The following is a 144,179-nucleotide window of genomic DNA, read 5'->3' on the forward strand; positions in this document are numbered from 1 at the left end:
GATTACCCTATATAATTTGGAGTGGGCCTGATTCAATTAGTTAGTTGAAAGGCATTAAAAGAGGAGCTGAGTATTCCCTGAGAGAAGAAATCCTGTCTCTGTATGGATGCTTCAGCCTATGAACAAAAGCTCCAGCCTGCCATCTTGACAACGTGCCCTGTGGATTTTGTACTTGGCCCAGCCAGCACTCACAATCATGTAAAATGATTCCTTTCAATAAATTTCTTAATATGTATTTTCTGTAGGCTCTCCTTCTCTGGTTCAACGCTGATTGATACACTAGATGTGAAAAATTTTGACTTAGTACTTCCCCAACAAATAATTGAGCCAGATCATGTTACAGTGAAACTCACGACCAGTGATTGCATCCTTGTATGCTGAGCTTCGATCTAAGCCTCTACTGCCCTACTCTTACATACTAGGAGACAGGCTTGGAGCACCAAATAACTGAGAAAGCTATGACACAAAAAGAGTTCTAAACAGACAAAAAACAACTTGAAGAAAACAAATGCTAGGAGAAGTGTTCTTAAAATATTCACCCTCAGGGATGGAAACTATGACAGCCAAAAAACAATGGGATGCATGCAGAAAACTATAAAAAAATTTTGGGGAATTAAAATATGATAGTAAAGTACAATTACTTATAAGATAGTTGGAAGTTGATGTTGAAGAAGTCTTCTAGAAAATAGAACAAAAAGAGCTGTAGATAATATAAGAAACTTACAGTCAGTCCAAGAGATCGAATATCTAACTTGTAGGAAGTCAGAAAAAGAAAGTAGAAAAATTATAAGAAAATACATAATCAATGACATTATTCAAGAAATCCGTAAATTATATAGCAATTTAAGAAGGTCTATTATGTGACAGCACAACAAGTGAAAATATAAAAACTCCAAGTGTAATATAGTGAACTTTTTTTACTTGATATAGATGTCTTCTTGGCCAAGGTGTCTTTCTTTTTTAATGTAGATGTATTCACATAGCATAGAACTCATCCGAAGTATACAATCACTGGTTCACAGTATCATCACATAGTTGTGCATACAGTTCCATGATCAAATTTAGAACATTTTAATTGCTCCAGAAAATAAATAAAAATAAAAAGGAAGACCCTAATCTTCCCATACTCCATATCCCCCCATTTTATTGACATAGTATTGGTGTGATACATTTGTTACCATTGATGAAAGAGTACTAAAGTATTACTGTTAACTATAGTCCATTGTTTGCAATATGCACCTTTTTCCCATGTACTCCTCTATTAATAAATCCTTATAATAGTGTCATACATCTATCTGCTCTAGTTCATGAAAGAATTTTTTTCACTATGTACACTTAATCACAGACATTGTCCACCACAAGTTTCACTATGTTATACATTCCCATGTTTTAACCTCCAACTTTCCTTCTGGTGACATACATTAACCTTCCCCTTTCCACCCCCCTCACACACCATACAGCACTGTTAATTATTCTCACAGTAATGTAGTACTGTCACCTCTGTCCATTTCCAAATGTTTAAGAGCACCCTGGTTAAATATTCTGCACATATTAAGCAACTGCTCCCCATTCTTTGACCTCATTCTATATCCTCGTAACCTATATTCTATATTGTATGTCTATGAGTTTACATAGTATAATTAGTTCATATCAGTAAGATCACAAAATGTTTGTCCTTTTGTGTCTAACTTATTTCTCTTAACAGAATGTCCTCAAGGTTCATCTATATTGTCTCATACTTCAGGCCTTCATTCCCCCCCTACTGCTGAGTAATATTCTATCATGTATATATACTGCATTTTGTTTACCCATTAATCTGTTGATGGACACTTGGATTGTTTCCATCGTTTGGCAATTGTGAATAATGCCACTATGAACATCAATGTGCAAATGTCTGTTTGCATCCCTGTTTTCAGATCTTCTGGGTATACTCTGAGTAGTGGGATTGCTGGATCATAAGATTACTCTATACTTAGCTACCTGAGGAAATGCCAAACTGTCCTCCACAGTGGCCGTACCATTTTACATTCTCACCAGTAGTGAATAAGTGTTCCAATTTCTCCACATTCTCTCAAACACTCTATTCATGTCCTTCACCCATTTTTAAATTGGGTTGTCTGTCTTTTTATTGTTGAGTTGTAGGTTTCTTTATATATACTTGATATCAAACTCTTACCAGATATGTGGTTTCCAAATATCTTCTTCCACTGAGTCAGTTGCCTTTCATCCTTTTGAGAAAGTCCTTTGAAGCACTGAAGTATTTGATTTTGAGGAGCTTCCATTTATCTTTGTTTTCTTTCATTGCCTGTGCTTTGGGTGTAAAACATAAGAAATTACCACCTATCACTCTGTCTTGAAGATATTTTCCTACATTTTCTTCTAGGAGTTTTATGGTACTGGTTCTTATATTTAGGTTTTTGATTCATTTTGAGTTAATTTTTGAATAGGGTGTGATATAGTCTTTCTTCTTTTGGCTATGGATATCCAGTTCCTCCAACACCATTTATTATAGAGACTATTCTGCCCCGGTTGAGTGTGCTTGGGATCCTTACCAAAAATCAATTGACCATAGATCAGAAGGCATATTTCTGCACTTTCAATTTAATTCCACTGATCAGTATGTCTATCTTTAAGCCAATATCATGCTATTTTGACCACTGTGGCTTTATACTATGTTTTGAAGTTAGGAAGTGTAATACCTCCAACCTCATTCTTCTTTTTCAGGATGTTTTTGGCTATTTGAGGCCCCTTACCCTTCCAAATAAAATTGATAAATAACTTCATTTCTGCAACATAGTCTGTTGGAATTTTGATTGGTATTACATTGAATTTATAGATTAACTTGGATAGAATTGGCATCTTAACATCATATTGTCCTCCTATCCATGAACATGGAATTTCAGGGTTCATGGTAATGCCCCCCTCTTCTTTTTAATTTAATTATTTGCAGTTTCTCTATTTTTGTCTTCATCAGTCTAGCTGACAGTTTGTCACTTTTATTGATCTTCTCAGAAAACCAACTTTTGGTTTTATTGATTCTCTCTATTGTTTTGTTATTCTCCATCTCAATTTCTTTTCTAGTCTTTATTATTTCTTTCCATCTACTTGCTTTGAGATTAGTTTGCTGTTCTTTCTTCAGTTTCTCAAGTTGCTCAGTTAGGTTATTGATTTTATCTCTTTATTCCTTTTTAATGTAGGTGTTCAGGTATAAATTTCCCTTTCAGCATTGCCTTCACTGCATCCCATAAGTTTTCATATGATGTGTTCTAATTTTCATTCATCTTTAGCTACTTATTGATAGCTCTTTCAATTTCTTCTTTGACCCACTGATTATTTAAGAGTGTGTTGTTTAACCCCCATATATTTGTGTATTTTCCAGTTCTCCATTTGTTATTTTTAATGCAATTTTATTTAGAAATATTCATATACCATAAAATCATCCAAAATGTGCAATCAGTTGTTCACAGTATCATCATATGGCTCTGCATTCATCACCACAATCAATTTTTTGAACATTTTCATTACTCCCAAAAATAAAAATAGAAATAGGAATAAAAATAAAAGTAGAAAGAACACCCAAAACATCTCATATCTACCCCCCCATATTGCATTTACTTTTTGTCCCCCTGTTTTTCTACTCAACTGTCCATACATTGGATAAAGGGAGTATGAGCCAGAAGGTTTTTCACAATCACACAGACACACCATGTAAACTATATAGTTAGATGGTTGTCATCAAGAATCAAGGATATTGGATTGCAGTTCAATAGTTTCAGGTATTTCCTACTAACTCCTCTAATACACTAGAAACTAAAAAGAAATATCTACATAATGCATAAGAATGACCTCCAGAATGACCTGTTAATCCCATTTGAAATCTTTCAGCCACTGAAACTTTATTTGGTTTCATTTCTCTTCCTCCTTTTGATTAAGAAGTCTTTCTCAATCCCATAATGCCAGGTCCAGGCTCATCCCTGGTACTCATGTCCCACATTTCCAGGGAGATTTACACCCCTGGGAGTCATGTCCCATACAGTGAGGAGACCAGTGAGTTTACCTGCTGAGTTGGCTTAGGGAGAGACAGGCCACAACTGAGCAACAAAAGAGGTTCTCTGGGGGAGACTCTTACTCCTTTGCAGTAACAAGCTTCATAAGGGCAAGTCCCAAGATCAAGGGCTTGGCTTATTAAAATGGTAATCCCCAATGTTGGTTAGAATATCAGGACTTCACCAGATTAGGAAATTTAATATTTCTACATTTTTCCCCAGGCCCTCAAGGGAGCTTTGCAAATACTTTTTATTCTCTGCCCAAATTACTCTGGGATTTATCAGGGTTTCACATTAACCTGTACAAACCAACCAGTTCTCACCCCCATTCAAGGTTCCGTGTAATTATGCTGTTTTAATAAACTGAATATAAGAGTTAAATTATACAGTGTGCTACAGAAAATATAGATTTAGCACAAAATAAACTCTTCCTTTGGTCTCACACAGAAGTTGAGTTCTGAAAACATGGTCAATATCATCCTTTTCCCTTTAGTTTTGGTTTACCTTAGTGCTAATCAAGTCCATTTCATTCATATCTCTAATTGAAGTCTGATCTCTTTTTCAGCTTCTTTAACATTTGATGTATGGAGTAATGCTGATATTCATAGCTGCCAAACTCTGTCTCTGAGTAGCAGTTGTCACATAGATACCCAAAGTTCTAGGGACTGACCAGATTATACACAAACAGCTCAGCATTCCAGAATTTAGAGATAACTATCACAACTCATGAATAGATGTGACTGCTGTAAGAGCTTAGAGTCTAGAAACCTTTACCATAAGCCTTCCCCTGATAACCTATGCTTTCAGATTCAATTCTCAGAGTTTTTGCATTATATTTCATCCATATTAGTGAGGCATTATAATTTTTTTTTTTCAATTCTGGCCTATTTCACTCAACATACTGTCCTCAAGTTCCATTCACCTAGTGGCATACCTCATAGCTTCCTTTTTTCTTGCCATTGCTCAGTATTCCATTGTATGTATATGCTACAGTTCACCATTCCATTTATCAGTCAATGAACCCTTAGGCCACCTCCTTCCATTGCAAATTGTGAATATGGCTGCCATAAAGACCAGTGTGCAATGTCCACTTCTGAACCTGCTCTCAGTTCTTTCAAGTATATACCCAATAATGGGATTGCAGGACCATATGAAACCCCATAGTTAGCTTCCTGTGGAACCACCAAATTGCCCTCCAGCTGGGCTGTGTCATTCTACTTCCCTACAACAGGGCATAAGTACATCCCTCTCTCTACATTTTCTCCAGCACTTGTATCCCTCTGTTTCCTTTTTAACAGTTTTGTCCATATAACATAGAGTCCACCCTATGTAAACAGTCAATGAGTCCCAGTATAATCACATAATTATGTATTCACCACCACAATCTATATGTGGACATTTCCAACTCTTCCATTAAAAAAGAGGAAAACAAGGTTAAAAATGAAGAATAAAAATACAAAAGATAGAAGAAAAATTAAAATAAAATAAAATACAGTGTAATGGTCAGACAACATCACCACTACCACTTATGTCCCCATCTTGTAGACATTTAGTTATGGTACATTACCTTTGTTACAATTAATGGAAGCATCTTACAATGTTACAATTAACTATAGACTCTATTTTGCATTGATTGTATTTTATCCCTATGCCATTAATTTTCAACACCTTCCATTAACATTGACATTCATTTGTTCTCCCTCATTTAAAAACATTCCTATGTTTGTACATTTAATTACCATCATTGACCTCTCTAGGTTTCACTAAGTTATTCAATCTACAGTGTCTTTTCCATAATATCTTGTATTTTTATTTGCATTCTTTCAAATTCTTCTTTATGCTCTTCTATTGTCTTCTTAACATCCTTTCTCTCTTTTTTGTTCCAGATCCTGTATCTCTTCCAACTTTTGATCTATTCCTTTGACTGGGCCATTTCTTCTTGAGTTTTATGTATGCTTTGTGGTTTTTTGTTGATATCTGGTCATCTGATTATCTTGATGGGTCTATTCTGAAGTTTGATTTCTCTCTCTCATCTGGGGTTTAGTTGTTGCCTGGTTTTGTATGAGGACACTGCTTTAACAGTTATATTTTCCATATTTCTTAGCCAAAACATGACCAGTTACCTGTGCAGGTGCTGTAGACCAGCCCCAATGGGCCTGTGACAGTGTCTGGAGAGGCTCTGAGAAGCCCTGCAGTTCCCCTGAACTTTCTAGCCTCCCCAGAAGATAGCCCTGTTGAACAACTTAATTGTCCCTAGAAACTGTTTACTTCTTAGAGCCCTGACAGTATCTGACTGGTGGGGCTGAAACTCCTGGGATCCTGTGCTCTGACTTTGTATTTTGCAAGATATCAGTAGAGCATTCTTTTATATTTAATTACAAATTATTACTCTGGTACTAGAGTTTTCATTATGTTAATGGACATAATCACCAATTTTCTATCTAATATTCTTACTTTTGTCTTCTAAGGAATTTATGTCCATATACTTCACTTCTTTAACAAGATAATTTTAGATTAAAAAATAAGTAATTGGAATGTTTTCCCTTTAATGTGATATTCTTTTGGGCTAGCAGTGCCTAAAGAATTCTACTTTTTGTAATGAATCAAGGCTTCTTTGTTGCAGCAAGTGTGAACAATTTCAGAAAATGTTCTATGGCCATGAAAAGGAATGCTAACTCATGTTGTAAGATACACAGTTCTGAATATATAATGTGTAAAATTTTATAGTCATTCGGGCTGTCCAAGAGTGAGAGAAAAATTATGCTAATTAAGCAAATTATTTTATATATAATGTTATATTCCTTACATTATATCTGTGCTTTTCTTTAGTTATGTTGATGTTGTCTCTTCTCCAAGTATAGTGTCTATGTATGTTTTTTTTTTTTTTAATTACATTATGGGACTTCTTCTGTATTACTGCTAAACACCATAATATTTTTCTTGAAATAATGAAAACATACTGGCAATTTAACAATTTATATAATCACATTTTTCTCAGGTGGAATGTCAGACAATAACAATAATTTCTTCTTACTCTTGTGAAAATAAATAGATATAATCCATATAAATTTTCCACAAGGATGTACTATAAATATGTTCTAAATAAATGCTAAATATTTATGCTAAAATCTTATAGCTTATCTTTTCTAGATTTTATATAGATCAAACATTAGCATAAAAATCACTCCCAAATTCTACTAATCCTTAATTCCAAAATAATTAGAAGGCAAAAAGTACTATTATACATGTTATTTCCTTTGCTATCAGTATGAAAATGTTGTAATGAGAAGGTCCATATGCAATTATTTGATTTTTATGTCATATGAAATGAGGAACATTATGAGGTTCCAAATATTTAACATGGTTCAACTCTCTCATTCTTCACCCATCTCAAAGCCCACAAGCCTGCCAAGCACAAGAATTTTTATTACTCATGTATTTTTGGGTATGAAATGCCAAATACCAAAAAATAATGGCTGGTAACTAGTACATACCACAGCATAACTTAATAATTACTCCTATTTTATTGAGAATATTGACACTCAAAACAGAACTACGTTTCTCCCACCTTATATTGTAATCCACCTGAATCTGTATGTACATATTCTACATTCTTTCCTGTTACTATACATGAATTATTACTCAATAAATCTCACCATTTTCAAATTTTCAAGTACCTCATTTCATCAATTTTTCTCTTCTTACTGAATCATCACATTTTCCCTCTGTCCTAAATAATGCCAATCAATGTAAGAGCTTTCCATAATATCTTTCATCTTAAAATCAAAGAAACACACAATTTAAAAAAAAATTCCTCACAATGCCAATAATTTTGTCTCATTTCTCTCATTCCACTTTCTCTCATTCCATTCCTTCCAGTCCATGTGAGTTATGCATTAGTCTCTATAACTTTATTGAAATACACTTTCACCTTACCAAATGCAATACTCAATTCCATGTTCCTGTGTAGCTCAGCCTTTGAACCCACATTTCATATTGGTAATCTTTTCTTCTTTATTAAAACACTTTCTTAAACTTCTTTCTGAGCCATCACACTGTTTGCTGTTGTTTCATCAGTGTCTCTACCTCTAAACATTAGAATATGCTATGTTCAATCTTTAGATATTTCTTTTCTCTATATACATTCACTATTTACAATAAGTAGGTGATCTCATTTGATTACATATCTTTGAAAATCTTCTCCACCCTGACTAACTACAAAATTATTTTTCCATCATGGACCTCTCTATTCAACAACAAACAGATACTTTTAACCAACCAACAAAACTGCTACTCACCTCCACATAGATGCCAAAATACATCTCCAACATCACACACCCAAAACTAAACTCCTGATCCCCATATATACTGCCCTCACAAATTATTCAAACAGAGCTCATAATTGTTCCTATCTCAATAAATAGAAACCCCACCCTTCCTGTTTCTCTGTCCAAAAATCATAGACAAGCAATTCTTTAGCTCATTTGCTTAACTTAGCTTTCAAAATATATCCAGAAATTGACCAGTTTTCATCTGTGCCAATATGCCAATTTTACCAACTGGTCCAAGAAAGCATTATTTCGACTGGATAATTTCAATAGCCTCCTTATTTGCTTCAATATTAGTACTCTGCTAAATACATCTGTCAAAAATGATATTTTTAACACATAAATCACTCCACTGGTCCAAACCCTTCATGGTTTTCTAATCTCATTCAAAGTAAAATCAAATCCTTAATCAAGGGTTACAAGTCCCTAAATTATGTGGTTCTCTGTCCCATATCTGATGGTGTTTCTTAATACTCTCCATCTTGTTTACCCTACTCTAGTGAAAACACAACTCCTTGGTTGTTTTTTTTTTAATACACAGAGAATATTTCTCCCCTATAGCATATGCATTTGCTGCTTCCTTTGATTGATCACTCTTTTCAGAAGTTTTTGACTCACTCACTTATATTCTTCAGCTCTCTGCTAAAATGCCACCTTATCCTAAAAATTTCCTCCTCTTTCCATGTAAAAAACAGCAACACCTCTTTTCAGACCCTCTCCAACTCCAGTGCCATTTCTAGTTACTTGTCTGGTTTTATTTTTTCCCAAAGAGCATTTTAGCACTTGACATATGAGTTATCTGCTGTCTGCTCCATTAAGGCAAGGACTCTGTTTTGTGCCCAGAACCTGAAAGAGAACATTGCATATGTATGTGCCCAATAAATGTGTAGTCTTAATATTTGAATGAGTACATATTTAGCTTTGAATAAATATTTAGTTATAAATGCTTAAAAGGCACAGAATGTAGCCCTAGAGAGTATAATACTGTGAAGAAACAAATTGAAGTTGATGCAGAAGCAAAACCACACCAGGAATTGACTCCCAGGACCTAGCAAGGATTTAGAAGACACCACAGACAGCCGGATAGTTATAAACCTATGAGCCCCTAGAGTCATGGCAGGTAGAGAAATACCTAACATACCTTTTACTTCATTGGAGATGTTGGAAAAGGTTAATACAACATACTACCACCAGCAAAATCTCTCGAAAAAGTCACTTCTCAGAATTTCAGCTTTGACCAAGGATAAGATTGCACTTGACATGCAGCTTGCCTTTTATACATTGGATGGTCTTTTCAAATCAAAGATAAGTGCATTATTAAAAAGATTTTTTATCCTGTTTTATCCATTTTTTGATCAGTAAAGAATTTTTCACTCTGGTTTCACATTATCATTCTTTTCCAGAATCCCTATCTATACCTATTTTAAATAAGCATTAAACCTACTATCATTTTAAGATAAATGCCCTTTTATCCTCTAATTCTATTCTCCAGGGTAGTGTTTTAGGTATCCAATTATGAAAGTCCTCAAAATTTACATATTTTATAATGCTTCTATCTGTGTGAGTTTTGTTTTAATTTTTACAAGAAATATCTTGAGAGAAGTAATGCATAATATATTATGCAACATCTGAAAAAACCTTCAATGATTCTCAGCATCAAAGGTCATTTATTCTTCTGAGAGCCTGGTAACCTTTAAGTTAATTTCCTATTTTATGGATTTTTATAAATTACTTAGTAGTGTGGATTATGTATATAGAAAGAAAACCACAGAAGATTATTTTTTTCTCAAAACATTTTGTGAATCATCAGATAAATATCTACTTTAGTAATCCATATATTTGTAATGAATATTTATGTAGAAATAATAGGATAAGGAAAAGTCCTTTTATAATGTTGAATAAAACACTATTTTCTCAGGTAACCTGTATGGCAAATAAACCTTTACAAATATAACTGAAATGTTCAACAAAATCACCAAGTATGTGTTAAGTAAATGTTACAAAACATAAATGGAAGTTAAAGACCAGGGTTATCCTTACTAGAATTCAATATCCATACCTGAATTATAGGAGTACTCACAGCTATAACAAATCTTGCTCAAACTTAAGACACACAGAAAGGTTGGTATTTGGAATATTCTCACACATTTAACCACAAATATATTTAATATATTTATGTGTATGGAAATATCTAAATGCTAAACCTATTCAGAACTTTCTTTCTTAAAAATGTCATTAGTGGCCAAGATGGAGGGATCATGAGTCAACTAATTTACTTTGTAATTCTAGTTCAGATCCTTAAATAGCTCTATAATCTTCACAAGTTATTTCACCTCTCTGAACTTAAATTATTTCATCTGTAAAATGACATAATATTAATAGAATGATAAAGGCCAGTCTGCTGTCAGATCCATTCATTGATGGTTCCAGTTTTTGTTCACTATCTCAGAAAACTGCATTTCCTGGGCTTTCTTGTCTTCAGATCTCTGTGTAGGTTCAGACAATGGGAGGAAAAACAGAAAACTGGAGTGCAGAAATAGGCAAGAAGGTGAACAATTTCTCCTGTTTTATTCTCTGCTTCCTCTGGAACTTCTGTCAGAGAGGAGTCCCCCCCACCCCCGCCCCGCCCTGGTCCCAGCTTTTGTCTTGGCAGCTTTGTCATGGTCTATGAAATGGCTCCTCTTCTAGGCTCTGGAACTCCTCTGTCACCTGTTGTCCCTCCCAGCCCTGCTATTGTTGATCGCAGCATTTCATCACTATCGCCTACTTAGATTCTCAGCTCATGTTGCCTCCTGTGTAACCCATTCTCTGTACTAAAATCAGATCATTTGTAAGAACTAGAGTGGTTTTTAGTTTATTGGAAGGACTTTAATACAAAAAAGTATCCCTCTCACAGGATAGAGCTGATGGATTTAAAGGCTTAGATGTTTGCATGATGCAGATTAAATTCTCAATAAACATCTGCTCTGAGCAAAGAAGTAAAAAGCAGCTACAATACAACACTTTTAAATAGTCAGTGTATTCAGAGCAAAGTTAAGCAACAGTTGACAAACTAAGGATCAGCTTATGCAAGATCATTAAAAATATTTATAAAATATTTACTCTGTGCCAGAAAAGTGGGTGGTGGGGGTTCCTGCCCAAAAGAACTTGCATTCTTTCTTCTTGGTGGAAAACAGGTAGTAATAGAAAGAAAATAAATACCGTATGTGAAATGCTGATAACTTTTAGAGAAATTTGGAGGTAATTTTAATTTCCTTGAATACCATGCAATAGTTTGGCTTAAACAACAGGAATTTATTTGCTCATGGTTTTGAGGCAATCAAGGCCTCACCAAGGTAATTCTTTAAGACTGTGATGTTCTGGGGCTGCCTGCCAGAAATCTTTCGCTTTTCCGTTACATGACAATGCACATGGCAGCCTCTCCTTTCTCTTCCAGGTTCCATTGGCTTTTAGATTCTGGCTGCTCCCTGTGTGGCTTTCTTTCTGTCTACCTTTCCCTCCATTTATAAAGAACTCCAGTATTGCAGGTGAAAGCACAAATGGACTCATTTGGGCCATACCTTAACTGAAGCAACATCTTGAAGAGATCTTATTTATAAGAGTTCTACATGCTCAGGAATGGATTAAGTTTAAGAACACGTTTTTCTGAAGTACATAGCCCCAAACCACCACTCAGGTTAAGCATAACTTAACCCAGGTGAGCAGTGGTCAGGGAGGTTTTCTCTGAGATGTCAGTTGAACAGATCCCAGAGGTAAGCAAGGGAGCAAGCCATGCAATGTCTACAGCACATTGCTCTGATGCATGCAGAAATGCCAAGCAAAATCCCCAAAGTGGGAGAAGCTTGGAGTTTTCTAGAAAGATTAGAATGCTAGTGAGGGTAGAATGAACAAAGTGATGAGACTGTGATAGAAAAAGAAATGGGGGCATAGATGGCAGGGGACCCCACAGTGTGGGGCTTCATAAGCTATGACAGGGTTTTAGGTTTTACTCTGTGAAGGGGAGTTATTGGAGAGCTTTGAGCAAAAGTATGACGTTATCTGATCTACGTTTTAAGAAGCTTACTCTTACTAGGGTTTATAATGGCCTCTAGGAAACAAGGTGAAAAACAGGATGATGATTCATGAAGCTATTACAGTAATCCGAATGCCTGGATGGTACCCTGGACTTGACTAGTAGTGTGGGGAATGGTGAAAAGCAATCTGAATACTTGAAGGTAAATGTTTGTTCATGGATTGGACATGAAATACAAAAGAAAGAGAGGGGTCCCTAAGTGTTATATCTCTTGAGTCAAGTTTGAGAAGCAAAATAAAGAAACATGCCTATATAAATGATTGATTGGGTTCAAAAATAAATGTAATTCTTAGTTGCAGCAGGGATGCATTATTTTTTTCCCATAAGAATTTAGTTTAATTTTCAGAGAGTTGTAAACAGACGTGGTATGAAATAGATAAAGTTAATGTTTAGTTCTTTAGAAATCAAATTAACATTCTCTCAAATACAAAATGTTACTTTTATTAAAAAATGAAAAACTATTAAATGTATTTTGGGTTCAGGAAATATGCCTTTCCTTTGTATCTTTTTTATTATTTTTATTTCTTTATCTATATTTGTCTTTGAATGTTTATTGTGCATTAAAAAATATATATAATAATAGAAATAAGATATAATAAAAATTGTTATGCATTTTAAGTTTGCTAACATAAGTCATATTTTAATATTATATTTTTAAATTCATGATTGCTAAATTTTGTTGATATTAGCATATAGTTGACTATTTGCTTGCTCTCAAATCCATTAAGTACACTTTCCCTCCTCTTCTCGTTATTCCAAGGAAATACGTTTCTAAAATACCTGTGCTAACTGGCTTCAGGTTGGCCAGTGGGAAATGCTGATGGAAAAGTAGAAGGTTTAAGTCAGACTCTCCCTCACTCTTTTCTTCTGGTAGTATCTCTTGCGACAGTTGCACTGCCTTTGTGACTTCAGTCTCACCTAAAAGCCCCTGCGTAGCTCTTGCTGTATGGATCCAGCTGACACTCTATAATAGATATGAAGGCTCCCCCTTCAGGGCTGAGACACTCAGTCCCTGAACTACTAAGAATCTTGATGGCAGAAATGCAAGGTTAAACTCTATCCCTTAGGATGTTTTATCTTCAATGACTGGTGAATGCAAGTATATGAAGGTCAGGCCTCTTTACCTCAAGGTGGTGCAACTCAGAAAGGCCATCTGAGCTTACGAGTTCCCTGTAGAATCAGCCAAGACATCTGCTGCAAAGGCATCACAGTCCAATTTCTCCCTCTGCACAATTCACAGGCATTTTTCCCAGAAGCACTCCCCAGTAAACCTCCTGCATGCACATCTCAGAGTCTGTTCTCCAGGCAACCTTACTGAAAATGTTTCCTGGTTCTGGATTGTGGTAAATCCTTCTCCAATTGTCCCACCAGGTCTAAGGCTGAGGCTGATTCTAAACTCTGGATTGTCTCACTAGTTTGTTTAGCTTCTTGTAGCTTCAATTATCACTGCAATGAATCCCTTGCATTTAATTCTCTCTGCCTGAAGTAGTTGTGGCCATATTCTATATATCTGAAAAGATAGTGAAACCGTCCAGACTTGAAATAAACATCCTGATTGCAATGAGATTCTGGAACCTGAGAGGATAAAAGGCAAGGAGGAAGTGCTTAACTATCACAGCAATGATTGGTCTGGTATCACAATGGGGAACAGAATTGGAATGGCAAACAGAGTGTTTCAAATTGCAAGAAGTAGGGATGTGGCTAATTGATCACAATGCTCTAGGAATAAATAAAAGGGCAACCTACTAAAATATTTATTGATATATGTAACTGGGGAAAAAACAAACAAACAAATAAGACACTTTAGGTCTGGGGAGCTAAACTTTACTGGATTCACTACAAGAAGTAATCGTAGACACATCTGGTTTCCAGATCGAAGCTGGTTCACAGAGCCAAAATGCTTTAACTGAGTGGCAGGCCTGGTACACTTGTGGAAAGTCTCTAATTCTTACTCTAAACTTTCCTGAAAAAGGCTCATGGCCAAAAAAAAAAATTACTCATATTTTTCAGTGACCATGAGAGATCTGTCTCCGAGTTGACACTAAAGCCTAAGCAATTTGAAATCCTCTGTGGTCCTTCAGTGAGAGTGGGGATTATGATGGTCATTCATAGATAGAGTCATGAGTCATTTCACAATGTTCCAGTTGATCACAGATGAGGAATGTGTAATTGTAACAGACATGCTTGACACCTGGCAAAATTCCTAAATTTGTTCCTGAAGTAAAGAATATAATGGCAGAAAGGGCAAAGGAGAGTCCTTAATCTGCCCCCTTCTACTAAAATAGCAAGCCAAAGCTATACTGAAATTCTGGATGAGGAGTACAGATAAGTGTTACATTCAAAGACTATAACATCTTTGCTTAATTCCCTTGTTTAGTCAGTACCAAATGTGAAAAATAACTGTGGATTACTGAAAAGTGTTATTCCAAATTTGGCACCTCTGGAAAAAATTAACACATTCTGACTACTTTTATTCAGTCATGATCTGAAAAAGATGTTGTTCTTGTTTCTTTGTTTTGTTTTGTTTTTTCTGTTCTTTTTTTTTCTTTTTGTAGTAAAGATTAAAAATAATGCATAGAAGCAATTTGCTAATTCTTTGCAGGGACAGCAGTACATTGTCAATGTCTTGTTTCCAGACTATCTCAAGTCCTTCTCCACTTCATCATAAAATGGTCTGCAGGAAGACTGACATCTAGATAATCCAAGAGTATAAAGCAGATTGACTGTCTTGATGGGATCATGCTAATTGTACATGGTAAATAGTAAACAGCAAGTATCCCATATGTATTTTCATGAGACATGCTGGCAAAGTTAGAGGAGATAAACCATAGGAAATTTCAGGTGTATCTCCATCAGAGAAACTTCCTAGGAATCCAGTGATACAGGCATATTAGGGCAACCCTAGTAGAGTAAAGCACAAGATGCTACACATTGAAATGCCAATCACTAAGAAAGAGGCATGACACTTAGATGTACTATTCAAATCCATTTATCAATTAGGCTAGTTTTAATTGGAGCCCAGATGAAGAGAAGTCTCTGAGACAGGCCTAAGGAGTGGTTCAACCTACTCATGCACTTCTGCATTATGATTTAGCAGGTCCAATTTGAAGGTTTGTGCCAAAGAAAGACAAAGTATGATCATCTTGTACAAATCAATATGAGAATCACAACACTTTCCTCTATGATCAAACATAACAACCAATTCATTAATTCTTACCACAATGTATCTAATTGAATCCTAATTTATTTTTCCTCCTGGTATCTGAGAAAATATGCCTTTCTTCCATTTCATCCTTCAACCATTCAAATACTTTTCATTATATTTCATCCATTAATTCTTCAAATATTCTCTATGATATTCACCTTTAAACTTCTACTTCTGGCAATCTGTTGGATAGACAGTGAAATTTCTCAATATAGATTTCTTATTTCATAACAAGTTATTTTCTTTCTCTTTTTTCATTTTAATTAGAACCTCTTTCTCTATTGACTGTACCAACCTTAGAGTTTAAACATTCCATTTTTTGTATCAGTCATCATGCTTATTTTTATCTATTTCTAGGGTGTCTTCTTGGTCTTTTCAAAATTTTTATGTCTCCACATTCTTCTTTTGTCATGCATGCTTTTTCCTTCATTTAACTATTTTGCAGTCTGAAATACTTTTAAGGACTTTTTTTCATAATTTTATATTATTTCTATTGTTTTTTTTTTTACCTTTGCACTCTTCTTGTGCTTTAGAAATGTGATTTCTAAGCTTTCTTTCTCTCTACCTCTTCCCTCTCTCCCCATCCCCATTAATCCATCACACTATGTGAGTTTTATGATAACCTCTACTACCTTCTTCAAACAATTTGCATAGTCATGAACCAAGTTTCATAAAACTGCCCTGGTGTTTCAGATCTACAGTGACAACGAAGAGTATAAATCTAATCACTGAAGAAAAGGAGCTTCATTTGTGCCTGTAAATGTAGGTAAACAACTTCATGGAAGGTCTATGCAGTGGCTAGTATCAATTTTTTTGAAACACAATTCATATATCAGAATTTGCTACAATTGGTAAGTAAGTAAAAAAATAAAATAGTAAATAAGGTGTCAATCTCTTGATTCATAAGGAAAGTTTGTCCTCCTTACTCCAAAAAAGTCAAATTTTACATTTTATGCCACATTTGCCTATTTTCAGAACCAAGTCCCAGTGTTTATTTAATTATATTTTCTGCTGCTGTATATAATTTTTTTCACTTTAAGAACACAGAGATATTTAATTTTTTAAACTTGGCTGTGAATTTATATTTATTTTCTTGTTCTTTCATTTTGCTTAGCTCCCAGAAGGATTTCCTGGATGAAAGCAAACCATGAATTTACAATTCCATTTGACTGGAATTAATCAATTAAATGGATATCTATCTTCCAAGTTATTTACATTTTTAAAAATCCATACTCTCAAAGAACACAAATGAAGATAAATAGTTATATAGATATAGATAGATAAACTGATTTTGATATCCCTAGTAAAAGAAAAGGGTATACATGCATACACACAAATATTATATTCATAATCATATAACCTAAAGAGATATTCCTACAAAGATGTTTGATTCAGAAAAATATATTATGAAAACTGATATTTTTCATGTATCTGGTATCTTGTTCAATGCATTTTTGATGTTTGCTTGCTTTATGCCATTCAATTATATGGGCTGTGTATTATTTTTACCTTCTTCTGCTTTATTGATGTATAATTTAATAAAACAGATTTCACAGAGTTTAGTTAACATTTCAAAGTGTTGGTCAATGTATAGAACATTTTTATTTTGCCCTTGATTTTTCCAATGTTTTAGACAATGTATGCATAGCTTTTACTTTAGTTTTTATTGATATTGGTTAAAATTGTACATCTATTTTTACCAGCATTAAGAATAATCTGTTATGGATTTAATTCTGTCCCTCTCAAAAAATAATGTTAAAATCATAATCCCAGTACCTCAGAATGCAACCTTATTTCAAAACCAGGTCATTATGGAAGGAATCAAGAAAATTAAAATGAGATTATGCTGAAGTAAGATAGGCCCATAATGCAGAATGACTGGTGTCCTTATAAGAAGAGGAAATTTGGACACAGACAGAGAGACATAGGGCAGAAAGCCATGTGACAACTGTGGCAGAGAACACCATGGATTGCTGGCCAACTACCACCTGAAGCCAGGAGAAAGGCGTGGAAAAGATTCCTCCCTAGAGATGTCAGGAAGTATGGCCTTGCTGACACCTTGGACAAACTGAGGTGATCCATCATACTGCTAAAACACTGCTTCTCAATGGAATAAGTGAGCATTAGGGCAGGACAAGAAGTCCCCTTGTGCTGGTTTGAATATATTGTGTCCCCCAAAATGCCATTATCTTTGATGTAATCTTGTGTGGGCAGATGTATCAGTGTTGATTAGATTGTAATTCTTTGAGTGTTTCCATGGAGATTGAGCCCCACCCAACTGTGGGTGATGACTCTGGATAGTTTCTGTGGAGGTGTGGCCCTGCCCATTCAGCATGGGCCTTGATTAGTTTACTGGAGCACTATATAAGCTCAGACAGAAGGATTGAGCTTGCTACAGCCAAGAATGCACAGAAGCTGAGAGAGTAGCTACAGATGAGAGACAGTTTGAAGACGGCCGTTGAAAGCAGACTCCTGCTCCGGAGAAGTTAAGAGAGGACAAACACCCCAAGAACAACTAAGAGTGACATTTTTGAGGAACTGCAGCCTAGAGGGGAACATCCTGGGAGAAAGCCATTTTGAAATCAGAACTTTGGAGCGGATGCCAGCCATGTGCCTTCCCAGCTAACAGAGGTTTTCTGGACACCATTGGCCATCCTCCAGTGAAGGTACCCAATTACTGATGTGTTACCTTGGTCACTTTATGGCCTTAAGACTGTAACTGTGTAACCAAATAAACCCCCTTTTATAAAAGCCAATCCATCTCTGGTGTTTTGCATCCTGGCAGCACCAGCAAACTAGAACTGCCCTTCACTTGGAATTGGAAAGTCAGTGGAAATGAAGTCCTTTCCAACACTGAACTTAAAACTTCTCTAATTTCTTTTTTTTAAAGTTAAGTTTATATTAGTGCTGAGATGTGAGATCAGTTATCTTACTTCAGAGCTTAAAAATATAGTCACCCCACTAAACTTCCTTCCTTTCTCACCTACCATTTTAATTGGAAAATCAGGGCTTTTAGTTACAGAGTGTTGTTTCTGTAGTTATTATAATTCTTATTACCATTTTATTTTTACCTTATGCTTTATCATTCAATATCAATATGCATCATTTTTCTTAATGCTAGTTTATTTTTATTACCATTTATTTTATGTAATGCTTAACAATTCCTGATACAAGTTTCACTTTTTTTTTTTTTTTCTGGAACTGAACATGGAAGCAGAAAATTTTATCAATTATTTTTTATTTGAATATATAATGTTTTGTCTTTTCATTTAATTTTTTCTAAAACTCCAGAGTTTCTCACCCGTCCTTATAATCTGTCATTAAAAATTTTATTCAAATATTCCAAAGTTTGCACCTCTCTCAAATTTTTAATCACACTCAATGAATGGGTACATTTTAAAGTGTAATTATAAACCATAGAATGCATTTTTTAAATATTCAATTTATCATGCTGAGTAATGCATTCTTAGTTATATTCATAAAGGTGTACAGACATGGATTTTCCTGAACAAGATCAATGTTCCTCTAATTCCTTACTTATAGAGCCTCAATTTAATCAATGTGCCTGTATTAGTTAGGGTACTCTTGGGAAACAGAACCAACAAGAGGTATCTATAAATATAAGATTTTATAAAGGTGTTACACAACAGTGAGAATGCATGAGTCCAAATTCTGTAGGGCAGGATGCACGAGTCCAAATTCTGTAGGGCAGGTAGCAAACTGACAACTCCAATGAAGGTGCCTGATGAACTCCTCAGGAAATGCTTCGCTGGCTAGCCAAAGAAGAAGTGAAAATCATCTCTTTCTGTCCCTCTCTCCTTCTCTCCCTCTCTCTCTCTCTCTCTCCCTTAAAAGTCTTCAAGTGATTGGATTAAATCCAGCTAATTGAAATCTCTCATGGCAGAAGACACATCCTTCACTGAGGTAAACAGTCACAGGTGCAGTCAATTGACTGATGATTTAATCAACTAGCCTTCTGGTTTATTAATGAACCATAAATGTTGCAGTCATGATTAGGCCAGTGCTTGCTTGACCAGACACCTGGACACCATGACCCGGCCAAGTTGACAAATGAATTTAATCATCACAGTGCATAAGCCCAAAATTATGATTGCTTTCAAATATTCATGACGATTCTCTTTCTTGATTTACCAGCCTTCATCTCTGAAGGTTTGGCAATGTGAGTCATCTCTTATAATTGAGATACAAGTGGACTCTGCTAAAGTTTCTGTGAAAGAGCACAAACATGCTGGCCAGCTTCCTGTTTTCATTTATTTTGCTTCAACACGTATGTGTTTTCTAGAGTTAGAGCAGGCATCTTGTGACATGAAGTGGAAAGCATGTGAGAACATTTTCCCTGATAACACATGCCCGAACCAATCTAAAAATGCATTATTTTCCAAATTTTTCTAAATGCAAAAAAATAAATTTTAGGGTTAACCATATTACACAGACAACTGTTACTTGCAATGAAAATCTGTTCTGAATAATTCTGAATTGTTTCCATTCATGGTACAAATACTCATTTTACTGGCCCACTATTATAATTTTGCTAAGCCAGAAAATTTCAAATTCAACTGAAAGAAGTAAATGTTTTCCTTAAATTCTGGGAATGTAATCAAGTAGGCAAATCAATTTTAGAAAATTTTCTGTATTTGTTCAAGTAAATAAGAATAATAAATATTGGGAAGGGTCTCAACTGATATGAGTCAGATACCATAAGGAATTTATAATTGGGATATTATTCTCTCTATGAAGACCTAAATACATGTATTTGTATTTATGTCAGATATGTATATCCATTAATTCATACATAGTTGCATATATACTTCAAACTTAATTTCATTAATTAATTCAAATAGGATTCAATGAGAGATCTAGACAGTGCATTGAGAGCATAGAGGCATGTAACACAGTTAAGAAAAACAATATCTCACAAGAGCTAAAATAAATGGCTTACCATATATACCTTTGTGTCCCATTTTTTTCTTTTTGAAAAATGAGCATGATAAATTTTACATATATACATGCATATAAATGGTGGCAAATTTTAATACCAATTAAATATGCTTGGAGTCACCTAAGTCACAAAATGGGCAATCTAAGAATTATTTTACAAATCACTCGTAACCAGAATCGTTGTTTGATTTTTTCATATGGCCAGTAAGTTATTTTTCCCAGTTTTTTTTTTTAATAACATACATGCTGCGAGTCCACTCCTAAACACAAATTAGGATGCTCATGACTGAAACATAAAAATAGAAAATGTCCTTTGAACTAACAAAGTATTGGTTAACTACAGAAGTAAAACTGCTCCAATATAATGTATAGATTCTTTCCCAATTAAAATTCACTCTGATATTGTTAATGAAGCAGGTTTAATTTGTGTTTTTTTTTAACTTAACACCATTCCATTTATTTGTCCAGATATGAGTATTTAATTGAATAGCAATAGTTACTTTTTAAAAGTATATGAAATTAAATTAGAATGCAATGCTGGGATCATATCCTATGAAATATAAAACCTTCAAAACTGGTTAACTTAGTTCTGTCTCCAGGGACCACATTGTCAATGAGGTGATTTTGAAAGGAAATGTCATCATTCTTTGGATCAAGAGCTAAAGTAATCATGAGATAATGGAGAAGGACAATTAATCAAAGTATTGGTTAGATAGAATTATGTCTATGCTAACTTTAATTGAAATAAAATAACAAAGTAGTTTGAAAAGAATATCACACTTATTATAAAATGCATTTACAAAATAACTTATTATAATTGCCTTCTATGCATCCAGTTAGTCACAGCAATAACATGGTTAACAATTTGTAATTAGATATTTCATTTCATAAAAATAATACTATAAAACTTGATTGTTGAGTTTTAAATTTTTAAATGTTTAAGCCTTTAAATTTTAAGGACAGATTAAAAAATCTTAGAAAAGGACTTTCATTAATAAAATATTCAAAATATGGTAAATTATGCATAATGATTTAAAATATGCAAATTGACAAGTGATATGAATAGTAAATTTGAGTAGAGAAAATAGGTACATAAATGAATGTTATTTCAGAATCTAAGCAAATTGATGACTACATTATGTACTTGTCCCCCAAGGTAAATGAAATATTAATTAGATGGTAAATTGCTGTGTTCCTGCATTTTTCTCCTTTAAAAATTTTGCTCAATATATTGTCATCTTTAAGTTTGAATAGCACTTTTCAGCAGCTTGTTACACTTAAAATTGGACTGCGCTTAATAATGTACAAAGGATAAGAGAATTATCCCCCATCTTTCGGAATTTGGTGACACAAGTTCATCTGAGTCTAATTTTCCTTCTATATCCTTATAAATATTGCATCTAATAGTTTCCACTGATTTTTTTAATATAGTCATGCTTCCCATATGACTTTTTGAAAGAAAGAATTCAATAGCTCTCGTCAGAAAAAGAATTAGAAGTAAGGATTAAACAAATTCCAAATTGAGTCAATAATATTTGACCGTAAGTTTGATACTTTGAAAAGTATCAAAAAAACACAAATTTTCCAAAATCAATAAGCAACAGGTTAATGTACACAAATTGAAATATTTAAATATCCAACTATTCGTAATGGTGAATGGATATTCATAGCCTGTCTCGCATCTTGGCCTTATTCTGTAATTGAGAAAAGAACCATTCAACTTTATTATACTCACCTCTGTTCTGTTCTGCAGCTTTGGAAACATTATGGAGTGCGCCAAATACATTTGAAACAAGAACACTGAAGATGTAGCTCACCAATTTAGGATTTCAGTTCCAGAGTTCTTCAAGAGAGATATGGAGTCTGTGAAAAATCACATTTGTTTCTATTTTTCTTCTCTTTAATAATACAGATGTCAGATTAAAATGAGCATAAAAATGGGAAACCTTCACTTTAACATAGCTTCAAATAATACAGTGGACAGTCTGAAGGAGAAAGGGGCAATCACATTGGTTTGTTAAAAAAAAATTACAGTTCTAAGTTTATGATACATTTAACTATACAGGCCCTTAAGCTTCTCTTTTTCTCTCATTTAGTACTATCTGAGTAAATATCTCTTCTTCCAGGCTCCTTTTCCAAGTCTTTTACTAACCTAAATTATCACCAACATGACTACCTAGATTCACCCTGCCAAACACTTACTTAGAACAAGAGATAACTTTTCCAATTAACACCATGTCAAAAGCTTACAATTTTCCATCAGACTGAATTAAATATCAAAACTATCTCTTTTAGAATGAGAAATTCCATTTATTCTATCATTGAGATTACCTGATAATAGTCACCAAATGTGTGAAAAGACTAATGAAGAAATGTTGACAATTTAAAATGAGATACTTTTTAATATTATAGATGCTTTATACTCCAAAGTATGCATTTTATGAAATTATATGAATTTATTAACATCTGTTCTACATTGAGAATTAGATTTTATTTTACCCTAATAGGATTCTCAGTTTTCTTTCTGTTCACTACTGAAGCCGCATTTAGAAAAATTTATATCCCATATAATGTTTTCTTTGTTTTTTCATTTTTCTTCAAATTTTTTATTGGTAAAGAGTTTGCTTGTGCTTGGGGAAGTGACATATAATAAAATAATCATTATTTTTCCCTGTTGCATGTTATTCAAAATTTATAATCAAGATCCCAGATTTTAATTGGTCTGAGGCCTATTTGCTTTTCTTGAATCCTTTAATGGTTGTAAAAGTTTCCAAAGCATAAAAATGTTCCAAATTAATTTTTAATGTGTCATGTTTAAATAGCTGTTTTAAAAGCTAAGTCATCGTCTATTATCATATAACTGGTATTCTAAATATCACTTCTTTGCATGGTTTGACTGTTCTTTTATAACTTGACTTTTAAGGCAGATGAAATGTTTTAGATCAGAGAAATCCTATGCTTCAGATCACAGATCACGTGGCATTTGCTAAGTTGTGCTCATGATAGCAAAGCCTGGCAAATAATGAGCATTAGTTTCAAATATTTTAAACATCCCACAAAAACTTTTACTTTAAGCATACACTGCAGCCATTAGAGGTGCTTAAAGAAGAGAAAATCTTAGTGAGATAAGCTGAAGGTAAAAAAAAAAAGGGCAGTCTATTTGTCTAAATAATCATAATTTCTCATAATTATTTAAAATATATAATGGACAGTCAAGTCAAACACTGTGTCTAAAAATACCCTGGGCAAAATTTAAAATGCTAATTAACCATCTACTTAGTGGATTTGAAAAGGTTGTTCTAAATCTGAAAAGAAGGCAGATTATCTGCAATAATAGGTGAAAAACTTTCAAATCATGACTCTATCATTGTATCACAATGATGGAATGTTTTGACAAAGAAATAGTTAAGTTAGTTCAATTATGAAATGCAATGGAGGAAAGGATAAAGATTAAAAAAAAATACTTTCTGTTTAAAACCTTGGTCATGAGCTAGAATATACTGGGCCAGAATCAGAATAAAATATATATATGAATCTAAATACGAGTGTATATATTTAAAGTTATTACCTTTCTACGCCAGGACAAATAGAGGAAGAGATTTACAAAACCACTTTAGAATTACAAACAGATTTACAAAACTGTTTTAGAATTACAATACATTCAAGATACATTTTATATCCTTGGTAACTCACCATATTACATTTACTTGTTGCTGTAACAGGATATCTAAGTATCCCACAACTGAAATTATTTGAGGAAATAAACACTTGTTTCAGTGACTTATTCATAGAGGTGTATATATTTGGACTCAAAACTATAGGTAGATTGAGCAAAATAATATTAAATTCTTCACTTATTGGAGGATACCTAAGTATTTGGGGATTAGATTTCAAGAACACAATGCTAGATTTGAAATGCCAAATTATTGAGTCATATATATAAAAGTGAAAAAAATTCAGATTAAATCTTATCAGGCATTTAAGTGTGGCTTAGTTTTTAGTAGAATGGGTTATAATAAATAGAAATGTCATTAATTTAAACATGCTTAATACAGAAGTATAAGAGCAAATGAGTATATATAGCTGGAGCATTGATGGAGAGTACAACATAAGACATCAGAAAACTGAATGATTTCATACATAAAAAGAAATCTGCATTTCCTGGAACTTGTTTCCACATAGAAGTGCTCTTCTTGCATTTGATTTTAACCTAAAAAAGCCAGTTTATAACACTTGACTCACAAAAGTGTAACACTATCAAAGAATCATATCACATTGAAAAAGAAACCTCACAAAGTTGAGGGGACTGAGAGCTGACTCTCAATATAAAAACAAGCAAAGCTGTTTCTGGGTTAGAAGGCAGTTGTAGCAGGTGCTGGCTGAACATACGGAAGGTACTTCTCTCAGTATTTTTCAGGAGTGACAGAAGCTGAGGTGGTTGGATTAGTGGATAAAGGTTTTACATAAACTTTGAACAACACAGACTGAGAGACTAAGAATATACCTTATTTGACATTAAATCACCAACAGAGGAAGATAGTCATTTCGACACAGATGTTTTGGATTATGAACAATGTGATTCAAGAAAATAGTATAAATAGTTTTTTTTTTTTTAAAGAGATCCCAGTGGGAAACAGACATAAATTTTCCTTCAGACATAGTTGGCTAAGAGTTTGGATAATTCACTACCAAGACAGAATTGCATTGAATATCAGGTATAGATTTTTTTCATTTTAATTTATTATATATGCATTTATATTAACTCTTTCAAAATCTGATTTTGAGTTTAAAATACATCTCCTATAGTGCCTATCTAATACTTACCTTCTTTGGCCTTGCAATACATCTCTAGAAGCCACTTTTAAGGAAATAAACAAATATTTTAGTTAAAATATGACAACCTTCAGTAAATTAAATAATTTACTTTACCAAGACAGAGAGAGAAAAATTACAGATTGTGACAACCTTACAAAGAAACATAAGGAATCATTAAGCTCAGAAATGAAGATTTAAAGGAGCAACCCAGGTGAAGACTCGGGGCAGAGGTATGTGATCTTAGCTGAAGAAATAGAATGTTGGAAATATAGGCAATGATATCAAGGGTTAGGGTAAACACGACAGGATTTAGTTTACTTAAAGCAAGGTGTCTGAGGAAATGTTTAGAGAAAATGTATAGGTGGGGGGGTAACTAATCAAAGAGTGGGAGGTATAGAGAACACAGACTTATTTAGAAAAGTGTAGAGAAAAGGGGGAACTGTGGGTTTGATCTGAAGGTATGCACAGCATTCTAGAGAACATAATCAAGGGGATGATAAAAGAAATGCCTCACTTAGTGTACCAAACAATTTGACTACCATCTCAGCCTGCCAGACCCTCTGCCATTCAAAAGACAGAGGAAAAACAAATGTTCTCTAAGTTGTTTGAAAATTAGATGACAAATAGCTTGCTCTATGGATCCAGAAACATTTTTTTTGTAAATGATAGTACAGTTGCTCCACCCTCCATTTTCAAATTTTTTGAAAGAATAAACTCTACTTTCTCCCTTCATTTATTATGAATTTCAACTGATTTGTCAATCCCTTTCTTATTTCTTAAAAAAAAAAAAGTGTTAGAAATTTGTCTCTCAGAAACTTCCCAGAGTAATTTTTCTAGTTGAGTGATGGATTTATTTGGAGATATACAAATGCTCTCTTGTGGCACACCTGAAGATTAGTGGTATGCATTTATATGCTGTCTGATAGAGGAAAAATATGTTTTCATGAGACACTGCATCTATGAATCACTGCATCTATGAATCTAACAGACTGTATGGGAAACACTTAAGTTGAAAAATAAATTCCAATTTTAAATCCTGTGTGGCATAGAATGAACATTTGAGTTAGAAAATGAAAGAAGCTGTGGCGCTTTCTCCTATGTGAGGAAAAAGGATGCCTAATGAACAAACATTTTTTTTCTTATATGTTTCCTACAATCGAGCAAAATAATAGGGGTAGGCTACTTGACTAGTGTGCATTTCTCCATCTGGGTCTGATTTTTCATTTCAGTTGTCAACACACACTAGTAATTACTTTCACTATTCAAAGAAATGGATGATCTGCCATAGCATTTTCTGCAGTTCCATCTCTTGTTTTCAGTATCATTCAGAGTCTGCATCTATCTAATTTTGATCTCTGCTCTATTTATTTTCCTTATTCATAATTACTTGCTCTGTGCTGAGCTTCTAATTATATTTCTGTCATTCTCCAAATGTTAACCCCATTTTCTAAAAGATGTTCAAAACAATGTAGCGTATTTTACTAAATTAATAGGCCAGCATACGCAACTGGCTTAAAGTTGTTAATCTGTTGAGATATGAAAGAGCATTTATCAACCAACGTCATATAACTGCATCCTGCTTTTTATAACTGAAGAGTTCCAGAAAAACAATCACATTTTTGCTGGAAAAGACTATTTTCACAACCTCCTAATGGCCCAAAATTCTCTATTTGGAAATGTTTGTTTTACAGTCTACAAAATTAATATCCTTATATACCCCTAGGAGGTTAGACTGCTGGACTTATTCTACATACCTCTGAAATTATGGTTTTTAGATATCCTGCTTAATAAATTCCAGTGCACCAAACAATAGAAAGGAACTATTTCCAGATCAACTAAAATTTTTAATTAATTACAGAAGATAAACTATACACAGTTGTATAACCTAGTGTGAAAGAGTGGGTCGATATTTCAGCAATGCCTGATTTGAGATAAGAAATCAACAACTTATTTATTATTGAGGCAAGGAGAACCTAAGAGAGAGTCACAGATGATGATTCATTTTTAGTAAAAGAGTATTAATAAAATTAGAAACACTAATATTTTAGGAGAGTTTTATTCTTGATGGTTTTCAAAATGGCCTCATTAATTTATGTTTTAGTTAACATAGAAAAGGACTACTAAACTACAGTATTTTGTTTAATTACTTATCAATAAACTTTATTATATTAAAGATGATCTTACCAGTTAATATTTTAATATGTATGCTGTCCATAATTTATGCCTTGTTGAGGATCACGCAATATGTTACATCTGGCAGACTCAAGAAAAGGATACTAGCCCTGAAAATTAAATAAATAAAATAATTCAGCGATATGGGGTAGAATTTTATTATCTTAAAATACATAACTTTAAACTATCTTGATGTTGAACTACTGTGGATATATTTCATCAGTTATTAACATTCCCCTTTCAGGTTAATATCAAGTCATCAAAATTTAGAGTACTCTTGACCCTTTTCCCAATGTGTAAATTAGTAATATAATGGCAATATTCAGACAGGCAAATGTAGACTACGCTCCCTTTGATGAAAACAACATGAGGTAAGGCTTCCCTACTGAGAATCATCTTAGTGTGTAAAATAGTAATTTGGAATGGCTATATCTGCAAAGAGTATTGAAAGAAAGAAAGTATGGAAAACATAATATGTAACACTTTTATGCATATCTAGTCATTTTATATTTCTTTTCTGATTATACAATTTGAAAAACATGTATAAAGGATCAAGGGTTTAAACAAATCTCAGGAAAAAAATATCCCTACTCATTTTATCCATAGTATTACAACATCAATATTTGATTTTGAATTTCAGCTTGCTTCTTCAAAACTTAATTTGAAAAAAAAAATTTTATTTGAAAAAAAAACAAAAATTTTTTTTTCATTTTGAAAACTAAATGCTTTAACCAATAGTACAATACAGAACTTGAGCATTCATAAACATTTAATATTAGTCCAACATTTTTCAGGGTTTATTTTCTGTTTCATTATAACCTCCCCCACATTCTCTCTCTTTCTGTAATCTCTTTTTCATTTTGGCATAAATTAAAATACTTACCACACACCTATTTATATAGCAAGCATAGCACTTTCCAAAAATCTAAAATAAGCCTTATCTCATAAACTAGTAATAAATAGCCATTGCAGGGAAGATGATGTTTTCTGTAGGCTAGAGATATTGGAATCAATAGAGATCAAAATTCATTGAAAGCTATATTTGAAAATAACTTGATATGGCATTTATTCAAAAAGAACATTACATTATATATTTATTAAAGGAATTCTCTGTCTGTCTTGTGGGTGGCATAACATTCAGATTATACTAAGAAAACAAAAACAACCACATGAATAAATTGTCTAAATATTAAATTTATTAATAGAATGTTCAGAGCTAATATTTAAAAATCTGACAATAAAACTATAGGGACCATATGTCACTTTTTTGCATTCCTATATTGAATTTTGTCACACAATAACTAATTTAACCTTCATTAACCTTCATTATAAAAAACAACTTGAAAAAAATTAACAACCACTTACAGTAAACAGGTATAATTTCCATGCTTTAGCTGACAAGTTACTAATAATCTATTTATAGATTGAAATAATCTGTTTTGGTGAATATTATTATAGAGTTCAGAATAGAGAAAGATTAACCATCAAATTATAAAATGCCATTCATAAAGCAGTTTGGTGGCCATTATGCTAATTGGTTCATCTGTCTAAAAATGTCCATATGGATATTTTTCTGTAAATGTTTTCTTTCTTTGCACGTTGTGTGTCAATCATTTTATAGGTCCAGATAGAAATTAACCTAGAAAATGATTAAAGAAAGATGATGATAAAAGGTTTTAAACTTTGAGTTCTAAAATTTAAATGTGCAAAATGTATTCAGGTATTTTAAAAATAATACACATTTTTTAAATTTAGAATTTTATTTATATGAAGAACATTTATGAAATTCACATGAATGTGAGGTGATCTCATATCCACTGGATGGCTTTTCCTACCTTATTCTGCCTTACCATAGTAAAGTGGGCTTTATAATCTAGTCATTAAGATATACGATATCAAAGGAAATATGAATGGGAATATAAGTAAATTATAACAGACAATTCTGCATTAAAACACATTATTAGAATTAAAATATATGCATATATGAGTAATTTTCCTAATACATTAAATGCAACATATATACAACTAAAGGGATATTTATTTCCATTTAATTGGTGAAGAAATTTCCAAAATAAATAGTTTTGTCCTTATTTTTTACTTCTAAATGTTTATAATTCAAGAAGAAATATTCTTATTATATGTATACTTGTAGCATGAAACCAGACAGAAATATGAGATTTTCAGAGATAAGTTCAAATAGATTAGTGAGAAAGAGTATATTAGTAAGTTTAAAGATAGCCCACAGAAGTATAGAAAGAGAATGCATAGTTTTAAAACTCGTATAAGGTGAGGAAAAAATATTCAATCTAAGGAATGATGGGGAAAGCATATATTACAAAATAAAAGCATAGATAAATGAAAATACAAGTATCAAAACAAAGATGAATGGGTTAAACCCTCCTTTTAAAAGACACATATAAATAGTAAAAGACAATCAAACCATCAGAATAGACAATGATGGAATGACATATTACACAATGATATATGTAGGAAAATATCAAATACAAAATTTACAAAGTAAAGCTAAGTCAAAATATATTGGAAATGGAAGAAAGATAGGCAACAAACTAGGCCTCACTTCCTAAAAGATATAACAATTTCAAACTTGTATGCAACCTAGTAACTCAACTTCAATTAATACAAAGCAAAACCTAAAAGATAATAAAAGTAAAAATTAAAAAAGAAAATACATACATAATAAGCCTTTAGCATAAAATTTAGAAAGCTGAAAAGTTCCACTCCTACCCTCACAAGAAAAAGACAAACTACAAAACATAACTTTTCTTACCAAGAAAACTGATATCATAGATTACCAGTTAGCCTGAAATCTGAGGAAGTACAAATGCTTCTAAGCAGAGTGAAAACATGAGCATTGATAAAGCTGTGGCAGCAAGAGGAAGAGGTTTCATGCAAGTGGGTAAGAAGAAATCTGGTAAATTTTTTACCAGATTTCTAGAGGCCCTGTGTAAGGTAAAATGAGAAGATAGAATATGTAAAAATCAGAGACACAAGGGGATTTCACATCCACTGGTTGGCTGATGGGCTCTTGGGTTGTTTCCATGTTTTGGGGATTATGCATAATGCCACTATGTGCACTGGTGTGAAAATAGCTGTTTGCATCCCTGCTTTCAATTATTTGGGGTATTGCTGAGTCATATGGTAGTTCTATACTTTTCTTTCTGAGGAACTGCCAAACTTTCTTCCACAGCAGCTGCACCATTTTACATTCCCACCAGCAATGAATGAGAGTGCTCCTATTCCTCCATGACCTCTCCAACATTTGTCGTTTTCTGTTTTTTCTGTTTTTTGTTTTCTTTTTTTTTTGTTTTTTTTTTTTGTTTTTAATAATAGCCATTCTAGTGGGTATGAATATCTCACTATGTTGATTTGTATTTCCCTAATAGCTAATGCTATTGAGCATATTTTCATCTGCTTTTTGGTCATTTGTATATCCTTTTGAGGAAATGTCTGTTTTTGAATACTGTACCAGTTTTGCAATTTCTGTAAGAAATTTGGCTTGGACATGCATATTATTCTTACTATGTAGTATTGGATTCAATTTTTGAGGACTTATTGCTTCTAGAGTCATGAGGGATATAGGCCTAAATTTGTCTTTATTACTTTCTATTTTGTTGTACCATCTTCACCTGGTTTTGTTACAAGTATAATGTTGGCTTCATAGTATGAGTTGTGAAATGTTTCTTCCTCTTATGTTTTCTGGAAAAAAATGTGCAGATTTATTGTGCTTTCTTTTTAAGTGTTTGGTATAACTTACCCATGAAACCATCTGGGTCTGGAGAATTCTTTTGCATAAGATTTTTAACAGGGTTATAACACTGTGGGAAAATTTGGCAGAGACATTTTGGTTGTCACTACTTCATAGACACTAAAGAAATCTAATAGATACAAACAGAAAAGCTACTAAATAGCTTACAATGCATATGTGCACACAACAAAGAATTATTCAATCCAAACTGTCAATAATGATGAGGTTGAGAAACCCTGGTTTATAACTATGAATTTAAATTACTTAAGAGTTATGAGTATTCCTTCTTACCAACTTTTGCTAGCTATTTCCCCATGTGTGCTGGCTTTTTCAAATAAACTTTGCTGCTTGCTACAAAAAAAAAAAAAAAAAAAAAGAAATGAAAAAAGAAAAAAGAAAGGAAAAAAAGAGTTATGGGAATATTCAGATTATCTCTTTCATCTTGGATGAGTTTTGGTATTTGTGGTTCTTGAAGAAGTAGCCTCTTTCATCTAAATTCTTGAATCAATGTGTGTAGAGTTCATGATATTCCCTAATTAAACTTTTAATTGCAAAGTCTGCAAAGTCGGTAGTGTTATCTCATTTTTACTCTTGAGATGATAATTCTCATCTTTATTTTTTTCTGTCAGTCTTACTAAGAATTTATCAACTTTTTTTTCAAAGAACCAGCATTTATTTGATTTTCTCCATTTTGTTTCTTCTTACATTTATTGATTTCTTGTCTTTATTATTTCCATCCCTTCTCCTTGCTTTAACTTTTGTTCTTATTTCTCTCTCTTTTTTTAAGGTGGAAGCTTAAATTATTAATTTAAGGCCTTTCTTACTTATGTATCTAAACATTTAGTGCTATGAATTTTCCTCTAATTACTGTCCTAGCACTGCTGCACAGTATTTGGCATATTTTATTTTATTTTTCATTTTTCAATTTCCACTGAGGCTTCCTCTTTGACATATGGATTGCTTAGAAGTGTATTATTTAGTTTCAAATTATTTTGAGATTATCCTGATATCCTGTTTTTAATTTCTAGTTTACTTCAATTACAGCCAGAGAAAATGGTTTACTTTCTAAATTTATTTTATTTTTTTTCATGATCCAGGTTTCATACATGGATTTTGAAGAATACCATTCACCAGCTCCCTCCTTTCCATAATCCCTTCCCCACTTTCCAGTTTGGCAGGAAGGGTTGCCAGCTCTTTGCTATTGGCATGGTCTTTAAGGTCATCTCCATAGTCTCTGCAGCCATTGTACCAGTGGAGAGATGAGGGAGGTGCTGTCTTTTCTGGTAATGTGTGCATAGTGCCAACAGGATTGTTGCATAAGGCTCCATCTCACCACATCCACAGTAACAAGCTGGGGAGGCACAGGAAAATAAACTCAGCTCACAATAGTGTAGAATGGAGAAGATCAACAGGGTTCTATGCTACAGTCTCCACAGTAATGTCATCTGGTCTGGAGGGGCAAAGTCACAGCTGCTTTTGTGATATTCACCTTGAGTGGAACAGTTGCATTCAGAAGGATTCTATCTTTAAGGATTGCCCTCTGTGGTTTTGTGATGTGGCTACATGACAGCCAAAAATGGCGATGCTATTTTAATCCATTCCTGTGGGTGTGTAGACCTATCATGGATGGGACTTTTTTGGCTAGGTTATTTTAATTGAGATGTGACCCAGCCCATTCAAAGTTTTAGAAGAAGAAACACTTAGGGATGTTCCCTTCTCAAATGCTTTCTTTGTGTCACATATTTTCTAATTTTGGGTTATTGTTTCAATCTGCAGTTTTAACTCTCTTTTACTTTTTTATCCTATTATTATAAATGAACAGTCTCCTTTGTTTTAATGCTGCAAAATGGATTAGAATGTTTAGGTTGATACATTATCCACAACAAACTAGCCTGGTGAACTGGATAAAAGTCACTGTAAAGTTGTTTACCCTGAGAAGAGGAATTTTTCTTCTCCTCCTTTAAATGCCAAATGGGACTTTCCAGATGACTAGTTGAAGCTGCTGAAATGCAGCATATGCAAGCCATGCTGGCTTGGCCTTACGATAATCAAGATTTTTATGCACTAATTCACTCCTTACTTAGATCATCGTAATGCTATAATTATGAGGATCTTTTTGCATGGGCATCCCATATACCCTTATTACAAAATGAATGATTGTTCTAAGAAGCTATATCAGATTTGTTGTCTTAGCATTCCCTTATGAGTCTTACAGATACTAAGAAAATCTGAATGATTCACAAGAGAATGGAGTGAAAATAAAAGGCAGTTAAAGAACATGTGCAAGCAAGGTGGAAGTCTTTGCATGATAATTAAGGAATGGGATGAATAAAGTGGATATTGAAGAGATCAACAGTAAGTTATTAATGCAGCACTACTGGAGGTTTGGTGGACAAATGGGGACTGCTACTGCTTCCCCAACATGGAAGGACCCTATAAAAATCCACTCTATTTTCCACAGTTTTGGAGGAATTTAGAGAGCCAAAATAAATGGCAATGAAAAATCTGTGCTTGAATTTCCAGAGGCTGTGGTCTGACAAATCATTTTGCAAGGGAACTGAGAAAGGAGAAAGGGTCCCATGATCTACCTCACACTGGGAAGGCAAGGACATATGCATGTATGTATATAATGGCCAGAGAATAGAGAAAAAATAAAAACTTGTTTTTTTTTTTTGCTCCATTATAAGGTGTCCCATTGCACTTTAAGTCCAAAATCTGATGGTGAAGTTCTAATGGAGGCTATAGTTCAACTGAGAAGATAATGAGGATGCTATATTTGATGGGATTAAGGTGAAAGTTTGGATGAAAATTGTAATGTTTGAACAAATGTTATGTGAAGTGCTACCAACTCCTTTACATGGGGGTATTATTGAGATGGATAATATGTTTGATTGCGGAACACTTCCACTACCTAGTATTGTAAAACAGAGGCATTTAAGTTTTCCCTTTGACTAGTATTAATTGGACTTGGTAAACTATAACCTGTACAATAAGAAATGGCATAGAATACCTGGTAAAAAGAAGAGATTACCTTTCTATGGCATATTATATGGATTTCTGGTATGTAAAAATTCTCAGTGAAGTAGTGCTGTGTGGTCAGTGAAAAGGGTGGATGACTCATTCAGACTAACAGCAGATAGTCAAGGATCAAGTAACATAATACCACTAATAGCATCAGAAGCCCCAATATGATTTCAACAGTGCAAATATGTGCAAGATAAATATATATAAATATTTATAAATATATAAATATTCAGTGATTGATCTTGTAAATGCTTCTTTCTCTATCTTGACATCAGAAAATAACCGAACAGTTCTTCATGTAGGAAGTATTGCCATGGGGTTTACATTGACTATATTGCCAAAGGGTTATTTGAATTCACCAGCTTACTGGCACATTTTGATTAGAAGTGATGTAGACTTTATGCAGTCAAGAGTGTGATAATATACTACATTGACAATATCGTTATAATATCAGAAACTAAGGAAGAAACTAAGACCAACTTAAATGCAATGGTAACCCACATGACTTACATAGTCTAGTATATAAAAACAACAAAGATCCAGAGGATTGTCCAAATGGTGAAGTTTTAGGAATAACCTGGGCAGGAGTCATCTGTGACATTCCACAGGCAACCAGATATAAACTATTATTGTTCCCAACCCCTAGAAGTAAGCAAGAAGAAAAGAGATTGATGGGATTGTTTGGATTTTGGAATAAACATATTCCACATCTGGGAATATTGATAGCTTCTATAGTAAAATTACTCAGAAGAAGTCTGTATTTGAATGTGGCCTTACCATTAGGCTATGTCTGAATTGAAAAATGTAGTGACCCAATTAATGGTTTTTGCTCTTATGATTAACACTCAGATATGATTCTGGAAATATCTGCAACTCACATTTATGCAGACTGGAACTTATGGCAAGAGCTGTTGAGTGCTGCCCAGCAGCAACTGCCAGCATTTTGCCCTGGAAAATTTCCAGATGTGTGGGTACAGTATATGCCATTTGATATACAATACCAGCTTGCTATGGGACATTAATTTGAACTTCCCCAGTGATTAGAGGACATAAAATAGCACGAAATGCATATATTGGGTTATTTTAGAAAAATACTCAATAAGGAAGCCAGAAAGATCCATAATAAAATGAAAATGAATTATACAGGAGCATGCTACAAGAGGAATACAAGAATGTGTTCACTGTAGTCACAGGTAAGTAGCCTTTTCTTCTTTAGGTATGATTTTAACCACCTGAGTAGTTTGCCAGATCCTATTGCTACATGGGTAGTGCCTTATGAACAACTCTTGATTGAATAACAAAAGCTTCTTGGTTTTGTATACAGCAGTTTTAAAATGGACAGATAGCATCTTGTTTGGAAGGCTGCCACATTACAACCAAGGGTTTGAAAAACTGATTAAAGAATGTAAGAGCAAATCAGCTCAGTGGGATGAACTGCATGCTTTTTTTTCTTACATTGGTGGAAGAATTGAGCAACATAAAGATCCCTGAAGACTTGGTGCATTCTGATGCATGGGCAGTGACCAATGGCCTGGCCAAATGGGCAGGCAGATGGGCAATGGGAATCTGGACTATTAAAGGTAAGCTTGTATGAGGCATGACCCTATGGAAATCAGTATGGTAATTTAAAGAGTGCTTTGACAGAAAATGTTGGCGCTTATTAAAGGAACTCCCTTCTAGGGTCAGAAAGTGGTTGGAACCAGCCAATGGACATCTGCTCTATTTACTTGAGGTGGCCACCTTGGCCCATGAAATGAATGGATATGGGAGACTCACAGCAATGCAGAGATGGTTTGATCATTGACATATATCTTGCACCATCTGAGGTACAAAATGCCAACAAGAACTACCCTATCTCCCAGCACGAAGGAGAGAGACTGCAGACAGCTTTAGGGAGGATTCCCTAGGGATAATGCCTAAAACATAGCTGGCAAGTACACTACATTTGATGATACCTCACACCCCAGAAAGCTTATAAATGGGTTCTAACAGTAATAGACGCTTACTCTGGACTAGGATTTGGATATGAGGTGGTAGATGCAAATGCTTAACACACTTTAAAAGGACTGGAAAAAAGAGGATACTGTGCCAATATGAACTTCACAGTCCATAATAGTCTAAATATGAGCAAAGAAAGATTACATCAAATACACGTTATGTTGCATATAATTCTCAGAGTAGTGGTTTGATAGAGATTTGGAACATGAAATTGAAATGCTTGCTGTCTAAAATGAGGGGAGATAAAATGAAGGACAGGCATACCTGTCTTCAGCAGTGTGGGCTTACATTCAACATAAGGTGGCCTAAGGAAAGCCTTACTGGACAGATTCCTCTACTTTTCTGGGGGAGGGGATTTGAGGGGGAGCAGCTGGAGGAGTGCTTTCATTTTCTAGCTGCTAAAGCAAATACTATACAATTGTTGGTTTAAACAATGGGAATGTTTGGACTCCCAGTTTTGAGGTTAGATGAAGTCCAAAATTGAAGCATCAACAATGTAATGCTTTTTCTTCATTCATTTCATGGACCAAGGTGACCACCTCAAATAAATACAACAGGATGTCCATTTGTTGGTTCTAATCACTTTCTGATCTTGGAAGGGAGTTGCTTTAATAGGCATGAATATCTTCTGTTAAAGCACTCCTTAAATTCTCATAGTGATTTCCATAGGGCCATGCCTCATGCAAGCTTACCTTTAATAGTCCAGATTTCCATTGCCCATTCTGCTGCTGGCTGCTGGCAATCCTTGGTCCTTGGCTTTTCCATCACATGGCAATGAACACGGACACCCCTTCTTCTTTCTCTTCTGGTTTCCATTGATTTCCAGTTTCTTGCTTATCCCCTTGGCTTCTCTTTCTGTGTCCAATTTCCTTTGCTTATAAGGACTTCAGCCAAGTTGGATGAAGGCCCACTCTTAAACAGTGTGTGCACACCTTAGCTAATTACAATTTCAAGGATCCTATTTACAAATGGGCTCTGTTTTACCTGGTATAAATGCTATATACCAGAAATGGGGTGGCTTTTACAATGGGTATTTATTAACTTAAAAGTTTACAATTCTGAGGACAGGACAATGTCCAAGTCAAGGCATCAACAGACAATGCTTTCTCCCTGAAGATTCTCAACACCTCTGTCACATTGCCAAGCACATGGTGACATCTGCTGGGCTCTTGCTTCTCTCCCCAGTTTTGCTGCTTCCAGCATCCTCTATTTTCTGTGGTTTCTCTCTGCTTATAAATATCATTCTCCCTTAACTTCTCTCTGATTCTCTTTCTCACATTCTCTGTGTTTCTCTCTTTGCCACAGTGTCCTTTCTCTGTCTTCTGTCTCTCTTTTTCTCATCCTCTTCTAAAAGACTCCAGTAACAGAAGTAAGACCCACCTTGGTGAGATGGGTCACATCTCAACTAAAATTAAAATCCTACTCACCCAAAGATTGTACTTACAGTAGGTCCAAATCCATAATAGTTTTATGCCCAGCTTTAAGAACATGATCTTTTCTGGGGTACACATTGCTTCAAACCGTCACACTCCATCCTCTGGACTCCAAAAAGACATGTTCTTTAGGAACAAGCAAAATACATTCATTACATCACAATGTCCCAAAAGCTTTAAATCATTTCAGTAACAATATTAAGTACAAAGTCTCATCAAAATCAGTTTTGCATGGGGATGTATGAACAACTATGTGATGATACAGCTAGCCAATGTTTGTATACTTTTGATGGCTTGTATGGTGTGCAAATATGTCTCAATAAAATTGCATTAAAAATATCAATCATAGGTGTGGTCTGTCCTGGGGCACAATTCTCCAGGTGTGCATCTGTGAAACTCAGAAAAAAGTTATCTGCTTTCAATGTAAAAAGGAGGGAACATCACATGGTAAAATTCCCATTGCCATAGGGAGAAATTGGAAACAAACAAACAAAATAAGGTTACCTGTCACAACAATTACAAACCTTCCATTCAGTTTCCAGATCTGAGAGTCATCTATAGAAAGATGTTTGTCCTCAGGGCTTGGAGGAATGACAGCCCCACCCTTTCCAAGGGCTTGCATAACAGCCATGCTCTCTTTAAACACTGGGATGAGGGTTCCAACATCTCCAAACATTGGGGTGGTGGCTATGCTGTAGGGTTCACCTCCTCAAGCATTGAGAAAGCAGCTGGATTACAGGTCCCACCCTTCTCAAGAATCAGGATGGTGGCCAGACACTCTGAAATCTCCGTGACTTAGGCCCAACCAGTTTAGAGCAGTAGAGTGGTAGCCAGAATCTCCCCAATCCCTGAGGAATATGCTCCACCCTCTTTTAAGACTAGGGCCACAGCACTCTTCCTGAACAACAGGTGGCCAAGAGCTCCTCAGTTCCTCAGGATCTGAGAAACCTGGGGTGGTGACACTTTTCCTGAACAACAGGATGGAAAGCCCACCCCCTGCAAGCTCCAGAGCAAACTCACCCTTTCCACATGCATGGATGGGTCTACTCTCTTCACCTAGGAAGATGTCTTTGCTCCAGACCTCAGCTTCCATGGTTCATCCTTGTAATTCATTTTTCCCTCAATTTGCCCCATTTATGTCCCTTTTAGTCCAAACTGGCAATGTTTCCATTCATACAGATCTAGCAAAGAACTTGTAAGTTTCACATAAAGTACAGAGGAATCCTAATCATTAGAGAGTAGGACTTTCCACAAATCCTTTCTGGATAACTGCATTTCCAATCCTGACTCACACTGAAATGGCTGGCTAGTTTCATGTTCAGTTAAATACTCACATGAAGCATTATTCTCTTCGGACTCACATTCTGGAAGCTCAGAATTTTCCAAACTATCAATTTCTGTTTTTTTGTTTTTTGTTGTTTTTTTTTTTTTTTGTTTGTTTGTTTTTTGTACCCAAGAGCTCAGTTCTCAGCTTATCCCTTTGCTCTCACATTTTATTATAAGCTGCAAGGAGAAGCCAGGCTATACTTTCCATATTTAGTTTGAAAATCTCCTCAGCTAAATATCCAAGCTTATCATTTTCAAATTCTGCCTTCCATCTGATACCATGACCGAATTTTTCCAAATTTTCTGCCACACTAAAACAAGGATCATCTTTCCTCCAGTTGGCAATGACACATTTATCATGTCTGTCTAGGGTCTCATCAGAAGTAACTTTAGCATCCACATCTTTACCAACAGTCCCTTCAAAGCAATCTAGGCTTTTTCTATGAAGAACCTTATGAAAATTATTTCAGTCTACCCCTTACCTGTTTGTAAAGCCATTCAAGAATTTTTGGTATTTACAATCTCAGCATCCCACTCTCTGTTACCAAAATCTGTTTCAGTTTGCTAAAGCTGACAAAATGCAATATACCAGAAATGGGTTGGCTTTTATAATGAGGATTAATTAACTTACACATTTACAGTTCTGAGGAAATGAAAATGTCCAAATCAAGGCACCAACAGATGATGCTTTCTCTCCCACGACCATCTACTGGTGATCCTCAACTCCTCTGTCACATGGTCAGGCACGTGGCCGCATCTGCTGGGCTCTCCCTTTTCTCACAGGTTTTGTTTCTTTCAGCTTCTTGCTTCAGTGGGTTCCTCTCTGTTTTCTGTGGTTTCTCTCTGCTTCTGCATCTCTTTCTGTCTCGGCTTCTCTCTGATTTTCTCTCTCAACTTCTCCATGTGTTTCTCTCTTAGTTTCCATGTCCTCTCTCTTCTAAAAGACTCTAGTAAGAGAATTAAGACTGACCTTGAATGAGGTGGATCACACCCAATATCCTACTCAATGAGAGACTGTACTTACCATGAGTCCATACCCACAATAGGTTTACACCCACAGGAATGGGTTAGCTTTAGGAACATGATGATTCTGGGGTACACACTGCTTCAAACCATCAAAGGTCCATACCCACAGGACCAGGGGTTGGGACTTTAGCATGTTTTGTGGGGAACAAGATTCAATCCCCAAAAGTGAAGATACTAGTATGACTGTACATTCTTCCTATATCACCTCAACTTTCTCTTTTTCCTACCTGATGCTGTGGACTAGGTTCATAGCTGTAATGATGAGTGCCAGAAGAAGGGATGAAAACTAGCCAAGAATCTATGACTGAAACTTTAAACCATTATGCCAGAATTCCTAAGGGCTTGATGGATGAATTGTGCTTTCACCTGATATGCAAAATTGGGGTTGAAAGTAAACTCAGTTGAATTTTCTTGTGCTTGAGAAAGCCACCAGTTCTGTACCTATGTAGCCCTATTCTACATGAATAGGAATGGACTGAGAAGAAGTACTTGCTAGAAGGGTATTGTGCCAGCAATCTGGACCAGCACAGTGACTGAACCAAAAATCCCTTCCAAAGGTGGAAAAGTTTGAATAAAAATCAATGATGATGGAGAGGAGAAACATTAGCTGAAAGTAATAGTATGAAGAAATGGTCATGCAAAGAAGAATATCCAATATTATATTGTTACCTCAAGGGAAGCTGAAAGAAAGAGAGTGATTCAGTACCTTAGCATGATCAGACAATATTACCAAAAGGGTTAAGCCATTTGTTTAGAAAGACTAGCATCACTTTGGAATCTAACAAAGATTGAATAGAATCCTGCAAACTGAAGTGCCATTACTCTGGAAGATATTTTGGTCACATGGTATGAAGATGAACTGGACCTATTGTTAATGACTGAGTGGAAGCATAGAAATGTACCAATGTCTTTTGACTATTATTTTGCAAGTTACATCTACTACAAGGGATATCATTTGGGAAGTAATTTCCAAGAACTACTCCCTACCAGACCATCAGACCATGCAGTATACGGCTAATAGACTGATTACTGTGCAACTATAAACCTCAGCATTAAAATACCTTGAGGGTCTCATTGTTAAAATGAACTAAATAAAGTAGGATCATATCTGACATGCCACAGTAGATAGAACACTATTAAACAGAATAGAAAACACAATAAAAATGAAGACTTAGGCATCACATGGTGGCTCTGTATTCCCCTGAGGAATAGCCCCACCCTAAGACAAGGAAATTTATGTGAAGCATTGTCATACTCAAAGAAAATTATATCTGGCTGTGAATGCAATTAATCTAACCCCAGTATGGAAAATCCAACATTTTTGGGTACAATCATGTATCCTAACTGCACTTTTGCATTTAAGTAACAATACACCTGGCAGATTATGAAACAAATACAGAAAAAGTCTTTAGATGAGATAGGTTCCAGTCTAGGTATCACGAACAAGTTATTTTGCTTTTAATGAGAAATGAGATTTATTTATTAATGAGAAATGAGAGCAAGGAGATTTATTAACTAGAATAAGCAGATTATGAGGGAATCTGAGGAAGGCAGGTGTTCTGGTTTCCTAGTGCTGCCATAATGCAAAATACCAGAAATGGACTGGCTTTTATAAAAGGGGTTTACTGGTTACAGAGTTATGGTCTTAAGGCCATAAAGTGTCCAAAGCAAGGCATCAACAATAGGGTGCCTTCACTGGAGAAAGGCCACTGGCATCCGGAAAACCTCTGTTAGCTAGGAAGGCACTTGGCTGGCATCTGCTTGCTCCCAGGTTGCATTTCAAAATGGTGTTCTCCAAAGTGTTAGCTTTTAATGGCCATCTTCAAATGTCTCTGTAAGCTGAGCTTGTATATAGGGCTCTAGTAAACTAATCAAGGCCAATGCTGAATGGGCAGGGCCATACCTTCATGGAAATTATCCAATCAGACTTATCACCTACAGTTGGGTGGGTCACATGTCCATGGAAACAACCTAATCCAAAGGTTCCAACTTAATCAACAACTAATACATCTGTCCCCAAGACTGCATCAAAGAACATGACTTTTTCTGGGGGACATAATATATGCAAACTGGTACAGCAGGGAATGGGAATCAGCTTGGAAAATTGATGAGGTTTTAGTGAAGTGGATCAGGAAGACTTAAATAAATAATGGATAATGCTATAACCCCACATTGGAAAAGGGTGTGTACCCTGACCCTATAGGACTTCCCGACTATTTAGTACATATGAGGCCAATTTAGCCACGGAGCAACAACCTTCCATCCTAACTGCTGAAGCTCCAAGTCACACCTATGGGAATCATATGGACCTCCAAACCTATGGAAGTTTTCTGGGGCACTTGCAATTTTTATCAATGCAATATGACTGCTCTCACTCCAAGAGTATTTCACGGTGAGACATATCCTATAGTACAGGTATCAAGAATAGGAACTATTCTTAATGTCATCTGTGTCCTTCCTGTAGGGAGGAAATGGGCCCTGATACATAGCAGCACACAATGGAAAGCAGTCACAGTACAAATCTGTGAACTGAGACAGGGTAACTGGCTTTGTCCCAACTGACTTGAAACTCAGAAATAGTTGAATCATGGTCAATTTTAATGATAATATATGGTTTATGAGCAACGTCTGATTTTGTTGTAAAGCCATGATAAATACCTCTATAATTTTAATGACTTTCTGTAATAAAAATAAATTGTACAATAACCATACTGCAATATATTGTAACACTGGCATTGTTGGTAAGATTCAATTACCTTATGTAAATAAGTCAAATGATAATACCAATACTGATGATGTTTTGGGAGCTTGAGTTAAAGCCACCTCCAGATGCAATGCAATGGAGAATGACAGTCTGAGAAAGAACTAACCATGAGCTAAATTCTATGCTGAATACTTCTGTACAAATTTATCACAAGATGCAATAATGGTAGTTGAGGGGAAGGCAACACGTAATTAAATTAGGATAAAAATATGAAAATATATGTAACTGCTTTATAGGATGGATTAGTTAGTTCTTTAAATCTATCCCTACCCTAAACAGGCTTCTATAAATTATAGGAACATTCATGATGATCCTATGGATCTGTATCTGTTTAAATACTATATTAACTGTAGATTCTAAGCGGCGGGTGGAAACTGTTTCTTTGCTAAGGGACCTATAAGAGTGCATAGGCCAAAGGCCAAGGGAGATGACTGAGCAGGCCTGTGTTCCCCAACCCTGCACATTCCAAAGAAAGGTCTCTCTTTAGGAATGACCCTAGGCCAGCTCCCGAGAGATAACATCTGACCAATTGAATTATTCTGCCAGAGAAGAAAGTTTTTATATACCTGAAGCCATAGCCATGCTGAACCTGTCTGGGCCCCTGTATCTGACAATGTGATTTATGGTGAATGCCTGTTTTTCCTTGAGTCTGAGTAGCTTGAATCAGTTGCACAGGAAATGCATGACCATATCACTGATCTCCAGTTAAAACCCTCGATACTTAGAAGCAAGTGAACGAACATCCCTGGCTGGCAACACTTCACACATGTCACCACACATCTTGTTAGGAAAATCAAGCACATCACCATATAATTCCAAGGGTGGGGGGACACCTGGAAGCTTGCCCCTGGTGTTTCTTGGGCTTCGCCCATGCACCATTTCCCTTTGTTGATATTAATCTGTATCTTCTAGCTCTAATAAACCATAACCATGAATATTAGTTTCTGTGAGTCCTGTGAGTCCTCCAAGTAAATCAGCAAGCCTGAGGGTGGCCTTAGAAATCCCTGACACAATATCATTACTTATAAACACAAGAATTTTGAAACACTCTCTTTGATTAACTTAAGACATGTTGCTTTCAGACATGTTGTTTCTATTTTACATAACTCCAAAACTCAATGTTTTCATTGAATTAAAATATCTCTTATTTTCTTTTTAAGGCTTACCATATATTTTCTAAATTTTTTTATTACTTCTCTTATCTCAGATCACTCATTTGTGAATATTTTCCTTTGCTTGAAGTTCATCCTTTAGAATGTTGTCTTCTGATGGCAAATTATCATTCTTTGTCTGAAAAATTCATTATTTTCACTCATTCTTGAAAGGTGTTTTCATGGTTGATAACTCTCTAATATATGGTTATGTCACATATGAAATATAATAACCCATTTTTTTCTAATTTTCATTATTGTTGAGTTCATTTTTGTGTGTTTGACATTTATTTGAAGTTATTTATCATTTTGTTCTGATAATTCTGAAGATCTTCCCTCTATTTTTGATGTTCTCTATTTTTACTATACATATATGCATTTTTTCACTCATTTGGCAATAAATTTTGAGCATCTTTTGTGTTATAGGGAATGTATAGGCTCTCTGGATGCATCTGTAAACAAAACAAACAAAATTCTTTTGAGATTACATTCTAATATAAGGAGACCAAAAATCAACATGATGAATAATACATTTTGGAAGGTGGTAAGTTCTGTTAAAAAATAAGTCAGAAAATAAAACATCAGATAAAAAAAGAATAAGAATGTTTAGAGGTGCAATTTATGGTGTAAAATGAAGTGTGTAAAGGTATGAATTTATTTATATTTTTCTTTATTTTGTGATTTGTTATTCCTGCTGAGTCTAAGAATTTATGTCCTTCATCATATCTGTAATTTGTCAACAATTCCTACTGATGTACATATGAGACTCTAGTTAAATAATAATAGTCACTTTTACTCTTCTCTGTCACTTATCTTTCCTCCTTATTCATTTTTATATCTTTCTTTCAATGTTAATCAGATTTTAATTTCAGTACATTTATTCTAACTTTAGCTCTCTTCAATATGTTATGAATGAGTCAGTTATGTTTACTGTTGTTTAAATTAAAATTTCAATGACTTATTTTAACAGTTACTTGATTTGAATCTGTTTGGTTTACAGCCTGATAATTCCAATACCTAGAGTCTTTATATTTCTGAAACTATTGTGTATTTTTCCTATTTGTTTCCTCCTTATATACCCTGTTTTTTGTTATTTTTTGTAAGTATATGGCTTTTTTTTTTTAACTATCAATTCATACCTTATGGAAGTGTATCTACACAAATAACTTTAGGAAAGAGCTAAAGTTGTGTTCCCAAAAAAGATAACATAAATTTGCTTCTGCCATTTATTCAAGGTTGTAACTATACTGGAATCATTTTTAGCTAAATACCTGTCTTGAGTTTTTCAGGTCATGCAGGTCATGTTTTTGCAAACCCACAAAAGGTATTTTTGTGGAGGAACATAGTCTCAGAGAAGACATAAAAAATAAAGTTGTAGTTAAAGTCAAGTTTCAAAAGAGACATCTCTTTTATACTTTTTATCATTTTTTTAGTAAAAAGACTAGCTTATTCTTAGTTTGCCCTCATGCAGAGGCTATAACCCATTGATACCCCTGCATTGTGGGTTTTCCATCCTACACTTCCAATATGTTTGGCCCTTGAGCTTTGTCTCTGGTTCCCTGACCTTCAGGATTCCAAGGAAACTGACTGCATCCTTGTCAGGACTGGAAAATGCTCTCAATGTTAAACCTTGATTTCTGTGTAGTTCTTATCCTTGACAGCTTATGAAAACATTAAAATGATATGGTTTCATGTTTTAGCCATTTTTTTTCAATTATTTTAATAGGAAGACTTCTAGTTCACAATACTGCAGGGAAAAAGAAAAGGTAAAGCACCCTTTCAAAAATAGGCATCCACACTTTTTAATTAAGAGTTTATTGTGTAGTCTAAAAATAAAAAAAGGGATATAAAGTTAACATTTGAACATTAAGTTGCCAGCATAAGAAAACTTGAAAAATAAATTTCTCCTCTGAGTTAATATTTTCTGGGTTATAAATGAATGTTGAATTATTTTAATGTTTAATGTGAAATCTTGTACCTAATAATATGTAACTAATTATCAAGGATATTCACTTTTACAGAATAAGGATCTAGTATAGGTCCATATACATCCAAAATTACAGCAAATTTTGTTCAACATATTTCCCTAGTTTTGCATATGGCATTTCCCTGTATTGTAAAATTATTATTTTGGTTATCCCATTAAGAGAAGAATAATTATGGAAACTAAAAAATTCTCATTAATCTTATGAATCTGGTAGATCAAAATATTGCTCCAACATTAATGTTGATCTCACAAAACTGCAATGCTTTTATTAACCTGTTTAGGAAAATTTACAGTTACCTTTATCTTTTATGTTCTAATATATTCAGAATATAAGTAAAAATAGAGTTATAATAAATTCTCTTATTTTAAAGATTTTTTTCTCATAAAATGTGATTTGAATTATTATAAATATGAAGACACTTAAAGTAGGTCTGTAAATGATATAACTAAAAAGGAAACACTATTAATTATATTCTTCTCTTACCTGGCTAACAAAAATAATGTCCTTGTTTATAGTAAAAAAAAAATAATACAATGAGTTGGCACAGAATTTTCTATTATTGTAGTCAAACCTGTCAAATTTGGTATAATTCAACTTTAGAATAAATAAAGACAAAGTCTGTTCAGCAATATTATATATTATGAAATAACATTGTTCTTACCAAAAATATGTTATTCCCTATAACAATTTCAGAATCTCTTCTATTTGCCCCCTATTATCAACAGGGGAGATTTTCTTTCCTTATTTCTCACTAATCATTTCTGACAAGTACTTGGCAAACTTAACCGCAAAGAGCTGTCTGTAGGGTTCCAGGTCAATCTCACCCCTTGGGAAGAAAGCACACATGATTTCTATTAATAAATGACCTCCAACAGAGGAAAAGGACAATGCTTTACACAGTATTTGTGTAACATATTTTCAATATGATTAGCTAATCTCTTCATGGTACAATTTTACTGTTGTTTCAAGTATTTGACATGACCCACATGTTTTCTCTGAGCAAGAAATATAGTGGTTTTGTATTATATTATCTCTTTAGATCAGCTATAGTATGAATCATTCTTGGTTAAAAATAAATAAATAAATAAAAGGAGGAGGACTTCCAGGAAAGATGATGGAGTAGGGAGCTCTAAGACTCATTTTTTCCACCAAAACTATTAAACAGGCAGGAACTATTTGAGACAATTTTGGAACTCCAGAGGCCAAAAGAATTCTGTACAGCATCCAGGGAAGGATGCGAAGATATGGCTAACAAATTATGGAAGAGAGAACTATATATTGTTCTCTTCATGTGGTCCTGCCAGTGCCCAACTCCCACTCTCACCTTTCACAGCAGGCTGCTGTTTAGCTCAGTCCGTGGCTAGCTCTTGCTGACAAGGGACATAAAAATCCTCTTCCCCAAAATAAGAGGCTAAATCTGCTTATAATTGTGCCTAAGAATCTCCCCCTGAGAGCCTCTTTGTTGCTCAGATGTTGCCCTCTCTCTCTAACTAAGCCACCTCATCAGGTGATCTCACTGCCCTCCCCCTACACAGGACCTATGTTCCAGGGGTGTAAATATCCCTGGCAATGCAGGATATGACTCCCAGGGATGAATCTGGACCTGGCATTGTGGGATTGAGAACATCTTCTTGACCAAAAGGGGGACGCAAAATGAAATGAAATAAAGCTTCAGTGGCTGAGAGATTTCAAATGGAGTCAAGAGATCACTCTGGTGGACATTCTTACACACTGTATAGATAACACTTTTTAGGTTTTAATGTATTAGTATAGCTAGAAGTAAATACCTGATACTATCAAACTCCAACCCAGTAGCCTTGATTCTTGAAGAAGATTGTATAACAATGTAGCTTATAAGGGGTGACGGTGTGATTGTGAAAGCCTTGTGGATCACACTCACTCTATCCAGTGTATGGATGGATGAGTAGAAAAACGGGCACAAAAACTAAATGAAAAATAGGGTGGGATGGGGGAGGTGATTTGGGTGTTCTGTTTTTACTTTTATTTTTTATTCTTACTCATTCTGGTGTAAGGAAAATGTTCAAAAATAGACTGGGTGATGAATGCATAATTATATGATGGTACTGGGAACAGTTGATTATACACCATAGATGATTGTATCATATGTGAATATATCTCAATAAAACTGAATTTAATTAAAAAATCCCCCCCCCCCAAAAATCATCTTCCCCAAGAACTGGGGTGTTTCTAGCCAGTCACTGACCATGGCCTAGATAGCTGGGTCCTGGCTCTGAAGACAGCTATTGTTTCACCCCACCCCAGACAAAAATGGTTGATCTATTGTTTCAACCATCCCTGGATAGAAGCAGAAACATAGAGATTTAAAGATGCAAGTCTTCCTTGGGGCTATGGAGGAAAGTCAGCTAAAGGACTGCATTTGTTTGGCAGGCCAAGGAGCTGAGCTTTGGAAAGTCATGGGAGAAGATTTGGCACCATTCCTGATCCCTTCAACAGGGCACTTTGGAACTGGTCTGAGCCCCTTTCATGGGTCCTTGGTCCTATTTGGTTGGGAAAGACACAAATTGGGAAAGTTTTCCCCAGGGTGACTCTCCTCCCAGAATTTGTCCTACAGGCAAAAGCAATGAGAGGCTATGAAAGGTTTGTCGAAAACTATAGAAGTGGATAGTCTGGGACAAAGGCCTGCCAGCTTTAGACATCCAGGAGAGGGAGGTTTTTCTTCTGGAAAACAGAGGGGAAAAGCAAATTCCTGTAAACAAGGATCACCGAAACAACTAACAAGCAGACAGGAAGCTGAAAACCCTGCAGAGTGTATGCATTTTTGACAGATCTTCCAGATAGGAGGGCTGAAGCTAAGAAAATCTATATCTTATCACCAGCTGGTTACAAAACCAGGAAAGAGACATCCCAGGGAGTAATTCCCAAAGTTAATATTTTAAAATATTAAATTGTACAGTGTGTAACAAGAGTACAAGACAAAGAAACAGTAAATGATGGCCCACCCAACAGAAGAGGATAAAAATCCAGAAAACATCAATGAAGAGGATGAGGATGTGGGTATACCAAACAAATCTTTTAAAAAAATAATCTTAACAATGCTCAAAGAGATGGAGGAAAATACAGAGAAAGAATTACAGGTTATCAGAAAAATAATGAAATATGAGAGTTTAAATAAAGAGAAATTTTAAAAAGGCTCCAGAACTACTGGAGTTGAAGACCATGAAAATTGAAATAGAAAAATGCCCAGGAGGGATTCAAGGGCAGATTGGAATGGGCGGTTGTAAGAATAAGTGAGCTTGAGCACAGGGCACTTGAAATGAGTCAGACTGAGGCCAAATATTGTATGATTTTACTGATTCAAGACATTTAGATTAATCCACTTCATAGAGTCATAATTTAGATTTAGGTTTAAGGGGGATGGGGTTGAGTTAGGGAATGGGATGTTAAGGCTTAAAATGTACAGGGTTCCTATTTGGAACAGTGGAAATATTTTGGTAATGGATGGTGGTGATGGTAGCACAATATTGTGAATGCAACTAACAGCACTGAAATATATACCCAAATGTGATTCATGGTGAAAGTGTTGAATTGTATATACGATAACAGAATGAAAATTTCTTTTTTTTTTTTTGTTTGTTTGTTTGTTTATTTGTAAATCCTTGGAACTGCACTGCAGGGACAGTGAACCCTATGTTAAACCACAGACTTTAATTAATAGTACAATTATAAAAATATGCTTTTGTTGTGGCAGATGTTCCACACCAATGCTAGGTGTTTGTGACAAGATGGTATGGAGCATTTTATTTTATGCATGATTGTTCTGTAAACTTACAACTTCTCTAATAAAGGGAAAAAAATCTTCTAAATTCTACTCAAAACTAATTTAAAAACTTACAAAAGTAATACAGCAGTAATACAATATCTGTGAATTGATTGCATATGTGCATATATTTTTTACTAAACAAAGAAAATTTTAAGATTTGGAAGGACAAATATAATTAGCTCTCATCAAATTTATATGCATAATAAATTTCCTAGGCAGTTGCAATAGAGTTAACATTTTAAATTTTGATGACCAATGTGTACATTTCATTGAGACCCCACTCATTATATGGAATTTGGGATAAGAATAATGATAATTGCATCAAAAGTGACTATGATGAAAACACCACAAGTGTATACCTTTTCTGATATATGTTTTCTTATTCATTCATTCAACAAATATTTATGGAGCTCTTATGTGCTAGGATTGGAGCTAATGGAATGAATAAAAACTGACATATTCTGTGACCACATAGTCTAGTGCCTGTTTCAGTGATGCAATGGTCATTTTATTCTTGCTTTCTTATTGTTCATTTTTCTTCTCAACATTGTTCTCAACATTTTGTTCCTAAACACTGAATATTGAGGAAAATATGAGGATTTACTAGTAGTCTTTCTACTGATCTAATTATGTAAGAAGTACTGCATCATTATATTTTTATTATTTTATTATGTGTAAAGCCTAAGGCTAACATGCACTCTGTGATGATTGGTACTCTCTTACATTCAAACACTTCAAATTTATAATATGCCTTGCACAAATATAAACGAGCACAAAAGATTAAAGTTACCACTACCAAAAAAAATTTGGGGAAAAAGACTCTATTTGAAATATCCACATAGAGTTGGCAATGAAGTTTAGTTACAGTCATTCATTTAAATGCTACAAAATAAAACAAGTTTTAAATGGCTAAAAGAGAGAAAATTAAGTGGGAAGAAGAGGTGGTAGAGAGCCTAGAGAAAATTGCTTAGCTTGCATATAAATTAGATAATTAGCCTCTCACCTGCCCAGGTAGATGTTTATAACCCTAATTAAAATAAAATTCCAAGACTCATTAGGAAAATGTGAGAAAGAATATGAAACATTATTTCCCTTTATGTAATTTCCCTTGAACTTAGTTCATAACATTTCTATAGATTAAGTTGATTTAGACATTTATGTGTACATACCCCTTCATAGTTGAAATTTCCATGAGCTTTACTTAAAAGCAGAATGCTGATCTGAATGTTCCTCCTTACTGTCAAGAATACTGCAAGGATATCCACTTTCATCTGTTCCATTCAACATTCTACTGATTGTCCTATTCTGGGCAAAAAGGCAAGGAACAGTCATATAGAAGCATACATATTTGAATGAAAAATAAAATGTATTTATTCTTGGATGACCTGAACATCCAGGTAGCAAGTCCCAAATAATATACAGGGAAGCTACTAAAAGCAATAAATAAGTTTAGTCACATTGCAAGGTGCAAGATAATAATAAATCGTGTTCTATATACTAGAAATAATAACATATTGAAATTAAGAAAACAAAACAATTTAGAATAGAGGAAAAAAGATTAATACTTAAGGATAAGTTTAACCAAATATGTGCAAAAAGTGTGAAAACAATACAGTTCTGAGAGACACCACTGGAGACCTAAATAAATGGAGAGACAAATCATATTCAATAATATGAAGACAATATTAAGATGATAGTGCTCCTAATGTTAATCTATAGATTCATTGCAATACCAATCAAAATCACCAAAGACATTTTGTAGAATATACAAACATATTTTACAATTTATATGGATATTTGTAGAATCTGGAATAATGAAAAAAATAAAGGATGGTAAAAGTTCTAGCATGTATGCACTAAGCATTTGAATTAAGCATTTATATTAACATGAAACAAAGTGAACTTCAGATAAAGGAATATTTTTGGCAAGAATTAAGGTGAACATAATTCAGTCAATTCATCAAGAGAATCTGATAATCCAAAACCAATACACAAAAATAGAGCTTCAAAATACATGACGCAAGAACTGACAGATCTAGACAGAATAATATACAAATCCACAAATACATTGCTGGATTTAAAAACTCAAATCTCTATTACAGTTAAAAATGTAGACAAACTTTTTTTCAAAAGAGCATCAAAGAACACTATCAAGCTACTATCAATATTGACACTATCAAACAACTAAAACTAGATGAAATCTATAGAACACTCCACTCATCACCTTCAGAAACTTATTTTTTTCTAGTGTACTAACATTCACTAAGAAAGACCACATGCTAGGCAATTGAAAATGTTTCAGTGAATTTAACAGGATTGTATAAGGCAGAGTATGTTCTTTGGTGCTTTGGAATTAAATTAGAAATCAAAAAGAAATAAAACTATCTGGGAACCCGAAGTATTTGGAAATCAATGCACTTCAAAATTACCCATGACAAAGGATAAATAAAAAAGGAACTTAAAAACTATTTTTGAACATGCTAAAAATAAAACACTAAAGCTTCAAGGCCCATCAGGGGAAATAGACAAATTTTAATATTTATGTAAGAAAAAATAGAAATGCCTATATTCAATAATGGACATTTCTACTAAAAAAAAAAAAATGAGGAGAAAAGCAAATCAAACTCAAAAAAAAAAAATACAAAGTAGGAAATAATAGATTTAAATCAGAAATAAATAAAATAGATAATGAAATACAAAAGAGACAAATCTAAAGTTGATTCTCTGATAAAATCAATGCAGTTAATTTCCAGACATTCTAAACAAGATGAAAGGACAGAAAACCAAAATGACCACTGTCAAGAATTAAACAGGGGGCAATGTTACAGATCCTGCAGATACCAAAATAATAAGAAAGGAATGTTGTAAATAAACTTTGTCAACAAAGGTGAAAATCAATTTGAAATAAATTCCTTATTTGAAAGGCAAAAAATAACAAAAAGGAACTCATAAAGAAATAGAATATCTGAATAGCTCTGTATCTATTAAAGACTGTAAATTTAAAACTTTCCCAGAAAAAAAAAATAAACAAAAAAATTCCATTCTTAGGTGGATTCTCTGTTTATTTATGTATTTAATTATAATGATTAGTCAAGTGCAAACTCTGATAATTTCTTACATTAAAAAAAAAAAAAGACAAAACTATATTAACTTTTTCACCTCAAAATTAAATAAACCAACCTGATTACAGAATCTTTTTGGTATCTTCTGTTAATGTTATTCATCAAAATTTAGAAAATTCATTTAGTTTTTTTTTAATTTATTCAACAAATATTTATTAAACAATACTCTGGACAAGCCCATTGTCCAATTCACTGAAAGTATATCACTGATTAAGCAGAAAAACTTGCCTCTTATTTAACTTATTGTGGGAGGACAGAAATTAAAGAAGGTAAATAATCAAGTTAGAAAACAGGCAAAAGGATATTTTAACAATATACAATAAGCAAAAAATGCCTGCCTTCTTGCTTATGCTCTTTTGGGAGGAAATACAATAGAAAATAAATACAATACATAAATTTTAGAGTATGTCAGCATATGGTTAATTCCACTAACATATAAAGAAATATAATGAAAGAGATGGCTGAAAGAAGGAGCACATTTATATGAATGGTCAGTGTCGACTTCTTTGTAACAAGGAAAAGTTGAACAAGAATTGAAAGAAAAGAGGGAGAGAGTTCATTGGGTAACTGGGGCAAAATATTCTGGCAAAAACAAATTTGCCATAAGACAGTCAATGTTGTTGGAATGGAGTGAGCTAGGGTTAAGTGTTAGGATATGATAAAATATTAGCTTAGACAATTGCAGTGTCTTTATCAATAGAATTACATCTTCAGATGACTTCTATCTAATCCTCTCATAAATCTTATTCAAGTTTTAATATTTCCCTATTTTTTCTACTTCTTAGCATTTATATTTGTTTCAAAGCCCTATTTCTATGTATTTTTGTCTTCTAAAATATTGTACAGTCAACTAGTCCATGAAACCTTTCAAAACTCAAAATTTCAGATTTTCTTAGCTTCAATTTTAACATCTGTAATAAATCATAATATCTTATCACTGACTAATATTGTATACTTAATATATATTGGTTTCCTTCCCTTCATTCTCTGATTATTTTAGCCATGAATCATTCCTAGTTTCATGGCATATACAATCAACTGCCAAGCATTTTTGTTTGCTTTGTTTTATGTACCTCTCAAGTGCATAAGATCCTTGGTGTCAGGAGTAAAATGATTTGGTAGTGTTTTTTCAACATATCTTTACTAATTTTTGGTGTATTCTGATTGGTTACTGAGAAAGGGATGTTGAAATATCAAAGTGTATTTTTAGATATAACTATTTCTTCTTTTAATTCAATCATTTTTGTTTTGTTTTATATGTTTTGAATCTCTGTTTTGGGGATGCTTAGGTAGTTAGGATTGGTAAATTGTTATGCTCTCTTAATGAATTTAGTCCTTTATAATTAAGAACTATATTTCTTATTCATGGTAATAATTTTGTTTGCAAATCTACTTAGTCTGTTTTTAATATGGCCACAGTAGTTATCTGTAAATTTGCATTTATGTTATATACATACACACAAACATGTATTTTTAACATGTATTTTATATTTGAAGTGGATTTTTGGTAGACAGCATAGTTAAATCTCTGCCTTTTCATTGCAGTGTGTAGGTTATTTAAATTTAATTATGAATAAGCTTGGGTTTAAATGTACCCTCTCACTACATACTTTCTATTCATCTATTATTCTTCATATTCAGTTATTTATCTTTGACTGCCTTTTTTGTATTAGCTAAATATATACTTCATTATAATAATTATTATTATTCCATTTTAGTTACACTAGTGGTTTATTGCTCTACTTATTTATGTGATTGTTTTCAGATTTAGAATATAAATATTTAACCCATAGCTATCTCCCTTCAAACAATAGAATACCACTTACTATATACTGTAAGAAATTTTGAACTGTATCTTTACATTTCTTCCCTCCTTTCCTTTCTGCTGTTTTAGCCATGCATTTTATTTCTATAGATTCTATAAATGTCATAGTATACTTTTGTTATTTTTGTTTTAAACAATTAGTTTCTAAAATGTTAAATATAAGAAAATGCATCTTATAATTACCTACACATTTAGCATTTATCACTCTTCATTTATTTCTTAGGACTCAAATATACGTCTTGTGACCTTTTACTTCTGCCTGAAGAACTACCTTTTATCATTGTAGTAGTGTAAGATTGCTGACAATAAATTTTCTTCACTTATGTTCAGGGCTGGGACTAGGGTGAGGTGAGTGAAGTACCTAGGGTACAAAATTTAAGGAGACACGCACTGTTGGCTCATACACTGTGCAAGACTTACACTCTCAAGTCATGCAAATAATTGACCCTGAGATTGATTACCTCCTTAAATTCAGTGCTCTAACTGCAGCACTTGCTTCACCTGAGTCCCACCATGCCTATGATTTTCTGAAAATAGAAGTTTTATTTTACTTTCATGTTTGAACATTTTCATTTTTTTGTAAAATTCTAGGGTAAGCTTTGCTTTCAGTAGTTTGTTACTGCTACATTTTCTTTGGGCTTGCTTAATCTCTGTGAGAAGTGTGCTGTAATTCTTAATTTGTTCCCTGTTTTGTAATGTCTCTTTTCACCTCTGCTAAAATTTTTTAAATGCAATTTTATTGAGATATATTCACATAACATACAATCATTCAAATTGCGCAGTTTTTCACAGTATCGTCATATAGTTGTGTGTTCATCACCACAGTCTTTGAACATTTTTGTTACTCCAAAAAATAAAATTAAAATTAAAATAGAGTTTCCAAAACATCCCCTTTCCTTCCTACCCCCCATTTTCATTTACTTTTTTATATACAGTTTTATTGAGATATATTCACCCACCCTAAGTCATCCACAGTGTACAATCGATTATTCACAGCAGCAGCATACATTTGTGCATTCATCACCAGAATCAATTTTTGAAACTTTTACTTATTCCAAGTTAAAAATAAAAGCAAAAAGATCACCTAGATCTTTCTATCCCTTCCATCCTGCAAGCCACAAGATTTTCACAATCACAGAGTCACACTGTGCAAGCTACAAAGTTATATAATCATCAAGAATCTAGGTCATTGGGTTGCAGTTTGACAGCTTCAGGTATTTCCCTCTAGCCATTCCAACACACTAAAAACTAAAAGGTGATATCTATATAGAGCATAAGAATACCCTCCAGAGTGACCTCTTGACTCCACTTGAAAGCTCTCAGCCACTGGAACCTTATTTTATTTCATCTCTCTTTCCCCTTTGGGTCAAGAATATCCTCTCAATCCCACAGTGAGGGGTCCAGACTCACCCCCCTGAGTTCTTTCCTGCACTGCCAGTGGGATTCACACCCCTGGGTGTCACGCCCCACATAGGGAGGAGAGTAGTCTGCTATCTTTTAAGACTTCCTCTTTCTCACAGGTTTTCAGCTTTCAAATGTCAGGAATTTGTGAATAATATACTTTTCTGTTTGTTTGTTTGTTTATTTGTTTAGGTTTATCTGTATTGGGTTTTCTTGAGCTTCTTGAACCAGCTTATTTATTTGTAGTTCTTATCACAGCTTAGCCATTATTTCTTCATTTATTTTGTTCTGTTGCACACATACCCACTCCTGTACACACACACACACACTCACACACCCCTTCTCTGGACTCCAACCTGTCTTGTTATATTACAGGATATTGCCCTGAATATTAATATTGCTCTGCTCATCACTTCAAACTTCTTTGTGTATGTGCTTTATTTGAACAGATTCTGTGGCCACATTGTCAAAATCACTCATATATTTCCTGCAACGATAAAGTTCTCTTTATTTTATCATGTCTTTTTCATTTAAGACACTGAACTTTTCAGTTCTTGAAGTCTGTTTGCTTTTTTCATCCATTTTTTCTTCTCATTATATTCATATTTCTTCTACTTTCTTGAGACATGGAGAATATTTATAATAGCTGTATGAACCTGCTTGTCTACTAATTCTGTAATGTATGTCATTGATGGGTTTGTTTCTACTGATTGATTTTTCTCCCATTTTGAGTCATAATTTTTTACTTCTTTTCATGGCTAATAATTTTTCATGGAAGACATGTTGTGAATTGGGTGACGGTTTCTATTGATTCCTTTACAAAGTTTAGTATTTTATTCTGGAATACAGTTAAGATACATGGAATCAGTTTGATCCTTTCAAGGATTGCTTTGCAATTTTCTTCAGAAAGATCCAGAACAGTCTTAGATTTAGGGATAATTTGGCCCTACAATAAATGCAATAATCTTCCCATGACTCTAGCTAACAACTCAAGTATTACCTTGTCTTCTACTCTGACTGGTGGCCACATAAATATTTTTAATTCCTTGTGAATTCTGGGACTTATTCTTCCAACTCTTTTACGGGAATATTTTCCCCAGCTCAGTTATTTCCACTCACATATTTGCAGATTACTATTTAGCCAAAGACTCAATTTTTCCCTCTGCAGATCTCCAGACAGAGCTGTCCTCCTTCTCTTCCTCTCTCTCTCTCTCTCTCTCTCTGCAGGTCCTTTCTCTCTGATAATCAGCTCTGCAATACAGCCACCTTTTTTGTCCTAAACTCAAACCTCTGATTTTTCTATAGACAGAACAAAGCTCTCTTTGTGTTACGCCTTCATTATATTATAGTCCAGAAACTATTTCTAGAGAAAAATTGGGTAATCAAAGGATTTGCTTCATTTTTCCCTTCTATTAGAGATCACCATCCTGAGCTGCCTTTTGTCAATGGTTGGAAAATCATTGTTTAATAAATTTGGTCTGTACTTTCAATTTTTAATGTAGGAGGGTATATTAGTCAGGGCAAAAATGACAAGATATACACACATACATGCACCCACATGCATTTTGAGATTTATTGTAGGAACTGGCTCACACAGCCATGAGATTGGCAAGTCCACATTCAGTGGGACAGGTTGCAAGTTGGGAACTCCAGTGAAGGTGTCAATAAATTTTCTAGGAGAAGCTGGCTGGCTGAAGCAGAGACAGATATTCTTCTTTCTGACTGCTGAAATCATCGGTTCTCCCTTTAAGACCTTCAAGTGATAGGATGAGAAGAGTTCTCTCACTGCTGAAGGCTACCTCTTTTGCTGATTGTGGGTGTAATCAGCCATAGATGTAATCAACTGACTAATGATTTAAATTCACAAAATACCCTTGTAGTAACAATCAGGCCAGAGCTTGCTTAATCAAAAAAGTGGATACCACAACATAGCCAAGTTAACATGAAATTAATCATTACAGAGGGAAATTCAGTTTCTGTTACTCCATCATGACCAAGTGCATACGTCTCTATCCTATTATTTCTGTCCAATATTTGTATTTATATTAAAATATCTTCCTTTTGACATCATATAATTAAGTATTGCTTCTTTATCCAGTCTGAAAGATTCTTAACTTTTAAGTATGGTGTTTAGACTTAATATTTTTAACTGTATGTTAAGCTTTAAATTTACTACATTATCATCTCACTTTATGAATTCCAATCATATCTCTAGAAGGTTTTTCTGTAGAAAAGTATAAGCAATTTCATTTTGTTTCTAAAAGCACTATTGAATAGTATTGTCTTAAAAATCATATATATTTAAAATGTAAAATTTGACAAATATTGATATATGTATACACCTGTGTAACCATCACTACCCGCAAAATAGTGAATATACCCTCATTCCTAAATATTCCCCATGTCCCTGCACACCCATCCCCAAGCAAACATTGATCAGTCACTATATAATTTTTGATATTTTTTGTAAGTGGAATCATGTAGTGTACATTATGGAGTTTTACACTTAGGGGCCTGAATTATTACAAAAAAAAAAAAATCTTATATTTACCATCAATTACTATTGTTATGCTGAAAACAGAATGTACAGTCTCTGAAAATCAATGCACAGAAGAAGTTTATTGAGCTAAAGTAGCATTAATGCAGAGCAATACCAAATAAGGTTTCTGTTTAAAAGGCTGGGTTTGGGGATGGGTGGGAAAGGGAAATCATTTTCCGTTTCCCTCTGAGACAAAGGGAAGGTGTGGGGGGCGGGAAGGAGAGGAGTGATGGAGACATGAATTGTGAGGGAAGCCTGAGCTAAGTGGGCCGTGAGGGTGGTACATGAGTTTTCTGGAGTAGGGTGTCCTTGGGTCACAGTCCATCAATCAGGAAACCATACAAGCAGGATTATTTGTGTAAGGTTGTGGCTATCTGGTGAAGATTAACAGACTTGCTCACATGAGCTCAACTAATTTACTACAATTTTTCTTTCCTAGCAAAGGCAGGGGTCTCTATTAGCCCTGCAATGGATCTTTGGCATGTCAGCCTGGCTCGGTTGCCCTCTGTTTCTCCTTTGTAGTCTTCTGGGTAAAATGGGTGTTCAAGTAAATCAAGATGATTAGTAAAGTTATTTCCATTCCAATTTCACACTATTATCATGTTCTTCATTCTTTATCTAGATTTAGATTTCCATGTGGTATCACATTAGTGATTTTTGAAAGCTTTCCTTTAACATTTCCTAGAGTGCCAATATGCTACAGAGGAATACTTTCAGTTTCATTTATTCAAATGCCTTTTTATTTTGCCCTTGTTTTTGAAATTTCTTTTTTACATAAATAGTTCTAACTTTTTATTTTTACCTTTTAGTACTTTAAAGATGATACTTCAACGTCATCTGGATTGCACTCTTTCCAACAAAGGATTGGCTATCACGTCTCATCTTTATATTTCTTTCTATGCGCGTAATGTTTTTTCTTTTTTTCTATTGTTGCTTTGAAAGATTATTTTCATCATTTTTTAAGCAATTTGATTTTGATGTGCCTTAGAGAATTCTCCTTTTAGGTTTCCTTGTCTTAGAGATAGTTGTGTTCCTTGCACATGTGGCTTTATAATATTTATAAATTTGGAAAAGCTTTTGGCTATTGTTTCATTAAAAGTTATCCTCTTCCTTCTAGGACTGCAATTATATGTGTCAAACTGATTAGAATTGTACATTTTTCAACCCTTTACTCCTGTTTCTTTTTATTTTTTGTCTATTGATATATATTTACTTTCTCCAGTCTTTTCTTCTATAATATATTATCTGCCCCTAATTCAAGTATATTTTGCTACTTAGACACTGTAGTCTTCATCTTTAGACATTTGATTTACTCCTTAAGATATCTATCTATCTATCTATCTATCTATCTATCTACATACCTACCTGCCTATTTAATCTTCCTTCTCTCTCCTTAACATTTTTGGCCTTTTCCCCTAGGTCCTTGAACATATGAAATACATTATTAAAAACTGCTCCAGTATCCTTATCTATTAATACTATGAACTGTGTGATTTCTTGGTGGGTTTCAATTGATTAATTATTTTTCTCTTCTTTATAATATCCTCTTGCTTCTTTGCATGCCTGGTAATTTTCTATTAGATGGCAGACTTTGTGAGTTTTATGTTGCTTTGTATATGATATTTTTGCAGTTCTATCAATATTATTGAGCTTTTTTTTTTTTTTTCTGGGATGGTGGAATTTCCTAAAATTAGTTTGATTACTTCTTTTAGTTCTTACTTCTTACCTTTATTAGGTAGGACCAGGGTCACATTTAGTCTAGAGTTAATTTCCCCAAACCAAAGTAAAATCCTTTGGAGTACTCTACCTGATGTCTTGGGATGCACAAAGTTTCCCACTGTGGTTTGTGGCACCAGATACTCTTTCTGATGTACTTGATCTCATAGGATTGTGCTATTTAATATTTTGAGTAATTATTTCCTCAATTTCAGGTAGTTTGTTAACAATCATGGATGCATCATTATTCAATTGAATTACCAAATAAGGTACAAAGAGTATTTACAATATTCATTCAACTTTCGTCTCTTACAGTTTCAGATAACCAATGATTTTTTTGGTATAAGTACATTTCAAATATTACATAGAATATATTTATGCTTTAAAAATTTGTTTCACTAAAATTCAAATTTAACTGGCCATCTTTCATTTTTATTTGCTAAATCTATCAGTTCTAGTAAGGATCAAGTTGTTTTCTTAGTTTCTGCTATAGAACTTAATACATAGTGATTATGGTATATTTTTTCAAACCTCTGGATTTTCAACAAAATGATCTGTTTTACCAACATCCATTGGTCTCCTTATATAAAATTATTCAAAACTAATAATATTTTCTATTATCATGGTTCTTGCCAGTGTAGAGTCAAATTTACCTATCTCTCAATCATAAGAACTTAGTGAAGTAAAATTCAAATTTAAAGAATGATATTGTCTTGGTCATTATCATCATCTTTCTTTATAGCTCAATGAAAATATATTTCCTCTTATTTTCTTAAAGCCCAAAACATTGATGATTTTAGAAGTAGGCGCTATGCAATCTAACATTATACTGGCTTGTAAAGAGATAGTCATAGCACTATAATGTCTGACATTGTGAAAGATATGATTGAACCATAGATATGCAAACCAGAAAAGGAGATTTCCAAATCATCATCTGTATGTATAAATTTTAGGGGCAGCAAAATTTAAATATGGGTTGGATATTATGATTGCACAGAGGCCTGATATATAGAGAGGTAAATTAAATTAACATCCTATCATATCCTATCACATACTGATTGGAAAACATCATTCAGGATCCATGGTTAAACACATTGGTTAAGCAACCAAACTTGTTTTAGAGCCTCTTGGTCCTTTCACTTGCTCTTCTTTCTGACCGGCAGACTCATCAAAAATATCTTTATGGCATGCTCTCTCTCATCCTTCAGTTTTCTACTTAATTGTTACCTTATCTATGAAAACCTTCCTGATCCAGAGTATTTTTAAGTAGCCCTCCAACCAACCTGACACTCCCTGTTCCTCTTAAATATTTTTGTTTTTCTTCATAGCACTTATCACCATCTAATTTACAATGTATTCTGTTTATTGATTATTTCTTTTCTCCAGCTAGAATGTAAGCCACACCCATATGGCAGCATTTTGTAATTTTTCACTTCTGTAATCCTAGCATGTATAAGAAGGGTTGACATATAGTAAGCACAGAAGGCATTAAACATCTGAAAGAAATGTGATCTCCCAGAATCACACACATGGCCCCCATGGGTTTGAAGCAACTCATGATGAGGAAACAGTTAAGTAATAGAAAAAAATGGTAGGAAAATTAAATTAGAATAATAGAAAGCATACAGGCAAGATGAGTAAAATATGGAGGAAGAATGAAGTAAGACCACAGTGAGAGAAAGGGCAGGATTGAGAAAGGAAATATAACCTAAAGTCCTGAAGTTAAATCCCCTGTGTTCACAGATGCTCAGCCAAGTTGCATCTAATTACAGACCCCCTTGAAAGATAAGCTCTATTTTGGAAAGAAACTAGAAATGATTTCTATTTTTATCCCTGAACAAACTTAGAGAAGAGAAATTTGGGCCACTGATGATATAGATGAATATAATGATGCTGTTGTGAATTCTTTGTAAAATATAGGGAGAAATCAATGATCAGAAAGTGAAAACATGAGATTTTTCTGCAATTGAATAATCCTGTATCGCATTTTATATCATGGAGAACACATTTTTTAAACATTACTTAATTAGATTTTCACATCAGCCTTGGCGGATAGATAATGTAGATAATGTGGCGTTATTATCATTGTTATTATTAATGTTTAAATTTTTATTTACATTTTACATTTACAAGATCCTGATTATCAAAATTTTTCAACACCCATTGTACATGAATAATATTGTTAGGATTTTGCTTAGTTGCCTTGACTTCAGATCCTATGTGATTTCTGCTACAATAAACATGTATAGGTATTTATATGGCATAATAATTATACAGATATTTCTTATTTCACATTGCATTTTCTCATGATTATTACCTAATTTTACATGCCTCAATTAAGTAAAAGTTTTGTCACTTGGATAAATATCACCAAAATTCCTTCAACGAAATTTCTAAATTATCCAGAATATTTATATATGTGAAAATGCTAAGCTTTTTAAAAAAAGATTTTCTTTAAATCTTCCTTTTTTCTTAGTTATGCTTTAGGGTTACACATCTTTATTAGGTTGCTCAACTGATACAATTAAATACATCTCTTTTTAACAATGTTTCCATTTTGCTGTGATTTCCTATTTAATATTCTCATCTTTAGGCTGTACCTTTAATTCACTTTCTTCTTTCCTTCAACATAATATTAATTTATGGAAAACTAATGAATTAAATGTTGAAACACTGTGAAATCTTCTTATTAAAATAAAAAAATACAACAATCTGAACGAGTCAAAGTATTTCTTCTCTCCCACTTCTGGCTCCTCCTGTGACTTCTCTGATGAACTGTGTCTGATTTTCCTCTCTTTACAAGACTTCCAGTCACACAGATCAAGATACAGCCTGATTCAATTTGGCCACATATTAATTAATAATGACATCTTCAAAATGTCCTATTTATAGATGTGTTCACACCCCCAGACTCATGGATTAAGATTTGAGCATGTCAGTCCTGGGGCAAATAAATTCAATCCCCAGTTGTCTGCCATCTGGATCCCATACAAACATGTTCATCCTGCACACAAAATATATTCACAACCTCCCAGTATCCCAAAAGGCTTAAGCTATTTCATTAATAACTCTAAGTACAACGTTTCATGAAAATCATTTGTGTGTGGTCTGTCCTGCAGCAAAATTCCCCTTCTACTCTGAATCTGTGAAACATAGAAAACAAGTTTTCTGCTTCCAAAATACAATGGTGGAGCAAGCATAGGATAAATGTTCCTATTCTAGGAAGGAGAAACTGGAAAGAAAACAAGGGGCATGGATCTCAAACAAGTCCAAAAACCAGCAGGACAAACTCCATTGAACCTCAAGATTTGAGAGTCATCCACTGAACAATGTTTTGTCCTCTGGGCCTTCTGGAGAAGCAGCTCTATTCTTTATAAGTGCTGGGGCAATGACTCTGCTCTCCCTGAATGCTGAGCATAGGCCTCACCCTCTCCAAACTTTGAGGTGGCAGCCAACTGCACTATCTCTGAGCACTGGGGCAGAAGGCGACCCCTTCCAAATGCTAGAAAGGACCTACCCCTTCCAAATATATGAGTGGGCTTGCCCTTTACAAACATGTGGCTGGGTTCAACTTTTCCAAATACAAGGGCAAAAGGCCACCACTATCCAAAGTACAGAGCAGTGGTCCTTCTTTCTTGGCCCAAGGAGATTTTTTAGACCCAGACTTTGGCTTTCATGGTTCTGCCCTTGAAGTAATTCTTCCATTAATTTGTTCCATTTCTGTCCTTTCAGTCCAGGCTTCCATTACTTCTGTGTATGCCTAATATCCTTAGCAAATAGCTGTTGAGTCAAACTCTCATGCAGGGCCCAATTCTCTGGAGCTTATGGATGGCACAGATAGAGCCACTTCTGTCCCTTGTCTCAAAACATGTTATCTGAGTAGACTGGAAATTTTTCAAATCATCAATTCCTGGTTCCTCTTTGATTAACAGTTCAGTCCTCAGTTTATCCCTAACCACTTTCATTTTACTACAAGCGGCAAGGAGAAACCAGGTTGTACCTTTCACATTTTGCTTGAAAATCTCCTCAGCTAAATACCCAAGTTTATTGCTTACAAGTTTTGGCTTCCATCTGATATTAGAACATAATTTTGCCAAGTTTATGGTCACTTTATAACAAGATTGCTCTACCACAAGTTTCCAACAAAATATTTATAATTTCCTGCTAAAGCCTTCCTAGAAGCACTTTTATCAACCATATTTCTATTATCATCTGTTCATAATGATCTATGTATTCTCTGAATGACACAACCCTTTCCTTCAGCTCTCTTCACAGTAACTTTGTTTTTTTCTATCAAGTCCTTCAAAATTCTTCCTGCTTCTACCAATAATCCAGTTAGAAAGCAATTTTCACATTTTTAGGCATTTGTAATAGCAGCACCCTACTTGTTGCCAACAAAAACTCTCTTAGTTTGCCTGATCTGCTATATCAAATACCACATGCATGTTGGCTTAATGAAAGGAATTTATTATTTCATGGTTTTTGAGACCAGAGGTCCAAATTCAAGAAGAGAGCTGGACCTCAAAAATTATATAGGCTGATAAAACTACTCAGATACAAACAAGGGCTACCTTTCATGAAAATGGAGCCATGACTCTGAGGGCAGAGCAATGAGCCCAGAGGGCCAGCTCCTGAGGTAGCAGGCCAGAGTCACAAGCCATATTTCCATGCCTTGAAACCAAACAGAGTTTGGCTAGGAACATTTCTAAATTTCTTGGAACTAGTGACTTCCTTTGGTCTTTCATTTTATCTCTTTGTGAACACAAATTTCTATCACTATTGTCCTAGGCTTACCCCATGTTCCAGTTTGCTAATGCTGCCAGGATGCAAAACACCAGAAATGGATTGGCTTTTATAAAAGGGGTTTATATGGTTACACAGTATAGTCTTAAGGCTATAAAGTATCCAAGTTAACACATCAACAATCAGGTACCTTCACTGGAGGATGGCCAATCACATCTGGAAAATTTTGTTAGCTAGGAAGGCACGTGGCTGGCAACTGCTCCAGAGTTCTGGTTTCAAAATGGCTCTCTCCCAGGATGTTCTTCTCTAGGCTGCAGCTTCTCTCTGCAATGTCACTCTCAGTTGCTCTTGGGGCATTTGTCCTCTCTTAGCTTCCCTGGAGAAAGAGTCTGCTTTCAAAGGCTGTCTCCAAAATGTCTCTGAAAACTGCAGTTCCTCTCTCGGCTCCTGTGCATTCTTCAAAGTGTCCCTCTTGGCTGTAGCAAACTTGCTCCTTCTGTCTGAGCTTACGTAGTGCTCCAGTAAACTAATCAAGGTCCATGCTGAATAAGTGGACTTGGAATTGATTATCTATGGGTAAATAACTTGGGGATGTTAGGATAAGGTAGATGTACTTTGTATGTAGGACAGATATGAATTTGGGAGGGCAAGGGAATGGAATATGGTAGGCAGAATATTGGACCTGAAGGTATCCATGTCCTAATCCCCAGAATTTTTGAACATATTAATTTATATAACAAGGGGAGATTAAGTGTGAATGTGAGGTAAAAGTTATTAATCAGCTGACTTTAGAGTAAGAGATTATCCTAAGACTATCTGGGTGTACTCAATGCCAACCATAAGGATCCTTCAAATATGGAAGATGGGGAAAGAAGAGTTAAAGTTAAGGAGATGTTTGAACATGTTATGCTGCAGGCCTTGAAGATGGAGGAAGAGGCCACTAGCCAAGGAATTCAGGCAGCCTTGAGAAGTTTAATACATCAAGGAAATGGATTCTTCTCTAGAGCAAAAGCAATGTAGTTCAGTTAAAATCTTGATTTTAGCACATGACCCATTTTTGATTTCTATTCTCCAGAAATGTACAATAATAAATCTGCATTGTTTTATGACAGTAAGTTTGTGGTAATATTTTACAGGAGCAGTAGAAAACTAATACATAAAAGAATATAAAGAGAAAACTATATATGCAAATATATATAATACCTATTATCATATTTGGATAAAGTAAAAAAGAAATGACATATATCATTGAGAATACTTTTATCATTTGCATTGTGCATCAAATGGCAAAGTATAAAATTTAAAATTGAAACACAAATATATTAATCTCCAGCTCTATTTCTATCTCTCCCAATTAATGAAAACTTTGATTTTAATTGGCACTTTGAGCCCAACTGGAAGGTGTATACTCTTGGTTCTGTTGCTCCAAAGGAAAATGAAAGCCTCAGGAGATTATTTAATAGGAAGGGGGTTGATAGTTCTCTGAAGGTCTGTAAATGATATGAGTTATACTGTTCCAATGAAACTATTAAATTAGAGCATATGTATTACAGCGTTGACATGGAAATATATTTGAAAGTTCACACTACAAATCAGTTCAAGTGTTTAATAAAAGATTATTTGAAAGTGATGTCTCTAATAATCACATTCATTAATTATGATTTTTTTAAAACTTTGTCTTAAAAATGGATTATGGGGTTGTGCCACTTTGAATGTATTGTGTCCCCCAAAAAAGCCATATTCTTTGATGCAATCTTGTGGGGCAGACATAATAGTGGAGATTAAGTTGGAATGTTTGGATTGGGTTGTTTGCATGGAGGTGCGCCCCACCCAACTGTAGATGATAACTGATGGGATATTTCCATGGAGGCATGGCTCCGCCCATTCAGGGTGGGCCTTGATCAGTGGAGCCATATAAATGAGCTGGCTCAAAGAGAAGGAACTAAGTGCAGCTGTGAGTGACATTTTGAAGAGGAGCAAGCTTGCTAGAGAGGAACGTCCTGGGAGAAAGCCATTTTGAAACCAGAACTTTGGAGCAGACACCAGCCACGTGCCTTTCCAGCTAACAGAAGTTTTATGGACACCGTTGGCCATCCTCCAGTGAAGGTACCCAATTACTGATGTGCTACCTTGGACACTTTATGGCCTTAAGACTGTAACTGTGTAGCCAAATAAACCCCCTTTTTATAAAAGCCAATCCATCTCTGGTGTTTTGCATTCTGGCAGCTTTAGCAAACTAGAACAGATTTTGGTACCTGAGAAGTGGGGTGCTTTTGCTGCTGAGTTTGCAAATACCAAACATGTTGGAATGGTTTTTTAAATGGATAAGGGGAAGATTCTAGAAAAATTGTGAGGAGCTTGATAGAAAAGGCCAAAACTGCTTTAAAGAGACTATTTATGGAAATATGGACTCTAAAGATACTTCTGATGAGGACTTGAGTAGAACTGATGAATGTGTTGTTGCAAACTGGAAGAAAGGTGATTCTTGTTTTAAAGTGGCAGAGAATTTGGGAAAATTGAATCCTTGTGTCAGATGGAAGGAAGAATTTGAAAGTAACAACCTGGAATACTTAGCTGAGGAGATGTCCAGACTACATGTGGAGGAGTTACCCTGGCTTATTCTTGCAGTTTATAGTAAAATGCGAGTGGAGAGAGATAAACTTAGAACTGAACTCTTGGGTTCAAAGAAACCAGAAGCTGATGGCTTGGAAAATTATGAGCTTCCAGGGGGTGGAATCCCAGAAGCTACAGCCCAATGTGAGGTTGTAACCAAACATGGAACCCAGCCGCCATTTCAGTACAAGCCAAGATTGGAGATGGAATTATCCAGAAAGGATTTGTGGAAAGTCCTATTGTCTAATGGCTTTGACACCTGCATGCTTCATGCGAAGCCAACAGAATTTTTGTGAGATCTTTACAGACAGAGCCATTGCCAGTCTGGACTGGAGGAGACAGACAAGGAACAAACTGAAGGAAAAATTTCTTCAAAGACAGAGCCATGGAGGTTGAGGTCTGGAGTCAAGAGGTCTTGGGCTTGGAGAGTGGAGCAACCAACACGCATGGAAAGGGTGAGTTTGCCCTAGAGGTTGAGGACGGGCCTTCCGCCTCGATGATCAGGAAATGTCTTGCCACCCCAAGCCCCAAAGAGGGTGGAGCACATTCCCAGGGAATTGGGGAGAGCCTGGCTGCCACCACAGTGTTCTGAAGGGGTTGAGCATGTGCCCCGGAGATGGAAGGGAATCCAGGAGCTGCCCCGATGTTTGAGGAGGGTGGGGACGAGAAGGTGGTCTCCCCAATGTGTGGATATGTTGGAGCACTCACCCAAGTGTTTGGAGAGGAAAGGGCTGCCACAAAGGCCCTTAGGAAGGGTTAGGCTCCTGCTCTCTCAAGCCCCAAGGATTCAACATCGTTCTGTTAATGACTCTCAGACTTTGAAATCTAATGGAGTTTGTCCTGCAGGTTTTAGGAACTGTTTTGCTCCTGTTAACCCTGTTTTCCTTACTGTTTCTCTGTATAGCAATGGGAATGTTTATCCTATGAATGTCCCTCCTTTGTATATTGGAAGCATATAACTTGTTCTAAGTCCACAGATCCAAAGCTAAAGGAAAAGTATGCCTTAGGACTGACCACTCCTATATTTGATTTTGATGGGATCTTGTACTTAACTATTGTTACTGAAATGATTTAAGTTTCTGTGGTATTGTGGGATGAATGTATTTTGTATTTGGAAAGAATATGTTTTTCTGGGGTCCAGGGGGTGGAATGTGCCAGTTGAATGTATTATGTCCCCCCAAAAAAGCCATATTCTTTGATGCAATCTTGTGGGGCAGACATAATAGTGGGGATTAAGTTGGAACATTTGGATTGGGTTGTTTGCATGGAGGTGTGCCCCACCCAACTGTAGATGATAACTGATGGGATATTTCCATGGAGGCGTGGCTCCGCCCATTCAGGGTGGGCCTTGATCAGTGGAGCCATATAAATGAGCTGGCTCAAAGAGAAGGAACTAAGTGCAACTGTGAGTGACATTTTGAAGAGGAGCAAGCTTGCTAGAGAGGAACGTCCTGGGAGAAAGCCATTTTGAAACCAGAACTTTGGAGCAGATGCCAGCCATGTGCCTTCCCAGCTAACAGAAGCTTTATGGACACCGTTGGCCATCCTCCAGTGAAGGTACCTGATTACTGATGTGTTACTTTGGACACTTTATGGCCTTAAGACTGTAACTGTGTAGCCAAATAAACCCCCTTTTTATAAAAGCCAATCCATCTCTGGTGTTTTGCATTCCGCAGCATCAGCAAACTAAAACAGGGGTGCTTATATTTTATTCCCCTATTCATTAATATAATTTATTTTTTTAAAACCTGAGTAGAGATACAAGTTATTATCTTTGAAGCATATATTACATGTATATTTTTCTTTCATTTAACAGTTTCATAGTAATAGTTGACTTCTCATAAAGTATAAAATGTTTCTGGCTTTGACATATGTATACAACACCTTGACCAAAATAATAAATATATTCATCACTCCCAAGGCTTTCCCCATCTCTCTTGTCATACCTCTCTCCTCCATTGCCCAGTCTGCAGTAACTACAGATTATCTTGCATTTCAGAGAATTTTAAAAAATATATTAAACACTGTCTTAACAAATTTCAGATAAATCTAAACTTACAGCATGTACTCTTGCTTTGATTGGATGTCAGACATTTCTTCCTTCCTTTTTCACTCCTTTCCTCAATTTCTCTACATCCACACATGTACACATTCACACACGCACACACACAAATTAGTTATCAAGTTGTAAAAGTCACTGTCTTAATATGTGTGTGTGTGTGTGTGTGTGTGTGTACATATGTGTGTTTCCTAACTTTGTTCATATTTAGGGCCTAGAAGAAAATACATTCCAGTAGAAATAAGCATACCAATTGTCCAGACTTCTTTCAAAATACTTCTTACTACTAAAAAGATAAAGGTATCCTAGGTAAATCAAAGTATCCTTAGTATCCCTCCCAGTGCTGAAGGAGGGAAAGTATAAAATAAACCTGGAAACTTTTGTACTAGGAAATAAGAAATTGCCCAAATAATGATGGGCATTGTGAAAAGATTCAAGAAAACTGTTTCTTTCCACTAGAAAAGTTAGCAATTGCAATAACAGTATAAATAATTATAGTAATACAACATGTCTCTTTGAATGAAATAGGAATCAACTGATCCACATTGAGAGAGAGAAAGAGAGAGACAGAGAGAGAGAGAGAGAGAGACAGAGAGAGAGAGAGAAGGGAGGGATAAAGGGAGGAAAAGAGGGAGGGAGGGAGGGAAGGAAAGAAAGAAGGAAGAAGGAAGGAAAGATGAAAATTTATTTTTCCCATAGAATTCCATCCAATAAATGGAGGAGGTATGATGCACTTAGAAAATTACCATTTCACATCCATCATAGTAGTATTTAATTGAGTCAAGAAACATCAAGTGATGCTAAAGTTAGTGGGTGAATGTTGATTATGGAATTGGATAGTTTCATCTCAAAGTGCCTTACCACAAAATATTTAATTATTTGTTACTATATAACATATTTACATATATGTATGCATGTGTAATATATTACATATATATATATATTTATAAAGAAAACAAAGTGTAACTTTACAGTGAAGAAACCTGGGCATCACCTTTCAAATGCTCAGACTTAAAATTATTACTGATGGGGCAAATGGATTCCATTTGCCACCTGGCAGGATGCAAGTAAGAATAGCATAGCTTTGTGTTTATGATGTTAGAGTCAAAAATGCAGATACTTAAATCAAATCATAAGGAAACACATAAAAAACCTGAAATTGAGAAAAGTTCTAACATAAAAAATAATCTGTAATGTTTCAAAATGTTCAGGATATTGTGAAGTTTAAGGCAAGATTATGGAACTATTCTTGATTGAAGGAACTCAAAAGACATGGAAACCTGGGGAAATACATTATTCTTGTGTCTTTGTTTGCCAGGGATGACATAAAAATTACAGATCAGATTGATTGGCCTAAGCAACAGAAATTTATTGTTTTGAAAATTAGAAGTCAAAAATCAAGGTATCAGCATTCTATGTGTTCTCTGAAGTCTGTAGCATTCTGGTAGTGGCTTGCTAGCAATCCATAACTCAATCTCTGCCTCCATCACGTAGTGATCCATTTCTTCTCACTCCTACTGCATAAAGGGAATCCAGTCATATTGGATTAAAACTTACACCGAGGAGGCAGGGCAAGATGGCAGATTGGTGAGCTGTATGTTTTAGTTACTCCTCCAGGAAAGTAGGTAGAAAGCCAGGAACTGTGTGGACTGGACACCACAGAGCAATTTGACTTTGGGCATACTTCATACAACACTCATGAACACATCGAACTGTTGAGATCAGTGAAATCTGTAAGTTTTTGCAGCCAAGGGACCTGCGCCCCTCCCTACCAGGCTCAGTCCCTTGGGAGGAGGGGCCGTCAGCACTGGGAAGGAAAAGGGAGAACTGCAGTGGCAGCTCTTATCAGAAACTCATTCTACTGATCTGAACTCCATCCATAGATAGACTGAGAACAGACACCAGAGAATCTGAGAGCAGACAGCCCAGCAGAAAGGAGACAGGCATAGTAAAAAACAGCAAGAAAAACTCCAAAATAAAAGCGGAGGATTTTTGGAGTTCTGGTGAACATAGAAAGGGGAAGGGCAGAGCTCAGGCCCTGAGGCTCATATGCAAATCCCAAAGAAAAACTGATCTCTCTGCCCCCTGGATCTTTCCTTAATGACCCAAATTGCTTTGTCTCTTGGCATTTCAATAACCCATTAGATCTCTGAGGAGGGCTTTTTTTTTTATCTTTTTTTTTTTCTGTTTCTAAAACAATTACTCTAAGAAGCCCAATACAGAAAGCCTCAAAGACTTGCAATTTGGGCAAGTCAAGACAAGAGCAGAACTAAGAGAGCTCTGAAACAAAAGGCAATAATCCAGTGGCTGAGAAAATTCACTAAACACCATAACTTCCCAAGAAAAGGGGGGTGTCCGCTCACAGCCATCATCCTGTTGGACAGGAAACACTCCTGCCCGTCACCAGCGCCATAGCCCAGAGCTGCCCCAGACAACCCAGTGTGACGGAAGTGCTTCAAATAACATGCACACACCACAAAACTGGGTGTGGATATTAGCCTTCCCTGCACCCTCAACTGGTTGTCCCAGAGTTGGGATAGTGGAGCAGTGTGAATTAACAAAGCCCCATTATGCCATCATTTCAGCAGACTGGGAACCTTCCTACACAGCCCAGCAGCCCAGAACTGCCCTGGGGGGACGGCACTCACCTGTGACATAGCACAGTCATCCCTCAACAGAGGACCAGTGGGTGAACGGCCTGGAAGAGGGACCCACTCGCAAGTTTCAGGAGCCATACACCAATACCAAGGACTTGTGGATCAGTGGCAGAGACAAACTGTGTCAGGACTGAACTGAAGGATTAGATTATTGCAGCAGCTTGAAAACTTCAGGAACACCAGGGAGATTTGATTGTTAGAGCCACCCCCCTCCCTGACCATCCAGACACACACAGCATATACAGGGCGGGCAACACCAACTACACATGCAACCTTGGTACACCAATTGGCCCCACAAGACTCACTCCCCAACTCACCTCAAAGGCAAAGCAGGGGAGAACTGGATTGTGGAGAACAGGTGGCTCGTGGATGCCACCTGCTGGTTAGTTAGAGAAAGTGTTCTCCATAAAGCTGTAGATCTGATAAATTAGAGATAAGGACTTCAATTGCTCTACACATTCTAAAAGAACCCTATCAAGTTCAGCAAATGCCAAGAGGCCAAAAACAACAGAAAATTATAAAGCACATGAAAAAAACAGACGATATGGATAACCCAAGCCCAAGCACCCAAATCAAAATATCAGAAGAGACACAGTACCTAGAGCAACTAATCAAAGAACTAAAGTTGAACAATGAGACCATAGTACAGGATACAAAGGTTATCAAGAAGACCCTAGAAGAGCATAAAGAAGACATTGCAAGACTAAATAAAAAAGCAGATGATCTTACGGAAATTAAAGAAACTGTTGACCAAATTAAAAAGATTCTGGATACTCATAGTACAAGACTAGAGGAAGCTGAACAATGAATCACTGACCTGGAAGATGACAGAATGGAAAATGAAAGCACAAAAGAAAGAATGGGGGAAAAATTGAAAAAATTGAAAAAATTGAAATGGACCTCAGGGATATGATAGATGATACAAAACGTCTGAATATAAGAGTCATTGGTGTTCCAGAAGGGGAAGAAAAGGGTAAAGGTCTAGGAAGAGTATTCTAAGAAATTGTTGGGGAAAACTTCCCAAATCTTCTAAACAACATAAATACACAAATCATAAATGCCCAGCGAACTCCAAATAGAATAAATCCAAATAAACCCACTCCAAGGCATATTCTGATCACACTGTCAAATATGGAAGAGAAGGAGCAAGTTCTGAAAGCAGCAAGAGAAAAGCAATTCATCACATACAAAGGAAACAGCATAAGACTAAGTAGTGACAACTTAGCAGCCACCATGGAGGTGAGAAGGCACTGGCATGACATATTAAAAATTTTGAGTGAGAAAAATTTCCAACCAAGAATTCTTTATCCAGCCAAGCTCCCCTTCAAATTTGAGGGAGAGCTTAAATTTATCACAGACAAACAAATGCTGATAGAATTTGGTAACAACAGACCTGCCCTACTGGAAATACTAAAGAGAGCCCTACAGACAGAGAACAAAGAAAGGAGAGAGAGACTTGGAGAAAGGTTCAGTAGTAAAGAGATTCGGTATGGGTACATTAGAGGATATTAATAGAGAGAGGGAAAAATATACACGACAAACATAAACCAAAGGATAAGATGGCTGATTCAAGAAATGCCTTCATGGTTATAACACTGAATGTAAATAGATTAAACTCCCCAATTGAAAGATATAGATTCACAGAATGGATTAAAAAAAATGAACTATCAATATGTTGCATACAAGAGACTCATCTTAGACACAGGGACACAAAGCAATTGAAAGTGAAAGGATGGAAAAAAATATTTCATGCAAGCTACAGCCAAAAGAAAGCAGGTGTAGCAATATTAATCTCAGATAAAATAGACTTTAAATGCAGGGATGTTTTGAGAGACAAAGAAGGCCACTATATACTAATAAAAGGGGCAATTCAACAAGAAGAAATAACAATCATAAATGTTTATGCACCCAATCAAGGTGCCACAAAATGCATGAGAGAAACACTGGCAAAACTAAAGGAAGCAACTGATGTTTCCACAATAACTGTGGGAGACTTCAACACATCACTCTCTCCTATACATAGATCAACAAGACAGAAGACCAATAAGGAAATTGAAAACCTAAACACTCTGATAAATGAATTAGATTTAACAGACATATACAGGACATTACATCCCAAATCACCAGGATACACATACTTTTCTAGTGCTCACGGAACTTTCTCCAGAATAGATCATATGCTGGGACATAAAACAAGCCTCAATAAATTTAAAAAGATTGAAATTATTCAAAGCACATTCTCTGACCACAATGGAATACAATTAGAAGTCAATAACCATCAGAGACTTAGAAAATTCACAAATACCTGGAGGTTAAACAACACACTCCTAAACAATCAGTGGGTTAAAGAAGAAATAGCAAGAGAAATTGCTAAATATATAGAGACAAATGAAAATGAGAACACAACATACCAAAACCTATGGGATGCAGCAAAAGCAGTACTGAGGGGGAAATTTATAGCACTAAATGCATATATTAAAAATAAAGAAAGAGCCAAAATCAAAGAACTAATGGATCAACTGATGAAGCTACAAGATGAACAGCAAAGCAATCCTAAACCAAGTAGAAGAAAAGAAATAACAAGGATTAAAGCAGAAATAAATGACACAGAGAACAAAAAAACAATAGAGAGGATAAATATCACCAAAAGTTGGTTCTTTGAGAAGATCAAGAAGATTGACAAGCCCCTAGCTAGACTGACAAAATCAAAAAGAGAGAAGACCCATATAAACAAAATAATGAATGAAAAGGATGACATAAATGCAGATTGTGAAGAAATTAAAAAAATTATAAAAGGATACTATGAACAACTGTATGGCAACAAACTAGATAATGTAGAGGAAATGGACAATTTCCTGGAAACATATGAACAACTAGACTGACCAGAGAAGAAATAAAAGACCTCAACCAACCCATCACAAGCAAAGAGATCCAATCAGTCATCAAAAACCTTCCCACAAATAAATGCCCAGGGCCAGACGGCTTCACAGGGAAATTCTACCAAACTTTCCAGAAAGAACTGACACCAATCTTACTTAAACTCTTTCAAAACATTGAAGAAAATGGAACACTACCTAACTCATTTTATGAAGCTAACATCAATCTAATACCAAAACCAGGCAAAGATGCTACAAAAAGGAAAACTACCGGCCAATCTCCCTAATTAATATAGATGCAAAAATCCTCAACAAAATACTTGCAAATCATATCCAAAGACACATTAAAAAAGTCATACACGATGACCAAGTGGGGTTCATTCCAGGCATGAAAGGATGGTTCAACATAAGAAAATCAATCAATGTATTACAACACATTAACAATTTGAAAGGGAAAAATCAAATGATCATCTCAATAGATACTGAAAAAGCATTTGACAAAATCCAACATCTGTTTTTGATAAAAACACTTCAAAAGGTAGGAATTGAAGGAAACTTCCTCAATATGATAAAGAGCATATATGAAAACCCTACAGCCAGAATAGTATTCAATGGTGAGACACTGAAAGCCTTCCCTCTAAGATCAGGAACAAGACAAGGATGCCCGCTATCACCACAGTTATTCAGCATTGTGCTGGAAGTGCTAGCCAGGGCAATTTGACAAGACAAAGAATTAAAAGGCATCCAAATTGGAAAAGAAGAAGTAAAACTGTCATTGTTTGCAGATGATATGATCTTATATCTAGACAACCCTGAGAAATCGATGATACAGCTACTAGAGCTAATAAACAAATTTAGCAAAGTAGCGGGATACAAGATTAATACACATAAGTCAGTAATGATTCTATATGTTAGAAATGAACAAACTGAAGAGACACTCAAGAAAAAGATACTGTTTTCAATAGCAACTAAAAAAATCAAGTACCTAGGAATAAACTTAACCAAAGATGTAAAAGACCTATACAAAGAAAACTACATAACTCTACTAAAAGAAATAGAAGGGGACCTTAAACGGTGGAAAAATATTTCATGTTCATGGATAGGAAGGCTAAATGTCATTAAGATGTCAATTCTACCCAAACTCATCTACAGATTCAATGCAATCCCAATCAAAATTCCAACAACCTACTTTGCAGACTTGGAAAAGCTAGTTATCAAATTTATTTGGAAAGGGAAGATGCCTCAAATTGCTAAAGACACTCTAAAAAGGAAAAACAAAGTGGGAGGACTTACACTCCCTGACTTTGAAGATTTATTATAAAGCCACAGTTGTCAAAACAGCATGGTACTGGCACAAAGATAGACATATAGATCAATGGAATCAGATTAAGAATTCGGAGATAGACCCCCAAATCTATGGCCAACTGATCTTTGATAAGGCCCGCAAAGTCCTTGAACTGGGTCATAATGGTCTTTTCAACAAACGGGGCTGGGAGAGTTGGATATCCATATCCAGAAGAATGAAAGAGAACCCCTACCTCACACCCTACAAACAAATAAACTCAAAATGGACCGAAGATCTCAATTTAAAAGAAAGTACCATAAAACTCCTAGAAGATAATGTAGGAAAACATCTTCAAGACCTTGTGTTAGGCAGACACTTCCTAGAGTTTACACCCAAAGCACAAGCAACAAAAGAAAAAATAGACACATGGGAACTCCTCAAGCTTAGAAGTTTCTGTACCTCAAAGGAATTTGTCAAAAAGGTAAAGAGGCAGCCAACTCAATGGGAAAAAATTTTTGGAAACCATGTATCTGACAAAAGACTGATATCTTGCATATATAAAGAAATCCTACTCAATGACAATAGTACAGACAGCCCAATTACAAAATGGGCAAAAGATATGAAAAGACAGTTCTCTGAAGAGGAAATACAAATGGCCAAGAAACACATGAAAAAATGTTCAGCTTCACTAGCTATTAGAGAGATGCAAATTAAGACCACAATGAGATACCATCTCACACCAATTAGAATGGCTGCCATTAAACAAACAGGAAACTACAAATACTGGAGGGGATGTGGAGAAATTGGAACTCTTATTCATTGTTGGTGGGACTGTATAATGGTTAGCCACTCTGGAAGTCAGTCTGGCAGTTCCTTAGAAAACTAGATATAGAGTTACCCTTCGATCCAGTGATTGCACTTCTTGGTATATACCCGAAAGATCGGAAAGTAGTGACAAGAACAGATATCTGCACACCAATGTTTATAGCAGCATTATTCACAATTGCCAAGAGATGGAAACAACCCAAATGTCCTTCAACAGATGAGTGGATAAATAAAATGTGGTATATACACATGATGGAATACTACACGGCAGTAAGAAGGAATGATCTCGTGAAACATATGACAACATGGATGAACCTTGAAGACATAATGCTGAGTGAAATAAGCCAGGCACAAAAAGAGAAATATTATATGCTACCACTTATGTGATCTTTGAAAAATGTAAAACAAATGGTTTATAATGTGGAATGTAGGGGAACTAGCAATAGAGAGCAATTAAGGAAGGGGGAACAATAATCCAAGAAGAACAGATAAGCTATCATGGGTAAATTTAACATTCTGGGAATGCCCAGGAATGAATATGGTCTGTTATTTTCTGATGGTTATAGTAGGAACAAGTTCACAGAAATGTTGCTATATTAGGTAACTTTCTTGGGGTAGAGTAGGAACATGTTGGAAGTAAAGTAGTTATTTGGGTTAGTTGTCTGTTTCTTACTCCCTTGTAATTGTCTCTTTGAAATGTTCTTTTATTGTATTTTTTTTAATTAATTTTTTTTATTTTTTTATTTTTCATACAGTTGATTTAAAAAAAAAAAGTTAAAAAAAAAAACCAAACAAGGAAAAATATATGTAGAGCCCCTTTAAGGAGCCTGTGGAGAATGCAAGGGTATTGGCCTACCCCACCTCGATGGTTGCTAACATGACCACAGACATAGGGGACTGGTGGTTTGATGGGTTGAGCCCTCTACCACAGGATTTACCCTTGGGAAGACGGTTGCTGCAAAGGACAGGCTAGACCTCCCTACAACTGTGCCTAAGAGCCTCCTCCCGAATGCCTCTTTGTTGCTCAGATGTGGCCCTCTCTCTCTACCTAAGCCAACTTGAAAGGTGAAACCACTGCCCTCCCCCCTACAGGGGATCAGACACCCAAGGGAGTGAATCTCCCTGGCAACGTGGAATATGACTCCCGGGGAGGAATGTAGACCCAGCATCGTGGGATGGAGAGCATCTTCTTGACCAAAAGGGGGATGTGAAAGGAAATGAAATAAGCGTCAGTGGCAGAGAGATTCCAACAGGAGCCGAGAGGTCATTCTGGTGGGCACTCTTACGCACACTTTAGACAACCCTTTTTAGGTTCTGAAGAATTGGGGTAGCTGGTGGTAGATACCTGAAACTATCAAACTACAACCCAGAACCCATGAATCTCGAAGACAGTTGTATAAAAATGTAGCTTATGAGGGGTGACAATGGGATTGGGAAAGCCATAAGGACCACACTCCCCTTTGTCTAGTTTATGGATGGATGAGTAGAAAAATAGGGGAAGGAAACAAACAAACAAAGGTACCGAGTGTTCTTTTTTACTTTAATGGCTCTTTTTCACTTTAATTATTATTCTTGTTATTTTTGTGTGTGTGCTAATGAAGGTGTCAGGGATTGATTTAGGTGATGAAGGTGCAACTATGTAATGGTACTGTGAACAATCGAATGTACGATTTGTTTTGTATGACTGCATGGTATGTGAATATATCTCAATAAAATGAAGATTTAAAAAAAAAAACTTACACTGATTCAGTTTAGCCTCATCTTAATAAGATCATTTAAGATTTTTTTTACAAATGAGTTCACATAAAAAGGACCAGTGTTTAATACTTCAACACATTTTTTGGGGGGGAAAGATGGTTCAATCTATAACAACTGGATTGGATTGTTTTTCTATTAAAAGACAGCATTGGGGCAATTTGCGAATGTGAATGGAATCTCTACGAGAAAGATATATGTCAGTTTCTTGTAATGCTTTAGCAACTTTTCTTTAAGATGACATGACATCATACAAATAGTAAAAGAAAAAAAGCAAACGTCCAAGAAGCACAAGGTGCCTACATAATTTCTGTTCCAAAGCTCTGTACAGAACTGGTTCTCTTTATATCTTATTTTTTTTTAATTTATCGATTAATTTCATTCATGCCATAATTAGTGGAAAATATTTATTGAGTCTATAAACTGGTAGTCTCTTTCCAGTGAAAATTTTTATTTTGAATTTTTTCCTTTAAAAAGATGACATAACTTTGGGATGATTATCTTATGGCAAACTAAACCAAATACTTTAAAATCAAGTCTCAGATTTACTTGTTTTTCTTTGATTTCAGAATAGCTAAATACATTTTTAGGAAGAGAATCTCTAAGTAGTTTTCTTAATATAAAATCACTTGCTTCAACAAAACTTACTAGATGTGATTTTTCCCTCCCAAATACTCCTTAAGTTCTTGAGAACAGGCGACAATTCTCTGTAAAACTGCATGTCAGTAAATCTTTACACTTAGCATCTGAGCTATAGCAAGTTTCTGAGAACAGGCTCAGTCTGTGGCTTGTAGCAATGCCTTGCCTTCATAAGCAGTTTGTAATTAACCCTCTAGCAACTATCTCTGAATACGCAATTTTACATCATTTTTGAAGCAGCCATTTTATTTTTGAAATGCAAATTACATAATATGAAAAAATTAGATTTAAAGCTATTTTAACAAAATGTTGTTTCTTTCCTAATAGTTTAATCTTTTAATAAGAATGTAGGATAACCACTAGTCATTTCATTTTTCATGTTTGGATTGATTTGGTTGAGCTTCATCAGACACTTATGTTTCAGTTATGATCCCTTCCAACAAGCTAAAGGAAAATTTAATATATGCTTTCAGTTTTCAATCTGTGATGAATTAACATATGTATAGATTACAACTTTTTTCCCAATTAAATGTTAGGGTCTTTTATAGCTCTTTATTATTTTATATTTGAATAGTCACTAAATTTTATATTTGAATAGTCGCTAAATTTTTTCTGTAGGAAGCATACTAGTGGTGAAAATTCAAGCAATTATAACTTTGTCTCTCAACAAACTTTAAAAATGGAAATTACCTACATATTCATAATGGTCTCACTGTATGTTTTTAATTAACTGACTATGCAGCTGTCAGGAGCTACAAAGATCTGTTGTCTTCTATATCTATACCTCCATGTACTAAATTGCTTATGATATATTTCCCATTTGACATTCTATAGACAAATCAAACAGAACCATCTGACATGTACAATATACTTTATTCCTGATTTTCTCTCTCATTGAATTGGAAACCAAACACTAATCTAAATCTAGAACCTAAATATAACTCACAATTCTAATCCATACCAACTATGCCCATTGCAACTGAAAGAAGTATCATTTGCATATTTTCCCAAAACAGCTTTTTATAAGGAGTTATTCCCACCAACTTTTTACTTCTAAGCTATTTTATGAATTACAAATGTGGGGGAGGGATTTTCCCTACTGGAATTGTCTTGTCTCCCTACAAATAACTATTTGATTCCCCCTCAAAATCATTTTTGAACTACTGTCCATTCAACACAGTGGTAGGTTTTGGGGACACAATGATAAAATAAGATGCCCATACTTCATAATGTATGTTTTAGTTATTGGCAAATTACATAATCTTTGGGCATGAAAAAATATTGGTATTTTGTACATGCTGACCTCTTTGGCTCAAGTATCATCATTCTTAGCTTCCATATTTCACCATATGAGAATCCTTGCAGCTGTTTATGCTGCTCATTCTCTCTCTTGGATCTGAGACTTTATGCAAAGCTGTCTCTGCATCAAAAGAACACAGGAGGGAAGAAGATGACAGCATGAAGAGGATTGGAAGTTAGTTTATTTCCCTGGAACAACTAATAAACAACCAGGAAAAACAAGTAAATAATCTGGAATAACTGTGGGGGGACAAAAGTGGCTGAACACTCATCATACACCAACCTGAATGGGAGGAATGCCCAAGACTGCAGCATAAAATCTGTAAGTAAAAAACTGTGGAGCCAAGCTGGGAGTCCCCTCCCCCCATAGCCTGAGCTGCAAACCCTTGAGGTGCTAGAGAGCAGCACTCTCCCAGTAAGCTAATATAGCTTAGCTGAGCTCCAACTGGGGTTTAATTAGCAAGCATGGACTGGACTGCTCAATACAAGCTAAAAATCCCCAACAAGCAAACAGAGGCTTTTGGTGAGGACTGACCTTTAAGAGCTGGAGGGTGGCCATGGACTGGCCCTGAAGGGGGCTTTCTGTCCTTTTTTCAGCTCAGTGGAGAAAGCCTCAGCCATTTTCAGTTCCCAGTGTTCTGCCCAGACAAGGGTGGAGAGAGCACAGGCAGAGAGTCTATTCAAATGCTAATGACTTCTCCCTAGGGGACTGTCTTCTCTAAGAGGAAAGATGTGGGGCCCAGCTCTACTACCCACCCTCCATTCAGAACTGGACCCTAGGTCCTAGGGGAAAACAGCCATGGGCCACACCTCCTTATACCAGTCTGGACCTACAAGCTGGCAGGCACTACCTGCTTGGCAGAAAAGCACAGTGACTTGAGGTCTCACAGGGTACACCAATCTTCTAAGACACACTCTCAGGGAGACATGATACTATTGCCTTCTTCTAAGACCTGAGCCCATTCTGGTCTGGGAAAACCTGATTGGGGTAACCAAGGAAATGAGATGCCTAGACAACAGAAAACTACAAATTACATGAAGAAAAATGAAGTTATGGATCAGTCAAAGGAGCAAACTTACACTGCAACTGAGATACAGGAATTTAAACCACTAATACAAAATCAATTCAAAAAATTCAGGGAAGATATGGCAAAATAGATGAACTGTATAATGAAAACACTGGGTGTACACAAGATAGAAATTGAAAGTTCAAGGAAACAAGTGGCAGACTCTATGGAAATGAAAGGCACAGCACAAAAGATGAAAGACAATGGAAACATACAACAGCAGATCAAGAGGCAGAAGAAAACACTCAGGAACTGGAGAACAAGGCACCTGAAAGCCTACACACAAAAAAAAACAGATAGAGAAAAGAATAGAAAAATACAAGCAACGTCTCCAGGAACTTAAGGACAAAATGAAAGGCAAGAATGTACATGTCATTGGTTTCCCCAAAGGAGAAGAGAAGGGGAAAGGGACAGAAGCAATTATAGAGGAAATAATCAATGAAAATTTCCCATCTCTTTTGAAAGACATAAAATTACAGATCCAGGAAGCGCAGCGTACTTCAAACAGAATAGATCTGAATAGGCCTACACCAAGGCACTTAATAATCTGATTATCAAACATCAAAGATAAAGAGAGAATCCTGAAAGCAGCAAGACAAAAGTGATCTATCATATACCAAGCTTGATAAGACTATGTGTGGATTTCTCAATAGAAACCATGGAGGCAAGAAGGAAGTAGGGTGATATATTTAAGATTCTGAAAGAGGAAAACCACCAACCAAGTATCCTGTATCTGGCAAAACTATCCTTCAAATAAGAGGGGGAGCTTAAAATATTCTCTGACAAACAGACAATGACAGAGTTTGTGAACAAGATACCTGTTCTACAGGAAACACTAAAGGAAACACTGCAGACAGAAAAGAAAAGACAGGAGTGAGAGGTTTGGAATACAATTTTGGGAGATAGTAGCACAGCAATGTAAGCACACTGAACAAAGATGACTGTGAATATGGTTGAAAGAGGAAGGCTGGGACCATGTCACACAGCAGAACAAAAGATGAACGATAAAGACTGGGACCGTGTAATTCAGGGAAACCTAGGGTGCTCAATGATTGTAATAAAAGGTACAAATATGTTTTTACATGAGGTAGAACAAATGAATGTCAACATTGCAAGGTGTTTAAAAGAGGGTGGGATTGGGGGAAAAGACAATCAATGCAAACTAGAGACTATAATTAACAGAAACATTTTATTATGCTTCCTTTAATATAACAAAGGCAATATACCAAAGCTAAATGCATATGGGGGGTGGGGAATAGGGAAAGGGTGTGGGACTCTTAGCATTGGTGATGTCTGACTCTTTATTCTACTTTAGATTAATGCTATCTTTCCTTTTGTCACTTTCTGGCTATCAAGTTTTGTTGTTTTTTTTTTCTTTTGTCTCTTTTTCTTTTGCCTCTCTGCCTTCTTTGACTCTTCCTCCATCTTTGTGGAAGAAATGGAGATGTCCTTATATAGAGAGTGGCGATGGTGCTGAATACATAAATACATGACTTTACAGGGAACCAATGATTGTTTACTTAGGACAGAATGTATGGTATGTGAACAAAACCATCTTAAAAGAAATGGGTTCATGAAGAAACCTTGAGGGCACTATATTGAGTGAAATAAGACAGACACATAAAGGCAAACATTGCAGGGTCTCACTGATATGAACTAATTATAATATGTAAACTTATAGACATGAAATATAAGTTACCAGGATATAGAAATGAGTCTAAAGAATGGGGACTGGTTGCTTATTATGAGCAGAATATTCAACTAGGGTGAACTTAAATGTTTGGAAAAGGACAGGGGTGATGGTAGCATGTTGTGAGAATAGCTAACAGTGCTGAAAGGTGTGTGAAGGTGGTGGAAAGCATAAGCTCAGGGTCACGCATGTCACCAGGAGGAAAGTTGGAGGTTAAAAGATGGGAATGTATAAACCAGTGAATCTTGTGGGGGACAATGTCCATGATTAACCATACAAATGTTAGAAATCTCTCTCACAAACTAGAACAAATGTATGTCATTATAATTAGAAGTTAATAATAGAGAGGCACATAGGGAAAATATGTATCTATTGCGAACTATATACTGCAGTTAGTATTTTAACATTCTTTCATCAACATTAACAAATGTACTATACCAAAACTGTGAGTCAACAATGGAGGGGGGGGCATAGTTAGGGGTATGGGAGGATTTGAGTTTCCTTTTTTTTGTCTTTATTTCTTTTCTGGAGTAATGAAAATGTTCCAAAAATTGAAAAAATATTAATTGTGGTGATGGATGCACAGCTGTATGATGGTACCATGGGCAATTAATTGTACACTTTGGATCTTTGGATATTGTTTGGTTTGTGCACAATCTCAACAAAACAAAAAGAACACAGTAAAATATATATCAATAAACATGCTTAAAAAAAGAATGAAAGAAAATGGAACAAAGGAAGAATGGTGTTTCCTGTTTTGCTTTCACCCTCAACCTCACAGCAAAATGTCTGCAGGAGTCTGGGGGAACAGTATATCCAGATACAACGATATCCTGAAGACTAAGATAGAGCATGTTTTTTGCATCTCACTCTTAGAAGTCTGTAAGGAGATGTATCCTCATTTGTCCTTGTACTGATTTTCGTCATATGCCTCTTTATATTCTAATCACTGGCCAAGAGAATCACATTATGCTTCGATTAAACAGGTGAAATATGAATCTGGCTGGGGTGGCAACCAACTTTGAGGAAAAGTGATACACTGAGAAGCCTAGTATATTAAATGTGTTCTATGTTGGGAAGAGAAAGAGAAGAAATGGATATTGACAGCCAACCTATAGAATATGTTACAAATGGAAAACTGGAAGGCCATTAGAGATTTTATTAGAAATTTTTAGCTGATCATGATGTTCAATTTCTCTTTTCTGGAAAGTATAGTTGTACTATGTTTGCTAGACTATCCTACACTTTGGTGTAGAAATTGAATTTCTAGGCTATGCAATGTGAGCAGGAGTAATGTGGTCTTCTTCTAAGCTGGCTTATATAAACCTCACATTCATAATTCTCCATACTTTGCTAGAATGGAAACAATTCCCAGAGTAACCTCAAGAGCTATATGTTGAGGATGGTGAAGCTATGGATGGAAGGAGACTTAGTCTTTGAATCACCCTGGAGGAGACAACAAATAGCTTCCATATTATGTATGTAACAAATAATATTTATTGTTTTAAGGTTTGCAGGTTTAGTTGTTTCATCAGCTACTGTTATGTTAATAATTACAGCACTTGAAATCATGGTAAAAATTTTAAGATAAACAAGGTTTTTTGTTTGTTGTTGTTGCTGTTGTTTTTTGACGCCTGTTGTGTGAGTCTGAAACCGTTATGGACCCCAGAATAACCATGATCTTTTAATCCAATCTTGTTGGGTGGAACATTTTGATTGAGAATTTCCGTGGAGATATGACTCACCCAACCGTGGGTGAGAACTTTCATTAAATTATTTCTGTGGAGATGTGGCCCTGTCCATTCAGGGTAGGTATTAATTAGATCACTGGAGTCCTATAAGAGAGCTCACAGAGATGAGCAGTGCAGAGAAGCTGAGAGAGACATTTTGGAGAGAAGCTAAGATACATAATCTAAAGTTTGCCCTGGGAGAACAATAAAGATGCACAGGAGCTAAGAGAAGAAGCCCAGAGTTTGCCCCAGAGAAGGTAAGACGCTTAGAAAGAAATGCCCCAAGAGAACCAAGCAGAGATCTGAGAGAAGCTGAGACAGAAGCCCAGAGGAATTTTGGAGAAAGTCATTTTGAAATGCAATCTAAGAGCAAAGGACCAGCAGATGCCAGCCACGTGCCTTCCTAGCAGACAGAGATATTCCAGTTGCCGTTGGCCATTCTTCAGTGAAGGTATTCTACTGTTGATGCCTTAGTTTGGACACTTTTATGGCCTTAGAACTGTAAATTTGTAACCTAATAAGTCTCCTTTATAAAAGCCAATCCATTTCTGGTATATTGTATAACAGCAGTATTAGCAAACCGGAACATCTGTGAAGGAGGTTTTCTTAATATCACATCCTCAAAACCTTATTTCTGTGCAAAAATAATCGTTCTTCAAGGCTAGCATAAAGAACTAAATCTTGTACTTCTAAGTACTCTCCATAGAATCAAACAATTCTTCACAGAATGTAAACTTAATGAACTTATGTTTAATGTAAGCAACTTTGGATTCAATTTTGCATTTTCAGTCTTTTTAAGTTTCTGATCAATTTATTATTAAATTCTATTAATGCTTTCTTTAAAATAACTTTCAAAAGTTAGCTTCTTATTTGCTTTGCATTATCCTAGTAGAGACCCATTTCACTTCTGTTATTGACAATTCTGCTCTATCATACCTATTTGAAGAATCAAAACATCTTGTAGCACACAGTTATTGTTCCTTACAGAATAAGACTGCTTCCCTAGCTAGATGCTATTGTTTTGGTGGTGATTTTGTGTAATGTTTAAGTGTTTTCATAGTACTTTGCATTGAATTACAAAGCACAATTATATGCACATAGCAGGAGAAAACATATTTAATTGAGTGTAAAATTAAAAAGGCATTGGTAATTTTTAGTACCAATATTGATATTTTTGTTTTTATTTTATAAGCCAAACCCTCAAATGGGGATCCATAATTAGACATGAAGTAATTTTCATCAGAAACTATTAATAATCATTGCTCAACCTAAATTGTTATATATTTGACAATGATAAGTATTTCAGAACTGAAGAGTAAGGCAACCATTAAGGAAATCTCACAATTTGCATTGCTTCTAAAACCTAACATAGTTTAAAGTTATGGATAGCCCTCTTTCTCTGCATTAAAATACATAACCAACTCAACAAAAACTAAAAATTCTACATTACCATAATCATCCTAATTTACAATATTATTTTGAATTTTGTTATAACTTCAGGATTTTTAAAAACAAATACTAATCATAATGGTACAATTAAAATTGCCCTTATGTTCTTGGAAGTTTTAAATTGCAATACTAAAAATAGGATGTGATAATACAATAGGTTAGGGAGATAATCTAGCTGTCAAAAAGAATTGATTGGAAGCACTTAACATTGACTAATTTTTTTAACAGCGTGAAACAACCATTTATTTATTGGACAGGGCAAGGTCATTAAAAGAGAGGAAACATATTTTAAAAAATGGGTTTAGGTTGGTGTTATAAGCGTTGATGCTCACAACAAACAACATTACCCAAGACATCATGGAAACAGGCCACACACAACCAGGAAGATGCTGTCATGCCCACACAAAAAATAAGCCACAATGCTTAGGAAACTATCATTAGGAAGTTACAAAGCATCATAGTCTCCAATGAACCCCTCTGCATTTTCATCAGGTGAGCCATTAGCCCATAGTATTTTGCTGGTTCCCTGAAAATTTTCTTCTATTAGAGACAAACTTGAATAGTACATACTTCTGAACGTCACTGAAATCATAGTTAACTTCAGGGTTAACTAGCTCACATCACATTTTTTGGACTGCCCTAAGTAGTATTGGTACTCATAGTATCGTAAATAAAATTCTGTACTCAATCCATTTAGCAGTTTTACAATGCATCCACAACACCTTCAACCCCATAGTATGCATTTGAAAAAGACAGCAGAAATTCAATGAAGGATTTTTTTTTTTTTTAATTGGAAGCTGGCCTGGCCCAGGGTATTCCAGCTGCTAGCAATACTAGATGCACCTGAAAACTGCAATGTCAATTACCTGTCAAATTATTTCACTTCATTTTTAGCAGGACCTTTGCAGATAATCTAGCTATTAAAAAGAATTTATTGGGAGCACTTAACATTGATTAATTTTAATTTAACTTTTTCAAAACTTATCTGACGACTAAGCATTTTCCTTCTACAGCTCCAAGTCATTATTCTTCTTCATCATTCATACATAACCTCCCTTCTTATTCTGATACACATTCCTTGCTTTCATAAGATCTAGAATTGTTGCATTTAGGAGTTTGATGAAATGGTTTCATATTGACTTTCTGCAAAATGAGCCATTTATATTAGCTAGCTTATTACCTGGAGTCAAAACTCTTTTAAAAGCACATAAAATAGAATTTTATCATTATAAAAAATGTGCTATCATCAATTGTAACAAGCATCCTACACCATTGCAAGTTGGTGTTTGTGGGGTGGTATATAGGAATCCTGTATTTTGTGCATGATTGTTCTATAATACCTCAGCTTCTCTAATAAAGAAAAGAAATAGAATTGTATTATTGTTCATATAGCAGGAAAAAATGCTTCTTCTTTTGTTTCATTCATAGTGTTGGGGGTTCAATCATGTCTTTCACAAAGGCATGTTCAGATCCCAACCGTTGCTCCTATAGGTGTGAACCCATTAGTAAATAGGACCTTTCAAGGTGTTGTTAGTTTAGATGTGCCCAAAGGAATGAGTGTGGTCCTTAATAAAAAATGGCTGAAGTCTTCATGAGCAAATGAAATTGGACATGGAGAGAGAAACCATGGGTGCAGCCAGAAGATGGAAATCTATGGAACCTATTGGAGAAAGGAGAAATCATTGCCATGTGCATTGTCATGTGACAGAAAATCCAGGAACCCCAAAGATTGCCAGCCAGTCATAAGATACCAACCCAGAGAAGTGAGTCTCCTAGCCTCTGAAACTGTGGGCCAATAAATTCCTGTTGTTAAACCAATCCATTGTATGATTTTAGCAGCTAGAAAACTAAAATACTACCCATGTTTATTTTGTCTTGGCCTTTCCTCTCTTTGAGCTCCTAATTTTTAAGAACTCCTAGATAGAGTAGTCTTCATTTCTAGCATAATTTGAGTTTAAACTGATTTTTCTTCATTTATTTTTTTCTGAAACAAAGATGATTCTCTTATTACTGTAATCAGGCAAATATTCTACATATTTAATTATTCAGAAATTTGTTTCTCTATCATTCAGTGGAAGCTAACCTCTTCCCAATCTCTTAATCCCTATTTTATATTCATTCATCCATTCACTCATTTAACAAAATTTGAGTGACTGTTGGTTGGGCTTTTCACAGTCATCTTTATTCATTTTATTCTGAATGCACCAACCAGTTGGTTTGGGTCAGAGACAAATTTCTTAATGATAAGTGTGTTGACCACAGCTTTCTTAGCTCCTAACCTTGGATTAAGGTAAAAGGACCAGCTGAACTGTCCTCCATAATAACCAGCTACACCATAGTCAAAGGAAGAGGAAATATGCGTTCCTCCTCTTTCAAAAGAGTTTCTTGCTTACACCAACCCCTTTTGGAATATAAGTAAAATCTCGCCAGGAGTCACCTGGCTCAACTTTTATGAGTTAAAGTCATCTTCAAGTCTAGAGTTTCATCTCCTTGACCTAACCCTCCATTCCTCTTAACAGCCTAGGGCTCAACCTAGGGATTTAGTCTAGGCTATAACAATCGATCTTCTTAGGGAGGGAAGAATTTTATTATCCTTTCAGACTGGAACAATTAACTAAACAAATAGCCACTAATCTCATGGTTTGAGAAGAGTCTCAAGAGGCTAAACCTTTGCATTGGAATACTGAGAAACCCAGAGAAATTTTATTTATACATATCATTATTTGTCCAGCCTAGTACTAAGTGACACGGGAATACAAATAGTATTACATTTTAGATAATTGTAAGTTCTCTTAAATCATACTTTTGCAAGACATCTTAAAAACAGCATAATATTGTCCACTTTAATAATGCTTTCCCAAAACATTACAGATATTTTCAGTTTTGATTATCACGTCTACTCTAATACTAATATCTATTTTCCACAAGCTGTTATCTTGGTAGCTTGATTTAGTTTATACATTTGGAAATTTTTATAAAAAACATCTAATAATTGTACTTTATTTTATTTTATCATCATTTGACTACATAGATTTATGTGACTAGTTTAATAATCATTTGATAATATTTTGATATTCTGCTGAAGCACTATACATGCATGTAGGACATCTTACTAAATAATAGAAAAATTCAACTAAAAGACATCATTGTGCAGACTCTTGTTTTGAAAAACAAAACCTGACAAATCATATAAAAGCAAATGAATTATTACTCAGACATCCACTTATGGTTTGGATATACACTTTGACAAGCCATGTGAAAAATTGCCTCCGAGGGTCTTCACTTCAGGACATAAAAATAATGTTATTTTTCTGAAAGATATTTTTGAAAACTTCAACATCATTTTGAAGTCACTGATTCATAAATTGACAAGATTGTTTATTGATGTTTTAAGCAACTTTTAAATTATGAATTCAATATTTATAGATTGTTTTTAATTAGTCACTGTTAAAATCATCTACTATTTGGCATCAATGTGTGAAAGTTAACAGACATGTATCCCTTAGAATTTACAGGATTTTTCATCTAAAAACTATTTTATTTTCTGCTTTATTTTTTGTTCTGTAAATAGCATTTCTGAACTGTATTTTATATTCCATTAGAATTTAAAAATCCACATTCTATTAATTGCAAAAAATATATAATATATATCATGGTGATACAAGCTAATGATTCAACTTGATGAACTTTATTCATGCTAAACTCTACACTCCCAGCTTATCTCAATGCCCTGATCATTTCTCCTATTTTTATTTATTTGCTTATATATCTGTGAATTTTTAGGTCTTATTTAGAGATCATAATAGGAATTTCAAATGTTCTTGGTTAATGGGTGATTTCTTTTCCTGGAAGCTATAAAACACCTATGTATTGTCTGTTAAAAACACCAGATGAGAAGATACTTGCTATTCTGTTAATCAAGTGCCTATGAATTAGTTGCATTTATTCAGATATTGTGGAAATGAAGATTCTGTTAGATAGATAAAAATGTGTGACTATGTACTTCTGCAGTGGTTAATACCTTGTTAATTGATGCTACTTCCCTAATGATTGAGAGGCTAATGGCTAAATAACTAGATAAAATGCATAATGCACCTTCATATAGTTCAAGAATCAGTTTAAAAGATAGTTTTTCATTAGGAATTTCTGTAATTTATTCCAAATTTCTATAAAGTAAGAGAAAATATTCATAATTTCAAGAAACACTCTCTCAAGAGATTTTTGGGAAAAAAGAATTGGAAAAAAAACTAAATAGGAAACCAACATCCTTAAAATATTCCATTTGATTAAGTTATCCTTAGAATGAAACATCAAGCTACAGTATAAGGACTTCTTTTTCTTAATGGTTTTCTACTTCTTGAAAAAATATAGAAACTCACCTAGCCCATGTTTCTTCTATCATGAATTACCTTTATTTGCTCTATTTTCAAAAATAAGCCATATGAAGTATTTTGTCTAAAAACATACCTGTAAGTAAAGATACCTTTCTATTAATTGCAATCCAGTTTTTTCTGCAGTATTGAGGATGTATAGTTAGATAAAAGCATGCCTAATTATTATGGGAATGTTTAAGGTCGTCCATAGTGACAGTAACTTTGAGCAGTTTCCTGGGGCTGGATATAAAAAATTACCACAAACTTGGTGGCCTAAAACAAGAGAAATATATTCTCTTACAGTTCTGGTGCCTAGAAGTCTGAAGTCAAGGTGCCAGAAGGGTCTTATTCTCTTTGAAGGCTCTAGTGGAAGAATCCTTCTTTGCCTTTTCTCAGCTTATGGTGATGGCCAACAATTCTTGGCATTCCATGGTTTGCAGCTGCATAACTCTGTCTTCATATGATTTTCTATTCTGTGTGTCTCTGTTTCCTCTTCCTATAAGGACAACTGTCCAATTGAATTAAGGGCCCAACTACTCCAGTATGAACTCAATTTATTACATCTACAATGACCCTATTTCTAAATAAGGTCACATTCTTAAGTCCTAGGGGTTAGGATTTCAACATATCCTTTGGGGGGACACTAGTCAATCTCAAAAAAGGGCTACCCAGGAATTCTAAGAAGTAAACAACCAAGAAGACAATTGGCTTATAAAAGAAGAATTTATTGTCTAGGAGGCTAGAAGTTAAAAATTAAGATATCAGCAGGGTCAAGCTTCCTCTTAAAGAGGAGAATCTACTCCATGTCTCTCCCCCAGCCTCTAGAGGGTGACCAATCATCCAGGATATACCTTGGTTTGTGGTAGCATAACTCAAGCTCTGCCTCCTTCCCATGCCATATTTCTCTCCTCTGCCTCTGTCTCCTTGTGTCCAAATTCCTTCTGTTTTTAAGGACAACAGTCATATTGGGTTAGGGCCCATCCTAATCCAATTTCATCTTATCTTAACTAACAGCATCTTCGAAGATACTATTTACAAATAGATTCACATTCACAGAACTTGGGGTTAGGACTTGAACATGTTGTTTGGGAGGCGGGGGCACCATTTAAGCTGTGACAATGCTATATGAAGGTAAAATGTACCCAAACATTCTCTAGGGGATGTCACTTAGTTCATCTCACTGTTCACTAATGATTAAAGCTTCCATATTTAATAAAGTGATATGTGAACATATATAATTCTTTTCTATAGAGATAACAATATTTCTCTCTAGTGAAACAGATAACCTCAAAGATTTATGGCCCTGTTATCCTTTAATCATTTTTATATCTAACCCAGCCAACATCTTAACAATTACTTGTTAAAGTGCTTCTAAATATCTCTACTTGTCAGATGCTCTTTGAACCATTTAAAAGCATCTTACTATTTCCCTAATTAACTAAGTAAAATCACATCTTAAAAATGTATGCTTCTTATGTTAGAACTGTAACCCATAACATTCTTTGAAATTTGCCATATAGGCACTTGTTAAATTGCAATTTGAAAGTTATCACCTTTTTGTATATATGCTATATTTCACAATAAGGAAATAACTGAAACTATGATATGATAACCTATAACATTCTCAGAAATTTTTTATATAACTACTTGTTAAATTGTACTTTGAACATTATCACCTTTTTGCATATATGCTCTGTTTCACAGTAAGGAAATAACTGAATCTTTGGAACTGTGACCCATAACATTCCTTGAAATTTGCTGTCTAACTATTTGTTAATTTGCACTTGGAAACTTATCACCTCTTTGTGGATATGTTATATTCCACAATTGAAAAAAAAAAAAATGTGTGCTTCTTACATTGGCCTGAAAGCCAATGATTTAAACTTTTTGAAAATTACACTTTAACAGAGATCTGTGATTAATTTCTGGTCAACACCGTAGTTCATGAGACATTTTCTGTTGTTCTCACATCTTTAGAGAGAAAAAAATCTAGGCTTAGAATTTGTCACTAGCACCCTTTGTCTCACACATGATTCAGGTAGGAATTCATAACACTCATGTGACCCAGGAAGCTTTAACATGAAAAACTAAAATAAAAACTGGGCCAGAGCCAGTATTTCTCATGGGTCTTGCAGCAGAAGAATGTAAAAATCTTCTGAAGGAACATTCCAAAATCCCAAAATACAAGGAATTGCTGTAGAGTTTAGAACCTTAAATTAAATTAAAAACTCTATTAAACATAAATTCACAAACAAAAGTTGCAAAATACATACAAAAATGGACCCATCATCAATAAGATTCAGCAGACACAAAATAGCAGCATTATAAGGACTTGTGATAATAGATGAATAATCTGAAATATTATGAAATGCACATGATATACAATGTGTCCAAATTCCTTCTCTTTTTAATGAATAATGAATAAAGATCTCAAAGAAGGAATAAAGCACAGTTAAGAAAACAGTACATATAAAAATAAAAAGTCATTGATATTATAAATAAACTGTTAGATGCAGGTGAAGAAATATAACAGAAAAGATAGATCTAAAAAATACTTCACATAGATATGAAGAGATGAAATTATAAAAGATAGATTTAGATGCCCCAACAAATATGTGAAGCTTTAGAAGCAATTAAAAGGCAAAGAGGCAGTATTCAAAGGTAAATGGCTGGAAATTTTCAAAAACTTGTTAAAAGAATCCTCTGATTCCAAGTCAGGTGAATAATAAATTCAAACTACAAAGAGCAGTGATTTGTAGATTCTTAAAGAAAAAGAGATTGTTCACATGTAAAAGAACAACAATAATGCAATGCAATACAAATTTCAAAGTGTGAAAAGTATATAATTCAAGATTAAAATACTATAAACAATAACAAGGTAATATAAAGACATTTCAATTCATTAAGAATTGTAAGAATTTAAAACTTGTAGACACTTGCTGCAAGAACTATTATACAAAAAAGAATAGTTCGGGAAGAAGGAAAAGAAGCTAAAAAGAAAAGAGGGAAGAAGAAAGAAGCAATGGTAAGATAAGAACTGTTGATTTTGAGGGCAAATCTAAATGAGCCTTGACTATTAAAAGCTCAATGCTATTACTACCAAACTAACAACAACTCATTTTAAGAATAATAGCTAATTCTCTGATCTTATTTTACTGGATACCAGTAGCACTTGACTTAGCTTATTAGGCCTTTGTTCTTAAAAGTTCTTCCTTGGCTTCTAGGACACACATTCTCTTGGCCTTCTTATCTCTTTGTGTGCTACTTGCCAGTCTTCGGGATGCTTCTACATCTTTACCCACTTTTTTTTATGACTACTCTCAGTCTTGTGGCTTAACATACCATATTTATGCTAAAGAATTACAAATGTATATTCTGGCTCTGATATCTCTTCTGAATGCCAGGCTCTTATATCTATCTTTGTAGGTGAAATTGTCATTTGAGAAGCTAATAAACATCACAGACATGAAAAGTGTAAACTTTCTTTACAGAAAACAATTTGTAGGTCAAAAATCTTGGCATCATCCCCAGTTCCTCTCTTGGCATCATCCCTGATTCCTCTCTTTCATACATTGCACATCCAACCTATCAGCAAGTCTGGTTGCTCTACCATTGAAATATATCCAGAATTGGATGACTCTTTTAGTTACTATTCACTAGAAATAGATGTTGTGGAAAGGATTCAATTTATTTTTGGATGCAGATCCAAAATAAAACTGTGTTTTTATCCTTTTAAAGTGTTTACTCAAATACTGTGTTTACAAAGTCATTACTGACTATCTAATTTTAAAATCGCAATCTACCACTATTACCATATACCTTTCCTCATTGTATTTTCCTTGATAAAATAGCATTTCAACATATTTTTTTTTTTGTCATCCTTTACTGGATTAGAATCTTCATGAGAGCAGAGAATTTCTTTTCTCTTTTACTACTCTATGCTTAGATATCTGGTACAGAGTAAACATAAGTACAGATAAGCATTGTTTATTTTTTAAAGCAGTTTTATTCACACACAATAAAATCCACCCAAAGTGTAGAATCAATGGCTCTCAGTATAATCACAGAGCTGTGCTTTCATCACCACCGTCAATTTGAGACTATTTTCATTGTTCCAAAAAGAAAAACCCCATATAACTTGCACCACCCCCCATTATTGACACAGCATTGGTGTGATACCTTTGTTACAACTGATGCAAGATTATTAAAATAGTACTGTTAACTATAATCCATAGTTTGTATTAGGTGTATTTTTCCCATATACCACACTATTATTATACATGTTGTAATAGTGGCATACATAATTGGAATTTGAACATTTTTAAAAGAATAGATTGGATTTGAGTAGAGAAGAATAGATGATTGTGGTATTTTGTAATGCTACAATACATGAATGAAGTGATCATCTATTCTAATTCTGTTTAAATTCAGTGGAAGTCATTGAAGTTTTGTGAGCAAAACTGCAATTTCTCCTATCATTTAAAGCCCTGTGTTAGACTAAGCAGAAAAGGAACTTTGGGTGGGAAGGAGGACAAAATAGTGTGCTGTTCTAATATTTGATGTGATGTGCAGTGGTGGAAAGCTGAGAAATGTCATGAAAAATAATATGTAGAAGCAACATAAATGACTTACCAATTGATGCCAGTGTATCTGAGAGATGGGAATGGTGGAACTAGCTTTAACTGAAATGGAGAAGAAAGACAAGTAGGATCTTCTGAAGATAATTTGATGAGTTCTGTTTTTGAAATTTTGAATGGGAGTTTTCATTTTTAAATGAAATCCATATGGAGAAAAATAGACATAAAAAGAGTTGTTATGGAATTGTCAATATAAAAATGAGAGCTGAAAGATGAGAGTGAATGCAGCAGGAAGAGAACTTTTAGGACCTGAAAAATACATCTTTCCTGACAGTATTCTCTGTTATTAAACTCCATTGATAGTATCTGGAATTAAAAGGGAATAAATTCTGTGACTGTGCTATGTTACTATATTTCAGGGATTACATCTTTACTCTTTGTTTCTGTATCCTTATGACTGTACAGTGATTCTGTTTGATAATTTGGCACTGAATTCCTTTTATATGGCATGAAATTGTGGGGATTCTTTAACCAGTCAGGATAAGGGCAGAAATGGTGAACAGTTTAATTTAGAATTATTCCACCCTAGCTTCCATTCCTTCTTAAAGATGCTAACATTTTTTTAGTACAAGGTTAAAAAAAGAGTTTTTATATGTATGGAAGAAAAAGGAATTATATATAGAAGAAAACATTGTGATATAGTGCAAATATAAAATAATCATTTGGTTTAGTATTTACAACTCATGTTCTATACTTAGATTTACAACTTATGTATTTACAACTTATGTTCTATACTTAGATAAATGATCCAAAGTTATAAAATTACCATTTTTTAAATAAAGATACATTTAGAAGTGGTTAATTTTATCAGATCTAAAAATTTTGGAACAAAAAAACACTGATAATAGAACAAATTATGATGCAAAGCAACTATTTAATGATTCAATGTTGATGACTAACACTCTCAAAACAATAACCTTCTCCATTTCTGCCTAAAATTCTATGACTCATATTAAACTTTAATTTAAAGAAACTTCATGATTTGACAGTCCCAGGTTGAAAAAAGGCTTAAAAATAAAGCTTTTCTTTTTTAATTTGGAGATAACATATATTAATTAGAAGAATTCAGATAGAAAATTCCAATTTCTGACTTTCTGGGAAACATAAAACTGCAATATGTGCCCTCAAACTCATATGACAAGTTTAGACTTGAATAAGAGGTGATCTTTTTAGTTAGGACAAATGATCTCCAATTCACCACAATTTCTGCTGTTAATATAATACATACATATTCACTTATATCCTCTCCAGACTATTTATTTACCTTCCCACACTGGCACCTGCAGGCAATTAAGCTTTAGTCTCTAGATTTATTATTTTCTGAATTAAATATACCTCCCCTTGCAAGTGACAGTATTTTTAACATTTATCTTTATTTTATAATTTAATGTAAAATAAATCATGAGACATGTCTCCAAAAGATGGCATTCAATGGAGTAAATGGAGAACGATTATGAGTATCAGGGCATGGAGGGGAATATAAAGCTAATACTTTTGGGCAAAATGGATGCAGCAAAAAAAAAAAAAATCAGTTTTCCATTTGCTGTAGCATGACAGTTATAAAACATGGCTTCAGAACTTCAACACTTCTCCCAATGAGAGGTACCCCCTTGAATCTTGAAGGACTTGTGACTTCTTCAACCTGTACAATACCAAAAAAACAATGCTATGTGGCTTTTGATACTTGGTCAGAAAGGGTCATGTAACTTATGCTCATTCTTCCCAGAATCCTCATTTTTAGGATGACCCCTCTGCAGCCAGACTGTGAGAGGCCCAAGCCATGTGGACAGACCATGTGTAGGAGTTCCAATTGAGAGCTCAGTTCATCCCTGGATTCAAAGGTTCAAAGCCAGGTGCCAAATATATGAGTAAAGTAGTAATATTGGAATTCCCAGCTGTTCCAGCCTCCAGCAATTTGAGTCACATCCAGACATTGAGTCTCTCTAGCTGAAGCCATTCATAGAGGAACAGAGAACAGCCAGCCCAATGTTCCCTTTTGAATTTCTGATCCATGGAATCTGTGAGAATAGTAAAATTTACTCTTTTACCTCACTACATTTGGGGTGGTTTATCATGCAGCAATGTTACTGGATTACATAGAAAATCTCTTCTTTATTACCTGCAAATCTCCATATAATCTGGCATCTGCTTATCTGTTCAACTTCTTTTTCTAATCTCCTCACTGCCTATACTTGAAATAATCAAGTAATTTTCTTTTTCTGCTCTTTCAACAACCCAGTGCTTTATTATGTGTTAGATAAATTTCACTAACTAAAAAAAAAAAAGGAATGCTGTTCCCAAGATTTTTTAAAAATTAGATCTTTTGACATTCAGGTACCCTTGTCTTCAAATATTTCATTGATGACTTTATATTACCTCTTCTTCTCTACCCCTAGATTTATAGTCCTTTCTTCCATATTATATAATTATTATAATTAATTTTATAATTAAAATTACAAATTTATCAAATTTATAGCACCAGTGGCCAGTTAAAATCTACAATTATCTATTTATTTACTTGCTTTTTAAAGCTATCTCCATTTAGCAACATGGATGTTCCAAGAGTTCCAGGACCATTTCTGCTTGTTTACCACATTATTCTATTAGCTAAACTGTCACTTTGCTCATAATGGTAACTCAAACATATTTGTTATTGGAAAAATAAAACTTTTTGTACTTAATCTAATATAATCACCAGATTAAATTTATGATAGTTAGGATAGGGCCCAGCTATAAACAATATAGAAGGCAAATAAAAGTAGCTTTAACATGTCAGGGTTTTATTTTCATATACAAAATTGGGGACGGGAAGGCAGGCCAGGGCTGTAGAAGATCCAGGTTATACCCAAAGCTGGCCATGCTTAGCATTTCCTTAGAATGAGGAGTCAAATAAGTTTGCATGACAGCTGTAGCACCGAGAGGCAAGATATTCAAGTTCTAGGCAAAAAGAAGGGAATTGCTGAAGTGGCACAGACCCAAAGACACACAAGCCATGCTTGTGCTTTTTTAATGAACTTTCTGGAAATTTCATGTTGTAAAATGTACTCACATGTCATTATATAACTGGATCACATGTCATGCCAGGAAGTGTGGATATTTTATCTTGTCAGATGAAAAAATAGGCAAGGGAGAAAGTTTATGAATAGCTTTTGAATAGCCAATCAACAATTTTTGCCAAGATATTCTCATTTTTTTAATATGTCAGAAAACAGACACACAAAAGTGCCTAATTAACTTATTCTTTACATTATAAGTAGAAAATAATATATATTATAAACATATTATATATGACAGGGCTGTAAACCCATGCTTTTTTCTCTCAAGAATGGCTCCTCTGAAGACAACCTTCATAAGGAGGAGCTATTGATAATGATAATAATAGCAGTCGAAATTTTTAGATTTTTTCCTATGTAGCAATTACTATATATGTTTATTTCCACTGAACATGCAATTAATCTACCCCTCACAATCAGCTAGCATCAATATTAACTTCCCTACAAATGAAGAACTGCAGATGAGAGTTTTAAAAAAAACTTGCCCTTATTTTACACAGCTGGTCAGCAACATATTTGAAATTTGAGTACAGATTTATGAGATTCCAAAATCCTTGTTCTTGACTTTATGTTAAATGCAAGCCTTGACCAAATATAAGAGACATACAGCTATGGCTGATTGCAATTAGAGAAAAACACCAAGAAGACAACAGACAAAATACTGAGATATTTTCCAAAGTGAACAGTATTGATTCCATGAGGACAAATACTGTCAAGCAAGTGTTTCTGGTTTTTCCCCCACTCCTCTGAAGAACATACACACAGAAGTGTACCCCATTTCCTGAAAAATGCATTCACTCTATATCCCTTAAGAAACCATTTCAACAAGCCATCCATGTTCTGAAAGTACAGTCTTGGGTGGAGGAAAGATTCCCTGGTTAAATATTTGTGTTTTGTTTTGCTTTTTTAGCATTATGTTAACTCTTACTTAAAAGGTTTCTTTGCTGTCAGACTACTTTATATCTATTAATACGCTAATCTTCTTTCTGATTTTCCAAGAGGAAGTTAAAGTATTTAACTTTCTCAAATTTATTTACATGTGAGTAGGATTCTTTTTCCCTCTAATTCTATCTCAAGAAACTAGCATCCTGCAGAAACATCTATGCAGACAATTGTTTTTTGAAACCGTTAATAACTCATCTTAACTCTGCAGTAGCTATTTCTGGGTAGTAATACCTTGCCAAAATTAAAACACTAAGACTTCTAAACAGGGTGAATCTCTTTAGGGGCTGAAAGTAGGACTTAACAGGGATTCAGCTACACTCCCTATGATCCCAAGTTTTAGCTACTCCTCTGTATTTGCCACTGAGCACCTAACCATATGAAATAAATTATTCAGTTATTAAGTCTATGCCAATATCCTTAAATTTCCCCCAATATATTTAGGCATTCATATAAATAAGATAGACTTATTCTAGAGATATATAGCTTTAGGTCTGGGGCTCCAAAAAGGACATTTGCGATGTCTTGACACCCAAGGAATTCAAGAATCCAAAATAAACTGCACTCACCAGGAAAGGGCCACCTGAAGAAATTTTTAAAACTGAGAGTGAAGGAAGAGTCAATTACATGAAAGACCCATTTGCTATTTGGTTGAAATTTTCAAATAAGCCCCACTCCCACCCTGAATTCTATTGAAGGTCCTGCCTTGCATGATTTATCTTTCTCACTGTCTTAAATCACGTATTTCATCACTTTATACAGAATGAATCTGCTAAAAATATGTTAAATAGTAATTATATGGGTATTTGATAATAAAAATTGTATTAGTAAAATGAATTTTTACTTTTTCTATGACGTTTCAGGATTCCTAAAATTGAATTATTATTTTTTACAATTTATTGAAATTTGAGGCTTTGTTTGGAATTTTCTTGAATGACAAAAATCACAGGATTTTTTGGCAAATGATGAATTGCTTAGACTATTATGGATAGAGTTAAATCTCACTATGAAGAACAGGCAGTTTTTCTAACCTGCATGATCTTGGAAGAATAAACTAATTTTTTTTCAGTTTTCTTGTACTTGTAAAAAATAAGACTTTAGGCCAAAATTTGCATACCAAAGGAGGAACTCTAATAATTGAAAAAGTGTAAAAAAAATCGATTACATTATTCATTATTTAAATTCTTAATTTTATTTTTAAAACATTTTCCCACCTTCTCGGAGGTAACAGTCGGTGGGCTGTTGAGGCCAACGGACTTTCCACCCTAGAGTTATGGCCCAGTTTGTCTGAAACATCGCGGAGAAGGCGCTGGCGCTGTTCAGCGCTGCTGTGACTTACTCGAAGCCTCGATTGGCCACATTTTGGCATTATGCCAAAGTTGAGCTGGTTGCTCCAACCCCTGCTGCGATCCCTGCAGCTATTCAGAGCCTAAAAAAAAAATAGTAAATAGTGCTCAAACTGGTAGCTTCAAACAGCTCACAGTTAAGGAAGCTCTGCTGAATGGTTTGGTGACCACTGAAGTGTGGATGTGGTTTTCTATCAGTGAGATCATAGGCAAACATGGCATTATTGGCTATGATATTTGAAGACAAATCTTTACCATCTGATTATATTTGGTTTATTATTTGAGTGTTCTTGGACCATGTGTGATGAGGCTGCTATCTGAATAAATAAGATAATGTGTGAAATTCACTGTTATTATACACTACATGGAAGATCACAGTTGAGATGAACTTGACATGAAGTTGATGTGCCTTTTGCTTGGTTACATTAATACAGCTCTAAATGCATGTCTCTGCTTAACCTGAAATTGGAAAAAAACATCTGTGAGTATATCAAGCTGGTTATGTGTATATATGAGAGAAAATTTTAGCTTGGGACCAGGGTTTGAAGTATATGATATTTAAGCTTTATTTCCAGAAAAGTAGCAGAAAAGGACTTAAGAAGACTAGAATTTGCTATATTAGAAGAAATAATGACACTATGTGCCAAAGTGATGTAGTTAAATCATGTCAGTGATCATAAAGAATAAAATTAAAATTTGGATGGTTTCTATTTGCTAAAAAAAAAAAAAAAAAAAGATGGTGGATAAAATGAGTTCTAAAGATTGATCCACATAAACTGTTCCCTCAAGATGGTTACAGGGGAGATAAGATAGTACAACAATAAAAATTACACAGTGTAGAAAGTGGTGTCATTAGTATAGATCTAATACTGTAAAATCTGAAAGAGGAAAAGACTGCTTCCAGCTGAGGGGATTTCTTTGGAAGAACTGACATTTGGTTTGGTTCTTGGAGACTCAACTCAATAGAAAAGTAGACAAAAGGTAGAGGAAACACAAGTGATGAAATATGCCTAACGTCACTAACAATTAGGAAAATAAAACAAGGTACCATATTCTTATCCATCAGATTTGCAATATGAAAAATGTTAACAAGGTTTTTTCAGGATATAGGGAAATGGGTAAGATTGAATTATGCTGGTATAAATGCATAATTGGTAGCTCCTTTGATTATAATTTTCATATATTCTATATTCCATAAAAATAAATATAAGGCTCAGCCTTTTCCACTTTGGGAAATAAATCTTAGAAAATTGTACCTGAATGTTAACTGTAGTTGTGTGCTGTAATTGAAAAAACTCTGAATATGCATCAGTGTAAGAATGGCTAAATAAAAATGGGTTATCCATTATGTAGATTATAATGCAGCCATTATAGCAGAATGGTTAATAACATAACCTCTGAAAGCAGAAATATCTGAATTTGAATCACTGGCTTCCCCTATATTGACCTTCAACAAAGCATTCACAGCTTTTTTTTTCCCCCTCTTCTACGAAACAGAAATGACAGAATTATCAACTTCATTAGATGTTGTTGTGATGTCTAAATGAGACAATCCTTATACTACACTTAATACCTGTTACACAGAGTAAGCACCCAATTAAATTTGGCTGACATTCTTAATTTTATTATTATTGATCTTAAAACACTCTTACATATATATATATATATATATATATATATATATATATATATTTCTAAGATATATTGTTGAATGAAAAAATCTTTCAAAATGACCAATATCATAGTGCATAATTCAAGGAAAGCAAGCACACACAAGTCAATTGTACATACATTCAATAGGTAAATTTCCATGCAATTTACCAATGCATTAAATATGTTTGGGTAGAATACACATCAAACTGGAAACAAAGGTTATCTCTGAAGAGGAGACTAGATTCAGGCAATATTCAAGTGAAGTTTTGTTTCTGAAATGTTTTAATTTTCTATAAGAAGAATGTATTACTTATTCTATTAGAATAATTTAAATACTAAATATTAAGTGTCCAATTTGAACTTGTGAGAAATGGATGAGGATGGGGAATAACGTATTCAGGTAGTGAGGGGTCATGGACTTCTTTAGTTGTGCCTTTTAGGTGGCACATTTCCGTTGATTGAGCTGATTTTAATTAAGTTTATATTTAGGAAGATATTCTTCAATACAGAAGAGATTATTAACATTTCAAAGTTTTCTTTGTAAGTACCATGTCACCTATCTCCATTGCAGCTCAGTTCTCTGGTTACGAGAAAACATTCTTTCTTTCTTTATTTACTCTTCAGTGATCTAATGCCAATAACACTTGCCCATAGAAACAACAGTCAAATAGAACAAAAAGCACATTAAAGAGTCAGACATCAGAGTGTAATAAGCATAAGAACATCTTATTAACATTTTTATAACACTCTCAACTGAAATAAACAGACCATTCACAATTTTAACATCTGGTTCCAAACAATTCTTATTTGGGTGATAACTTTTTGAAAAAACAAATGCTGGGCATCTCTCATACACTTTTCATCAAGTAACAGCTGTTCCTTTAGAGAAAAATGTATGCATGTTAGAAATGTAACTGATGCTCACTTATGTTTAGTTCTGTGTGAAAAAGGTTTACATTGGGTGCAATTCAGAAAGACAAATGGCTTCAGATGTTTTGAATAGATGTCATAGCACTAGTTTGAATACAGCTTTTGTGATTTTCGAATATTTTAAGCCACAATTTTTATATTCAAATTTTACATTCAAATTATAGATGTAAGGATTCAGTCTTCAGGGCAAAGATATTTTTGCTTTCTTATACTCTTGGGCATCCTTAGGTCAGCCATTTTATCAATCATTTATCTTCGTAAAATGTTTGACTGTGAACAATTACTTACTACACAAAAGCCTAGAAAATATTCATGAATGAAATAATACGGTTCTTCTGTTCTCAAACACACTTCCATCAGATTCCCTTAGGAGAATTCCTGTTTCAACTTAAGCAAATATTTGCTGAATTCAAATCACCTCATTGTGCTGGAACATGTGAGGACAGATTCCCACAGATGTTTGCCTGAAGATTCAGGCATATTTAAAGGCAACTTAATTATAAGACACTATGAAGTTCTCCCAATTAATTTGGAGCTAAAAATTCCACATTTGCTTAATTTAAAAAAAAAAATATTTGTTTTTCACATTATTGGAATTTTGGTCAACAGTTAAAATTGATGTATATTGACAGCATTTTAAAAATAATTTTAAATGACTTACTTGTTTTGATAGTGCTTATTACAACTTTAAACAAGCATACATCTCTGCTAATGTAATCTCTTTTGCCTTCTCATTAGCATATACTTCTGAACTCCTTGTTATTACAACTTCCATACAGATCAGAGAGAATGATAGAATTGGTTAATTTCTATCTAATCTGGATAAATACATGGAGTGAAGTAAATTATTATGCCAAATAACAAAAATCCCATGCATAGAATGCTTAACGTTTCTGAAAACAAAAAGTATAGCATTGTATGGAGCAAGATGCAACTTCCTTATGAATTAGAAAACAAGTACCGAGTCTGGGTAATGAAATCCAAATGGTGCCTTTTCCCCTCTACTCCCGTGGCTAGAGGCTTTTGTGAAGGACCCAAGCTGTGTGTCTGGATGACTTTTCCATATAATCACTCTGAAATTATTTGGCTTTTTGATCAATTGCTTATAATTTCACACAGTGAATATTCCAAACATCCATCAAGCTTTTCAAATCTTCTACCAGACCAGTAATCCTCCCATTCCTAGCATAGGACTTTAACTTCTAGTTTGCAGAATGTCAATTTCCTCATTTTATTGTCGCCGACCTTCATCTATATATGTTCTTACCGTTTCCCTTTCATCTCATAAAAAGAGATGACACAGGAAAATCTTTTCTCACATGCTCATATATACTTCCCTCTTTATGATGCCCTTGGGATTTCTTTCCATTATTTACTCTTCCTTTCCCATAACTTTTAATTTTTGTTCTCTACATTGACCACATGGGAAAACTTGAAACTTAAGCAAAATCCTTCTCATGACCAGAAGCAAATTTACCCTAAACCAGGCATAGGCAAACTTAGTCAATGGGTAATTCTAGGATGTGACATGTTGTTGTAAATAAAATTTTATTGGACACAGCCATTCTCACGTGTTTACGTATTGCCTATGGCTGCTTAAGCCATACAAGGAAAGGACTAAATAGTTGCAACAGAGACTTTACGGCCTACAAGCTTAGAGTATCCACTATCTTGTCATTTATGGACAGTGTTTGACAACCCCTGTCCTAAGTCAATGAAGCGTAAGTTTTAGGACCCATCTCTTGCATTATTCCATTCCAATTTTGAGTTGTAGTTTTTTTTTGTTGTTTGTTTGTTTTTTTATTCTTTCTTAAAGACTCCCATCCAAACGGATTTGTTGCACACTCAACAACCAAAAAAATATGGATCCACCCTTTCTTATGCCATATAACTCTCTCTGGTTGCTGTTCTTTGCCATCAAAGACCATTGTTGGACAGCTAGGTTTCTCCTAACTATTTTAAATATTTACTCTTTCTTATTAGGCAGTATTTATTCCTCAAGCTACTATCAACTCTCTTTTGGCTCCTGCATTCCATCATGATTACTGATCAACAATTGTCAATTTTGATTTTACTTGACCTTGCTATAGAACACATAATGAAATTCTGTCCTTGTTTAATTCTACAATGCTTATATGTCATAATTTTTCTTATGTATTTATAAAGCAATATGGAGAGTCCTTTTATGCTCTGACCTATAAATGTTTGATACTTTACAATGTTTCTGGGGTCATTTCTTCACATTTATATAATTCCTTGACATAATACAAATCAGACTCACACAAATCAGAATTCTTACAGAATATCAATCTTTACCAGTATTTTCAAGGATTCAAGTAATCATTAGTCACAAGTAAAGCAGGGAATGGTTCAGAAACTCAAGCATGATTTCAGCAGGCCTTTTGTTTTCTCTTCAGATATGTTCTTTCTCAGACAGACGGATGAGATTTCTAAAAGAGGCGTGTGGCAACTTCTCTTACATGGAGAGAGACTTCTCAGTCAGATAATATCTTCATTTTGTACCCAGATATAATATAACATATGTAGCAGTTTGGGGGGAATCCATGTGCATAAATTCATGGATTCTTGTTTTGTTGACTATAAGCAACTTGAAACAACCAGGCACATTCAGCTAAAAGCATTCCACTGTCCTGCTAGCTAAAAGCATTCAGATTCTTTGCCAGGAGCTCTGTCACTAGTACGTCTACACAATTACACTGGCTTCTTTGTGTCCTCCCATGTACAAGAGAGACTCTGAAACCAGCCACTAGAAACTTTCCTTTGCATGCCACCCTTAGACCTTAGCCAACATCACTGTGCCAGATATTTCTGGTATTTTTTCAATATTTATCCTACAACATTTTGTGCAATATTTCCAATTTGTGCCATTCAATAGAGATTAAGAATTCCCTCTAAACATGTTGTTTGTTAACATTACCCTGTACAAGTCCTTTGGTAGTCAATTACCAACTCAATTGTTTTTTCCCTCCATCAATCTCAATTATTCACATCATTTTTTATGTGTTTATGAAGGTATTTAATTGAATATATGTTTTTCTCATCTCAACTTTCTCTGACAAATTATCTTCTATAGATTTAATTTAAGTTCTTCACATTAGCCTGAAACATATTTTCTCATTCAGTGATCAGCATCTACATAAGTGTGGTAAATATTTAATTTTATCAATGAAGTTATGAACCCTTTTTAATTTAGCCATGACAAAGACATTAAAATAAACTTAGATACACCTTACAGAAGTGAAAAAGACATTCTTACCTATCTTAATTTCCCAGCTTCAATCACAAATATCACAAAATGGGTTGGCTTAAACAATGGGAATTTATTGGCTCACGGTTTTGAGGTTTGCAAAAGTCCAAAATCGAGTTGTCAGCAAGATGTTGCTTTCACCCTAAAGATTGTGTTATTCTGGGGCTGGCTGCTTTCCAATACTTGAGTCTGGCTTTTTGTCATATGTCAATGTACATGGCACTGTTTTCTTCTTTCTTTTCCTGGTCAGGTTGATTTCCAACCTTTTGCTCTTCCGTGTGGCTTTCTCCTCAGAAAACCTTCAGTAATAGGATTAAGGCCCAAATCTCATTCAATTTAACCACTCATTAACAAAAAATAACATCTTCAAAAGGTCCTGTTTCCAATAGGTTCATGCTCACATGATTAAGAATATTAAGAATATGTTTTGTTTTGTTTTGTTTTGTTTTCTGGGACACACAATTCAACCTACCACACTTCCTAACAGAAATTGCATTTCCCATGTAATATGTATTTCTAGTGATTGAAATGGTGATTAGAGGAAAATATTCAGTAAATTCTGTATTTTAAATGATTAGTAAACATCATAGCATAAGGTTTTACAGACACTGGTTTTCACAGCTCATTATGTAACAGCCCATTTATTCCCTACTTTCATTCTGTGGATATCAGAGAATTGTTCTTGTCTATCCAATTCCAACCAATTCTGTAACATGGAAGAAAAATTCTCTTTTTATCCATGATCCCTGGGCTATTAAAAAACAATTTTAAAATTCATATTGTTCATGACACCTTGCCATAACTTATGCTAAACATAGTTTTCCCATAATTTCACTTCGTTAGCCCAGCTCTCCAGGATTTCTAGTCACTGAGTTTTAAAGACATAATATTCCATAGTGATTCAAATATCCAATTATCCTTCCTGGGTGAAGGCACAAGCTTACTCCCAAAGATGTTAATGAGTAAGGAAGAGACATTATTCATTCAGTACCTTCAATTAGAGCTTTGTCTTGCTTCTAGGCTGATTTCCAACTGTAACTGGTCCTCTAAAGACAAGCTCCCTCTTATATCCCTGTTTGAGGTGCCAAGTCTTTTGTATCGTGGAAACGGACTTCCAGGAATATTATTTCAGCCTGACTCAATACTTCACCATCAATTCCTATGATTCCTGTAAAATGCCTGGCACAGGGGGACCAGTGCTGTTCAATCTACCACATATATTGTTGACATTACAGTTAATAAAATGAATAAAGTTTGAAAAAATAATTGTAAGCATCCAAAAATTATTGTGTTTCATGAGACTGTAAATTAGGTATATTCTACTGTCATATAGAGCTTCATCAGATTGTACCATAAGGCTTCAAATAGATGTCCTCTGTTTACCTCTAAAGGAGAATATTTATAATTACAGGCCAACAAATTAAACCCAGATCCACATGCCCCAAAGCTCCTTAGGTTCCACTTGCACATAATTTAAATCAATTCCATTCATATTGACATTGATATATTCACAGGAACAAATCAAATTGAGACAATAGCAAGCAGGCAGCCCCAACAAAGACATATTCTTAATTTCAATCTCCCCATGCCTGTAGGTGTGAACCCATTTTTAAATAGGATCTTTAGAAGACATCATTTTTAGTTAAGGTATGGTGCAACAGAAGCAGCCTGAGCCTTAATATCTAATACTGGAGTAATTTATAAGCAGAATAAATTCGGACAAAGTGAGTCAGAGAAGACCACACAAGAAGAAGACAGAAGTTAGTAGAAGCCAGCAGAGAAAAACACACAAGAGGAGGTCAAGGACCCTACCATGTATGTGAAAGGAAATAAGAAACCCCAAGGATTGCAACAAGCCAGCAGCAGAATACTACAAACTTGGGGGAGGAAGCATGACCTTACTGACACATTGATTTCAGACTTCCAAACCATAAGATAATAAATTTCTGTTGTTCAGGAGTCCATTGTATGGTATTTTTAATAGAAATCTGGCAAACTAAGACAGCATCCCAATTAGTAGAAGTTCAATTGCCACCTTCTGGATGAAACATGCCCTAAGAATTGTACTGACATTGGTCATTTGTCTGCACCAGAAGGGGTAAAGATACCTAAATATTTTCTTCTTGCTCTGAAGTACTCAAGTGGAAATATTGAGATGGTTTCTGTCAATGGTAATGTGATCCATTATAAGAACTTTCCCATCTGTTATGATTTCATCCTATTTCCAAATATTTCCCCTCATTATCAGGCTTTGTGAATCTTACTGTTTATCTACATAGCCAATTGAATGACCCTTGCTAGCATGCCCAAGAAAATGTTACAGAGTTTGACAGACAAAGACCTCAGGGCTATCTCTTCTGCTGGTAATGGAGTGACATTCACCTTCAGCCCTAATTAGGCTATAAAGGAGAAGATATGACCCACCACAATTAACCTATTAGATATGCACTCTCAAATTCAGTGGCATGGATATCATGTCATAACTACTGTGATAACATTCCTCTGGTATCCATAAACTTAAAGGGGGGGTTGGGATCATCTTTAGAGGAACCTTTAGTTTGTTAAAGCTGATGAAATGCAATACACCAGAAATGGGTTGGTTTTTGCAAAGGGGATTTAACTTACAAGTTTACAATTCTGAGGCCATGAAAATGTCCAAAATCAAGGCATCAACAGGCAATGCTTTCTCCCTGAAGAACAGGGTAAGTCTTAATACTTTTACTGGAGTCCTTTATAAACAGGATGAAATTGGAGAGAGGGACATGGAGACACACACAGAAAAAAAGCCTGAGAAAAGCCAGAGAAGCTGAGCAAGAATGCAGAGAAAACAGAGAGGAAGACACTGGAGCCAGAAGCTGGAAGAAATGAAATCTGGGAGAGAAGGGAGAGACCAGCAGACTTTGTCATGTGCCTTGGCCACATGAATTATATAGCTGGCCCTGCTGTTAACACTGGCTGCTTCATCCAGTGCAATGGAATAAATCAGCCATCACCATTACACCATCAATATTTAGTGTGAGTGTTTCCATGCCTGCTCCTACCATAAACCTAGGTTGTAGCTCTAGAGCACAAGATACTGTGCCAGGAACAGCATCTTCTGTTAGGTGTTTCAATTTCTTGGCTGCTAAAACAAATCTCAGTCATTGGGTTGGCTTAAACAACAGGAATTTATTGGCTTGCTGTTTTGAGGCCAGGAGAAGTCCAAACTCAAGGCATCATCAGGATGATGCGTCCTCCCAAAAGACAACTTCCAGTTTCTGGCTGCTCCCAGTAGCTTTCTCTCTCTCTCTCTCTGGCCTTCCCTATAAAGCCTCCAGTAACACAATTGAGACCCATCATGATTCAAATGGGTCACACCTTAACTGAAGTAACCTCATCAAAATATTTTACTTACAAGTGTTCACACCTACGGGTATGGATTAAGATTGAGAGTATGTTTTTTTCTGGGGTAACAAGCTCCAAGCTACCACAGTAAGTATCTACACAACCCACTACAATTCTTCTCCCTTCCCACTGATATTTCCTTTGGAGGTGTTCTTTACTTTTTAGTCATCTAGAGACCCTCTACCTGGACATATAGCAAGTCTGTATACCATAGGTCAAGAATCTATATATATGCAAATGCTTTCCAGGGAGTTGGAGCCTAACTACCCTTCCACTAAAAAATATATTACACACTGCACACTTGCCCCCTTGCCATCTTCAGTCAAAGTGTATCACCATCTGTAGGGCAAATTTCTCCTAATTTTTTAAAAAACCAAGCAGACCTTAATTCAGTAAGCCTTTTCAGTGAACCAGCTTTTCTTTCCTTGGAAGACAATCATAAAGTCCAGAGAGAAGATGATGGGAACAGGAAGGCTCAATGGAGTCTCCACCTTTGGCTATTTGAGAGTGAACTGCCCATGTATGTGTTTTATTCCTTTCCCCAAGCCCCCTCTGAAATATTTCTTGAATCCACAAAAAGAGTAACCACAAAAAGACTGATCTTTTCTGTGTTACTCTCTCCCCAGTACATGATCGGTATTTTTAGCTTCAGAATTGTATTATATGATTGCCTTCCATGTTTGAGAGTGTTTTGGCCAATGCTTCCTATCAAGGTAGCAATTGTCTTACAAAAGGATTAAAATAAATACTTGCCTCATGTAGATTTTTAGTCCAAATTCTGAAGGATCTGAACTAGTAGCCCCATTTAATTTTTTCTTAAGGCTCTAGTCTGAGAAAGTACTTGTATCATCTGACTAGTTGTATTATAAGGCACTGATGTCACCACCCATGCTATCATCTACTGTTATGGGCTGAACTATGTTCCACAAAAAGACATGTTCAAGTACTAACACCCAGTTATGTGAATGTGACCTTATTGGGAAATAGGGCCTTTGAAGATATGTTTTTAAGATGAAACCAAACTGGACTAAAGTGAGCCCTAATCTAATATGACTAACATTCTTCTAACAAGGAGATAATTGGACAGAGACAGACAGAGGGGAGAATGTCATGTGACAGCTGAGGTGGAGAACACCATGGATTGCTGGCAAACCAACACCAGAAGCCAGGAGAGAGGCATGGAACAGATTCTCCCATACAGATTTTAAAGGAAGCATCATTCTGCTGACTTGATTTTGGATTTCTAGACTCTAGAACTGTGAGACAATAAATATTCATTGTTTTAACCCACCCAGTTTGTGGTACTTTGGGACAACAGTCTTAGGAAACTAATAGAACTACCATAAAATGTTTTTGGTATTCGATTCTGCTTAATGCCCTATTTGTGTTCAGATTTCTTTCCAGCGACTTTATGAACAGGGTAAATGAGATTCTGAGCAGAGGAAAAGCCCTGCCAGTTTCAGAGATGATTGTTTAATGGCAAGGTCTGGGGTCTGTGAGTAAAAAAAACAAATACTTCTCACAGTTTAAGGAATGTCCCTAGTTGCTCCATAATATTTACAGGAATTTTAACCATTGGGCTGGGCCTTTAATTTTAGCTGGATTTGTCAGCCAACTTCAACTGTTATATGGGTGATTATGGTCCTTAACTCCTCTCCTATTTCCTCCTCTGAGAAGAAAATTATCATGATAGCATCAGTGTAGTGTACTAATTTGTTGTTATTGATTATTAATTTCACCTTACTAGATTATAACTATGTGCTGCTGAATTAAAACAATCTATGATAAGACATTAAATAAATATTTGTTCCCATTCACAAGTTTGACAGTTGTGCCTAACTGGAATTCAAAATTTGGATAAAAAGGATGGCTTAGGCAGTTCTGTAATGGCAAAAAAGAGTGGCTCCGTAGGTATGCAACCTATATAATTACCCAGAGCCCTGTGCTGAGAACCATTAGCTTCGCTTAATGCTCTGTTGTAGCTGCCTTGAAATTCTTAATAATTTTTGAGTAAAGGTCCTTGCATTTCCATTTTGTACTGGATCCCACAAATTATGTAGACTATTCTGACGGCATATAGATTGCCCTTGGCCTTCTATATTTTTTAGACAATTTTCATCACATCAAGTACAGCTGAAGCATTCAAAGGAACCACCTTGAGAGTCTACCATTAAACTCCTGGAACTGCCTGCCATACTTATTGACCAATCAGAACTATTAAGAGGGAGTTAATGAAAGAAAATTATGATTCACTAGTCTTCTGGTGGTGAATGTCTAGTCCTTCAATGAAATATCCTCAGTGTTCAGTCATCCCTTTACCTTGGCCTCTGTTTATGTGAATAGTTTCTCAATAATCAATGGTCTTATTTGAGTCACTTCCAAAGGGATATGAGATTTCTCCAAGAAGCCACAAAAAGGATAAGAAAGCCTTCCAGCAAAAGGCCTTGTATCAGTCAGGGTTCTTCAGAGAAACAAAAACAGCATGATAGAGAGATTCATTATAAGGAATTGGCTCATGAGATTGTGGGGTCTGGCAAATCAGAATTCCATAGGGCAGGCTGCTGCCTGGAAATCGCATGGAGGCGATGCAGTTTTAAGTCTTCTTGAGGGAAGCTGGCAGCCTGGAAATTCCAGTGAGAATTGCTATAGAAGACTTAAGAAACCCTCAGATATTAAGACCTCCAACTGATTGGATGCACTCCACCCACATTATAGATAGCAATCTCCTCTACTTAAGGTCAATGATTTCAGATGCCAATCCTATCTATGAAATACTTCAACAATAACAAGACCAGTATTTGACCCAGCAACTGGACACAATAACCTAGACAAGTGGACACATAAAATTAACTATTATTCAATCTTACAACTCTTTTTTTCCATCATCATCTCCTCCACCATGAAATGGTTGGTTTTTACAGATATGCTAACAAGAATCAATTAAAAGAATTTTCCATTAATTTCCATTTTTTCTTGAACTCCCTGGAACCATGCCCACAGATCTCCATCTATTCCTCCAAATTTCATTGCTAAGACTTATTCTCCTTAATCTGCCTCAAAAATTTCACTACTTCATAAAAATGATGAGTGGCAAACCAAGCTGGTATCAACTTCTCATCACATTTTTCCTTTCCCTCCTTTTTGGTGGAATAAGAAAACTCCTTAGCCATTATGGCCTTGGGGTCTAAAAGACAACTTTCCCACATTGCCAATCTGAACTCACACAAAGTGTTGGATTGTCAAATCATACTCACAAATCAGAGAGCTTGTACAGTATAAAGCTTTACTAATAATTTCAATAATACAAGTTTGAGGCATGGGTGAAGCAGGGAAAATTCTGGGGCCCCTAGTACAGGTAATAGAAACTTTCTCTTCTTCATTGAATGTGCTAAGGCCCAAGTTACTGTATTTGGTTTCTAAAATGTTTCTAAATATAAAACGTACAGTTGCCTTATTTATACAGGAGTTTTCTCAGTCAGAAAGCATCTCCTTTTTATAGAGTGGCATACCTAACATGACCTTTTCTTGAGAAACATAACCCTAAGTTTATTGATTCCTGATTTATCATAAACAATTTTAGAAAAACCTACACAGTCTGCTAAAAACATTTTATAGATAAGGACTCTCCTGCTACTAAAACTATTTCATTTATTTACATAAACTTACTTAGTATGTTTACAATAAGATTAGACCAGAACACCTGCCTTCTTTTTTTCCCAGGAGCTTCCTCCCCACACCTGCTCTCAAGAGAGAGAATTGATCAAGAGATACTACTTAACTGTTTCCTTCCCACTCCTGAATCTACACCTTCAGTACAGAATTCTCTCACATGATTTAACAATGTGTTTACAATTGGATATTTTATTTCTACTTCTATTCTCTATATGTCAAAAATTGAATATTTTACATTGACTAGAAATCACTCCTTTCTTTCTTAAGCATAAGATGTAATGAAGCTCAAAAAAAACAATTTCATCCATTTCATTTCTCTTCAATCCTTGTCTTAATCTATATCCCTATTGTTATTGCTCCAGTTAAGGCCTTCATGGATTCACAGTGCACTAATGCATTAATTTTAAAACTAGCCTCCTCCTTTGGTTTTCAGACTTAGTCTCTTCAATTTTCACTGCAATAAAATTCTGATTATTCTAAAATTATCATTTTATCTTTGAACCCAGGTTCAACATCATTTACTATCCTCCCATTTCATAAACAAAAAATGCCATTCACAGTTGATAATTCTTCTAAAATGTGCATTAAATGCTCTACCTTTACAGGCAATTATTTGCTGTTTCATGAATATGCTGCATTATTTTACATATTCAGTCCCTTATGCATTTTGTTTCATCCTTGGTCATCAAATAAATTCTTATCTACCAATCATGATTCAATTGGAAAACTATGGCCTTGGTTTCATGCATGTCTCCGCTAATTCTGGAATTGCTTTCATGCACCTGAATGCAGTTGGAGAAAAATACACAATTAAATCATGCTGATTGTTATCTCTTCACAAACATGACCATGAAATTCAAATGTGCCCTAAATGCTGCCAAGTGAGTACATCATTTTTCCATAAGCCATCAGTTTCCTTCTCTCATGTACGATTTATTGCTTCTCTTCTCATTTCAAACCTCTCATTGTCTAATCTCACTGCCAGCTGATGACCTTGTGTCCTATGATATGGAAAAAAATTTAAAGCAATCTGGAGGAAAATTACATAGAATTTCTACATAGACTCCCACTACCACATATATTTGATGCCAATAGCTTAGCTTCCATATTGTGTGTCCTTCATATTACCATAGAGCAGGGTTTTTCAACCTTGATACAACTGATGTATCAAGCTAGATAATGTTTTGTTGTGGGGGGAGAAGGGTGGTGATGAGAGCTGTTCTGTGAATTGCATGATTTTTATTAGCATCCTTGGCATATACCCTCTAGATGTTAGTAGCATCCCAAGCCCCAACATCCACCAGTGGTGGCCATGAAAAATGTCTTCAAATATTGTCAAATGTGCCCCTGGAGGGAGGGGTCAGGGAGCAAATTCATTCTCTAATGAGAACTGCTGATGGAAAGGAAATATCCATGCTCCTACTTAAAGAAAATTTTTTTGCATAAATACCTCTCCCTGCTATCCAGATATATCTTTCAAGGAATACTTCTTCCTCTCTTACATAATCAATTTTTCCTGCTATTGAGTCATTTCATGAGCATACAAACATACTGTAATTTCACCCATCTTACAAAACTAAAACAAATAAGCAACCAACAATCTTTGCTTATAACAGTTTTCCAGTCAGATACCACTAGGGAATTTGATCTCTTTTTTCAGCAAAACTCCTCAAAAGAGGCATTTATAATAACTGCCCCAGCCCTCTAATTAAATTTCTCTCCTGTTTTACAAATCCAATGGTTTTTTTTTTTTGTTTTTTTTTTTTTAATCATCATTTTATTGAGATATATTCACATACCACGCTGTCATACAAAACAAATTGTACTTTCGATTGTTTACAGTACCATTACATAGTTGTACATTCATCACCTAAATCAATCCCTGACACCTTCATTAGCACACACACAAAAATAACAAGAATAATAATTAGAGTGAAAAAGAGCAATTGAAGTAAAAAAGAACACTAGGTACCTTTGTCTGTTTGTTTCCTTCCCCTACTTTTCTACACATCCATCCATAAACTAGACAAAGTGGAGTTTGGTCCTTATGGCATTCCCAATCCCACTGTCACCCCTCATAAGCTACATTTTTATACAACTGTCTTCGAGATTCATGGGTTCTGGGTTGTAGTTTAATAGTTTCAGGTATCCACCACCAGCTACCCCAATTCTTTAGAACCTAAAAAAGGTTGTCTAAAGTGTGCGTAAGAGTGCCCACCAGAGTGATCTCTTGGCTCGTTTTGGAATCTCTCTGCCACTGAAGCTTATTTCATTTCCTTTCACATCCCCCTTTTGGTCAAGAAGATGTTCTCCATCCCACGATGCCGGGTCTACATTCCTCCCCGGGAGTCATATTCCACATTGCCAGGGAGATTCACTTCCCTGGGTGTCTGATCCCACGTAGGGGGGAGGGCAGTGATTTCACCTTTCAAGTTGGCTTAGCCAGAGAGAGAGGGCCACATCTGAACAACAAAGAGGCATTCAGGAGGAGACTCTTAGGCACAAATACAGGGAGGCCTAGCCTCTCCTTTGCAGCAGCCGTCTTCCCAAGGGTAAAACTTATGGTAGAGGGCTCAACCCATCAAACCACCAGTCCCCTATGTCTGTGGTCATGTTAGCAACCATGGAGGTGGGGTAGGCGAATACCCCTGCATTCTCCACAGGCTCCTCAAGGGGGCACTACATCTTTTTTTTTTTTTTTTTCCCTTGTTTGTCTTTTTTCTTTTCTTTTTTTTTTTTTTTTTAACTTTCCCTTCTTTTTTCAAATCAACTGTATGAAAAAAAAGTTAAAAAGAAAACAAACATACAATAAAAAAACATTTCAAAGAGACCATAGCAAGGGAGTAAGAAAAAGACAACTAACCTAAGATAACTGCTTAACTTCCAACATGTTCCTACTTTACCCCAAGAAAGTTACATAATATAGCAACATTTCAGTGAACTTGTTCCTACTACATCCATCAGAAATTAACAGACCATAGTCATTTCTGGGCATCCCCAGAACGTTAAATAGCTTATCTATTCTTCTTGGATTATTGTTCCCCCTCCTTAATTGCTCTCTACTGCTAGTTCCCCTACATTCTACATTATAAACCATTTGTTTTACATTTTTCAAAGTTCACATTAGTGGTAGCATATAATATTTCTCTTTTTGTGCCTGGCTTATTTCACTCAGCATTATGTCTTCAAGGTTCATCCATGTTGTCATATGTTTCACCAGATCGTTCCTTCTTACTGCCGCGTAGTATTCCATCGTGTGTATATACCACATTTTATTTATCCACTCATCTGTTGAAGGACATTTGGGTTGTTTCCATCTCTTGGCAATTGTGAATAATGCTGCTATGAACATTGGCGTGCAGATATCTGTTCGTGTCACTGCTTTCCGATCTTCCGGGTATATACCGAGAAGTGCAATCGCTGGATCGAATGGTAGCTCTATATCTAGTTTTCTAAGGAACTGCCAGACTGACTTCCAGAGTGGCTGAACCATTATACAGTCCCACCAACAATGAATAAGAGTTCCAATTTCTCCACATCCCCTCCAGCATTTGTAGTTTCCTGTTTGTTTAATGGCAGCCATTCTAACCGGTGTTAGATGGTATCTCATTGTGGTCTTAATTTGCATCTCTCTAATAGCTAGTGAAGCTGAACATTTTTTCATGTGTTTCTTGGCCATTTGTATTTCCTCTTCAGAGAACTGTCTTTTCATATCTTTTGCCCATTTTATAATTGGGCTGTCTGTACTATTGTCATTGAGTTGTAGGATTTCTTTGTATATGCAAGATATCAGTCTTTTGTCAGATACATGGTTTCCAAAAATTTTTTCCCATTGAGTTGGCTGCCTCTTTACCTTTTTGAGAAATTCCTTTGAGGTGCAGAAACTTCTAAGCTTGAGGAGTTCCCATTTATCTATTTTCTCTTTTGTTGCTTGTGCTTTGGGTGTAAAGTCTAGGAAGTGGCCTCCTAATACAAGGTCTTGAAGATGTTTTCCTACATTATCTTCTAGGAGTTTTATGGTACTTTCTTTTATATTGAGATCTTTGGTCCATTTTGAGTTAATTTTTGTGTAGGGGGTGAGGTAGGGGTCCTCTTTCATTCTTTTGGATATGGATATCCAACTCTCCCAGCCCCATTTGTTGAAAAGACCATTATGGCTCAGTTCGGTGACTTTAGGGGCCTTATCAAAGATCAGTTGGCCATAGATCTGAGGGTCTATCTCTGAATTCTCAATTCGATTCCATTGATCTATATGTCTATCTTTGTGAATCCAATGGCTTTTTAACCCTTTCTCTCACTTTACTTGATTCATCAACAACATTTAATATATCTTATCACTATCTTCTGCTTAATGTACTTTTCATTTGGCTTCCCGGCTTTTCTATTATCTCTTTAGTCTTTTTTCCCCCTCTCAGTCCTTTATCACTGGTTTTTCCTCTTTTCTATGCTCATAATGTTGGAATGCCCCAGGTTTCAGTCCTTGATTTTTTTTTTTTTTTTTCATCTTTCTTTGCACTTAGTTCTTTGGTGAGCTCCTTGAATCCCATAGCTTTAAACACAATCTAAATGCTAATGACTCCCAAATACAAATTCGTATGTCAGACCTCTAACCTCTATCCTGAATTCTATAGTCATATATTCAATTGCACATTTTTACATTTGTACGAGTGTTGTACTTTAATGAGTCTAGTTTTCCGGAAATCCATTCTTCACTTTCCCATGAGCAAGTCAAAACACAGAGGACTTGATGACTGCAGGTTGTGTGTCTGTATCTCAGAATTTTCTGTGGATCAAATAATGGGAGATAGACACTTAAAGATGACAAGCAGGAACAAGGGGTAACTTTGGTATTTTCTCAATCCCTCCTTTTCAGTATTATCTCTGAAAGCAGGTGCATTTCTTCCATGGCTCCAGCTTTAGTCACACAGGCTGGCTGTGGTTCCAGTTTCTATCAGTGTGGGAGATTGAATCATGGTCCCTCACAAAAGCCATGTTCATGTCCCAACCCTTGGTCCTGTGGGTGTCCATTTCTAAATAGGACCCCTGAAGATATTATTAGTTAAAGTGTGCCCAAACTGAATGAGGGTGAGCCTTAATCCAATATGGATGGAGTCCTTACAAGCAAAGGAAATTGGACCTGGACAGAGAAGCCACAGGGAGAAGCCAGGAGCTAGAAGTCAATGAAATCTGGAAAAGAAAGGAAAAGATGCCACAATGTGCATTGCCATGTGACAGAAAAGCTAAGGACAAAGGATCACTGGCAGCCAGTTCCAGAATGCCACAGTCTTCAGCAAGAAAGCATCACCTTTCTGATGCCTTCATTTTGGACTGCTTATATAGCCCCAAAACCATGAGCCAATAAATTTCAATTGTGTAAGCCAACCCTTTGTATAGTACTTTTTTTAGCATCCAGGAAATGAAAACAACCAGCAACCACAGTCCTCGACTCGAATAATGCAGGTTCCAATCTTTATCCTTCCATTTGAAGGTAGTATCAGCTTCCTGTTTCTGCTAAATCCTGGGTCACCTCACTGTCTCCTAGTTGAATTTTCTTAATTATTTATTTCTACCACCAATTCCTTGCATTAATTGTTTTTGTTTTAAATTCTCAGAGAGGTACAGACACATATCTAGTAGAAGTCTCAAAATCAACATGCCTCAAAAGAAATTGCTGACCTCCGTTCCTCAGATTCTGAAAACTTTTCATGCTCCTTGATCTCATTTGATGGAAATTTCATCCTTCTAGTTGCTCAAGCCCAAAAGTTTAACTATACCTAGAATTCAGTAACTTCTGACCATCTACACAGTACAACAAATCTCTATTATCTCCCTCCTGAATTAAGTCAAAGCCTACCTAATACCTCTTCTAAAAGTGTCCCTATAGTATGCTTTCAACACAATGTCCAAAGTGATCTTTTTAATATAAAAGCAAGATCATATCATATTTCTTATGACCTTCAGTGGCTCCCCATTTCATTCACAGTAAAATCCAAAGACACTTTGATGGTGTAAAATGTAACGCTTACAGCACATCGCCAAGTGCAAATAAACATTCAATAGTTGTCATTATTAAAATGTTTATCATTGTTACTATTGCTTATGAAGACAACAACCTTCTTTGGGTTTAATGAAAGATATTACTGGCTAACTATGCAGTCTATTTACCAAAATTATAACTGAGAGAGACAAAGTGAGGTTATTCAAAAGAGACTAGCAAGTCTGAAATAAACCATACAACTATTGGTTGAAGGAATAGCATATGCTTTGATTACAAATGAAAAGAATTAGGATAAAATGAAGGAAAATAACATTTAAAAATAGAACCTGCAATGTACCAATGCATCATCGCATCACATATGATCTATATGACAAGCCTGAAAGGTGTATGTTATCAATCCCATTTCACCTGTGAGAAAACTAAGACTCCAAATATTCATCAATTTCCCAATGTTACAATAGACCTGAGAGTTAACCCCAGGTCTTTGTACATATTTTTCCACAAAAACAAGTCAGCATTTTCAACTTTTGAAAGAAATAAATTTCAAAATATAAGAAGATTTTTACTCCACTATGGGTACAGGAGTGAAATCAGTATAGAAAACCAATTCTGTTATCAATGTAATCCATGTGATTTAAGAGAAAATATCTCTAAATAACATCAGAATTATTGGGGAATTCCATGGACTGTCAAGTGATAGTGTATATTCACTAGATATTCACTCAAGAAAACTCTTATAATCACTTGCTGAAAATGTGTTTAAGAGCCAGAATTCAATTTTCTATGATGTAAAAATCCAGGCAATGATTTTTTTAAATGCATAGGCATTGTTGATTTTTTAATTAAAGCAAAGGATTCACTTTAATGTTCTCAGCATTCTGCTATGTGCTTCTTCTCTTTTGCACTCTGTCAACAATCACTTTAAAAATACCAACTATTCAAACATCTTCCTGTAGCTTCCACTTAATGATAATTCTCAAATCTCTGTGAACAATAAAATTTCATTTCATCATTTCCTAAGCCTCACTGAATTACTCAAGTTTGACATATTTCAAATTTAGTTTATTGTCACTAACTACAGGTAATTATCAAAAATCTGTTGCTCATCCAGTAATCCCAATTTTAATATCTTATATTAATCAAAGTAGACTAGGCTGTCTTTGTTATTACATAATTATGCATTCAACACCACAATATGTATGAGGAATTTCCATGTCTTCCCAAATCTATGGGTTGTGTGGGATATTTTAGAGAGACGGGCCTAGAAGTGGTTACAACTCTGTGTCCAATTAAACTTGACGGAATTCAGACAAGTATGGCTGCAAACTCAACGACATGAGGCTTGGGAAATGTAGTCTTACCATGTTCTCAGAATGAGAAATTGTGGTGAAAGAAAAACATTTTCCCTTCCATCACCCACACTTTTGATCACCAAATCACCTCAATCATTTGACAATGGAACCCAATTCATCTCCTCTCAAAGGAAGACAACCCAAATTTTCATCAATTCTATATCCAGCAAAAAATCTACTATTTCTGGGTGATATGAATTAACCTATATCAGGTTCTGAAGTAGCCCCACTTGTTCCAGGATTTTACCTTCCATATATTACACAGAAGACAAAAATGGGGGCAGGAAAATCACAACAAAAATCCTATTTATAAAAGCAAGAATAGGAGATACATGAAAACATTGGCTTTTGGAAACTCCAAAGGGCTACTTAAAAGATAGTTTGAATGATTCTCACATTGAAGGTGAAGTTATTTGATAAAACTCTGCTTTGATTTTCTGGGAAGAATTATATCAATTGTTCTTTTTTTAATTTTTTTTATTCTGGTAACATATATACAACTTAAGAATTCCGTATTAAACACATTCACATTTATAAATCAGTGTTTATAAATACATTGTGTATATATTGTATTATGATCACCACTATCAATTACCAAACTCAGCAAACAACCCAAATAAAAGTTCTGTACACTTTAAGAATGAACTCCTCATTGCCTAACCTCAGACCAGCCCCTGGTAAATTCTACTCTAGATTCTGACTCTATGACTTTGTTTATTCTATTTGTTTCATATCAGTGAGATCATACAATATTTGTACTTTCTTTTTTGCCTGGCTTATTGCACTCAACAGAAGTCTTAAATGTTCATCCATGTGGTTACATGTATCAGAACTTCATTCCTTTTTATGGCTGAATAATATTTCAATGCATGTATACATCACATTTTGTTTAAACATTCATCAGTTGATGGACACTTGGGTTGCTTCTATCTTTTGGCATTTGTGAATAATGCTGCTATAAAACCAATGTGGAAATATTTGTTCAAGTCCTTGTTTTCAATTCTTTTGGGTATATACCTACTAGTGGGATTTCTGGGTCACATGAAATTCTATATTTAGATTTCTGAGGCACTTTCAAAATGTGTTCCATAGTGCCTGCACTATTTTATACTCGCACCAGCGATGAATGTTTATTCTTATTTTTCCACATCCTCTCCAACATTTGCAACTTTGTTTTTTTTTAAAATAGTAGCCATTCTAATGGGTGTGAAATTGTGTCTTGTTGTGGTTTTGATTTACATTTTCCTAACAGGTAATGATGTGGAACATTCTTCATGTCCTTTTTAGCCATTTGTATGTTCTCTTTGGAGAAATGTCTATTCAATTCTTTTTTTTTTTTTTTTTCAATTTTTTAATTGGTTTGTTAGTGCTTCTTCTGTTTAGTGGTAGGATTTCTTTATATATTAAGGATATGAAACCCTTATCAGATATGTGGTTTCCAAATATTTTCTCCCATTGAATAGGTTGTCTTTTCACTTTCATGATAGAGTTCTTTGATTTTTTAATGTTGATGAGTTCCCATCTATTTTTAAAGCAACTTTATTGAGATATATTCACATATCATACAATCATCTGAAGTGTACAATCAATTGTTCACAATATCATCACATAGTTGTGCATACATCACCACAATTTTTTGCACAGTTTTATTACTCCAAAAAATAGAATAAGAATAAAAATAAAAATAAAAGTAAAAAGAACACCCAAAACATCTCATACTCCTTTTTTTCCCTGATTATTCATTTACTTTTTGTTCCCCTTTTTTCTACTCATTTGTCTATATACTGGATAAAGGGAGTGTAAGTCACAAGGTTTTCACAAACACACAGACACACCTTATAAGCTATATAATTATATGATCATCTCCAAGAATCAAGGACACTAGATTGCAGTTCAAAAGTTTCAGGTATTTTCTTCTACTTATTCTAGTACACTAAAAATTAAATAATGACATCTATATAATGCATAAAAATAACCTCCAGAATGACCACTTGACTCCATTTATAATCTCTCAGCAACTGAAACTTTAGTTTGTTTAATTTCTTTTCCCCCTTTTGTTCAAGAAGTCTTTCTCAATCCCATGATGCCAGGTCCAGGCTCATCCCAAGAAGTCATGTCCTATTTTGCCAGGGAGATTTATACCCCTGAGTGTTATGTCCCACATATGGGGTAGGGCAGTGAGTTTACCAGCCGAATGGGCTTAGGGAATGACAGACCACAACTGAGAAACAGACAAGTTCTCTGGGGGTGACCCTTAGGGCATCATTATAAGTAGGCTTAGCCTCTCTTTTGCAGTAACAAGCTTCATCAGGGCAAGCCCCAAGATGGAGGACTTGTCATACTACAATGGTGGTCCCCAATGCTTGTGAGAATATCAGGAATTCCCCAGGTGGGGAAGTTTTATGTTTGCACATTTTTTCCCAGGCCCTCATGGGAGCCATGCAAATCCTCCTTACTCTCTGCCCAAATTACTCTGGGATTTATTGGGGTTTCACACTAATCTGTAAAAGCCAACAAGCTCTCACCCCCTATTCAAGTTTCCATGTAATTATGGTGTTTGAATAAATTGACCATACAAGTTGAATTATATAGCATGCTACACAAAGTATAAATTTTATACCAAATAAACATCTCTTCCTTTGGCCTCACACAGAAGTGAAGTTTTAAAACACAGTCATCCTTTACCCATTAGTCTGGTTGAAATTGGCTATAATCAAGTCCATTTTGTTCACATCCCTAATTAAAGGCTGTCCTCTTTTTCAGCTTTTTATTAACATTTGCTGTATAGGGTAAGCTGACATTCATAGCTGCTAAACTCTGGCTCTGAGTCTCAGGTGTCACCCAGATACCTGAAGTTACAGGTACTGACCAGGCTATACACAAACAGCTCAGCATCTCAGAATTTAGAGGTAACCATTATAACTCATGAATAGCTGTGACTGCTGAAAGAACTTATAATCTAGGAGCCTTTACCATATGCCTTCCCCTGATAACCTATGCTCTCACATTCAATTCTCAAAGTTTGCACAGTATAGTTAGTCCATATTAGTGAGCCATTATAATGTTTGTCTTTTCAATTCTGGCTTATTTCACTCAACATACTGTCCTCAAGTTCCATTAACCTAGGTCTATACCTCATAACTTCATTTCTTCTTGTCTCCACTCGGTATTCCATTGTACGTACACACCACAGTTTACCACAGGGCATTCCATGTGCCCTTAGGCCACCTCCATCCATTGTGTATCATGAGTATGGTCACCATAAACACAAGTGTCCAATGTCCACTCATGTCCCTGCTCTCAGCTCTTCCAAGTATATACCCTATAACAGGGTGGCAGGGCCATATGGCAATCCCATATTTAGCTTCCTGTGGAACCACCACACTGTCCTCCAGCTGGGCAGCACCATTCTACTTCCTTACCACATTTTCTCCAGCATTTGTATACCTCTGTTTATTTTTAACAGTTTTATTCACACACCATACAATCCACTCTAAGTAAACAATCAATGATTCCCAGTATAATTACATAATCATGCATTCAACACCACAATATATTTGAGGAATTTCCATCTCTTACCAAAGAATGAGAAAAAGGAGAACAAAAATGAAGAATAAAAATACAAAAGATAGAATAAAAATAAAATAAAATGAAAAGGTCTGAAAACATCACCACTGCCAAGAATCCTCTATGACTCCTTTATATCCCTCTGTAATAGACGTTTAGTTTTTATATATTGCCTTTGTTACAATTAATGGAAGCATCTTATGTTACCATTAACCATACACTCTATCTTGCACTGATTATATTTTTCCCCCATAATATCCAATTTTCAACACCTTGCTATGTTGATATTCATTTGTTCTTCCTCATTTTAAAAATTCTTATATTTGTACATTTAATCACCAAATAAACATTGACCACTCGATGTTTCTCTAAGTTATACAATCTCAGTCTTTATTACCTATCTTTCCTTCTGGTGTCATACATGCCCCTATCCTTCCTCTTTCAACTGTACTCACACTCATGTTTTTCAGAATACTTAGAATATTGTGCTACCATCACACACTATTATGCTATCCATTCCATTTCTGGATCTATGCAATCAAACCGGTTGACCCTTCTGTACTCCTTCAGTATCAGATGCCCAATCTCTAACCTCTTTCTATCTCCTGATAACCTGTGTTCTCAACTCTCAAATTTTGCTCTTCAAAGTTACTCCATATTAATGAGGCCATACAAAATCTGTCCTTTTGTTTCTGGCTAATTTCACTCAACATAATATCTACTGTCTACCATGTTGTCTTTTGGATTTTATACATCATATCTTACTTTATTTTTATTTTTCCTCCCTCCCTTTTTACCATTACTGATGGTCTTCATTTCTATACTCTTCTCTAAACCTCTCTCCCGAGTCTCTTCTTATCTGCCTGTAGTGCTCCCTTTAGTATTTCTTGTAGGGTAGGTATCCAGTTCATAAATTCTCTAGTGTTTCTTTGTCCAAAAATATTTTTTATGTTCCCTCATTTTTGAAGGACAGTTTTTCCAGATTACAATTCTTGGTTGGCAGTTTTTCTCTTCAGTATCTTATATATATCATACCATTGCTTCTTGCCTCTACAGTTTCCACTGAGAGATTCACACAGAGTCTTATCAAGCTTCCTTTGTATGTGATGGATCACTTTTCTCTTGCTGCTTTCACAAGTCTCTCTTTGTCTTAGACATTTAATAACCTGATTATTAAATGTCTTGGAGTCAGTCTACTCACAACTATTCTGTTTGGTGTATACTGTGCTTCTTGGATCACTATTTTCCTGTCTTTCATAACAGATGGGAAATTGTGGTTTTTTGTTCAGCAGTAACCAAGGTGATGCAATGAATTACTTGAGACAAAAGTCAAGAGAAGCAAGAGTGAGAACGATTCAAGGAAGAGTGTCCTCCCCAGCAATTCTCATCTTGGTTTTTATTAAGATTTTCAGGGTCGGGAGACATGCTAGCACTCAAGGCTGTTTAAGGAGGCAGGAGGGGAGGCAGGATGTTTTGACCTTTATGACACAAAGCTTGAGAGGCAAGAAGACAAGAGATAAGCCTGGCCTTGGGAGTGGAATGTACTATGTGCAAGAACATAGTGCTGCAAAGCAAGACATTCCCATCATCTTTGATAGGAGTTTAGACAAAGGCAGTCTTCTGCCTATATGCATGCTGAAGCAGAAGCAGAGTTTATAAGTTTTTATCTACAGAATTCCCACAGGAAATTGTAAGTGATTATTTCCTCCTTTATTCTTTCTGCCCCTTTTCCCTTTTCTTCTCTTTCTGGGACACCCATGACATGTATATTCATGTATTCCATGTTGTCTTTTAGTTCCCTGAGACCCTGCTCATATTTTTCCATTGTTTTCCCTATCTGTTCTTTTATGTGTAGGATTTCAGCTGTCCTTTTCTCCAGTTCATGAATCATTTCTTCTGTCTCTTCAAATCTGCTGTTGTATGTTTCCTTGTGTTTTTCGTCTCTTCTATTGTGCTTTTCATTCCCATAAGTACAGCCAATTGTTTTTTTTTTAACTTGTGAGTTCTTCCTTATGTTTACCCAATATCTTCTTTATATGCTTCATCTCTTTTGCCATATCTTCCCTCAACCTGTTGATTTGAATTATGAATTGATTTAGGAGGTTTGTTTGACTAATAATCAGCTGTCTAAATTTCTGTATCTTAGTTGAAGTGCAAGTTTGCTCCTTTGACTGGGTCATACCTTCATTTTTCCTTGTGTGATTTGTAAATTTTTGTTGTCTAAGCATTTGGTTTCCTTGATTACCCTAATCAGATTTTCACAGGCTAGACTGGCCCAGGTTTCAGGAGGAGGCTGCATTCAGTATCACGTTTCCCTAAGGATGAGACCCAGCAAATTGACAGACTTTGCAGTGAGGCCTCTAGGCTTTTCCTATCCTTCCCAGCAGGTGATGCTTGTCAATCTGTAGCTCCCCACTGGCATAAAAAGGTGCAGTGTATTTAATTTTCAGTGGATCCTGTCCCAGCCAGGGACCAAGGGTGTCAGAAGACAAGTTTAAGCCCTTTCTGCTTATTTTTTCTTCTCCCTGCCCAGGCCCTGGAGTCTGAGTTCTCTTAGGGAGTGCTGCCACTTGAGCTGGGCCCCACCCCCACCCTCCTTCCTTAGGGAAGATAAGTCCTTTAGGGAACTGTCTCCTACACTTGAGTTTTCCTTTGACTTTCTCACTATATTAACTCCACCCTTGCTTCTGTCAGTGCTGACAATTGAGAATACTTGAGGCTTTTTTTATTGAGCTACTTAAAATGAGAAAGCAAAAAGGAAACAGCAAGAAATCCCCTTTGCAGAGCAGTACCCAGTCAGGAGGAGGTGGTACCCAGTTATTTTCTTTGTGCCCCTTTTCCAGTATTCTGAGCTCAGCAGATTCCAAAAGCCTCTGTTTATATATATATGTATATATATATATATACACATATACATATGTATATATGTATATAATATACACATACATATATATGTGTGTGTGTGTGTGTATATATATACACACACATACATATATATATGTATATATGTGTGTGTGTATATATATATATATATATATATATATTTTTTTTTTTTTTTTTTCTCATCAGCCTGACCTCCTCTGCCAGGATAAACCTCTCGGTTCTTTTCCTGCTTGATTCAGGTTTATCTGTGCTCACAGAATGTATTCAGTAGTCCAAATTTCTTATTTAAAACCTCAGTTGGGCTTGGTTGAGCTACATTTCATTGGCTCTGGCAGGGACTGCTTCTTACTCCCACAGTGAAGGTTTGCTGGTGTGGGAGGGGTGATAGCTCCCACAGTTTGGGGAGCTTTACTTACAGTTCTATGCTGTGATTTCAGCTGTTCCACACATTCTTCACTGTTATATGATGCTGTCTGGTCATGGATGCCTCCCCTTCAGTTGTTCTAGACTATTTTCTAATTGTTCCTGGCTATTTACTAGTGGCTCTAGGATAGTAACTAAATTCCACACTTTCCTATGCCATCATCTTGCCCCACCTCCTCCAGGTCTCATCTATTTTTACTATTGTTGCTTTTCATTTGATTGTAACATCTAAGAAACCATTGCCTGACACAAGATACTGAAAATGCCTCCCTATATTTTCTTCTAGAAGTTTTGAGTACTGGTTCTTATATTTACTTCTTTGATCCATTTTGAGTTAATTTTTTATATATGTGTTCTACTTTAATCTTTTGTATATAGATATCCAGTTTTACCAGCCTCAATAGTTGAAGAGTATATTATTTCCCAATTGAGTGAATAGACAGCCTTTTAAAAAATCAATTAGCCATAAAACCTGCTGTTCTACTTTGCTAATGCTGCTGGAAAGCAAAACACCAGAAATGGATTGGCTTTTATAAAGGGGGTTTATTTGGTTAAACAGTTACACTCTTAAGGCCATAAAGTATCCAAGGTAAGTCATCAACAAATGGGTACTTTCACTGGAGGATGGATTATGGTGTCTGGAAAACCTGTTAGCTGGGAAGGCATGTGGCTGGCATCTGCTCCAAGTTCTGGTTTCAAAATGGCTTTCTCCCAGGACATTCTTCTCTAGGCTGCAGTTCCTCAAAAATGTCACTCTTAGTTGCACTTGGTATATTTGTCCTCTCTAAGCTTCTCCATAGCAAAAGTCTGCTTTCAACAGCCACCTTGAAACTGTCTCTTACCTGCAGCTCCTGTGCTTTCTTCAAACTGTCACTCTTGGCTGTAGCTCCTCTTCAAAACATCACTCACAGCTGCACTGAGTTCCCTCTGCCCGTCAGCTCATTTATATGGCTCCACTGATCAAGGCCCACCCTAAATGTGTGGAGCCATGCATCCATGGAAATATCTCATCAGAGTTATCACCTACAGTTGGGTGGGGTACATTTCTATGCAAATCTAATCAGCACCAAAACGTGGGCCCCACAAGACTGCATCAAAGAATATGGCTTTTTCTGGGGGACATAATAAATTCAAACTGGCACATTCCACCCCCTGGACCCCAGAAAAACATATTCTCTCCAAATACAAAATACATTCATCCCATCACAATATCACAATATCACAAAACCTTTTTCTCATTTCAGTAAGTATGAAATCCCATCAAAATCAATTATAGGTGTGGTCAGTCCTAAGACATGCTTTTCCTTTAACTATGGATCTGTGAACTTAGAACAACTTATGTGCTTCCAATATACAAAGGAGGGACATTCATAGGATAAACATTCTCATTGCCATAAGGAGAAACAGTGAGGAAAACAGGGTTTAAGGGACCAAAACAGTTCCTAAAACCTGCAAAGCAAACTCCATTAGACTTCGAAGTCTGAGAGTCATTTACAGAATGATGGTGCATCCTTGGGGCTTGAGAGAGCGGGAGTCTAACAGTTCCTAAGGGCCTTTTTGACAGCCCTTTCCTCTTCAAATGCTGGGGTGAGTTCTCCCACACTCCTTTTCCAATCTTGGCTTGTCCTGAAATGGCAGCTGGGTTCCATGTTTTGTTACATCCTCATGCTGGGCTGTAGTTACTGGGATTCCAACTCCTGGAAGCTTTGTAATTTTCCAAGCCATCAACTTCTGGTTTCCTTGAACCCAAGTGTTCAGTTTAACTTTCTCTCTCTCCACTCACATTTTACTATAAGCTGTAAGGAGAAACCAGGGTACATCCTCCACACATAGTCTGGAGATCTCCTGAGATAAGTATTCCAGATTGTCACTTTCAAATTCTTCCTTTCATTTGACACCAGGACTCAATTTTGCCATATTCTTTGCCACTTTAAAATAAAGATTGCCTTTTTTCCAGTTTGCAACAACACATTCATCATTTCTGCTCAAGTTCTCATCAGAAGTATCTTTAGAGTCCATATTTCCACAAACAGTCTCTTCAAAGCAGTTTAGGCCTTTTCTATCAAGCTCCTCACAATTCTTCCAGAATCTTCCCCTTATCCATTTAAAAAGCGACTCCAACATGTTTTGTATTTGCAAACACAGCAGCAAAAGCACTCCACTCCTGGTACCAAAATCTGTTCTAGTTTCCTAATGCTGCTGGAAAGCAAAACACCAGAAATGGTTTGGCTTTTATAAGGGGGTTCACTTGGTTACACAGTTACAGTCTTAAGGCCACAAAGTGTCCAAGGTAAGTCATCAGCAAATGGGTACCTTCACTGGAGGATGGCTGATGGTGTCCGGAAAACCTCTGTTAGCTGGGAAGGCACATGGCTGGCATCTGCTCCAAGTTCTGGTTTCAAAATGGCTTTCTCCCAGGATGCTCCTCTCTAGGCTGCAGTTCCTCTAAAATGTCACTCTTAGTTGCACTTGGGATATTTGTCCTCTCTCAGCTTCTCTGGAGCAAGAGTCAGCTTTCAACAGCCATCTTCAAACTGTCTCTCATCTGCAGCTCCTGTGCTTTCTTCAAACTGTCACTCTTGGCTCCTCTTCAAAACATCACTCACAGCTGCACTGAGTTCCCTCTGCCTGTCAGCTCATTTATATGGCTCCACTGGTCAAGGCCCACCCTAAATGGGTGGGGCCATACCTCCATGGAAATATCTCATAAGAGTTATCACCTACAGTTAGGTGGGGTACATTTCCATGCAAATCTAATCAGCACCAAGATGTCTGCCCCATAAGACTGCATCAAACTATATGGCTTTTCTGGGGGACATAATACATTCAAACTGGCACATCTGCTTACAATTGTGCCTAAGAGTCTCCCCCTGATTGCCTCTTTGGTGCTCAGATGTGGCCCTCTCTCTCTAACTAAGCCACCAGAGCAGGTGATCTCACTGCCCTCCTCCCAGTGTGAGACCTGATTCCCAGAAGTGTAAATCTACCTGACAATACAGGATATGGCTCCCAAAGATGAATCTAGACCTGATGGTGTGGGATTGAGAACGTCTTCTTGACCAAAAGGGGGATGCAAAATGAAACAAAATAAAGCTTCAGTGGCTGAGAGATTTCAAATGGAGTTGAGAGGTCACTCTGGTGGACATTCTTACACACTATATAGATAACACTTTTTAGGTTTTAATGTATTGGAATAGCTAGAAGCAAATACCTGAAACTACCAAACTCCAACCAAGCAGCCTTTGCTCTTGCAGATGATTGTATAACAATGTAACTTACAAAGGGTGACAGTGTGATTGTGAAAACTTTGTGGATCACACTCCCTTTATCCAGTGTATGGGTGGATGAGTAGAAAAATGGGGACAAAAACTAAATGAAAAATAGAGTGGGATGGGGGTGACTTTGGTATTCTTTTTTACTTTTATTTTTTATTCTTATTCTTTCTGTTGTAAGGAAAATGTTCATAAATAGATTGGGGTATGATGGTGCTGTGAACAGTTGGTTGTGCACCATGGATGATTGTATGGTATGCGAATATATCTCAATAAAACTGAATTTAATTAAAAATCAATTAGCCATACATGTGAGGGACTATTTCTGAACACTCAATTCAGTTCCACTGGTCTATATATCTATGTTTTTGCCAGTACAATGTTGTTTTGAATACCGTAGCTTTTCAATCAGGTTTAAAGTCAGGAAGTGTGGGTCCTCCAATTTTATTCTTCTTTGTCAAGATAGTTTTGGCTATTTGGGCCCCCTTAACCTTCCAAATAAATTTGATGATTGATTTTTCCATGTCTGCAAAGTAGGCTGCTGGAATTTGTTTTCCATTTTTTAGTGTTCATTTAGTTTATTCAAAGAAAAACTGTATATGAGTATGCTTTTAGAACATAAGAGTCTCTAATTCTCTTTTGCAAAATAGTCAGGAAAACCAAGGGAAAAAAAGTTGTGTAAGAATCTCTTTATACACCTATATTTAAAATTTTGGAAAAAAATAATTTCTTGAAATCATTTTATAAAGCAAAACATTAAGGACAGTAAGCAAATTTGTTTTAGTCAAACTGATACATGAAAGGTCTAAGCCAAGCAAATTAAACTAACATTAAAGTGCAATAGGTAACAGAGTTAATAAGGTTTCACTATCTCAATCCAGTATTTCACAAAATTAGGTGTAGAAAATTCTGACTAAATAAGAGAAGTAATCCCAACATGTTTATAAATCCCCCAGATAATGTTTGGTTTATCTTTCAATAACCAAGAATTAACATTCTTAATGGATATCATAGCAGACACATATCTCCATATGAAATGCATAAATTCAGATATTGCTTTCACAAAACTTTTCATATCATTATTCTGAATATATTCTAGATATTTTAGCAACATTTTAAACTGTTTTAATTTTCTACATTATAAAATACTTATTTTACATTTTTCATGGCGTTCACATTAGCGGTGACATACAATATCTCTCCTTTTGTGTCTGCCTTATTTCACTCAGCATTATGTCTTCAAGTTTCATCCATGTTGTCATGTTTCATGGCCTCATTCCTTATTATGTCATAGCATTCCATTGTATGTATACACCCCATTTCATTTATCCACTCATCTGTTGAAAAAATTTGCATTGTTTCCATCTGTTGGCAGCTGTGAACAATGCCACTATGAACATCAGTGTGCAAATAGTTGTTCGTGTCACTGCTTTCAGATTTTCTGGGTATATACTGAGAAGTGAAATTGCTGGATCATAGGATAACTCTATATCTAATTTACTGAGGAACAACCAAATGGTATTCCAGAGTGGCTGTAACATTATAAAGTCCCACCAGCAATGAATAAGTGTTCCAATTTCTCCACATCCCCTCCACATCCCCTCCAGTTCCTTGTTTGTTTAATGGTAGCCATTCTCACTGGTGTGAGATGATATATCATTATGGTCTTGAATTACATCTCCCTAATAGCTAGTGCAGATGAACATTTTTTTCATATGTTTTTTAGCCATTTGTACTTCCTCTTCAGAGAGATGTCTTTTCATATCTTTTGCTGATTTTATAATTGAACTGTTTGAACTATTGTCATTGAGTTGTAGAATTTATTTATATATGCAAGATATCAGTCTCTTATCAAATACATGGTTTCAAAATATTTTCTGTCATTGTGTTGGCTGCCTCTTCACCTTCTTGACAAATTCCTCTGAGGTACAGAAGTTTTTTATTTTGAGGTTCCAATTTATCCATTTTTTCTTTCATTGCTGAAGACATTTCCCTACCTTAACTTCTAGGAGTTTTATGGTACTCTTATATTAAGGTCTTTGGTCCACTTTCAGTTAATTTTTGAATAGGGTGTAAAGTGGGGGTCCTCTTTCATTCTTTTTGTTATGGCTATCCACTTCTCCCAGTCCCATTTTTTGAAGAGGCTGTTCTGTCCCAGTTCAGTGGATTTGGGGGTGTTCCAGTTTACTAATGCTGCCAGAGTGCAAAACACCAGAGATTGATTGGCTTTTATAAAAGGGGGTTTATTTGGTTATTCAGTTACAATCTTGAGGCCATAAAATGTCCAGGGTAAGGCATCAACAATCAGATACTTTAACTGCATGGTGGTCAATGGCATCTGGAAAACCTCTATTAGCTGGGAAGGCACGTGGCTGGCATCTGCTCCAAGTTCAAAATGGCTTACTCCCAGGATGTTCCTCTCTAGGCCTCAGCTCCTTAAAAATGTCACTCTTAGTTGCTCTTGGGGCATTTGCCCTCTCTTAGCTTCTCTGGTGCAAAAGTCTGCTTTCAAAGGCCATCTCCAAACTGTCTCTGTAAGCTGAAGCTCCTCTCTGAGTTCCAGTGCATTCTTCAAAGTGTCCTTCTTGGCTGTAGCTGCTTGCTCCTTCTGTCTGATCTTATACAGTGCTCCAGGAATTTAATTCAGACCCACCCTGAATGGGTGGGCCAACACCTCCATGGAAATTATCCAATTAGAGTCATCACCCACAGTTGGGTGGGGCACATCTCCATGGAAACACTCAAAGAATTACAATCTAATTAACACTGAAAGGTCTGCCCACACAAGATTATTATCAAAGATAATGGTGTTTGGGGGACATAATACATTCAAAATGGCATATTCCACCCCTTGGACCCCAAAATGACATTATCTTTCCATATACAAAGCACATTCATCCCACAACAATATCACAGAAACTTAAATCATTTCAGTAACAATAGTTAAGTACAAGATCCCATCAAAATCAATTATGGGCATGGTCATTTCTAAGGCATAATTCTCCTTTAGCTGTGGATCTGCGAACTTAGAACAAGTTATGTGTTTCCAATATACAAAGGAGGGACATTCATAGGGTAAACATTCCCAATGCCATAAGGAGAAACACTAAGGAAAACAGGGTTAACAGGAGAAAAACAGTTCTTAAAACCCACAGGACAAACTCCATTAGATTTCAAAGTCTGAGAGTCATTAACAGAATGATGTTGCATCCATGGGGCTTGAGAGACCAGGAGTCTAACCTGTCCTAAGGGCCTTTGGGGCAGCCCTTTCCTCTCCAAATGCTTGGGTGAGTGCTCCAACATATCCACACATTGGGGAGACCACCTTCTTGGCCCCACCCTCCTCAAACATCGGGGCAGCTCCCAGATTCCCTTCCATCTCCGGGGCACATGCTCAAACCCTTCAGAACAGTAGGGTGGTGGCCAGGGTCTCCCCATTCCCCTGGGAATGTGCTCCACCCTCTTTGGGTCCTGGGGTGGCAAAACTCTTCCTGACCATCAAGGCAGAAGGCCCACCCTAGATCTCTGGGGCACACTTACCCTTTCCATGTGTGTGGGCCACTCCACTCTCCCAGCCCAAGACCTCTTGACTCCAGACCTCAACTTACATGGTTCTGTCCTTCAAAAAATTTTTCCTTCAGTTTGTTCCTTGTCTTTCTCCTCCATTCCAGACTGGCAGCATCTCTGTCTATAAAGATCTCACAAAAATTCTGTTGACTTCACATAAAGCACACAGGGGTCAAAGCCATCAGTCAATAGGACTTTCCACACATCCTTTCTGGATAGCTCCATCTCCAATCTTGGCTTGTACTGAAATGGCATTTGGGTTCCATGTTTGGATAAATCTTCATGTTGGGCTGTAGCTTCTGGGGTTTCACCGCCTGGAAGCACAGAGTTTTTCAGGCCATCAATTTCTGGTTTCTTTGAAACCAAGAGTTCGTTTCTCAGCTTGTCTCTGTCCTCTTGCATTTTACTATAAGCTGCAAGGAGAAGCTAGGGTACATCCACCACACATAGTCTGGAGATCTCTTCAGCTAAGTATTCCAGGTTGTCACTTTCAAATTCTTCCTTCCATCTGACACCAGGACTCAATTTTGCCAAATTCTCTGCCACTTTAAAATAAGGATTGCCTTTCTTCCAGTTCACAATACATTCATCATTTCTGTTCAAGGCCTTGTCAGAAGTATCTTTAGAATCCATATTTCCACAAACAGTCTCTTCAAAGCAGTTTAGGCGTTTTCTATCAAGCTCCTCACAGTTTTTCCAGAATATTCCCCTTATCCATTTAAAAAGCCACTCCAACATGTTTGGTATTTGTAAACTCAGCAGCAAAAGCACCCCACTCCTGGTACCAAAATCTGCTCTAGTTTGCTAATGCTGCTAGAATGCAAAACACCAGAGATAGATTGGCTTTTATAAAAAGGGGTTTGTTTGGTTATTCAGTTACAGTCTTAGGCCATAAAAAGTCCAAGGTAAGGCGTCAACAATTGGGTACCTTCACAGGAGGATTGCCTACAGTGTCCGGAAAACCTCTGTTAGATGGGAAGGCATGTGGCCAGTGTCTGCTGCAAGTTCTGGTTTCAAAATGGCTTTCTCTCCAGGCCTCAGTTCCTCAAAAATGTCACTTTTAGTTGCTCTTGGGGTGTTTGTCCTCTCTTAGCTTCTCTGGAACAAAATTCTGCTTTCAAAGGCTGTCTCCAAAATGTCTCTCTAAGCTGAAGCTCCTCTCTCAATTCCAGTGTGTTCTTCAAAATATCCCTCTTGGCTGTAGCTGCTTGCTCCTTCTGTCTGATCTTATATAGTGCTCCAGTAACTTAATTCACACCCACCTTGAATGGGTGGGCCAACACCTCCATGGAAATTATCCAGTCATCACCCACAGTTGGGTGGGGCACATCTCCATGGAAACACTCAAAGAATTACAATGTAATTAACACTGATAGTTCTGCCCACACAAGATTACATCAAAGATAATGGCATTTGAGGGGACATAATACATTCAAACTGGAATAGGAGGCCTTATCAAAAACAGACTATTGTGTATCTGGAGGTTCTATTTCCAAACTCTAAATTCAATTCCATTTACCAATATGTCTATTTTTGTGTCAATACCATGCTGTTTTGACTACTGTGACTTTACGGTAGGCTTCAAAGTCAGGAAGCGGATGTCCTCACACTTCCTTTTTTTTTTTTTTCTTTTTCAAAATGTTTTTAGCAATTCAAGGCCCCTTTCCTTTCCAAATAAATTTGATAACTAGCTTTCCCAAGTCTGCAAAGTATGTTGTTGGAATTTTAATTGGAATTGCACTGAATCTTTATATCAGTTTGGGGCGGGATTGATATCTTAATAACATTTAACCTTCCTATTTATGAACATGGAATATCTTTCCATGACTTAGGTCTCCTTCCTTTTATTTCTGCTAGTAATGTTATGTTATTTCTGTGTAGAAGTATTTTATATCCTTGGTTAAATTTATTCCTGGGTACTTGATTATTTTTAGTTGCTATTGTGAATAGAAACTTTTTCTTGAGTGTCTCTTCCATTAGATCATTTCCAGTAAATAGGAACATTGCTGGCTTATGTACATCAATTTTGTATCCCACCTCTTTGCTGATTTTGTTTATTAGCTCAAGTAGCTGTGTTATTGGTTTCTCAAGGTTTTCCAAATATAAGATCATATAATCTGCAAATAATTACAGTTTTACTTCTTCCTTTCCAATGTGCATGCCTTTTACTTCTTTGTCTTACCAAATTGCTTTGACTAGGACTTCTAGAACAATGTTGAATAATGGTGGTGACAGCAGGCATCTTGTCTAATTCCTGATCTTAGAGGGAAAGCATTCAGTCCCTCACCATTGAGTACTATGTTGGTTGTGTGTTTATCATATATGCCCTTTATCATGCTGAGGAAGATTTATTCAATTCCTACCTTTTGAAATGTTTTATCAAAAAGGATGATGAATTTTGTTGAATGCTCTTTTAGCATCTATTGAGATTATCGTTTGATTTTTCCCTTTTGATTGGTTAATGTGTTGTATTACATTGATTGACTTTCTTATGTTAAACCACCCTTGCATGCTTGGGATGAACCCCGCCTTGGTCATGGTGTATGATTTTTAATGTGTCTTTGGATTCAATTTTCAAGTATTTTGTTGATAATTTTTGCATCTATGTTCATTAGGGAGTTTGACCTGTATTTTTCTTTCTTGTGGCATCTTTACCTGGTTTTGGTATTAGAGTGATGTCGGCTTCATAAAATGAGTTAGGTAGTGTTCCATTTTCTTCTTCAATTTTTTGAAAGAGCTTGAGTAGGAATGATGTCAGTCACTGTGGAACATTTGGTAAAATTATTCTGTAAAGCCATGAGCTTTTATCTGTAAGAAGCTTTTTGATGACTGATTGGATCTCTTTACTTGTTATTGGTTTTTTAGAGGTTTTCTATTTCTTCCCTGGTCTCTCTAGGTAGTTCATGTGTTTTTAGGAAATTATCCATTTCCTCTAAATTTTATAGTTTGTTGTTGTACAGTTGTTCATAGTATCCTCATTACTTTTTTTAATTTCTTCAGGATCTGCAGTAATGTCCCCCCTCTAAATCATTATTTTGTTTATTTTGACTTTGTCAGTCTAGTGAAGGGTTTGTCAATCATGTTGATCTTCTCAAAGAATAAACTTTTGATTTTATTTTTTCCATATTGTTTTTTGTTCTCCATATCATTTATTTCTTCTTTAAACCTTGTTATTTCTTTCCTTATATGTGCTTTAGGATTAGTTGCTGTTCATTTTCTAGCTTCCTTGGTTGTTCCATTAGTTCTTTGATCTTAGCTCTTTCTTCCTTTTTAATGTGTGCACTTAGAGGTATACATTTCCCCCTCACTACTGCCCTCATCGCATCCCATAAATTTTGATATATGTTCTCATTTTCATTTGTTTCTAGATATTTTGCAATTTCTCTTGTGATTTCTTTTTTAACCCACTGATTGTTTAGGAGTGTGTTGTTTAACCTCCAGATATTTGTGAATGTTCTATATCTTTGATGGTTATTGACTTCCAGTTGCATTCCATTGTGGTGAGAGAATGTGCTCTGAATAATTTTAATCTTTTAAATGTACTGAACCTTTCTTTATGTCCCAGCATATGATCTCTCCTGGAGAAAGCTCCATGAGCACTAGAGAAGAATGTATATCCTGGTAATTTGTAATGCAATAGTATATATATTATATTATATATATATATAAAATATATACTAGTATATATAATAGTATATATTATATATAATAGTATAGTATATATATACTATTATATAGTATATATCTATATATATCTATTAAGCCTAATTCATTTATCACATTGTTTTGGTTCTCAGTTTTCTTACTGTTCCTCTGTCTGGTTGATCTATCTATAGGAAAGAGTGGTGTATTGAAATTTTCTTGTTAGCATATGGTTGGTTAATAGTTCTTCTTTCACTACAGATTGGCTGTGTTTGGATATTGTTTACCATATTTATCAATACTTTTTGAATACATTCCTAAACTTTATCCCTGGATGCTTTCTGGAAATGTAAGAGTGTGGAAAAAGTCAAAAGATGAAATCTAGTGATTTCAGATATAGAAATGAGAAGCTGATCTTCACTTCAGTTTCCCTTTTTGACTGAAGCCCAAATTCTGAAATCACAAAATATCAGATAATCATATCTTTCCCTGAATTGTAACTGGAATCTTATCATTGATGATCCTCTCACAATACTAATGTGTGAATTTCAATATACTGCTTGAAGTACCTTGGAGTTCTGACAAATAGACTATCTATCAATCTATGTATCTATGTATCTATCTATCTATCTATCTATCTATCTATCTATCTATCTATCCATCCATCTCCTGGAGGATTTAAGGGAGGCATTACTTTTAAATTTCAAATTCTTCCCACTAATCCTTTCAGTCAAATATGAAGTCTTTTGTTGTAAAGTACAATCATTTGGGGTGGAACAGTGTTGTATATCATGTTACATAAAGAAAGATTTTAGATGCTTACCCCATTCTATCAATGATCCCAGGAGGATTATTAATATTAGATGAAGAGATACATGCTTTTTAAAGAAGAATGTGACATTCATTTTCCATAAATTTGCGTGTTTTTCAGTTCTCTGCTTGTTTTTGATTTACAGCTTCATTCCATTATGGTCAGAAGAGATTCTTTACATAATTTTCAGCCTTTTAAAATTGCTTGTTTTGTGACCCAACATATGATCTATACTGGAGAGTGACCCATTTGTACTTGAGGGGAATATATATCCTGCTGCTTTGGGGTATTGTTCTGTATATGTCTGTTAGGTGTAGTTCACTTATCTTGGTTCCTTATTGATCTTCTATGTGTTCTCTCTATTGAAGTCAACTATTGTTGTAAATGCATCTATTTCTCCCTTCAGTTTTTTATGCAATTTTATTGAGATATATTCACATACCAGATAATCATCCAAAGTGTACAATCACTTGTTCATGGCATCATCATATAGTTGTGCACTCATCACTACTCTCCATTGAGTTTTTTCAGAGTCTGCCTCATGTAATTTGGGGTTCTGTGATTAGGTGAAATAAATATTTATGATTGTAAATTCATCTTGGTGAAGTGACCCTTTATTAATATATTGTATCCTTCTTTGTCTCTTATAAAAGCTTTTTACTTAAAGTCTATTTTGTCCAATATTAACATAGCTTACCCAGCTCTTATTTGGTTACTATTTGCATGAAATGTCTTTTTCCATCCTTTCATTTTCAAACTATTTGTGTCATTGGATCTAAGGTGAGTCTCTTGTACACACATATAGTTGGATCATGCATTTTTATATATTCTGCCAATGTGCATCTTTTGATTCACTAATATTCAGTGTTATTACTGTAAAGACAAGTTCTTACCTCAGCCACTTTGTCCTTTGCTTTTCATATGCTATATCTTTTTGTGTGTGTGTCCATTATCATGAAATATGTATTTTTATTTTCCAATTGTGTTCTGACTCTTGTAGGCATTAAAGTGTAGAGTGTATATTGATGATACGGTACTACTGGGTTTTGAATTTATCCTTTTAGCTACCTTTACTGAAGATCATTTCTTCACACTACTCCAAGCCACTCTCTCTTGTCTTTTCCTTTAAACATGCAGAACCACCTTTAGTAATTCTTGTAGAACAGGTCTTCTTCTTTTTTTTTTTTTAAACTTTTTAATTTGAAATAACTTCAAACTTACAGGACAGTTGCAAAAAAATAAAAACCCCATGAACAGAATTCCAGCATACCCCAACCCCCCTCCACCAGTACCCAGATCTACCAACTTAAATATTTTGTCACTTTACCGCTTCCTTCATTCCCTCCCTCCATCCCTCCTTCCCTATCATATATCATCTATTGCTCTGTCTTCTGAATGTATGAGAGCAAGTTGCACACATCCTTGAACAAATAATATAATTCAAATATACATTTCCTTTGAACAAGAATATTCATTTATGTAATCACATTAAGTGTAGTTAAGAAGTTCAAGAAATTTAACATTGATATAAAGCTTACATTCCATATTTCATTTTTCTCTTATGTCCCACTTTTGAGCCTTTTCTCCTCTATTCTTAGATCTCATCCAGGATGATCTATGGCATTTAGTTCTCATTATCTATTTAGACTTTTTTTTTCAATTGTGGAAACATATATACAGCATAAATCTTCCCATTCCAACCCCTCCCTAGCATTCCATTTAGTGGGATTAATCACATTCACAATGTTGCAATGCCATCACCTTCCCACCGTCCGTTACTATAAATTTCCCTTCACCCCAAACAGAAACCCTACAGTCATTTCTTATTAACTCCCCATTGCCCTTTCCCCCACTTAGTGTAACCCATACTCTTCATCTCTACAACCATATTCTCCAATACTTTCTTTGTGTTTACTGTTGGGCTTAAATTTAAAATCCTAAATCTATAACAATATTGATTTCTTTCATAATTTAACTTCAATAGGACACATAAACTATGTTCCTGTACTCCTCCATTCCCGCACCTTTATGTAGTTCTGGTCAAAAATTACATATTTTACATTGAGTCCAAAACCACTGATTTATCATTACACTTTATGTATTTCAGATCCTGTAGGAAGAAAATAGTGGAGTTATAAATCAAAAATACAGTAGTATCAGTATTTATAGTTACCATGTGATCAATACTGGAAATCTTTATTTCTTCATATGGTTTCAGTCAATTGTTTAGTGTCTTTACCTTTCAACCTGCACAAATCCCTTTAGCATTTCTTATAGGACTGATCTACTGGTGATGAAGTCTCTCAGCTTTTGATTATCCAGGAATGTTTTCATCTCCCCCTCATTTTTAACCTCCAGGTGTTTGTGAATTTTCTAAGTCTCTGATGGTTATTGCCTTCTAATTGTATTCTATTGTGGTCAGAGAATGTGCTTTGAATAATTTCAATTTTTTAAAAAATTTGTTGAGGCTTGTTTTATGTCCCAGTTATGGTCTATTCTGGAGAAAGTTCTGTGATCACTAGAGAAGAATGTGTATCCTGGTGATTTGGGATGTAATGTTCTATGTATGTCTGCTAAATCCAATTCTTTATCCAATTGTTTAGGTTTTCAATTTCCTTATTGGTCTTCTGTCTGGTTGATCTATCTATAGGAGGGAGTGATGTGTTGAAGTCTCCTACAATTATTGTGGAAAAATCCATTGCTTCCTTTAGTTTTGCCAATGTTTGTCTCATGTATTTTGTGGCACCATTATTGGGTGCATAAACATTTATGATTTGTGTTTCTTCTTGTTGAATTGCCCCTTTTATTAGTATGTAGCAGTCTTCTTTGTCTCTCAAAGCATCTTTGCATTTAAAGTCTATTTTATCTGAGATTAATATTGCTACTACACTTTCTTTGGGCTGTAGCCTGCATGAAATATTTTTTTCCATCCTTTCACTTTCAATTTCTTTGTGTCTCTGTGTCTACAACGAGTCTCTTACATACAAAATATTGATAGTTCATATTTTTTTATCCATTCTGCCAATCTATATCTTTTAATTGGGGAGTTTAACCTATTTACATTCAATGTTATTACTATGAAGGCGTTTCTTGAATCAGCCATCCTATCCTTTGGTTTATGTTTGTCAGATATATTTTTCCCCTCTCTTTCTTATTGTCCTTTAATGAACAATATTGAATCTCTTCAGTACTGAACCTTTCTCTATATCTCTTTCTCTCCTTTCTTTGTTTCTCTGTTGAAAGGGCTCCCTTTAGTATCTAAAGTAGCGCAGGTCTTTTATTAGCAAAATCTCTCAGCATTTGTTTGTGAAAAATTTAAGCCCTCCCTAAAATTTGAAGGAGAGCTTTGTTGGATAAAGTATTCTTGGTTGGAAATTTTTCTCTCTCAGAATTTTAAATATGTCATGCCACTGCTTTCTCACCTCCAGGGTGGCTGCTTAGTAGTCACTACTTAGTCTTATGTTGTTTCCTTTGTATGTGGTGAATTACTTTACTTTTCTCTTGCTGCTTTCAGAACTTGTTCCTTCTCCTCAATATTTGACAGTTTGATCAGAATATGTATTGGAGTGGGTTTATTTGGATTTATTCTATTTGGAGTTTGCTGGGCATTTATGCTTTGTGTATTTATACTGTGTAGAAGGTTTGGGAAGTTTTCCCCAACAATTTTTTTGAATACTCTTTTTAGAACTTTACCCTTCTCTTCCCATTCTGGGACACCCATGAGTCTTATATTTGGATGTATTATTTTATCTATCATATCACTGAGGTCCATTTCAATTTTTTCCCCCATTCTTTCTTTGGTTCTTTCATTTTTCATTCTGTGGCCCTCAAGGTCACTGATTCATTGTTCAGCCTCCTCTAGTCTTGTACTATGAGTATCTAGAATCTTTTTTAATTTGGTCAACAGTTCATTTTGTTTCCATTAGATCATCTTTTTTTTTTTTTAATTTGCTCTTGCAATTTCTTCTTTATGCTCTTCTAGGGTCTTCTTCATGTCCTTTATATACTGTGCCATGCTCTTCTTCATGTCTTTTATATCCTGTGCCATGCTCTCACTGTTTGTCTTTAGTTCTTTGATTAATTGCACCAAGTACTGTGTCTCCTCTGATCTTTTGATTTGGGTGTTTGGGTTTGGGTTATCCATATTGTCTGGCTTTTTCATATGCTTTAAAATCTTCTGTTGTTTTTGGCCTCTTGGCATTTGCTTTACTTGATAGCGTTCTTTTAGGATATGTAGGATT

General features: G+C 35.3%; 1 pseudogene; it reads left to right on the top strand.

Moving 5' to 3' along the window:
* Positions 1-101,443: 101,443 nt before the first annotated feature.
* Positions 101,444-101,757, top strand: LOC119528830 (annotated as a pseudogene).
* The last annotated feature ends 42,422 nt before the right edge of the window (positions 101,758-144,179 follow it).

The sequence above is a fragment of the Choloepus didactylus genome, chromosome 3 (assembly GCF_015220235.1).
Source record: "Choloepus didactylus isolate mChoDid1 chromosome 3, mChoDid1.pri, whole genome shotgun sequence".
Taxonomy (NCBI): Eukaryota; Metazoa; Chordata; class Mammalia; order Pilosa; family Megalonychidae; genus Choloepus; species Choloepus didactylus.